This window comes from Eublepharis macularius, chromosome 18 (genome assembly GCF_028583425.1).
Source record: "Eublepharis macularius isolate TG4126 chromosome 18, MPM_Emac_v1.0, whole genome shotgun sequence".
NCBI lineage: Eukaryota > Metazoa > Chordata > Lepidosauria > Squamata > Eublepharidae > Eublepharis > Eublepharis macularius.
In genome coordinates this window covers 24,522,924-24,667,102 of record NC_072807.1, presented here as the reverse complement: position 1 = coordinate 24,667,102, position 144,179 = coordinate 24,522,924, and the positions used below count along the sequence as shown (strand labels likewise).

Below are 144,179 nucleotides of genomic sequence, written 5' to 3'. Positions count from 1 at the left end.
ATGGCATTTCAAAACTGTGATTGAAGAATGTCTGCTTAGAAGTCTCTTTCCTGCATGAAGGTTCTACAAGTTCCTCCTCCGTTTTGCTTGTGGGCGATATCAAGTTTGGGGAAATAGTGAGGAGATTGTGGAAGTCTTCCTTGAATATGTTTCTTTTCTGCACGCACGACTGCATCACAAAGGGTTCATCATTTGAAACAAATGGTTCTTTGATGCTTGAGCTGATGGGCAACGAGTCCTGGTCTGAGATGGACTCTGTCTCAATGTTCATGGGGAAATATGTGCTCTGCATTTCACAAGGTGAAGAATTGGGAATAGTATACGATGCTAGGGCTTGCAAACGATCAAGTGACGCTGCTCGGCCTTTAATTTCTTTATCGACCCCAAGCAAAAAATTAGGTTCCGACGCAGGTACGAATTGTGGACAGTCTTTGCACTCCCCTTTCCTACCTTTGGAAGACCTCCTGCCTGAATACCCTCTGCTAAATTCTCTCTCTCTCAATTCACAATTAGGCACACAGTCCGCCATATTACAGACCTCTGTGTCAGACCGGCAAGACTCTATTGATTCTTTCTTCCTCACCTTCTCTCGGGCCACAGGGAGTTTTTCCTTGGCTATGCCTCCATTCATCTGGATAAGGTTGAATATCGTCACGATGTCTGCTGCGACCATGATCTTTTTTGATTGCTGGTTGTTGACGGTGCATCTCATTTTGTCTTTGAACAAAGTGGCGGGGAAATTAGGATCCAGGCAGGCAGTGTAGAACAGCACACTCCTCAGTTTGGCCAGCTGGGATAAATCAAATCTTGCGCACAACGATTTGCAGAGATCCTGATAGGAAACGGTGTTTTGCTTGGTATCGAGTTCCTCCAAAATATTCACTAGGAACAGTGAGGAGTCCTGATTGGTCTCCATGGCTGATGAATGTCAGTTTTTCCAAAATCTTTAGTTCCAGATCTAATTCAGCATAGAACAGAAAACAGAGAAGTTTATTCATCCTGAAATATGTGAACTGGAACACTGATTGTTATTTTTTTTTTAACATGCATCAACTAAAATCTGTGGGGCCGGGCAAGGTAGAGGCCATTCTTTGCACTCCAAAGTTCCCAGGTTCAGTTCCTGGCATCTCCAGTTAAGGAAGATCTAGTGTTGAGAAAGAATCAAGATCCTGGGGAGCCACTGACAGAGGACACAATTATTGCGTTGCATAAACTTATGGTATAATTTGGCATAAGGCGCCAAGTTGTATGCCAACATTTTATCTCATTGTCACACTAGAATGTGATAAAAAAACACAAGATTAGACTATTAGCATCAGGAAACAAGAGAGGTGCCTCGACTCCACCAGCCCCGTGAATCCAACCACTGGGTTAACTGGAAAACATCAGGTTCTGGTCAGCCCAGAAATCAGTGTGATAGGAAAATTAGCTGGAGCAGGGGGAGGGATTTTGCAGAGGGAGTAAGTCAAAGAAACTGATCAAACAACCCCAACTGCAGATAATTCCCTTATATTTTCATTTGCAACTTCCTAGATATTAACTATTGCCATAACGTTTTCCTTGTCCTAAGGGCATGAGAATCCTTATTTCATTCACCTGCCTTCCACAACGAGCTGGTGGGATAAGCTACAGTGAAATGGTGCAGAAGTTAAGAGGCAGGATGCTTCAAGGTGACATTATCCCAAACTCCTGCATAAATCCTATTGAACTTCATCAAAAGGTCAGAATGGACATTAAACTAAACTGATAACAGTGAGAGTGGTAATAGTACAGTACTGAAAGATTAAAGTGCAGCAGCCTATACTGTATTGGGATATTCTCATTAAGACTGTGCCAAATTATCACCTACAAAAATGTTTAGGACAAATGGTGGAGTTTTCAGGGAGCAGATATAATGCTTCATGAAACCTCCCTTGCTTTTCCACCAACTGTTCACCACTGCTTCTTTCCCCAATCTGCAGCTTTGCCATTCTTTTTTTTTTAAAGGACTTCTTATCCCAGCCAATCAGGAATTATATACAGTGATAAAAATATGACATCAGATCTGGTTACTTGATGATGTTATCAAGCCAATTCAGATCAAAGTTCAGGAAACAGCACCCTCACTCTGAATAGGGCTCCTGACGATATCTCAGAGTTGTAAGAAATGACATCGCAAAGCCAATCTGTAGTCAGGGAAAGGTTTCCGACCCTTGGTCTGAATTGGTGAACTTTGTCACCCCATTTAACTGGGGGCTCCTGAGCAATTTCTTAAATGCAATGTATATTTTGTGGAACAAAAGTTTTCTGTGTGTATGGGGAGAGAGAGAGAGAGAGACCCTTTGGGTCAGTCTTAATTTTCACGAGTGGTTGTGTAAGTATGTTGTTGAGAATTAAAAGAATACTGAAACCCATGAAAAACAGAAGCACGTAACAGTATTACTATTTATCTCACATATCCGGCCCTTCCTCTCAAGCAATGGACATATCTTGAGTACAATTCCCAGAGCATCTCTACTGTCTTGGTGGCTTACAAGGCAAGGCTTTGTCATCAACCTTTAAACCATGTCATTTGCTGAGATCCCTTACAGGTTGGCTGCCGGTGAGGACTAAGGAGTTGTTTAACGATGTCTGCAACAGTGAAATTTGGAAATGGCAACCCTTTGCTGAGAAAGGGCTCCTGTTCCATCGGCCCTTCACAAACCAAACTTCTTAACACAAACTACAACATTCACAGAAAAGGGTGAGCATCTGAGACTCTGTTGTCTGTAATCAAACCACTGGTCCATTTAGCCTAATGCCGTTTATTCTGGTTGGCATCTGCTTTGCAGGCAGGGTTCTCCCACGGCCGTGCTACCTCAAATCATTGACTGAGGAAGCAAGTGATCGATCCTGGGATCTTCTACATGCAAACCCTGCGATCCTCCACCCCTTAGCCCCATCATCCAACTTCTTTCAAGTTAGAGGTCTGTACTGCCTCTCTTTCCCTGACCAGAATGACCCCGGCTAGCCCGATCTTGGCAAAGCTCGGAAGCTAAGCCAAGTCAGCCCTGCTTAGTACTTGGATGGGAGACCACCCAGGAAGTTCAAGGCCAAGATGCAGAGGCACGCAACGGCAAAGCACCTCTGTTCATGTCTTCCCTTGAAAAGCTATGGGGTCACCTTAAGTTGGCTGCCACCTGATGGCACATTACATATACAAACAGCCTCCTTTGGCACATGTGTTTTGAATGTGCAGTTTATAGGAAAGCAGCACCATTAAATCCCTGTGCCACACCAGCATCAGCGGCGGATCAGGTAGTGAGTGACGTGAAAGACCTTGACCTGGGATGCTGGTGAGCCACTGCCAGTCACTGTAGACCGTGCCAGTCCAAGGGTTTGACGCGGCATAAGGCAGCTTCATACATCCACGTCTGCACGGAAGATTAAAGGGGCTCCCAAATGAGGCTGCTTGTGCTGAGCTGATCCCCAGCCCCCCAAATAATATATATGCAAACACTGTTGCCTCCTCATTATTTGCACAAGGAATGCTTTTTTTAAAAAAAAATAATACAGTGGAGAATTAAAAGCGTTCCTCTCCTACCTATTCAAGAGCTCCTTGTGAACTCAAAAGCTTGCCGAGCCTTACATCAAAGAAACCCATCAGGTGAAGGAAGCCCTCTTATCTATTTCATACCATCTTTAAAATGAAACATTTTATGGCAGTTTAACACTTGAGTTTAAAGCTGGGTAGGGGTCTTCTGGATGAGCTATAGGCTTACCACAGATCAATCGCTTTTGTGACCTCTGCCAACTGGATGTTGAAAATCCCCTATTGCCTGTGTCAATGTAGGGGGAAAAAAATCTTAGCCCTGCACTGTAGGAAGACGAGGGACATTCATCATGGTAGCTTCCCTTCCTTGCCCTACGGTTCTGCTGGCAGGGGGATTATTTTGCTGTTCCAGCCCCCCTCATAAACAATACCCCTCCCCAAAATCTCTAAAATTGTTCCCTCCAAAATTGTGCCACTACAAAAATTATGCAAAAGGGCTGGCTTGCGGGTGAAATATAACAGCTCATAATTGTGGCCCAAGAAAAGAACTCCACAGTGCAGGTAGCAGCTTATCGTGTTTCTCTATAATGTCGGCAAGCACAGGAATTAGGAGCGTTGCCTGCTCCTTGATTTATTAAAAATATTTATATCTTTTAGTGCATTGCTTCTGATAACGAAGGCAGGGACAAATCAAAAAGCAGAGCAAAGCATCTCCCACTTGTCACCTTTTATACTTGTAGGTGCCTCCAAACATACTTTAAAGGGATTATTTGGTGTTACTTTGCTTTATTTCCTGTTTTAATTTCATTTTTTTTTTAAAAAAATGTTACTGTAGGCTGACCCTGGTGTTGAAAAAAAAGAATGGCGAATCGTTTGTGTTTATAGAAAACTTTACCAAGCCTTGTTAAAAGTTACAGTGCTTTTGATAAATTGGTTTCATTGTGCCCCAGAAATGGGCAAATTAATTTGATAAGTGTCTAATCTGTTCATATTAAAGTTTTTTTTTCTGTTCTAAGGTTAATTAATTAAAGTTAAAACTTAAACAATAACAACAAACCTTGATTGATATTTGACCAGCAGACAGACCAACTCTGCTATAGGATGCATCCAGCTAAAAGAAAAAATATCCAAGGGGCATAATATATTCCATTTGAAGAACTTGCCTGGGCCAAGTGCTTGGAGGTTTTAGGGATTTATTCTGAAATTTCAGAGCTGCAGTATAATCACATGCAAACAGAACACGCACTTGAATACCGGAGAAAAATAATAGAAAAGCATTCCGTGAGCAAACTTATTCACACATGCTAGGATAGTCAAATAAAAGCTCTGGCACTGATGTAGACAGGATTAAAAGTTCCACTGATGTGAATATATACAGATGGCAGAGCTTGTCTCTCTCTCTCTCTCTCTCAGGCAAATAACACACAGAGAGGTTACACATCAGTTCTGTTGGACATCCGCTTGTTCACTGCTGCACCAACTTGTTTACCGTGTTTGGGAACACTACAGAGGATTTCTATAGCATTCTACCCTTCACCTCTTCAAGATCCGGTATTTTAGACCTGCAGTCCACAAAACAATACACACGTACCACATGGGTGCAGAGGGCTGGGGGAACCCAGCAGCTAGGCCAAAAGTCCTTCTGCTGGAATATTTGATCTCTCTGTGTGTATTTTTCTCTGGGAAAATACTGAGTTAGATCCACTGGCCTATCATGGCCAGTACTGTGTACTTTCCAGGCCACAGGCAGATCTTTGACATCGCCTGGTCCTTTTAACCGGAGATGACCCTGGTAGCCTTCTGCACTATCACTAAACCTTTGGGTTCAGTGAGAATATCCAACCAGAGGTATGTCCCATTCAAACCGGTGTTATTAGAGTAAGCATGCATAGGACTGACCACAAGACTGGATCACTGGGACTTCGCATGTTGACAGAGAGGGGATCTTGCCTTGGCTGCATGTCCCTTTGTTGTGCCTGTTTGAGCCCAGCAGAAGAGTCCGCAACATTGCTGTGGTGGTTCCTGTCTATGTTATCCCAGGTACTTCCCTCTCCTTCCTATGGGCTTTCAAAGGATGGAGTTTTGCTTCCAAGCAGCCTGGCTCACAATGGTACACATGCCGAACCATTGGCTGGTGCTTTCAGCAACTCAGTAAATCCCCACCCCCTGGGGCCAGGTATGAGACTACTGCCAAGGTGCCTTGGTAACGTGATTTTTATTCACTCCTCTCAAGCTGGTGGGAGATGGAGAAAGGTAGAAGTCAATGGCACACAGCTTGGGAGCGAAACCAACATATCTGGCACGGGGCTCGATTCGTCAGTGTCTGCAAGCCACCGAATTCAAAGGCAGGGGGAAAAGCAAGCTTTGAACTGAAAGCCTTCTATGCATTGATATACGTCTCTCCTCTGGTGTGGAGGTGAGGAAGAAACTCTATAGAAACCAGGCTTCCTGCAGAGAAAGGGTTGCACTAAATTACCCATGACCTGCAACACATCACCTGCCCCCCCCTTAGACAATTTAACACCCACCATCCAAGGAGAATGCATCAAGTTTGCATTTCAGAGAGCACGGCAGCACTGTTTATTCCCCTGCTCAGCTGTGCTTCTGTGCAAGTTTTGAATAGCTTGTTCCCCCATCCCCTTTGCAGAACAACACCGAGATTAATAAACTACTATTATTCAGTTATGTAACGGAAACCCCGCATTAGGGTTTCTCAGCATGGGTGTGTGTGTTTGAGGGGTGCTGAAAATCATCACAACCCCACAAACACAAAACAATTATTGATTGCCTTGTGCCTGCATCACACCCTTCATTCTAGGACCATCCAAAAGAGTTTCCCATCTGATATACTCCATTTCTGCAGCCGGGTTGGTTCTCCCCCCCCCCCCCCGTTCCACCCTTCCCAAACAAATACCCACCCCAAGCCTGCCTTGCTGGCACTGCCAATGGGAGAAGGGGGGGGAGCTGATTTTTTTACTCCATCCATCTGCCGCCCAATTGTCTCTTCAAGAGATGTTTTGGAAGTCAAGAAGCCAGTGAAATATCACTACTAGAGAAGTTATTGCTACAATTCCACTCTTCCTCTTAGGGTTTAGGGAGGAGGAGATCTATCCTTTAACGCTTTGGGGAAGATCCAGAGACCAGGATTCTTTTTTTTTTTTTTTGTAATGGTCGGGACAAACGACACCCCTCATTACAATATATTCAACGCTAACGGGAAGTCTTTCTGTAGGAACCTAATTTGGCTGCTTTTGCATGAAGGAACAAAGCCCCAAGATCAGCCCCGAGGGGCAGTTAGCAAAAAAGGGCTGGGTGCTTGGGGGGGGGGGGAGAAGCAGGTGCACCCTCTCCTGCTCCCTGCAAGGCAGACAAAGCCCATCCAAGCCCCCCCCCACACACACACACACTGTTAAAGAGACAGGAGCACACTAGCATCTGGAAGGGGGAGCAGCCGACCTTTCGCCCCTCCCTTCCCACCTGCCGTTGCCCACTATAATGCAAATGTTGCCCCCTTACTTGGGCAAAAGGTGGAAGGTGGGTGCCTCCCCCTCCCCCCATTCTGGATGCAGGCAAGCCCAGTCTCGTTTTGCTCCAACCGCTGGAAGAGAGAAGAGCGTCTTACCTGGAAGTTATCTTTTGGGGAGGGGGGTCCCTGGCTTTGTGTTCGTGCCTGGCTCTGCCTCTCTCTCACGTTAGGATGTGCTGGTGCTGCTGCAGCCGGGACTGGGCGAGGAGGAGGAGGAGGAAGAGCGGGGGCAGCGGGCAGCCCCCCCGGGCGAGGTTGGCCATGGTGCCCAGCGCCGCGGTGCCAAACGGCCAGCCGTGGCTTGGCATGGGGGGCGCGAGGGGTCCGGCGGCCGAGCCCTGGCCGGCCAGGCGAGCTCACTGCGGGCTGCTGCCGCTACTGCTGCCGCCGCCGCCGCGCCTGTGTCTGCCGAGCCCTTTGGAGCTCTGCAACGCCTGCAAGACGTCAGCGGCTCGGGACCTTCCGGAGCCTCCGGCGGGGCTGCTGGGGAGTAGCCCGAGGTTGCCTCCAGCCGCACCTCGCCAGAGCTGCCAATCAACCGCCGGGCAAACCAACAGGCAGGGGGACCTGGCAGGGGGTGGGGGGCAGTAGAGAACAAAGCCCAGGTACGTACGAGGCACCTGCAACGCCCCGTCCCCGAGCTCCACCAACGCCTCCCGCGACAGCTATTGGGAGCCGCCGCCGCCACTGCTCCCTAGAGCCTCCCGAGCCAAAGGCAGGCTATCTGAAAAACTGGAAGGGGTAAAAGCCCGAACAGGCTGGAAAGGCATGAAGAAGTAGCGGTGCCACAAAAAACAGTGAGATGTGTTAAAGGCGCTGGAGAACAATATTTTAGAAATAAAAACGTGGAAAGAGCATGCTTTTATTAACCCTTCCCCTCTCAAAATGCTCCTGGAACACCACGGAACAGGCCGGAATGCTAGCACCGCAAAAAACAGTGGGAAGCATTAAAGATGCTGTAAAACAATATTTTAGGAATGAAAACGTGGAAAAATCAAGCATAGATTAATCCTTTCCTTGCCAAAATGCTCCTGGAGCACAACGGAACAGGCCAGAACGGGCACTAAAGAAATGGCAAGACCACCAAAAAACAGTGGAAAGCATTAAAGACATTGCAGGAAAAGATTCGAGAAGTGAAAACACTGAACTGGCACACTTTCATTAACCCCTTCTCTGCCCAAATGCTTCTGGAACAGCACAAAACAGGCTGAAATGGGCACTAAAGAAATGCTAGTACCACAAAAAACTATGGGAAGCATTAAAGAGAAAGGTTACCAACAGTTCTGGAGAAAAACATCTTGTCCCTTTAATAGAGGAAATGGGCAGTTGAAGCTTTTCATGGTATGGACTGGCCAGGAGACACTTAAAGACAGGACATATGTTTATACAAATATCAAGTGTACCCTTCTTCGCAGAAAAATCCTAAACTAAACCATGGAGGTTACAATCCATCCAAACTAGCCATCAACTCTTCTACTTGCTCAGACATTGCACAAAAACTGTTTGAAATATGGGGTTGCCAGGTTCCATAAAAAGATAGGGATGAGCTATGGGTGAGTTCTGGAAAGGATCGTTTGCCAGACTTTCAGGAGGGGAGAGCTATTGAGGGTTGGATCGGAACAGCAGGCAGCAGGGTTTTCTGCAGTGGCTCAGAGCTGAAAGTGTGCCCAGACCATGTTTTCAGCTCCCCCCCCCTCCAGTTGCCTGGAGGTAGCCTGGGGCTTAAAACATGGCTTTGAGCCAATACGGGTCGCCTGGCTGGAGGCTGTAACTAGCTATCAAAAAGAGCTGTCCCATTCATATATTTAATCAACCAAACAAAGGAAACTGCTTTAAGCATTGCCCCCCCCCATAGACCAGTCAGTGGGTCAAAAGGAAGGTGAATGCAACGATGATGGGAAAGGTGCATGTATGTGAACATTGAACAGATGATGAATGTGCAAAAATTGACAACACTTTGGTTGGAAAGCTGCACAAAGTATTGGTATTTGAAGAGGGATTTGACTAAACTGTCAGTAGGTGCTTGGAGAGACAATTCGAGCATACAGGGGAGAACTGCAGAGCTGATCTGAAGAGGAGGAGACTGGGTAAGGTTGACAATCTCCAGGTGAGGCCTGGAGTTCTTCAACTACAGCTGATTTCAAGATCTGGGGGGGAATGGCTTCTTTGGCTGGGTGGAGAGGGGCTCTATGACATCATACCCTGCTGAGATTCCTTCCCTTCCTAAACCAGGCCCTCCTCCGATTCCATCCCCAAATCTCCAGGTACAAGCAAGGGTCAGCAACCGTAAAACTGGGGAGGCTGAGGATGGTGGAGCAGCAAACGTCATCGGCTAGAATATAACAGATAAGGGGCTTCTAAGCAGGAGTAGGTTCGCCATTATGGCCTCCAGGAGAAAAATCCCCATAGGATGGTGGCCTGGGGTACAACATCTGCACACACACACACACGCATCAGTGCCCAGGCAGCCAGGAGTGCCGATAAGGCTGCATAGGTGAGAATCAGCCAGTGGTCTAGTGGTGCAGAAAAGCCTGGTGCTGCAGCTGTTTCCTGTCTTCCTCACTTGGCTTGTCTTAGCCTTATTGCCCCGTCAGTGATCACCCAGAGGCACCAGCCGCAGATGACCAAGGATGAGGCAAGGATGAGCCGAGGGAGGCAGGCAGCAATAGCCCTTGGCTTCCCTGTGGTGCTGGCTGCTGTTGCTGGCTTGTACTTGCATATTAGCCCATTAGCTGGTGAACCTCCACCAGATGTGGCCGTGGTGCTGGAAGAGGGATGGGACCAACGGAGGTGAAGAGCCATTTTCCATGGCTATTTTGAAAATCAATGGAAAGGTATGGTCTGCCAAATTATACAATGCCTTAAATATCAAACTGCAGTCATACAAAATCTTTACAAGATGGTATTTCACGCCACAAAAACTTTTTTACTAACTCAAAAACAAATCCCAGTTGCTGGAAAGCCTGTGGTAACATTTGATCATTTACTCATTGCTGGTGGTTCTGTCCACACGTACAAAAGATACTGGAATAAAATTCAAGAAGTTATAGAAAAGATCACAAGATACAAAATAAAAAATGTTCAGAAACTATTTTGCTCAACTTATAGAATGATAATGGTCTTTCAAAAAGATCTTGTTTCTTTACTGTTGTCAGCTGCTAGGACTGCATTAGCTCAAAATAGGAAGACAGACAAGATCTGCACTGTCAAACAGTAGTTGCTGAAGGTTTGGGACCTGTTGATAATAGAGAAAATAACTGATCAGATGAATAATCCCAATTATCAGTCTTCATATATAGAAATAATGTCCCTATTTCTTGAATACGTAACCAACTATGCAACAACTGACAATTCTGTACCAAAAAAAATAAACTGCAGCCCAATGGAAGCAATACCCATACTATGTTCCCCCACCATAATATTGCCAGTGGCCAGACAGTCCTGGAGAACATGCCTTCTAAATATGCCTTCTACCTCCAAGGGCCAATTTTGGCTGCTCCCTCCACAGCCCTCACAGCTGGAATAACTGATGTGTTTGGATTCAGAGGAGGAGAAAGAAATTACTTGCTAGTCTGAGTTCAGATCTGAGGCCACCTCAGATCTATCAGCTGATGAGAATGTCAGAGTATCCTGATCCCTTTCCCCAAATGAAGATCTTTGCCCATTCCCTGAGCAAATGACCAGGATGCCCCAGGTACTTGACCGGGGCACTCCCCTCTGTCTGGAGATCAGGGGGTGGGGCCACCAGCCGTGTGACCATTTTCGCTGAGGGCAATTTAAAAAGCTCCCCCCCCCCTTGTTCCAGCTGACCCAAAGTGACATCATTGCGCGGTCTTGAGTTCTACCACCTCTTTTCCCAGAAGAAAAGCCCTGATGTGATTGTGCACATGAGGTGTTTTGAACATGAAAATGCTGTATGAAAGCTAAGCAACGCCATCCTCTATAGCATTTATATCTTGTCTGTTTTCTGAGGCTGTTGGGGCAGCACACCTGTTTTAAGGGGCAGAAATCTTTCTCTCCACTGTCCAGCTCTTACTGATAGAGATCCCACAGAGAGGTGCCATGCATCTTTGTGATCTATGCACACAGATGCACTGCAATCACACCTGCCAACCATTGCATCCTCCCCCTGTACAAGCCAAGATCCACACTCCATGCAACTTGTCCTTGAAATAAAGACTTATGAATTTATGGCTTGGTTTATTGTTTTTACGTTAAATGTTGTAGCTTAAGACTTCTGTTGTGAAACACATTCACATCTCATTTTTGGTATATGAAACTTAAAATAAATACAACTGTAAAACAAAAGCAATTGACATTCATATGTATTTCACACATTCTCTCTCTAAAAGAAAATGCTATGTACTGCATAGCAAGAAAATGTGTTAAGAGTATGACTTTATTGTGCTTTAGTTTGTTGGCATTTTGTTAGTCACCCAGAGTCTTTGGAGAAGGCAGGATATACAGATATCAATAAATAAATGTTAAATAATTATAATGTTAAGATGCTACCTTGAAAGTACTTAGCATTATTAAGCAGTTTATAATTTTGTGCGGACAGTTACTGTTGTTAACAGTAATATTTCCCCATTGATTACAAGGCTTTTGTTTTTATCACTGGCCCTTTCGGTGTTGATGTCACCCTACTCAGTTCGTGAACATTAGCATAGCTCCTTCCTATTTATAGCGTGGGCCAGCGGTCAACAGCACAGACACACAATGTCACCATGAGCTTGTAAGGAGCCTGATTTGTCGGGGGGGGGGACGGGGAATCATCCAAACTAGATAAAAGTGGCTGATCGTTGACTCCTTGGCCTTTCACCAATAGAAATCTGTCATTGTTTATAGACTTCCTCTGTCTTCATGATCAATGATTTTGAGGGTTTTATATGCATTGCATCATTATATTGTTGCAATCCTTGCAAGAACCCTGTGAAGTAGAGGGATATTATTACGGGCCTATTGGAGATGGGAGTAGGGTTGCCAGCTCCAAGTTGGGAAATTCCTGGAGATCTGGAGGGTGAAACCTGGAGAAACCTGGAGAAAGTGGGGTTTGGGGAGGGAAAGGACCTCGGCATGGCATAATTCAATAGAGTCTACCCCCCAAAGTAGCCATTTTCTCCAGGTGATCTCTGTGGCCTGGAGACCAGTTGTAATTCCGGGAGATCTCCAGCCACTGCCTTGAGGTTGGCAATCCTAGATGGGAGGCTAGCAGTTTCAATCAGAGGTTGGCCCAGAGACACACAGTGTGTTTCCAACTGGGGAATTTCTGGTTCATCTCCATTAAGTCCACTGGTGCAGTTATACAATTTCAGCCTCTGGACTTAGTAGTCTTAGCCACTGTTCCCTGGTCATCATTGATGCAAGGTGTTCCGAGAACTACAATTCCCAGACTGCACTGGGGCAGCAAGGAAAGGGATACAGATGGGAGTGAACCGGATGGAGCTCATCCATTTCTAGACAGCCTGATGTTTTGGGTGGGGCTGCTGAATGGGTGGGTGGGCAAGGGACTTTTATGCCCCTAACCTGGCCAGAGAGTACCACTAGCTCAGGTACATTGCTAAGCCACCTCTTCCTGACCAGCAAATGCCATTGCCTGTAGCCCCTGCATTCCAGTTCCTCCTTTCTCTCCAGTACTCCATAATAATTTGCATCTCCTTTGGCTTGACCATCATTCAGGACAGAAATATTCAAATGTGTTATAAACAAATTCCATGCAGAGATGCTGCCCTAGATGGCAGATCTGCATTCTTTGTACCCATGTAATTCAGTTGTAGACAACCTTTCTGGCCGGCCTGCCCCATACTCCCAACATCTACCTGGAAATGTGGGCGTGCCAATAAACAAAGGAGAGGGCAAATGAGAATTAACCTTGGCCAGACATACCGGGAACATTGCGCCTCGCAGCCATGCCTCGGCTCACCTGAGTCCCTCAAGTGGAGAACTGGCCCTGTGTGCCAAGCGTAACAGTCTGATGTCCCTGTTTGACACAGGTGCCACAGGTTGCCTACCCCTGGTCTAGTCCTACCTGCAAACTCTTTTTTTGCAGGAGTATATAAACAAACCTCACTTAGTAATCCACCCTGCATTCTGCAGATTTTTTTTTTAAATCACTCATTCCCCCATTTGCCTTTCTTCCCCAATCTATCTCCGCTAGGGTATCAGTATAGTCAACGATGCTTTTCGCAGCCAGGGTGCGCAGGAGCTGTGCCTAGAAAGACGCATCTTTCAGCTGGCAGTGGCAATCAGCAAATGATTGATTATGGGCACAAATCCGTGTTCAGCTAAAGGCTTTTTTGGCATAGGGTTGCTTGGGAGAAATCAATCCATCCCTACCAGATGTACTGATGAAAAATACGCCAAATTAATGAAAGTTATAGGACTCGGTGCCAACGCTAGGCAGAAATGAATGAGTTTTTTAGCTTGATTTATGAATAATGCAGGAGTCAGAACTCAAGTTGGGAAGGGGGGAAATTTTCTTCTGTGGATGTTGATTTTGCTTTTTGAGCATTCATTTCCTAGGGGCTGCTCTTGTGGCTGGTCGCAACATCATGACGCATAAGGCGCTCATGTGCTTTCTGAGATCCGTGCATGGCTTCTGAGTTAGAATAGCCCTCTGCTCCCCAGGGACCTTTGCAGAGATGTGGGAACCTCTGAGGCACCCCTTCCTTGCATACCAGGAAGGCTGATGTGCACCTGGCCAGCAGCCTCAGGAATGATGCTTCATGCATGCCCGTGGGTCAGCTGCAGTATGCAAATGTCTCATCTGAGGCAGGTGTAGGTGGGCCATATGCAATTCTCTAGAGCTACTGTGGTGTAATGCTTAGAGTGTGTGACTACAATCTGGCAGAGCCAGGGTTTATTCATTTGTGTCATTTATAATCTGCCTTTCTCACTGAGACTCAAGGTGGATTACACTGTGTGAGATTAATACAGTCAATATCAGGAACATTTCTATGAACAATGCCATAGGGTAAATACATACAAGTTCACAAAGACATTTGCAGGGATCCAGTAGAACATAGTGGTGAAGTCTGTGGTTCCTAACTCGTTAGCGGATCATTTGAGATCCCCTCCCTACAATACAGCCCTCCTATCTGAGTAAAAAGTCTTTTTGAATCATTCGGTTTTGCATTGTTTGCAGAAAACCAGGAGAGTGGGGTTTCTCCTGACCTCCTCGGGGAGGCCATTCCAAAGGGCAGGGGCCACCGCAGAGAAAGCCCTGTGCGGGATGCTATTGATTTTGCCGATGGGCAGGGTGGCTCCTGCATAAGACCCTGTTTGGAAGAGTGAAGCTGCCGTGGAGGAGCATAGGGAAGGAGGAGGTCCCATCGGTATGCTGGACCAAGGCCATGAAGAGCTTTGTTAAGTGATAACCAATATCTTGAACTGAGCATGGTAATTAATGAGTAACCAATGGAGTGACTGCAGGATAACAACAACAACAACAACATTCGATTTATATTCCGCCCTTCAGGACAACTTAATGCCCACTCAGAGCGGTTTACAAAGTTTGTCATTATTATCCCTACAACAAAACACCCAGTGAAGTGGGTGGGGCTGAGAGAGCTCCAGAGAGCTGTGACTAGCCCAAGGTCACCCAGCTGGCTTCAAGTGGAGGAATGGGGAATCAAACCCGGCTCTCCAGACTAGAGTCCTGCTGCGCTCTTAATCTTAACCAATACACCAAACTGGCTCTGGATGGGAGTGAACCTCATTCTGTTGTGGAAGCTCACAGGGAGGCTGGGTCTCTCTCTCTCAGCCTAACCTACCTTACAGGGCTGTTGTGAGAATAAAATGAAGGAGGGCAGACCACTGTTGTAAGCTACTTTGGGCCCCCACCTGCTTCTCGCCCTGATCAAATGCATTCTCCCATTGCAGTAGCATAGAACAAATACATTCATTTTCTGCATTTGTATGCCACCCTTCCTCCAAGGAGCTGAAAGAAGCATAATTTTTTGACCTAATCCATCCTGGGCTTGCTTGTGCGGGGAGGGCAGAATAAAAATCTATAACAACAACAACAACAAAAATAGACCTCTCCTTCTATGTTATCCTCACGACAACCCTGCAAGACAGGTTAGGCCAAGAAAGAATGACTGGCCCACGGTCACTGAGCAAGCTTCCATGGCAGACTGGGGATTCGAACCTGGGACTTGGTCACAGTCCAACACACTAACCACTTCACTATACTGGCTGTCTTCCTATTGTTGCATATTCCTACTTGATATTGATTGTACTAATCTCACACTGTGTAATCCGCCTTGAGTCTCAGTGAGAAAAGCAGACTATAAATGGCATTAATAAATTTATTTATACAAATGGCCAGTTTTGACTACTCTTCTGCCTAGTCTTAACTAGCGCCTCATAACCTATTTCATGTCACTCAGAACAATCCCTTTTCCCTCTTAAACATGTGGGGATCCAGGGGACAGCACTGCAGTGGCTGGCCTCCTTTCTCCATGATCGGGGACAGAGGGTGGTGCTTGGGGAGAGAGTGTCATCTTGTAGGCCACTGGTATGTGGTGTGCCACAGGGAGCAATACTCTCTCCATTATTATTTAATATCTATATGCGCCCCCTCGCCCGGCTGGTGCAGAGTTTCGGGCTTGGGTGTCACCAATACGCGGATGACACCCAGCTTTATCTGTTGTTGGACGGGCAGCCTGGATCGACCCCTGATGCCCTGAATGCTTTTAAATGTTTTTAAATGTACCATTTAGTGCTTTTAAATGTTTTTAATGGTATGTGATATTTGTATTTTGTTATCCGCCCCCAGCCTGCGAAAGCGGGGAGGGCGGAATATAAATATAATAAATTAAATTAAATTAAAGAGGCAAGGCAACATTCGCATATATTCGTTGCAATGGGTAGGATATTACCATCACATGCAAGCATTAGAGGAAAAACATGTGTAATCAAGAGGCTAGAACTTTGTTTCTATATAGGGCTAATGCTGATCCTCTGAATCGACAACAATAATAATAAGTCGAAGATTTATAATGCCACCGTTTATTATTAAAGAGCATTACTTTAGTCTTGAGAGGGACCCTGGAGAGCCACTGATGGTCTGAGTAGACATTAGTGACCTTGATGGACCAAGGGGCTGACTCAGCTTCATGTGTTCTTGTGTTTCACCAACCTGAATGGTGCAGTGGCTGCACAGCTGGGCTTGAAATGGGCAACCCAGGTTCATATCATTGCACAGTGACAAAGGCTCCTGGACAGATTTGTACAAACTGTTTTTCTCCCCCTGATCTGGCTCATAATGGTGAAGAGAATCTAAAAAGCTATCCTAATCCCCCTGACAAAAGAGCAGGATTCAAACGTAAGATTCTATTGAAACTATCCATTACAATGGGGTAAAACAAAAGAACCATTCTATGGGAATATTCATTGTCTTTTGCTTGGCTGCCTTGGCCTTGCTCAGGATTCCAGCCACAGATGCCGAAGAGGGCAAAAAACCCCTATAGAGATGGATATCAACCAATAAGGAGAGACCCAGAGGATCTAGTTGGGTGTGTGTATTGGGGAGGTGAGGTGAAACAGCATCTCCAGGGCCAAACCTGCCCTTCTTCAGCTGTCTCCCAGAGCCCTTGGATATCTTCCCCCTTACAGCCAAGTTAATCAGCCCTGCTCACAAGAGCTCACCCGACAAGAGCTCACCAAAAGATCTCTGTTGAAGTGCTACTCTCTAAGCACAAGGGCAGGTCCTTTTGAAGAGGCGTTTCTTATACTGGGGAGGAGGGGGCTCCTGAGCTTACTTCGCTATAGAGGTGTTCTCTCTGGGCCAAGCTAGAAATGACGAATTACACTTGAATGGCAAGTGAACAGACTCACATGTATTCCTCCCTGTTCACTGGAGCACAAGTGGAGCACAAGTGAACAGGGAAGAATACATGTGAGTCTGTTCTCTTGCCATTCAAGTTTAATTCGTCAGTTCTAGCTTGGCCCAGTCTGAATCCCTCTTTCTCCCAGCTTCAGGTAGCCGGGGAGCTGTCCAGGGTCCTGCAGCTGCTACCAGGCCCAGATGACTTCCTATTGCTGGCTTTGTGTTAATCGCTCTCACTGGTTCCTGCAAACTGACCCTGGCATCTTTGGCAATCTCGTATTGCCAGGCCATTTTTATAAAAACTTTGGTCTGCCAAGACTGGACATGTGCACCAATTGTTTCCCCTAGTGACAACTGCTATTGGCGTCATTTCCTCCTTCGTTTCTGCTTTCTTGGGAATTATCTCACAGGTGGCCCTAGCCAATCAGGGATCAAGTCCCGGTGCTATATAGCCAATTTAATTTGAATATGATAATGAGGTCACCAAAGACAAAAGTAAGCCAAAGCTGACTAGGGCAATGTAAATGAGAGGTGAACATTTGCACAAGAGAAAACACCAACACAAATATACTTGTTGGAGACAGCTGCCTTTTACTTAAATTAAAAAGAGCTACAGATAAAATGTCAATTTTTCATAAGGAATGAATACACAAATTAGATCAATGAATTTGGAAAGCTGCATTCACTGTAGTTCGAAGAGGCCTTAAAATTACCTTTCAATTCCCTGTTGTTCATCTGCCTACAAAAATAGACTTCCTTCCATAGCTGTATGGAAAGTAATTAAACTTGCAAGATTTTCTCCCCAGGTGATTTTATTCAACTTGTTACAAGTTCTCTTTTAATATCTTGGAAATCACATGTTCTTTGAACACAAAAGACACTGAAGTGCACATAATTATCAACAGGAGTCTTGGGGCAGATGATAGTTTACCAAATGTACGGGAAACACCTAGAGCAACAGGACACATTTTTGAAAAGGAATGCCAGCAGTATCGTGACATTCAAAAGAAGTATGTTTGTATCAAAGAACTAAACATGGTGAATATCAGGCCTTAGGTCAAAAAGATACAGGTTGTGGGGCTGAAATTGATGAAGGGGAAAATACCTTGGAAATCTCCCCCCCTCCCCCATCTCCTTTCTAGGATTCTCTAATTTGAGGTGGTTGGTTTCTTCTCCTCCCCTTTTTGCCTTTGATTCTCAACATTCCATGTTCATGACCCTCAACATTCCATGTTCATGACTCTTAACATTCCATCTTCATTAATCCTCATCTGTCCATTTTGTTTCCTTTGCATCAACTTACATCAGATTTTACTGTGTGATGCTTTCGCAGAGACCCTTATGACACCTACATGGGTGGTCTGGTTCTGGTGCTTAAGGGCCAGCCACTTTAGTATCTGATAAGTCAACCCCTCTCCCAGAGCCATATCTCGTGCCAGGATGTACTAAAAAAATGGTGGACAACATCAGCAGGATGAGTTAGAAAGGACCCACTGCAGCCCTCACTTTCCGTATCACCTGCAAGGCCTGTAATTAAAGCGGAGGGTCCTCTCTGCATGCGCCCAGCCTTTGCAATTTGTCAAAAAGGCTGTGAGCCAACCAAGGCTTTGCAGAACCAGTATGATAGATGAGTACATTGTAATTGAATTAGTTGAGAGACATTGACCTTTCTGATGTATCAGGCCCGGGAAAGCGAACAAACAACCTAAAGTAATGCTTTTATGAATGTGTCGGGTGAGGCAGTCATCAATTGGCTTGTGATAAATAAGGTGGTATGCATTTTGCAAGAAAAAGAGCGCATCATGCAGGGCTGTACGTTTCATTCAATGTTCTCTGTGTTCCTTTGAACTCTACCACAGTTGTTCAGCAAATGGTGGTTTCAAGAGCTCTGAACCAATTAAAGAATTTGTAGCCAATAAAATGCTTTTACTTCTAATCAGTTCATGAATTATCGTTCAGTTGATCATTTTGTCAAGTTCTTCCTCCAAGGAGCTCAGGGCAGCATACATGATCCGACCCACCGCCATGTTTATTTTCACTTGATCTACCTCCCAGGGTGGTTGTAGTGAGACAGTGGCTGGCCCAGGATCACCTCAAGGTAAACCAGCAAGTTTTACAACAGACTAGGGATTGATTGCATTTTCAGTCTTACTTCTCACCCACCCCCCCAAACTAACACAAATATTAACTGAAATAGCATTGCAACGAAACCTTTGTCATAGCATAATGCCTAGCTGCTGTTTTTTTAAAATCATTCACAGCCATTGAAAGCTAAGAGGAAGGGATTCTCAGCCGCAGTTTGACCAAGGTACGATAGATGGATGCCTGGCTGCCACCTCTTCTTTTGCCTTGTTGGGGTGCTGCCAGATAGAGACAGATTGAGGTGCAAAGAAAGGCTGCCTAGCTGCTACCACCTCTGCCTTTCTGATGGCATTCACTGCCTCTTCTTTTGCCTTGTTTACCTAACCCTTAGCATTTGTATAGTGTAGCATTTGTATAGTGTTTTCAAAGTTCAACACCTCACATACCTTACTCAGTGTGTGTATATGTAATGCGCCTTCAAGTCGCTTCCGACTTATGGCCATGCTATTAATGAACGGCCTCCAAAATGTCCTGTCATTGACAGCCTTGCTCAGGTCTTGCAAACTGAAGGCTGTGCCTTCCTTTATTTAGTCAATCCATCTCATGTTGGGCCTTCCTCCTTTCCTCTCACCTTCAGCTTTCCCTAGCATGATTGTCTTTGAGTCTTGTCTTCTCATGATGTGACTAAAGTACAAATGCCTCAGTTTCATCATTTTAGCTTCAAGGGGAAAATCAGGATTGATTTAATCTAGAACCCACTTATCCGCCATTGGATCAAAGAAGCTTGAAAGGAAACGGAAAGGAACAAACTTATTTGTCTTTTTTGGTAGCTCATGGTATCCATAAAACCCTTTCCCAACATAAATCTCAAATGAATCAGTATTTTTCTTGCCATCTTTCTTTGTCATCCAACTTTCACATCCGTATATAGGAATGGGGAATACAATAGTATGCATCATCTTGATCTTGGTCTCCAGTGACATATCATTATCCTTAAGAATCTTTACTAATTTCTTACTTGGTGGTGGAGAGTGCCCTGAAGTCATAGCTGACTTATGGCAGCGACCCCTGGTGGGGTTTTCATGGCAAGAGACTAACGGAGGTGGTTTGCCATTGCCTGCCTCTGCAACCCTGGTCTTCTTTGGAGGTCTCCCATCCAATTACTAACCAAGGTCAACCCTGTTTAGCATCTGAGATCTAACAAGATCCGGCTCACCTGTGCTATCCAGGTAAGGGCTCCTTATTTGGTAGGGATGTATTATTGTCTCCAGGTTATGGACATGGGGCTAAGGCTGAGAGCAAGGGGCTTGCCTAAAGCTTCTTAAGTGAATTCAAAGCAACAATGAGATTTAAACTAGAGACTTCCTGACTTGTAATTCAGTCTCTTCACCCCAACTCACACTTACTCTTTACCTGAGTGGAAAAGAACAAGAGTCCAGTAGCACCTATAAGACTAACAAAATTAGTGGTAGGGTATGAGCTTTCATGAGCCACAGCTCACTTCTTCAGAGCTGTGACTCGCAAAAGCTCACTCCCTACCACTAATTTTGTTACTTATAGGTGGTACTGGACTCTTGCTATTTTCCACTGCTACAGACAGACTAACACGACTACCCAGGGCTTTTTTTCTGGGAAAAGAGGTGGTGGAATTCAGTGGGTTGCCCTTGGAGAAAATGGTCACATGGCTGGTGACCCCGCCCCCTGATCTCCAGACAGAGGGGAGTTGAGATTGCCCTCCGCGCCACTAAGGCAATCTAAACTCCCTTCTGTCTGGAGATCAGGGGGCGGGGCCATCAGCCATGTGACCATTTTCAAGAGGTGCCGGAACTCCATTCCACTGAGTTCCTGCTGAAAAAAAGCCCTCCGACTACCCATCTTGATCTTTACATGAGGAAGGGCCCAGGTTAGACTCCAGTGTTGTTGGGAGCAGGACAAGAAGAGTCCTCTTGCTGGAGACCAAGGAGACCTGTTGCTAGGAGAGATGCTCAAGACATCCGCTGATTTGACTCACAGTTACAAACAGGGAGATGATTTGTCAGTGGGCTGCTTCTTGACTTCTTAATGGCCGTTCAGCAGGTTACTTCTCCCTGATCCTTCCTAACGGAGCAGTACATTGCAACCAGTTTTTCACACATGCACATTCTCATAGAGCTGTGCTCCTGCTGTCTCTGCTGTACTGCTGCTGCCATCGGCAGGCAATTGTTTGGACTATTAGATCAGTCATATATCATATCAATCAATCAATCAATCAAAAAGTCAAACCATTCAACATTCATCTAAGTAGACCTTAGCAACGTTAACAGTTGCCAATGTGTTCAGGCAAGCATGGGGGTGGGTGGGTTATTGGTGCGAGGGGAACCCTATGCAAACCTGTTTGGCATGTATTTGAACTATCTGGTGTTGTACCAAACAGATCCAGTAACTGCATCGTGTCTGCTTTTCACAACCGAATGGTTAAGTTCAACGGCTGGACACCTTTGGTGATAGATTCCTACCATTTCTAGAACAGCAGAGGTTCTACTGCAGACCAACCCACCTAACTAATGCTCTGGCATCAGATTATACTGACCTCGCTGGACCAGATGATCTGCCACTCAGTATGAGGCAACTTCATACATTCACAAAGTTGTCTTGAAACTCTGATCTTTGCACCGTCCCTTTTCCACGCCAGGAAAAGCACAGGAACTGGGACAGTTAAAATCTTGGCATCACAAAATCCCCTGGGTTATACACACAAAGAGTAATGCCAAAGATATTTGGGCATCACTCCATCCCCAACAAGGAGGTCACATTTCCCAGATCATAAGGTAATTCCCCATCATTCAACGTTAACGTTTTCTCCTAACTGTGCTGCCATACTGGCTGGCAAAGATTTGATGTGCCTTCTGCTCCCCCGGTAGCTTTGTGCCGTACTGCCGTGTCACAAGCGGCTGGCAGTCAATAGGTCTTATCTTCCCAAACAACCAAATGGGAGTAAAATTAGATGGAAGATGTAATTAAAAGGAGATGATGGTCCATGTGCCGCTGTTGTTGCTTTATCAATCTCTCTCTTTTTGTCTGTTTGGATGACAGCCATGGAGGAGACCCTCATAGCGACGAGGAGCTACAGAAAAGTGTAAAATTGGACATCCATACAGCTTACCTTTGTCTGTTCCCTTAGGCTAGCTGCTGCTCTTGCTCTGTGGGATCTATTAATTTCTTATCCCTAGACCTGCTGCATTTGGTAGGTACATTGACCAAAAAAAAAAAAGGCTCTCAATAATTTAGCCCCACTAATTTCAGCCCAGCAATGCAAAATATCTCAGAGAAAATGTAGACTGTGCACTTTTTAAAAACCAATAGTTCTACGCCATGAACAGCTGCATTGTGGGAAGTGGAAAAACAAGTTCAGTGTTAGAGGAATCACTATGGTTAGGAAGTGGGGGTTGACTTTCCTCCTTGGGAAATCTCTTAGACCAGGGCTTTTTTTCTGGGAAAAGAGGTGGTAGAACTCAGTGGGTTGCCAGCACAGGAGGCAACTCTTGGCGGGAGGTAGTGCCCATAGTACCACACGCGCGTGCGCAAAGTGTGTGCACGCTCTCAGGACCACACAATGACATCACTTTGGGTCAGCTGGAACAAGGGGGGAGTTTTTTAAAGTTTGCATCACCCTCGGTGAAAATGGTCATATGGCTAGTGGCCCTGCCCCCTGATCTCTGCACATAGGGGAGTTTAGATTGTCCTTCGCGCCTCTCTAATCTAAACTCCCCTCTGTCCGGAGATCAGGGGGCGGGGCCACCAGCCATGTGTTCATTTTCAACAGATTCTGGAACTCTGTTCCACCACATTCCAGCTGAAAAAAAGCCCTGCCTTAGACTAAAGTTTCCCTGGAAAGTACTCTGGTAATCAGTTTCTACCACTAAGGTACCTCCTGAGAACATCTAGACTGACTAACTGAAAAAGTGTCCTTCCAGTTCAGTCCAAGCAAAATAACAAACTTACAGGGCAGAAATCCTGGAAAATGGCCCATTATGCTGTTGTATAAATTAAAACTATAGTGAACTTCGTAGTGGGAATAATGCAGGTGTAAAAGGTGGGGGGGGGAGGGTTTGGGAGGCAGGCAATGTTTTCGTCAAGAACTCCAGAAGCATACTTTTTATGCCAGTTCATTCTCATTCCCTGTACCTCCTGGTATCTGCTTGGGAGTTTTAAAAAAAATAATTGTCACTCTGGTTGTATGATCTGTAGTCCATCCAATTAGGGATCACATCGTTGGTGTAATGATATCACAGCATCATGTAGCCAGTCAGATCTGACTGTTTGCTGACATTGTACATCCAAATCAGACTGAGGGTAATGCTTCCTGCTCTCATTTTAAATTTGCAATTTCGCAAGCTCTGCACCCAACAATTGCTAAGCAGTCAAATTCTGTTGGGAAATCCACGTCCCTCCTCTGTGTCCTAATAGAACATACAATGCCATTACATTTACAATATTGTACGCTGTCTTGGTCACCTCATCTCAAAAAGCATTGAGAAGCAATGGAACATGGTCTTCAAGTGATCAAGGACTTTCAGGAAAGGCTAAAACAGTGGTTTTAAAAACTCTGTCTCTGCAAGGAACACTCCCCTCCCCTACCTGTCTAACAGGCTCTGGACATCTGCCACAGGATCCCAAGGACTCTGGGACATATTCTGCGTTGCCAGTGGGGATGCCAGGCCCCCACCCCCCACACACACACCCTGCCCCTGCTTACCTGGCCAGCGGGGGGGGGGCAGAGAGCGCACCTTCTGAGCGCTCCCATGTGCTGCTGCTGCCCAGATCAGGCCCATTTTGGCCTGGATCGGGGCCACTGCAGAGTGCAGGAGCGCTCCTGCCCTCCACAGGGGCCCCAAATGCACCCGTTTTGGCCCAGATGAGGCTCATTTCGGACCCATTTTGGTGTGGATCAGGACCATTTTGAGCCGCTGCAGAGCGCGGGAGTGCTCCTGCACTCCATAGCCAAGGTCCTTTTCCTCCCCAAATCCCACTTCCTCCAGGTTTCTCTAGGTTTCACCCCCCAGGTTTCCAGGAATTTCCCAACTTGGAGCTGGCAACCCTAGGTAAGTGCCAGGCCCCAATCCCCCACCGGGAGGTTGAGGGGGCCTGGCAACCCTAGTTGCCAGATATAAAGGTCATAGAACCAGTGTGGTGTAGTGGTTAGGGTGTTGGACTAGAATCTGGGAGATGTCCATTAGCTTAGATATCTAGTTGAAAGGATTGGTCAAATTCATGGGAGGTGGATTTCTCAACAGTTATTAGCAATGATGCAGCCCCCATATTCAGGTGCCGTGTATCTTAAAGTTCAAGATTCCAGAGAAGGAGAGTGACCATTACCTTCATGTTCAGCTTGCATGTTTGCAAAGATATCTGAATGGAAACTTTGGGGGAACATGCTGGAGTTGATAGACCCTGGAGTTGAATCCAGAAAAGCAGCTCTATCTCCTATTTTTAAATCCAGCCATTTCTGCTCCTCCTTGCCTGCACTGCATCTCTGCAGCGAAAAGGCAGCGCCTATCCCGTTGATTTGTGGCTGATCATGCTGCTGTTGACTCTGAATGGTGTGCACTTTGCTACCGAGAAACCTCCATGCCTGTGGCTGAGAAATGTGCTCTCGTTCTGAAGGGTTTTCAGCTATCACTCCAAAATATATGGATTGGGTTTAGGTTTCAGAAAGTCAGTAGCATTATCTGCGGGTAATAGCTTTTAGGCTGGAATTATTTTTTTTTTAAAAAAAAACATTTATGGGATTATGACCTAAATGGCTTTTTGAAGAGCATCCAACAGTGCAGAGGAATGATACAAACTCTGTTTCCTGCCTGAGTTCTCATGGCTCTGGCCATTAGACTGTGCTCCCTCTCTGTGGTTGACCACCGCAGTCTTAAAATCTATCGGCTGAGTGATTTTCTTTTTTAGAATAAAGCGTTTGAACGCATAAAGCTGCCTTATGCTCAATCAGATCATTGACCTACCAAGGTCAGTTATTGTCTGCATAGACTGGCAGTGGACTATTCAGGACAGTGGACTATAATGAACCTTTTCTGCAATAAAACTTCCTTTGCTAGACATTGGACTTATTCTTGCTTCTAAAGGGAATCTTGCAGAGAGTACCTTATCTAGCCACAGTCTGACATTTTGTTACCCTGTCGCGCATGCCCCAACATAAGAGCAAACGGGCGGAGACTGTCGACACGGTCTTCTCACCTAAGCAACTTGGGGGCGTGGTGACTACTCGCAGCCGTGCTAAGCAGCCCCTCCCGGCCGACCAAGAATGGAAATCGAAACTTAAAACTGAAGTGGAGAAGGAGGGGGATAAAGCTCCGCGAAACAAACTAACCCAATCCCCACAGGGGGATTGGCTAGCTGGGAGCAAGTTTTATGTCCCGGACAGCCTTAAGCTGGAAGTCTTGCGACGCTGTCATGATGCTCCCACTGCTGGACATTATGGGTATCTGAAAACTTTACACCTAGTTCAAAGACAATTCTGGTGGCCGGGCATGCGCAAAGACATTTCCCAATACGTTAGTTCCTGCCCTGTTTGCCTCAGCGCAAAGACCAGGAAAGGGAAACCTCCGGGTCTCCTGCAACCATTAGAAACGCCGAACAGGCCCTGGGAAGTAATCTCCATGGACTTTATCACTGATCTACCTCTTTCAAAAGGACATAATTGTATTTTAGTTGTGGTAGATCTGTTCTCCAAGCAAGCCCATTTTATCCCCTGTACTGCTATACCCTCCGCTCGAAAACTAGCGGATCTGTTTCTAAAACACATCGTAAAATTACATTCTTTTCCGTCCAAGGTGATTTCGGATCGCGGCGGACAGTTCGTTGCCAACTTCTGGCGGGAGCTTTTGAAAATGTTGAATATTGAACAAGGTATCAGTTCAAGCCACCACCCACAAACCGACGGACAATCCGAAAAAACAAACCAAATATTAGAACAGTTCCTTCGTTGCTACATCAATTTCCAACAAGATAACTGGGTGGACCTTCTCCCTCTAGCCGAATTCTCCTATAACAACAGTGTACACGCTTCAACGGGAGAAGCCCCCTTCAAAATTGTATATGGGACTCACTTCAATCCCTTCCCATTGGACGCACCCCCTCTCCATTCCTCTAAATTGCCAGATGTATCCTCATGGTGGGGGGAGGCGGTGCAGCAATGGACTATCATTAAGAGACACCTCGAAAAAGCCAAACTGGATTACAAAAAGTACGCAGATCGCCATCGTGTGGCCGAATGGGAATTACAACCAGGAGACCATGTGTATATTTCCACAAAGAACCTAAAACTAGCTCAGACAAGCCGCAAACTCGCTCTGAAATTCTTAGGCCCTTTTCCTGTGCGCAAAGTAATAAATAAAGTGACTGTTGCTGTAACATTGCCCAAGAACCTTCGCCATGTGCATGATACGTTCCATGTCAGCCTTTTGAAGAAAGCTCCCACCGACAACAAATGGCATATCAAAGCTCCACCCATTCCAACTTTAATTGACGACCAAATACACTATGAGGTACAACAAATTTTGGACTCTAAAATCAAGAGAAATCAGCTTTTTTACCTCATTAGATGGAAGGACTTTGATTCTGGTTACGATGAATGGGTGAACTCTGCACATGTTCATGCTCCTAGATTAACCAAAGCTTTTCATACTCGCTACCCATATAAACCAGGGGGGGATCTATTTTAAGGGGGGCAGAAATGTCAGGTCCAATATATATCTTAACTATACTGACTCCATTTTCTAATGCTTTTAGTGTTTAAGTGTTTTCTCCTCAGGTGCACCAGTTCCCAAGCAGCATTCCCACCAGAGGAGACTGTTTTGTCTAACACCGTTCCACCAGGCATTGGCCTTGAAGGAGAGCAGCTTCCCAGGACTGAAAGATGTTGTTTTGAGAACTGTGGGGGGAGGTTGTTCCAGATGGGTATTGTTACTCTGTATCCTATGCTTGCTCTTCATTGGTAACAATGATCATGTACCATCCTGAGTCTCCTATTCAGGACAGTGGACTATAATGGACCTTTTCTGCAATAAAACTTCCTTTGCTAGACATTGGACTTATTCTTGCTTCTAAAGGGAATCTTGCAGAGAGTACCTTATCTAGCCACAGTCTGACAGCTCTCCAGGGGCTCAGGCAGAAGTCTTTCACATCACCTACCTGATTTCCTTAACTGAAGAGGTCGGGGATTGAACCTGGGACCTTCTGCATGCCAAGCAGATGATCCCTCACTGAGCCACAGCCCATCCCGGAAGCCAGGCTAAAGATCTCACCAAGGCGCCTTATCTAATGACCCCAAACTGTTCAACCCCCCCCCCCTCCCAGTCATCATTACTCTGTTCTCTTAGATCAGGCCCATCCTTTATGCATAGCTATTTGGCCGCTTACGGACATTACATTGTGCATAATTTTGTCAACATGGGTATGAATTGGGGGAAGTAGGGCTGAACTCCCCTGACATGGATGGCCAGGCTACCCCAATTTCAGAAGCGAAGGAAGGTCAGCCCTGTTAGTAATTGGATGGGAGATCACCAAGGAGGATGGCCCAGGCTAACCTGGCCTCATTAGATCTCGGAAGCTAAGCAGGGTCTGCTCTGGTTAGTACTTGGATGGGAAACCACCAAGCAAGTCCAGGGTCACTATGACAATGGCAAATAGCCTTTGTCTGTCTCTTGCTTTGAAAATCCTACTGGGTCTCCATAAGTCAGCTGCGACTTGACAACACTTTCCACCACCAGGGCTGTGTTGAAAAATATATCACATTAATATCCCACACTTCCTCCAAGGAGGAAACCTGAGTGGAGGAAACCTGAATGCAGCTTATCTGACTGCATTCAAAATCATACCGTTCGACTATTTTTAAAGGCACAACTTCAAATGGGATGGCAGCCAATGAGCATAATCCAATGCTTACTTATTTTGGAGTAGTGCCACTTCAACCAATGTAACTTTGCTTAAAAGTTAATGGAGCAGGGTCTGAGCAGCCTGTCTTGTTTTGTTCAGAGACCAGAAAAAGAGAGAGATGGCTAACCTGGTCCCAATGCTTTTGTTCCCAGTGGGCTTGTTAGATGACCAGTCCTCCTCATCCGCTAGTGGAAAATCCTTTCATTTGAAAGTGGTGATGCCCTCGAGCGCCCTCGAGTCAGAGTTGACTTATGGTGACCCCTGGTGAAGTTTTCATGGCAAGATACTAACAGAGGTGGTTTACCATTGCCTGACTCTGTAACTCTGGTCTTCGTAAGAGGTCTCCCATCCAATTTCTAACCAAGGCTGACCCTGCTTAGTTTCTGAGATCTGACAAGAACAGGCTCACCTGGGCTAGCTAGGACAGGGCTCATTTAAATGAGGAAACCCAAAAATAAGCCATGACTTACAATGGCCCCACCTACTTTCTGAAAAGCTTGGTCAGCTGCTGAGAAAAATAATGGCAGGCACCATGGTGCCCACGGGCACCATGTTGGGGAACCCTGCTGTAGATATTCAGTTTCAAATTGTTCATCATTTTAGCTGAATATTGAAAGCTGCAAGTCGTGGCTTTAGTCCTGGCTTGTGTTCCTTTGAATGAAGTCCTCAGTTAAAGCCTTGGTGTGTTTCAAAAAGATGTGGGCGGGAATGAGCCCACACAATTCTGTTATCTGTTTAAAGATACATGGGATCAAGGGAGCATCAAAACTATTATAGTCAGTCCACATCACCCTGAAACTTGAACTTCAGTACACACAAAATCAAGGAAACCTCTTAAAACTAGTTTTCAGGCGAGATTCTGTGTTTTGTCACATGTATATAGAATCTTCCCCCTACAACCTGTGCCCACAGTTCTGTGCTTGTCACACAAATGTGTCCATCCTATTCTCATTTTTATTGTCTTTTATTCTATTTTTCTTTTACTCTCCAGAGCTGATTCTGTATCGAAATAAATTGATTGATTGTACTTAGAATCTGTAAAGTTCTCTATTTTCTTTTAAATCGAAATGCTGAATTTTAACTATATGGGATTATTTTTTTTATTTGTTATTACTTGTTATTCTGTAGATCCTGTATTTTTATGTATTGCTGTTTGGTGATTGTATATTTGTATTTGATTTTAATTATGCTTAAGACCTATGACCATATAAGCAGAACAGACTGATGATGAATTTAATTTAATTTATTAGATTTATATTCCGCCCTCCCCACACCAGCAGGCTCAGGGCAGAAACCTTCACTCCAAGAAAAGCCCATCTGGACACCACCCTTTCTTTTTTCTACAAATTGTTAAGTACTTCCACAATGGCTAGAAAACTAAAGATGTAGTACGGGCATTTCCAAGTCACTCTTTCAAGGGAAGAATGAGATGTCTTTGCATGTAATAGGGCATGAAGTCTATCTCAATACAAAGCAGAATCAGAGCTGGTTTTATGCATAAACCAAGTGAGCTACAGTTCAGTGCCTCAAATGATGACAGGTCTCTAAATAATAATAAAATAAACCCTGAATTTCAAAGTTAGAATAATGCACTTTTTGATAATATTACGGAACCATAGTTTAGAATCTGCAGCGAGCGCTGAATCCAGCCCCAGCCAGAATGCAGAATTTCCTTTTTGATTGAAGGAAGAGTGAATTTGTCGTAGCAGTCGGGAAGGTGTGTCTACCTTTGTCAGAATAAATTTAACCTATCATATCCAATACGACGTAATTATAAAGATCTCCCAGTAGAGAAAGCAGCCATTTGAGATTGTAATTATAGCATCAGATCTTAGACTCAAATCAGAATGTCCCCAGATTGTCAGAGATGTCAAACCATCCCTGAGATGTTGGCTTGCAAATGGTACCAAACACTTAGCATTAAAGGCAGCAAGATCGAGAATTTGCAGTGAGGAGGTATTGGAAACTCCCCAGGCTTTATTCAAGTCTGTTTGCCACCTACCAACAATGATACACCCACCCTCCAAAGAGATGTTTTCAGATTAATCTACCATTCAAACTGTCACTTTCACTTGTGTTTGCAAGCTGTCTATATAATTGGTGATGAGTTTTCAGTTACTTTAAAGGGATACTGTTTTATTTCTTTGACAGTAAATTATCTCTTCTACAGATCCACCCCCCCCCCCAGTCCAAACCAAATGACATGTTATTTAAAGGAGAGTTTTCAGCCATCTGGTGCATTTCACATATTTCCAACCTATTGCAAACAAACTGAAATTGCATAATGCAACTCCCACAATATTACATTCAATGGCACCTATATGGCAAGGCAAGGCACTTTGACCCAGAGCCCAGAAACACAATGGACCCCAAATGATACAGGATTGGCTATCTGCTGCCATTCGACTGGATTTGTTGTTGTTAAATCTTGTTCCCCTCCCCAGTTAGAATGTCAGCACCTTGGTGAGGCCCCTCCTTGCCCTGCAATACCTCTTCCCCACCATAAGGGGAGCTGTGGGCCCATCCCTGCCAGCCTCAGAGCATTAGCAGATAAACCCGGCTGGCCAGTTCAGACAGCACCTGGTTTTGCAGATGTATGGTCCATCTAAAATCCTTTTTCTGGTCGTGCCATCATGCGCTTGCCTGGGTTGCAGAAAGGACAGAGCTGCCTTCCCAAAGGGTGGAATCATTTGTCCCATCCTTTGTATGGTATTGCAATCTTTCATGGAAATAGTAGTATATTTTGTAAACAGTCATTTTAGAATCATAGAATCATAGAGCTGGAAGGGACCTCCAGGGTCATCTAGTCCAGCCCCCAGCACAATGCAGGAAATTCACAACTACCTCCCCCTACACACCGCCAGTGACCCCTGTTCCATGCCCAAAATGATGGCAAAGCCCCTCCAAGATCCCTGGCCAAACTGGCCTGGAGAAAATTGCTTCCTGACCCCAAAGTGGGCGATCGAAATTACCCTGGTTGTGTAAGCAAGGGCCGCGAGAACTAAGCACTGATGTAGCCCTTCCTGCCTTCCCTCTCATGAACTGCCTAGGTTCACAGAACCAGCATTGCTGTCAGATGGCCATCTAACCCCTGCTTAAAAACCTCCAAAGAAGGAAAGCCCACCACCTCCTTTGATGCATTCATCAGCTGTATGTACATCAGCTGTGATGATGCAACCATGATTCCCCTCACCTTTGCGAGGGCCCCAATCAGTCATTTAAAGGGAACCTACATGAATATGGATTCTGCACTGATGTGAAGCTGAATATACATTAGCAGGGGTAAGGCTAGCAGGAGTTATCCTACTCCCCATTCTGTGAATATAGCCTGTACACTCATGAAGTACAAAGAGCAAGAAACCGTGTAGGAAAGGTGGATTTGCAACAAGCTAGCAGTTTTTAATCCATTTTTGTAGTTTATCCAATACCCAAGACTATGAATAAGAAGAAAAAGAATAGCAACTCAAACCACAGGGCAAGCCAAGAAAGAAAGAAGTGGAGATGGTTTGGCATTGCCTTCCTCCATATAGTCACCCATCAAGTAGTAACTTAGGTCAACTCTGCTTAACTCCCAAGCTTTGACGAGCTTGGATTAAGCTGGTTATCCAGGCTGCTACACAACTACACAGGAGGAAAAAAACAAGGAAAGATGAAACAGCTATTACCACAAAACTAAATATGGGGCATATAGGGGATCGCAAAAATCTAGCCATGCCGTAATTCCCGTTGGAAAATGTCGGAGATACTCTTTCATTAATAATCATAGGTTGTTTAACCTGACACTTAGGCTGATTCCGCACAGGTTGGATAATGCACTTCCAATCCTCTTTATAGATCATTTGGAACAGATTTTTTCGTGCGCGGAACAAAAAATCCACCTCAAACGATTGATAAAGTGCATTGAAAGTGCGTTATCCAACCTGTGCGGAATCAGCCTTAGCCTAGAAAGGGATGCCTGTGAATCCATCCCTGTCGAGCCGTCTTGTGGCTCTCTCTGAGTGCTTTCCTTGAAACCTCTTCTTTATTTCACCTTTGTAAGAAACGACTTTTTAAAAATCTGTATACAGACAGCATGTGCAGGTGGTTGAATCCCCTCCAGGGAAGAAGGCTCCTCCTGACTCAAACCTCCCAGGGCTCAGAATTCATGGAACGAAGCAAACACAGAAGTGCAAAACCCAGAGGCACAAAAAATTCAGCCTTTCAAAAAAAAAAAAGTGTTCAGAAGCTAAATAATTGCAATGACAAAACAGCCTCATTACCTGCTTGCAACAGAAGAGACTAGGAATGTGGCAGCACTAATAGCAGGCAACATGCAGTGTAAAAAATAAAAACACTGAAAATACAACCTCCCCTCCTAAAATAAATAACATAAATAATACCAGGGAGGGAGGGAGGGAGGAGGGTTGCCAGTCTCTTGCTCGGGGTGGGGGATCCCTTGCTCCCACCTTCTACCCCCGCCCCTGCTTATCTGGCTGGTGGGGGGGGATGTGCTTCCCAAGGTGTGCTACCACGCAGCGCGACACTCCTGCGCACTGCAGTGGCAGAATCGGCCTGAATCCAGCTGGATTCAGTCCAAATTAGGCCTGATTCAGCCCCAATTAGGCCACTGTGGAACACTGGAGTGCTCCACTGTGGCAAGATTCGGGCTCAAAACGGTCAGAATTGGCCAATTCAGGCCCGAATTCTCCCAAATCTGCCTGCTGTGGAGGCCCAATTCAGGCCAATTTGGGCCTGAATCCAGCCAAATCTGGCTGGATTTGGGCCAAATTGAGCCCAGATTGACTGAAATTGGACCACTGTGGAGCGCAGTAGCACTTCCACGCTCCACAGCAGCCAGATTTGGGCAAATTCGGGCCCAAATCATCCCCAAATCATCCCCCTGTGGAACACCAGAGTGCTCTCAGGGCAGCACTTGGCCAGCACGATGATGTCACTTCCCAGAAGTGACATCATTGCGCAGGCCAGGAGCGCAAGAGGGAGATCAACAAGATAGGTGCCCGGCCTCCAACCTCCTGCCGGGAGGTAGGGGGAAACCAGAAAACCTAGAAGGAAGGAAGGAAGGAAGGAAGGAAGGAAGGAAGGAAGGAAGGAAGGAAGGAAGGAAGGAAGGAAGGAAGGAAGGAAGGAAGGAAGGAAGAGGCATGAAGTCCAGCAATTCAGCAATGGCGGGCCTTTGGCTCCGAGAGCTCAAAAATGTCTATTAGGGCTGCTTCTTTGGTGGATTTTTCAGACTCCATCTCAAGGGAGTGCTGATTCCTTCTGTATTAGAGCAGGGAAGGAGCAGAGGGACTGGAGACCCTAGAAGCAGGTCTCTTCAGAAGTTAAGTCCCATTTCATGCAATGAGGTTTGCTCCTAGGAAAGTAATCCTAAGATTGCAGCCTCCCTGGACTCTTCCAAGCCAACCTCTAAAAGGGTGACAGTGCAGCTAGAAACATCAGCGATACCATCTGAGAGGGCTGCAATATTGCTTAGAGATCCATCGATACGGATGAGATTTGTTCTGAAACGATTCCTGTTAACAGCCCAGTCCATTAATCCATTTTGCGGCTGGAGCTGTCCTTATTCAGGGGGAAATGTATCAAGCACCTGTTAAATCTAACAGAGGTTTCAGGCAGGAGGCGAGGCGAATTGTTCCTACCAGAGAGAACAAGGGGTTTATTGTGAGCGCTGACGTTCTCAGAAGGGAGAACCAAAGAATATAAATTATAGCTGGAAACTGACCATAGTTATATCCTGGCAGAGAGCCTTTTGCTCAGCTCTGCTCTGCTCTCTATGTAATGCATAGAGCAGCTCTGCTCTATGCATTACATGTCAGCAAGAGAAATGGACTCCCAAGCGTCTCCTTCTGTTCAAACAGATGTGAACGTCCTCCAAAAAGAGCCGGGTGTGACGGAGAACTACCCATCCACAAAAGGCCATGTTACCCAGTCTTGCTTCAGATCTCTTTCTCCCCAAATGGGACTCAAAGTGGCTTACACCATTGCTCTCCCCTCCCACTTGTATCTTCACAACATCAATTCTGTGAGGTAGGTTATGTTGAGAGCGTATGCATGCTTCAAGGTCATCCAGTGAACAGCAACAACAACATTTAATTTATATACTGCCCTTCAGGACACTTTAATACCCACTCAGAGCGGTTTACAAAGCATTATTATACCCACAACAATCACCCTGTGAGGTGGGTGGGGCTGAGAGAGCTTTGAGAAGCTGTGACTGATGCAAGGGCACCCAACTGGCTTCAAACGGAGGAGTAAACCTGCCTCTCCAGATTAGAGTCCTGCTGCTCTTAATCACTACACCAAACTGATTTCAACCTGGGTCCCCAAGATCCTTATCTGGCACTGTAACATAGGGATATGGTAAATATTGAGAATAAGGAGGCATGAACCGTATTCATTAAGTATAATTTGCTAAAGACAAATTAGGACTGTTTCAATATGCATTTTAATTATGACAGGTCATATTCTACATCAAGAGAGGGGACCAAATTTCACTGCCAAACAGTGTGAAGTAATGCTTTGAGTATCACACTAAGAGCCAAGCTACAAGTCACGAATGACACTTGCCTGGCAAGTGAACAGACTCACGTGTATTCCTCCCTGTTCACTTGCCATTCACTTGTGCTCCAGTGGAGAGCAAGTGAATGGCAAGTGAACAGGGAGGAATACACGTGAGTCTGTTCACTTGCCAGGCAAGTGTCATTCGTGACTTGTAGCTTGGCTCTCAGACCTCAGGGATGCAGGATCAAATCCCCATTGGGCCATGGAGTTCACTAGATGATCTTTTTTTTTTTAGAAGTGCTGCCACATTGTTTTAAATATTTATAGTACTTTTGTGTTTTTATTTCCGTTTTAAAGTGTATATATATATTTTCATGTTTTATATTGTATGTAATCCACCCTGAGCCTGCTATTGTGGGGAGGGAAGAATATAAATCAAATAAAATAAATAAAATAAATAATCTTGTGCCAGTCACTCGCTCTCACCCTCCCCCACCTCACAAGGTTGTTGTGAGGATCAAATGGAGAAGAGAGAACCATGGCTGAATCCACATTACCTCGGTGCGTCCCGGTGTTGCACTAAATGTTCACTAAACACCCGGAAGTATAGCGTCTTTCTAGCGCGATTCAGAAATTGCGCTTGAAAGACGCTATACTTCCGGGTGTTTAGTGAATATTTAGTGCAACACTGGGACGCGCCAAGGTAATGTGGATTCCCATTCTGAGATCCTTGGAAGAAAGGTGGGACCAAAACAATATGCTAGATAGAGCAGTTCCTTTAGGTTTGGGGTAAGGTGTTAAGACATTTCATACCTGTTAGCAAATTACTTTGCAAAGGCAATTGTGTTTCAGTGGGTTTCTGTCTTGGGCTGCTGATAGCCACCACCGATCTCCATAAAAAAAAGGTTGCTTCCACCCACTCCCCTGACAAAACTGAGACACAACTTAAGACTTCATATCACATGTTTTGTTTGTCTCCATGGGTCCCTGGGTCTTGTCATTTTGACTCCTAGTCCTGCTCCCCGACAAACACACACACACACTGGATGGCATTCACATCCTCCTAACACACTCGGCACTTCTTTAACAGCCAATTTTGCTGACTCATTCTTTGAGGGTCTGCCAGAGGTGCCAATCAGTTTATGCCTTCTTGGCATTTAATTAGTATGGCTCAATGATGTCAGTCCAGACCCACACCAACTATTTCTACTAATTTGACTTGAATTTCACTTTAGGCACAATTCAGTTGAATTCAGGGCTGGGTAGGATTCCCCTGGGGTGGGAGGGGTGGGGGGAGTCACTAACCTGAATTATTTTCCCTTCCTTTGAAATTCTTCACATGTTCTACCTCCAGACTTCTTTCAATTTTGCTTCGGGTGAAATGGGATGGCACCTCTAGGGAAAGCAAACCTTTTAACTGTATTGCAATCTGCTTTTAGAAACCGTCCCGTTTCTTACAATGCAGAAGGGATGCTGCTGGCCCAAGTCATGCTGATACTTGTGTATAGCTGAATGTTCGTGCTGCCATGCTGGGGCATTAATATTGGTATCATAATGAACATAAACATTTGCAGTTCTTTTTTTTAAAGTTGGCTGCAATTTGTGTGAGTTACTCTTTCCTCCCAGAAAATTATGAGTCATTAAACCATTAACCACAGATTAAATACATAGTTTTCAATATGCATTTTAATTAGAGATGAGTCCTTTAAAAATGTTGTATCTACCATGTTTTTATCTTGCAGTTCCTTCAAAGAGCACAGTGGAGCACGGGAGGGACGGTGGCTCAGTGGAAGGGTCTCTGTGTTGCATCCAGGTTCAGTTCCCAGTGCTTCCAAATAAAAGGATCAGGCAGCAGGTGATGTGAAAGACCTCTGCTTGAGGCCCTGGAGAACCACTGCCAGTCTGAGTAACAATCAGTACAAACAGTACAATTGAAATCAGTGGGCTTAGACAGGAGTGACTCTGCTTAGAATTGCACTGCTAACTGTCCTTGATGGACTGGAGATCTGATTCAGTGCAAGGCAGCTTCATGTTTTTCATGCCATAAGAGGGAATCTCATCTCAAAATGAGAGCCAGTTTGGTGTAGTGGTTAAGAGCAGCAGGTGTCTAATCTGGAGAACCGGGTTGGATTCCCCACTCCTCCACTTGAAGCCAGCTGGGTGACCTTGAGTCAGTCACAGCTCTCTCAAAGCTCTCTCAGCCCCACCGAACCTCACAGGGTGATTGTTGTCAGGATTGTCTCGTGTTGGTCATTGGACTGTGGCATCATCTGTATATGGAGAATATTACAGGCATGTAGCCTGTAATTTAGGCTCTATGTTTTTAAGTTGGTTTTAACTGCAACATTGTGTGCACTTGTTATAAATACTTATTTGGAATATTTTTACTTTAGTTTGGAAGGGTTTTAGGCCATGGAACACAACTTCCTCAAAAGTATAAGACTAGAACATTTTTTATTTAAGAGATTTATATTTCACCAGGGCTTTTTGTCTGTGAAAAGAGGTGGAGGAACTCAGTGGGTTGCCCTCAGCGGAAATGGTCACATGGCTGGTGGCCCTGCCCCCTGATCTCCAGCGGTGCGGAGGGCAATCTAAACTCCCCTCTGTCTGGAGATCAGGGGGCGGGGCCACCGGCCATGTGACCATTTTCAAGAGGTTCCAGAACTCCGTTCCACCGCGTTCCTGCTGAAAAAGAGCCCTGTACCTCACTGTTCTCTCCAATGGGAATGAAAGTGGCTTACACAATTATTCTCTTCTGTTCCTTTTCTTTTTCACAACAATCACCCAGTGAGACAGCTTAGTTTCGGACGCAGTATTTCATTGTCTCCCAGTGATCTTCATGGCAGAGTGGGGATTTGAACCTGGATCTCCCAGCTCCCAGTATGACACTCTAACCACTACACCACTACACACTATACCACTACACCTCTGGATCGATCATCCCTTTATGCCCTCAAATCTCAGCTTGGGGCAGGGATCACACGATGATGACAGCTCTTGAGAGAAGCAACTCAGGTATCGTACTGACACAGAAAAACAGATATCCCAAAGACAATAACACGTTGTGATGACATAACCTAAAAAAAAAAATCTTTCTGATAAGAAGTGATTGATTTTTTTTTGCTGCCAGTGAAGCAAGCAAAAGAAAAGACATCTCAAGCATGGCTCTCAGAAAGAGTTTTAGAAAGAACAATATAGTGTAAATCACCTTTTGAAGCACTACAGATGGTGCTGACGAGTTTAAAATTTTTGTTTCGGCTTTTGTTTTGAACAGATCGATCATAATTTTGTGAAGTCCATGTTCTAGAGGCCCTGGAGGGGATCTTTTTTAATGGACTTATATCATACCTCACATTCGTCCTTCTGTGGAAATGATTGCTCATTCACCCAGGCCAAAATACCTGTCTCAGGAACCCAGCCTGTTTTGTTTGATTTTATATCCTTAATTTCTAACACCCTCAAAGGTTCAAGGCACCCTACAGAATTTTCACACACACACACACACACACACAATCAACTTTGCTTAAGATTGCACCACCAAGTCACTGCCCACTTTCCTGTCTTTGATACCAGTGAGGTCAGAGCGGTGGGTCCCACTTACTCTGTCATGTGACTGATGTTTCAAGCTTGCAAGTCTAGTGGGTGGTCCCATAATGCCATCTAAGGAGGACCCTGGGTCTGGAAAACTTGAAGAGAACTGCTCTAGATAGCCTATTCCCAGCCTGTTTAGGACTTTAAATGTATCAGCCAGCATTTTGAATCATGCCATTTTGAATCATGAGATCTATTCCTGGCACTTTTTGTGGTCAGTAATCTCTAGGTTTGCTAGATCCAGGTTGGGAAATTCCTGGAGATTTGGGGGATGGAGCCTGGAGAGGGAAGAATTTGAGTAGGGGAGGCACCTCAGTGGGGTATAATGCCATAGCGTTCACCTTTCGGAGCAGCCATTTTCTCCAGGGGCAACTGGTCTCTGTTGCCTTGAGATCAGATGTAATTCCGGGAGATCTCCAGCTACCACTTGGAAGTGGCTACCCTAGTAATCTCTTTCCACCCTGATCTGGAAGGCCCAGGCTAGCCTGATCTCAGAAGCTAAGCAGGGCCAGTCCTGGTTCATACTTGGATGAGAGATCACCTCGGAAGTCCAGACTGGCTAAGCAGAGGCAAAACACCTCTGTTCACCTTTTTCCTTGAGAACCCCATCAGGGGTTGCTAAAAGCCGCTGGCAACTTGATGGTACTTTACACATACTCTCTTTCCTGTACCATGAACTTGCTGAAATTTCAAAATCACATTCAATGGGACCAAGCAGCACTCTGTACAGAGAATTACGCTAATCTATCCTAAATGTCATCTCTGCGTACTGGTTGACTTCACGGCCTGGGCAGTTTCATTTGGGAGAAAGGGTGTCCTTTGGACTTCAGAGCTTCAAACCCAGTTTGTTTATGTTATTTACAATCCACCTATCTCAGTGAGATTCAAGGCAGATTACACAAAGTAAGTCAATCCAATCCACAGGATGGGACATCCAATAAGCATTGCAGTAGGATTTGGACTTCAGAAGTCCGGAACTAACTCAAAATCAGAAAGCAAGCTGTGTCTGAAAATAAACTGGGAGCCACTGCTGCTTGTCAGAAAGCCAATGGGCCTATGTTTTGTGTACAATTCCAGAACCTTTTAAACTCTGGGTTGGTAATTTTTTTACCGTTGCTTTACAATGTTATTGCACTATTTTTCTAGCGAACTCAGAGCTCTGGAGAAGCAGCATATACATTTTTTAAACAAACATCAATAGCAAATATTTATAACTATACCAAGATATAATATAGTTTAAGTATAGCAAATAAATAAATAAATCTTTGGAGTCTGGAAGGGAAGGGGAACCCTGGGGAGGGGACAGAAGACAGGAGGTCACTGTACTGTGGAGCCATCTTTTATTTTTGGGTTGGCCAATCCAGGGCCTCAGAGTGCTGGCCAATCACAGGAAGTTCCCAGGCCATAGAGTCTTAGGGTTCTGGACTCAAATAAGGAGATTTCTGAAATGTCTTGACACTATGCAAGTGGAAAGAAGTCAGTCACTGAAAACAAACTTAAACCTGGGGCACCCACACTGCTCAGTGCAATCTGGCTTCCCCATTCAGTCCAACGGAGTGCTGTGAACACATTCCTTGGCCTTGGAGTGCAGGGGATCAACCTTGATATAAATCTACGAGAAGCAGCAGCTATTATAAGGGACCGTCTGCTGTGTACAAGATGAGCGATGGACAGAAAAACCCCTTCCGCAGCTGATTTATACCCAGTCCACATAAAGCATGTTAATTACCTCGCTATTTCAAATTAGGGCCCCTTTTAAAATGGATTAGCTAAGTCTTCACAATGCCTTGTGGACATCTTCTGACTCATTTCAGAGATTGATCAAGATGGGTAGCCATGTTAGTCTGTAGCAGTAGAAAGGAGCAAGAGTCCAGTAGCACCTATAAAATTAACACAATTTGTGGTAGGGTATGAGCTTTTGTGAGTCACAGCTAACATCCTCAGGTTTTCTACTCTATGAGAGATTGGCGCTTTCCCATGGACGGGGAAAGCAAAAATCCTACAAGAAAGGAATGTCTCCTCCCCTCCTATTTAATGACTGATCCAGATACATTCCAGGCCTGCCCTATGTCTAATTAAGACCACAAGGTTGCCTTGCAATGGATTTTTCTGTCTTCAAAGTTTTCTGACGTCTCTAAGCACAGATCTACGTGTGCGATGTTATTGTTGTTGCGGCTGTTTGTAATGGATGAGTTCTCCCCTTTCCGGTGTTTGATGGCTGGGGATTTTTTTAAAAAATTGCTCTCCTCCAAAGAAAAAGTGGAATGTTCAATCTAAAATTCATTGGGTTTTCTAAAAGCACAGGCGAGCGTTTGCATAGAAATGCACTCGGAAAGATCCCATTCTGCATAAAACCCTGATATGATTGGAAATGTCAGAAACAAGATTCATTGACAGGCAGAACAAACAAAGGAATGTATTCCTTTCTTCTTGTAATGAGATTAACAAAGATCAGTCCTGGAAACAGGATGGTGCCAGCCGGTGGAAACGCAAGCAATATCCTTAACGGAAGAAATAGAAGCATTGGGCCAAACCATAGCCTAAACACAAGGAAACCGATATCTAAATTAGTATTTGATGTCTAGATGAGAAGACTTCATTTCCTGTATACATTTGAAAGCATCCAATGTCATTTGGAGAGGAGAGGGAAAAAATCTCATGAGGCACTCAAAGAAAAGTTCACCAAAATGGTTTTGCTATTGCTTTCTGAACTCAATCAATCTTCCTAAATTGTTAGGAGTAGTGCTTTCCCAGACTAGCTGTCAGGTTGCCAGCCTTTTTTCTCTTACTGGACCCAGTCTTGTATCTTTAGTGGCTGTGCACAAACCTCATAGGTGAAGCTTTTCCCATCCCTCAGTCTACAAGCCAGGAAAAGCTTCCCATCTTAAATTAAAAGTAGAGGAGCAGGACTGCTAGAACAAGCTGGCAACCATGGATGAAGGTCTGCTCTTGCTTCAATCACATATAAATGTTCTAAAATTATATATTTAGTTTTGTTAATTTATACCCCATCTTTTACTAGGGGATCCAAAGCAGCTTACATTGTTCTATCCTCCATTTATCCTTACAACAACCCTGTGAGGTAGGTTAGGCTGATAGGGTGTGACTGCCCAGCAAGCTTCTGTGGCAGAGTGGGGATTTGAACCTGGGTCTCCCAGATCCTAGTCATACACTTTAAGCACTACATATGCTGGCGCCTGGAACTATACAAGTAAGACAATGCATTAAGCATATGAGCAGCCAAAACAGTCTATAAATGAATTTTAAAGAACCGTCAACAAAGATGATCAAGAAAGGGCTTAGAAAACAATATTCAAAAAGAAGAAATTTTAAAAGAATACTCTTATACTTATCTAGATATTTGCTATTTTGGCAGTAGTTGTCTTTTTTCTTCATTCTTTTATTATCTTTATAATATTGCGGTGTGCATTTTATCAGATTGTGAACCATCAGGAAGATGCTTTTCTCAAAAGGTGCAATATAATTTTGTAGAAATGAGTGAATGAATGATAAGTAAACAATGATATCAAATCTTGAGAGAAATCTCGCGAGAAGACGCTGTTATCACATCTTCTCGCGCGATAACAGCGTCTTCTCGTGCGATTTCATGCAAGATTTGGCTGTTTTCCAGAACAAGGTAAGCCATGTGGAAATGGCCCTTATTATCACCTGTGAAGTGACTGTTGTGTGTGATTTCTCCCCGCCCAAAGCCATAAAAGACATTGATTTGGCACTTATACTGTTGTTATTTTATAGAGGGGTTTGTGGAGGCGGGGTTGACTAACATAGTCTTGGCACCAAATCATTTTGGTACATCAGGAAGATGCTTCCTGGTGCTTCCAACTGCTTTCATGATCTGAGCTACTCCACCAAAGAGGAAGGAGATTTTGTAGATTTAAAAAAAACTTTGTCCAAGTGCTAAGGTGAAGAGCACTGAGGACGAGATTCCTTTAGCCCAGGGGCCCCCAATATGGTGTCCGGTGACACTTTTCTTGGTTCCCAGAAAGTGTCTTTAGTGAGCCACTCACCCAGCGGGGCTTCTGGTTGGCTAAAGGAGATCTGATTGACCATACAAATTCAAATAATGTTTTAGTGGCAGCTGCCACCACAATGTTGGTTTTATTTATTCTCTCATTCCCCACCCCACCCCCTTTTTAATTACCTCTCTTCTCTCCTGCACTTGGGCTGTGCCTCCTGTGGCAGCCATTTTGGACTTGCACCCACTGCCCTGTGTCTGAATTCCAAAGGTGCCTATAGACTCAAAATGTTTGGAGATCCCTGCTCCAACCACACAGAAAATAGACAGTAGAACCATTTTCTTTCACCCTAGCATATGCCTCCATTACATTCCCCTGTAATTCTCAAACTAAACATACCACTGTAACGATATTTATGCAAAATCTGGCAACATTTTGGAAGTTAGGGTCTTTAGATGGTGGGTGTTGATCAGAGACAGGGCTTTTTCGCTGGTGGTGCCTTCTCTCGGCACCTACCCTACTATTTTTTAGGTGACAGGCAAAAACATTTATTTTGCCCAGACTTTTAATTAAGAGGTTGATTTTTTAAAAACTCATTAGTCTGCATTACCTGAGAAGTGTTTTATGGAGCTCGTTTTAAGGGCTTATGTTTTATGCTGTTAATGGTTTTTCAGTCGTATTGTCGAAGGCTTTCACGGCCGGAGAACGATGGTTGTTGTGGGTCACTGTGACACTGAGAGATCTCTGTCTTTTGGTGCTACACCTCTGAAGATGCCAGCCACAGCTGCTGGCGAAATGTCAGGAACTACAATGCCAAGACCACGGCAATACAGCCCGGAAAACCCACAACAACCATGGTTTTTCAGTCGTTTTTCAGCCTCAAGCAGATCCTCTGGAAGGGCAGCATAGAAATTGCTCAAATGACTGGTTAACGAAATAAAAGTTACCATTCAAATCTTTCTATATAAAAGGTTAACCGTGTTCCTGACAATGCACTTTTATCCTGGTGCAAGAGCACCAGGATAAAAAGTGTGTCCTGGCCAAAGTGGCCTCCAGAGGGAGCCACTGCCACAGGAGGCCAGGCGAGCCTGCCCGCACCTCTGGAGGGAGCCACTGCTGCGGGAAGCCCAGCATTCCCGGATTTTCTAGGGCCCGTTTTTTAAAAAACAAGCTCTATTCATAGTTTCTAATAATGTTCAAATTTCACTTGAAGATGGAAATCCTTTAGCCTTCTCTTGATTATTTGGCAATATGAAATCTTATAAGCTGTCGATACTACATAAAGAGATGAGTCATCAAGCAGTAAATATAATTGCTTCTTAATAAAGAGAAGCCAAATACCAGATACCAGGGCATATCAGCTATCAATTTGAGCCAACTGCCAAATACGGGCCATCGAAAATGAGCAAGTGATGCCATACAGCAGTAGCAAATGCTGGGTGAATATCCAGTGGATATTTAAATTCACAGCATGTGTCTGGTTCCTAATGGCCCTCAACATTTGTAGAGAAGGACCCTAAAAAGAAATTGGGGGACAAATGTGTTTCAGTTCTTATTCAAGATTTCATAAGATGGCGACTAGAGCCCACAAGATGTGAGTCATAAACATTGGGTATGAATAGTTAAATAAATAAAAGTATCTGGTTCTGCTTTCCTCCATTTTATCTTCACAAAAAGCCTGTGAGGTAGGTTACGCCAAGTGTGTGTGACTGGCCTGAGATTTCAAACAGATGTTAAGATTCATGAGGGACAAGTCAGAAATTGGAACTGGAAAAAATAAAATAAAAATAAAAGGGTAGATTCATCTGGGCTTTATTTGCAGTGCCTGCTCGTAGGTAAAATATTTTTCTTAGCTAATTTCTGTTCCAGACTCTGGGCCTGATATTCAGTTCAGAATAATTAAAGTGAAACACAATAGTGGAATAGATGAATTACTGGAATTTTTTTTAAAATGAAAAATGAGAAAATACCATCCAGGTCAGTGCTTAATTATTTACAGTACAATAGCAAGTACAGTTACATGCTTCTAAGTCTACTATGTTTATTACGATGCCAACTTCCAGGTGGAGCCTGGAGATCTCCCAGAATTACAACTGATCTCTAGATGAAAAGGATCAGTTCCCCTGGAGAAAACTGCTGCTTTGGAGGAGTGGGCTGTTTAACGTTATATCCTGCTGAGGTCCCTCCCATCCCCAAACTCTGACCTTCCCAGGCTCAACTCCCAAAATCTCCAGGAATTTCCCATCCCGGAGCTGGTAACTCTATGAATTGCAGCGTTGATATGCTATTGTCACCATATAATAAGATATAATGTGGTAACATTTTAATTTGCCTGTGGAAGCCCCCCCCCCCCCGCGGCATTTTGTTCTCACTTATCACCGGTGTTTTTTTTCTGGGAAAAGAGGTGGTGGAACTCAGTGGGTTGCCCTCAGAGAAAATGGTCACATGGCTGGTGCCCCCCCCCCCCGATTTCCAGACAGAGGGGAGTTTAGACTGCCAGGCGTGGAGAGCAATCTCAACTCCCCTCTGTCTGGAGATCAGGGGGCGGGGCCACCAGGCATGTGACCATTTGCAAGAGGTTCCGGAACTCCGTTCCCCCGCGTTCCCCTGAAAAAAAGCCCTGCTTATCACTAGAGTTCTTACAACTCCAAACCAGTTTTGAAAAGCTCAGGCTCTTGAATTGTCAAGAGCTTTTCTCAATAGCAGAATTAAAGGAACAGTCATGGAACGGCTGGTTTGAGAATCAATGTGAACATGCTTTTTAAAAAACTCATGAATAATAATGTGATAAAAATGAGTCAGTAAATGGGTAAGCTGAGGTGAGCACAGAGTCAGATGTTGGCTAGTAGAGAGTGCCGTGATTGAAATCAATGGGATCTGAGGCGGCCGCCCTTTGCTCCTGCGCTGGGAAGCAAGGCCCACTGCACTCAGTAGGACTTACTGTAGAGTAATTGGGCTCATTATGAATTGTTTTTTTTTCTCCCGCTGTAAATCTCTTCTTTTTTAGCTGAAACAGATTAAAAATCTATCCGCATCAACGATCAAAGCGGCTGCAAAAGAAAGGCCAGAAGGAAATGTAGCAAGGACTCCGGCTTGCTCAATAATTCACGCTTTCAAATGGTTCCTTTAAAAAAAAAAAAAAACAGGTTTTCCTGATTTCATGCCATTATTGACGCCAGGACTTGGGTGGGAGGGCGGAATCAGTTGGAAATACTGCCGAAAGGATATTGTTTGTACTGGCTGCCGTTTGAAGGAAGAAAACGACTTGATTAAAACAACCGCCTCTGCGGAGAGATCTTTCAATCCCCTCACAAGTTAATCATGTGTTCTTCGTTCTGCTGCAGTTCGCAAACTGTTTTCACCTTCATACATCATGGTTACTGTCAAAATATAACTTTTCAGCTTCAGAACGGGCTCCAGGGGCCTAGCAAAATCTCCATTGCTATGATTTGTGGCCCCTTTTGGAAGTTCCCCATTAAGCCTTCTGGTCATTCCCTCCAATGACTGGCACAACTTCGTAAGCCGCTTTGGGTCCCCATTGGGGAAAAAAGCAGGGGATATATATAGACACAAGAACATGGGCCATTGAAAGAGCTGACAACTTGTATGTGTGTTTGTATAGATCCAGAAGAGTTAGCCGTATTAGTCTGTAGTAACAAAAATAGAAGAGTCCAGAAGATGCATCTGAAGAAGAGAACTGTGATTCTCGAAAGCTTACGCTACAGTAAAGTTGGTTAGTCTTAAAGGTGCTACTGGACTCTTTTCTGTATGTGTGTTTGTGTGTGTGTACACGTACACATACACATACACATACACATATTACACACTCCTTGATAGGCCAACAGTTCTTGTGGATAAGACCTGCTTGGAGAAACTCTTAATAGATGAACTCAACTATCTCTGAGCTAATAGACAAGTTTTATGTCCGGATAAAATTCCACAGCAAACAACAAGGTCATACGTAGAGATCTACTTTTTCCTTCCTTTTGGCATGATCTCAACGATTATAACAATCTTAACATGTATTTTAAATCGTATTATGTATTTATTATACTTCACATTTTACATGCTGGAATTTTATGTGGTCCCTGTTTCTGTATCTGGGGTCCTACTATGGAGAAAGAGAAGTAAAGGTTTTTGAGTACCAACTGGCTTTGCAGACTGCTGCTGTTTGGGGATGCTCTTGAAAAAGCTGTTCGAAACAGGAGACAAGCTGGCAACCTGTTGAGCATTTCTCCACGGCTTGGGAACCTTTCCAAGGCGAGGGGAGGGGTCTGCTAGGGTCTGCTTCCTGCTGGAAGTTGGGCACCACGTGGACACTCCTCGTCTGCCTGGATTCTGCTTCAGACTAAGACAAAGGCTGCTTCCACACACGTTGGATAATGCACTTTCAATGCTCTTTAGTGATCATTTGGAACTGGGTTTTCGTGTGTGAAACACAAAATCCACGTCTAAAGGATAACTAAAGTACATCGAAAGTGCATTATTCAACGTGTGTGGAAACGGCCAAAGAAAGAATTGCTACTGAATACTACAAAGAGACTACTTTAGATTCTTTGGACTCTTAGTCTTTGGCCAGTTGCCTTAAAACGATATTCATATTGATTAATTGTTGATATAATATTGTTACATGGTGGATGTGAACGTATTGTAATATTTATTATTGCGTATTGTTATTTATTATATAGCAGATTGCACTTTTTGATGATGGTCATTATAACATAAACATTAATTTGGATGTAATTAGCGAATGATGTATGTAGTACTTTGAAGTTTCAGACTAGCATTCATTCGCGGCAGGTCATTATCTCCTTATCTGGTATACTCCATGGAACCCTTTTGTTTGTTGGGACATTTGTGCATCAGTCTGCTGATGAAGGCATGGAGCAGGATCTCTCTCATCCATTGGCAACTTTAGGCGTGGAGGAGAAGCATTCTTCTGGTTAACAAGATGGGGAATTTTTTAATAAAAATCTGGTTACCAAAACACATTGCAAGTTCTCTCTCTCTCTCTCTCTCTCTCTCTCTCTCTCTCTCACACACACACACACACACACACACACACACACACACACACACACACACACACACACACACACACTAATGAAAGGGAGTTGATGGTGACTCCTTACCAGACAATTAACTGTTTTGGAGAGGGATCCAGGCAGTCAGTGAAAACCCCCCCTGTCCCAATGTACATTTCTAAATAAGCAAATATTGGTCGCCCAAGAGCCTTAATTTCAATGTGCTCCAAACTCGGGTAGCAGTTGTACTGGAGCTTGACTGTCGAAAGCTGGAAATCTTGTGGGTCTTGAAGGCGCTACACGACTCAAATCTTACCCTTCCTGTGCAGACTGACACTGCTACCCAACTGAAGCTGTGCTCCAGAGCTTCCCTGGAACAGCCAGGATGAAGAAGGAAAAAAGAGGGGATGTTACTGGGCGGGGAGAAGAGGATCCAACAGGCAAGGGCCATTAGGATTTGGCTGGTTCTGCCTGCCAGTCTGTTTCCACCTCCTGCTCAATCTATTCTCCCTCAGCGACATATTCCAAAGACAATTGCCTTCTGTTATTTCACAAGGCAGGCTCAGCCTCTTCCCTTACCTGTTTGTGCCAGAGGTACTCAAACTGTATCGGACTGGTGGCATTCAGTTGCTCAATGCTGATTGGAGCAGCTCAGTGTAGAACCTGGGCCTTACCTTTGTGGATGGCTCCTCAACTGGTGCAAGCCTGCGGGGCCACACAGAGCATCTTTAATCCTGGGTTATCTTAGCTGCATTGCCAGTTTATACTGCACGTCCCAATTCTGGGAGTACGGGGAAAGTACAAAAAGTGGTGTGCAGCTTTCTGAGATTTTTTCCCCATCAACTCTCCCTCTGGAGGAATCTAGAATCTGAATTTAACTCGTCAGCTTCCAGGGACCAACAGAACTTGCCACATACCATATCCGTAAATCCCTAATATCTTTTCTGTTTTGATTTTAAATTTTCTAAACTGCTTCAGAGATAGCTGAAACCAATCTCTCTCTCTCTCTCTCTCTCTCTCTCTCTCTCTCCTTCTCTCTCTCTCTCTCTCTGCCACACACATCTATTACATTTCCCCTGTGTACCTATGGAACATACTTTGCGTTCATGTACTTATAAAAAAGAGATAGTGGGCACAGCGTCCTTGAGCTTTACAGTACATGGGATTTCCAATCCACTCTGCTGTATGCTGAAATGCTAAAGAATTTAACAACAGTCATTGTTAGCGTCTTTAAATGATTGACTAATTTGAGGTTGTGTTGTTCGCTGCCGTTTAAATGATGTAATATGGTTCCAAGGTGCAGTGTAATACTGACTTGTGAATTTGGTGCATTTTAACTTTTGTAATATTTCAGCATCTATTCATTGAACATCTGTTTAAACATCAGTGTTTAATTATTGCATATGAATTTTCACAAGCATGATTTTTTACAGTATTTATTCTAAAATATTTATTGTTATAATCATTTACAGTGGTGAATCTTAGCGCCCGCCCACGAGGAGGTCTTCTAGATGAAACATCAGGTTTTTTGCCGGCCCTGTATGTCGGGCAGGTGGGCAATGTCTTCTGGATGTCCCGACATCTATGACACCACCTGTGAAAAGAATCATAACTGAAATACCTACTTGGAGAAACTTGAATATTGGACTTTGGAATACTTACCTTTGAACTTACCTTTGGAAGTTTAAATGTTCGGCTTATCTGCACCTGTTGGATTAATGTACCTATAAGGATTTTTGGAAATTGATTAGATACTGATTAGTTATTCATGAGATTATCGGCAGCTCGAATTAGAGCCAGTTTGGTGTAGTAGTTAAGAGCGTGGGACTCTAATCTGGAGAGCCAGGTTTGATTTCCCACTCCTCCACTTGAAGCCAGCTGGGAGACCTGACTCACGGCTCTCTAGAGCTCTCTCAGCCCCACCCACCTCACAGGGTGCTTGCTGTGGGGATAATAATAACATACTTTGTAAACCGCTCTGAGTGGGCATTAAGTTGTCCTGAAGGGCGGTATATAAATTGAATGTTGTTGTTATTATATATTGTTCATTGTTTTGGGTATATGTATTTTGCACAGAGCACGTTGCCACTAAATATTCTACATATTTGAATACTTAATTGTATTGATAATTGTTCTTTTTTGGTCCTCCATGTGTGAAGTCACACTGGTTTTTTTGAATTGTTAAAGAAGGCAAGAACAAGAGGATGAAAGCAAAGAGACTAAACTCCTTTCCCAGGAGGGGCTTTCTTATCAAGGGGCTACTGCTAATCTGCTCTGTAGTACAGCATGTTCCTAATTTGACAACCAGGAAAATACGAGATGATTTAATTGTTCCCTCTCAAGATGAATTGCTCCCTATCATCAACTTGAAGGGAGATGATGTTACATGCTAGATGAGGAGAGACACAGGATTTTAAGGAAAGTCACTGCAAGTTCTTTTCCCACAGTGGCAGCCCATTATTCACAACTTGAATGATAGACATAAGTCAAATGCTGGCTGTGATTTCTCTCTAGCCACTTCCCAAATGTATCAGATTAACTGTAGTGCATATATGTAAGTTTTCATATACTCTTCAATGTAACCTCATCTCTCCTCCTACAATTAACCAATGTGTCTTTTTTAAAAAAGCTGTAAAATTATTCCACAGTTTGAAGAGAAATGAAGTTCACAAGGGCACAGGTGCTAGACAATATGCAATATGGAAAACTACAGAACAAGTTTCTGGTAGAAAAAGTTAATAGTGAAATCCTATGGCATTACTTTGCATAATATTGCACTGTAATTATTACATCTGTCTTCACCCAGTTCAGAAAACTATTACATCTGTCTTCTACCAAAAGGGAAAACTATTACATCTATCTTCATGCAGTTTTTAGGAGATGATTAATTTTTCTGCATGGAGGCCAAGTGCACCAACCTGAACTTCCCTGGTAAATTTACTGCCCCCCAATACCTCTCGATGCTGGACTCCTCCTTTAAATTTGGCTGCATTCTAGACAAGAAAAAAAATTCCTTAAGAGGATCATGGAATTTCATAAAGGTCCTCTTGAGAGGCATCATATAAGGTTTCGAAACTAACCAATATCATTCCACCCAGCCAGTGGAGAAAGCCAGTGTTGTGTGCATTGCCCGCCTTGCTTAATTCAACTCCTTTTTCTTTTGTAAGCACTCACCAGCCACAGCTCTATTGGCAATTCACAAGATGCCAAGAGCCCGCCTAGTGGCCTTTTTCTGTAACCTCTCCCCTCCAAACCCGCTTGGAAAATAAATACATCTCGCTAATAGATGAACCCGCATGCACTTGATGAAGTAAGCTCCTCCGACTCATAAAAGTTTGCACTGGAACAAATGTTGTTAATCTTGTTTTATTTTCCAGGAAAACTGGTAGCCACCTTTGCTGCTTCAGGCGAACAGATTAATGTAAATCTGCCAGGATAAAAGATCACTGCGTGCCCCAGTATCCTCGACTCAGAAGTCATCTCTGGAATGTTGCAGGAAACCATTCATTAATGGGGCTTCTAAATCAATACACACTTCATCTTTACCATGAGGCAAAGGAGGGCAAAGGAGATTTCTTTTTTTTTAAGAACCCTTTAGAAATCATGTGTGCATGGAATTACAAAGGCAATAAACATTGTGAGTCACCCTTCCAATTCTGGCAAGGATAACTCTGATCAAGCACAACTGATATAGTGAATTAGCCAGGTTTTTTAAAAGAGGTTTATGAATATGCATCGACTGACTCACCGTTTTCTTTTAAGGTGAAACAAAAGTTTTCATGGCAGCAGACGAAGAGGCAGCATCTCAGAAGCGAAGTGACGCTGCTAATGAAGTTGCGGATGCGGTTGAAAGGACCCCGGTGCAGATCACTGTCTAAATTGGATCCTGAGAGACCAGGCTGCCTTGAAAGGACCTTACTAGATTTTGAACTTCTGCATGAGAAATAGAAAAAAAAAACCCTCATCATTTATAGATGGAAAATATTCCAAATGAGAAGGACGGCAATGAGGCATCTATCTCACAGTGAGGCTGTTCTGCCTGACCATATTCAAGCATCCAAAAAAAGAAAAGAAAAGAAAAAGAGGAGAAATCTGCGACTGTTTCTAATATGTATGGCTATACAGTTAAATATACAGTTCATAGCCTGAGGACAGGCTTTAGGGATGTTGAGAGACAGCATTGCATAGCAGTTAGAATGCCAGACTCGGACCTAGAAGAACTAGGTTCAATCTCTGTTCTGCCATGGAAACTCATTGGGGGACTTCCACTTGGGGCCCCAGAGTTCTCCTGGAATTACAACTAATCTCCAGACTACAGATATCAGGACCCCTGCAGGAAATGGCAACTTCAGAGGGCAAACTGTATGGGATACCATAAATTCTAGGTGAAAGCCCTCCTCAAATTCTCCCCTGCAGAGGCACTACCCCCCAAAGACCAGGAATTTCTCAGGCTGGAGTTGGCAACCCTAGATTTAGAAAAGATATGGAGGCAATGGAGCGGGGGTGGGGGGAATCAGGGTTAACTCACCCCTATGCATCATTTCCCTGTACTTCTTTTTTCCTCTTTGGCTGCTTTAAGGGGAAGAAGAAGTACACATATTGTGTCAGTCTTTATTTCCCTACTAGGCTTAAAGCAGTCAGGGACAGAGATGTCAGCTGGGTGAAAGTGCAGTAAGAAGAGTTCAGTCCCCCGTTCCCCACTGCTGCCACCTTGATCCAGATCAGAAGCAGTACTCCAATGACTAAATCAATTGTAGAATTCCCTGCCAGTGGATGTAGCGAAGGCCACTCGTATCCGAAGGCTTTAAAACAGGGCTAGACAGATTCATGAAGGATTGGTCCGTTAATGTTCACTAGCTATGATGACTAAAGAGAACCTCCATATCCAGACGCAGTAAGCCTCTTAATTCCCATCCTAGGAGGCAGGAGTAGAATGGGAAGTTATGATGGCCCAAGAGGGAAGCAGGCCAAGGGATTCTGCAGAGCTACCAGTCAGCACTGCAGGGGCCATTCAGCTAAGGCCTGGCTAGCAGCAACAGCAGTGGGCATCAGCTTACTCATCATCTCTTTCCACAGGTGTGTATAGGAGGAGACACATGGGCACATGAAGCTCTCTTATCCTGAGTTGGCACCTCAAGTGGAGGTCTTTCCCCTTCTACCAGATTCTTTTAGCGGAGATGCCAAGGACAGAACCTGGGACCTTCTGCGTGCAAAGCCCAAAGCCACATCCCTTCCCCAAATGGGTGAAATGACGCTAAGCATCACTGCCGCTGTCAGCAGCCAGCTGAAGTACCCAAGCCAAGAGGCTCCTAAGAACCTAGCAAGGCTTGGCGTTGCTTTCTCCTGGCTGCCACCATGAACGTTCCTCATAAATTAGATAGCCAATGCACCTCAGCTGGTTGAATCTCTGCCTGCCCGGCTGCTATTCAAAACAGAAATGCCGGGCCAGTGGGGAAAGCAGGCAACCTTGGATGATCATTAAGGGTTGTCGGTCGATCTCCCTTCCGTTTGTTTCTCCTGTCCTCTTAGGTAAGCCAACAAATTAGTTTCACATTCCTCCCCCCCCCCCAAAGGCTTTAATGTTAACACCCAACTGAATTGTTTAAGCTCCTGTTACTGGAACAAAAAAGCAAATACTACTCTCTCTCCCTCTCTCTCTCCCTCTCTCTCTTGCACACAAACACACACCAACTATGCTGGCTGGCTAAGCTTCACTCCGTTTAATACCTGTTAACTGGCTATTATTTTTAGACCAGTTGCTGGGGTAGAACTAAAATTCAATAAGGTACATAAAAGCATGTCCAATTTAACAATCGTTACACTCCTATTACTTCTCTGGTTATTACCTGGGATGGAGGGTCATCCAGCCGAATCAGAAGCCAAGTCTCACCATCGAGTCAGTTAATCTGTTTTTTTTAAAGCATGGGGCAGGGGAGAGAAACCTAATCAGCACTTTAAAAAAATGTAATGGTGTTTTATACATTTCAATTTCTGCTAAAACTACGTCCTGCAGCGAACAAATGGCTTAAAATGGCACACCCTGAGCCTTCTTTTATAGAAAGCACTTGCTATTTTCTGCTTGGGAATTAAGCACAGTGTGAATTTTAGTTTTCAGGGGAACTCCGATGTTTTTTTTTAAAGTGTTGTTAAGCTCAGTTGGTATAAGAAGCTGCTTTATACCCAGTCGGACCACCGGTCCATTGAGCTGGTCAGCACAGGAAATGTTAGCAACAAATTCAACTTCCTAGAGTTGCCAGAAAGGCACTTTCCAGCAATTGTGCAGAGGTGCTAGAGTCCTGCTGGCAGTGAAACCACTCCCACACTCTCTGATGTGGCAGCCACATGTCCTCAACCTCAAATCCACGAGGTGTTGCTAGACATGCTTCAGTGCACAAACTTGCACTGAGATATTGACAAGCTTGGCATCTGGCCCAGCCAGTGTCCCAAGGGAGAATACCAATGACAAGGCGATAGGGATGCCAGCCTCCAGGTGGTAGCTGGAGATCTCCCAGAATTACCCTTGATCTCCAGGCAACAGAGACCAGTTCCCCTGGAGAAAATGGCTGCTCTGAAGGTTGAACTCTATGGCATTATACCCTACTGAGGCCTCTCCCCTCCACAAACCCTGCCCTCTCCAGGCTCCACCCCCCAAATCTCCAGGAATTTGCCAGCCTGGACCTGGCAACCCTACAAGGAGACAACAAAAGGGGTATAACTTTGGCCTATGTGGCTCTGCTTTATGTATTTACTTACTCCATATATAGTCCGCCTTTCTCACTGAAGCGAATTACAGAAATCAAAAACAATGCAGTATAATGCATGCATCCAATAAAAAATACAAAGGAGGAAAAAATTCTAATTTTAATGTCTAATTTTAGTGTCAATTATTTTCAGAGGTTAAAATTGCAATCCTGTTCCTTATATAAAAAGAGCCCCCTTGAACCGTTCCATTTTACAGCCACCTTGGATCTTGGAAGGGCGTCTCGTTGACCACTATGGAAAACAGAATGCTGGAAGAGATTGAGTGATATTCTCATTCAGCAGGGCCAGGGCTTTTTTTCAGCTGGAACGCAGGGGAATGGAGTTCCAGAACCTCTTGAAAATGGTCACATGGCTGGTGGCCCCGCCCCCTGATCTCCAGACAGAGGGGAGTTTAGATTGCCCTCCGCACTGTCATGCCAGCCATTGATTAAGGATGCTAGTGGGCTCAGAGTTTGATATCTGCTGGTGTTAAATTATGTCTCTTGCATTCCAGGAAGAAGAAGCAAATAATCGAGGGTCATCTCATTCAGGAAAAAAACCAACAGATGCAATGGAAAAGTGCTGAATTAGAACTCATCAAGAAACGAAACACTTTCTATTGTCCTGGCTTAAATTGAGACTTGGGGTTCCTCACTCATAATTTCTAATAACTTCGAATAACTTTGAGAGACTGTTCTTAGCATAGTGTATCATACGATAACCCTTTACTGGGTTTGGTGTAGTGGATAAGAGTATGAGACTCTAATCTGGCGTACCGGGTTTGATTCCCCACTCCTCTACTTGAAGCCAATTGGGTGACCTTGGATCAGTCACAGCTTCTAGGAACTCTCTCACCCCCATCCACCACACAGGGTGATTGTTGTTGTGGGGATAATAATAACATACTTTGTGAACCGCTCGGAGTAGGCGTTAAGTTGTCCTGAAAAACGGTATATAAATTGAATGTTGTTATGTTGGTCGATTTGCTCATGCTTCAAACTGCCTCCTCCTTAATTAGCTTGTTATTTACCCTACTTTATTGTACTCCTGCCTGTGAAAGAGCTTACAGCCTCTGACTGCCCTCATGCATTAAACTGTACAGGTACTTCAAGTCCCCGTCATAATCACACCTGATTTACGATGCCAGCCCTCTCTTTGCTCTATTCCCTCTTCCCCTTCCCATCTGTAATTTTCTGTGCAATAATGAGGGAAATTATTTTTATTTCTTTGCATCTGAGGAAGTGAGCTCCGTCCTGTGAAAGCTCATACTGGAATAAATAGCCTAAAAGTGTCACTGACTGGACTTCTGTTTTGTTTTGTTGTGATAGACTAACATGCCTACCCCACTGGAATGATCACGGAAGGCCCAGCCTCTGAAACATCATACAAGGTTCTGTCCAATTGCCACTATCTTGTCACAACAAGAGAATCAGCTGTACGAGGTCCATAACACATACAAGGGAACCTTGGCAACAGTGGTAACAAATGCTTGCCAAAGCAATGTTATTGTTCCCAAAAAGCAAAAGAAGTCATAAACACTTCAAACTCATTGCTTTGCTTCATTAACTCAGTGCCTACAGAAAGGAGTACAAGGGAGAGGAGAGGGACTAAGGGAAGGGGGCAGAGAAGAGGGCAAGAAACAGAACAGATAAGAAAAAACATCAGGCCCGAGGAAGAAAAAAATAATGAGGACACTGTATGTACTGAAAAGGGAGGGGAGAGAATATGGCAGGAGTCTCCTTCCTTGCATGGTTCAGAAGACGCCAGCTGCTTGGGGCCTGTTGCTGATCCTCATATTTCTTTGCCAAATGCAGGTTTGGCCTCCCCTGGTTAACAATTTTTTTCCCAATCCATGAAGTGTTTCATTTCCCCTGCAAGATACTCAGCCAAGGATTCCAGTCTAACCCTGAGAGTACTCAAGAAATCAAATGTGACATTCCACCCTCCAAACTCCCTGACTCAGATGGCTCAGGCTGCTCCCATCTCATCAAGCTAAACGGAGGCAGCCCTGGTTAGAACTTGGATGGGAGATAGGGTTGTCTGGAGATCTCCTGGCTGGAATTACAATTCATCTCCAGATGACAGAATTCCCCTGAAGAAAATGGCTTCTTTGGAGGATGAACTCTGTGGCATGATAACTAGGCTGCCAGTCTCCTGGTGGGGAGGGGGCATCCTCTGCTCTCAGTCTCTGCCCCCACCACTGCCACTCACCTGGCTGCTGGTGGTGGGAACTAGTGGAATGGGCCAAGGAGGCAAAAAACGTCCTGGGCCAGAGTGCAGCGGGTGCACTCCCACCAGGTGCGATGATGTCACTTCCTCAAGTGACATCATCACGCCTGGTGCTTTGCATGTGTGTGAAGACATCATCCCCCAGTAACCCTAATTATTATAACCCACTGAGGCTCCTCCTCTCTCCACACCCCACTTCCTCCCAGCTCTGCCCCCAAACCTCCAGGAATTTCTCTACCCAGAGTGGGCAACTCTAATGAGAGACTACTCCGGAAGCTTGGAGTCACACAATGCAGAGGCAGGCAATGGCAAACAACTTCTTTTCACACCTTGTCTTGAAAACCTCAGCAGGGTCACCATAAGAGGGCCACAACTTCATGGCACTTCACACACACACACGCATGCACGCACACCTTACATTTCTTCCTTCATGAGCTTCTCAGGTTGACAAGTACTCTCATGGGATTGAACAGGCTAATTTCCCCTTGCCTCTTTCTCACCCTGCCTTGACACCTTGTTCTCAACAGCACACTCTCAGTCTTTTGTTAGTCTCAGCCTGTTTTGTTATCTGTTTTCTTTTGGTTAATTTACAAAGTCACATTTTCCTGTATACATGTGGAGCCTGTGCAGCAGTAAGACACCACACATTCTTGATACAATGGTAAGTGCGATCACACCAGAATTGCTTCTTTGTGTTGGTTTATCCATGTGCGTTGGTAACATCAAAGAGGAAAATAATACAAATGAACTAAAGGAACTGAGATGCAGCAAACTGCACCAGCCCAGCGTACCATGAAATTCAGATTTTTAAAAAAATGAGACTAATGTAGGATTTCTGATGCAATGGTTCACTTTGGGAACGTGTAGTTCAGAATTCCAATTTTAGGGTGGACATTTGGATGAGAGCAATTTCAGAGGCATTGTGCCACGCCCCCCCCCCCCCTTGCCAGCACTGCTTGAAGAAATGTCAGTTTGACCCTTCTTGAAGGACTTGATTCATTTATGTTTTCCTTCTCGAGCTCATTCTCAATTGAATTTAGTTGTCTTTCATGACATCAAATCTGATTGGCTGAGTGGGTTTGTGAGATCAACCCATTCAGTATATGGGTTCATTACCATCTCTTCCCCACACTGGCTCACTATGATGTCATCACATAACCAAATCTCATTGGCTGCTGAGGGTTGCAATTCATCCCGCCCATTTCTTGAATTATAATTGACTGTCATTCATGAGCAATCTGAGAGGAAGGAGAAAGATTCCATTACTATGGGCAAAAGGTGTGTGGGGGGGGGGGGAGATCTGGGAAACGCCAAACAGTTTTTAAAAAGAATGTTCATACAATCAAAGGATTTCTGGGAAATTTTTCTACTCCACCAAAATCATTGTTGTAGACCTGAAAATCCAAATATTAACTTCACCGATAGAATCTGTTTAGTATTTTAATATCCAGCCTTGCTAATCTCTTGTGTGTAAATGAGTTTACCCAGGCACAGCTTTTCCAGTCCCCTGAGAAGCAAGGAGATTAGAGTATCTCCAGTTTTAATGATGAACACAGCCTGCATATTCTTATTTTTATAGACACTCTGAAGGAGAAAGGTGAGAGCAAATAGGGAAGAATACTGATGAGTTGAACTGGAGTGTTCGCAGTAGAAATTAGGACCTTTAATTAAAGTATTCTACTGAGGAAGGACAATGTTACTCCAGGAACTAAATACATTTCCTGTATAAGTGAGTAAGATGGTCAGAAGAATAAAAACCCCTTTGGCTAATTTGTTAATCAGCTGGCAGAGAGTGTAATGGTTTGGCAGCAATAATTTGCGAGAAATATAAAAAAATTCTTCATCTGGCTATTCATACACAACCAATTTGAATGAAAGTCCATTTTTTAAAAATTGTCTTGTTTAAATATTGTTGCGATTGTTTATAAAAATTGAATTGAATTTTTAGATCGGCTATAAGAATCTATTTTAAAAAAACACCTGAGCCGTTTCCACATGCTCTTAAAGAGACAGCCTACTCACTGAACTCTGGCATTCCCCCCCCCCCACACACACAGACTCACTCTATACGCCTCCGATTTTAAAGCAGAAACAGGCAGTTTGGCTTCCGTTTCTTCAGCATCTTTTCTGAGAATGGAATCTCTCACTTTCCTGTGCGAGCTAAAAGTTCAGTGAATGGGCCGTCTCTTTAACAGTGTGTGGAAATGACCCTTGTTTGCAAATGAATACCTGTTAGTATATACCGGGGTGTCCAATATTGTTGAATCTGAGACCATTTTTGGAATTATGAGAATGGAGAATTTGAGAACTGGGATTTTGAGAATGGCTGCCACCGATAGGGGAATCATAAAATGGTTGCCTTTGGGTGCTGGGGCCAGCCTCATAATACTGGAAAGTTGCAAGCCAAGCATCTTCCTATAGGGTTGCCAGCCAGTGTCTGGCACCTGGTGAGAGACTGGGAGGTGAGCAAATAGGGGGCCACATACCAATTTTGTTTAAATTGTGCCAGCAGCAGGCATTCAAAACTGATGACGTATAACATTGGAAACTTGATCTCAGTCGGCTTTTCTTGAGATTGAAAGAAGGATTTAAAGGCTGAATTTTTTATTTCAATCACTGTTTTTGGTCATCTGGATTTAAAAATCAATCTATCCCATAAAATCATAATTACTAAGCAAAAAACCTACATTCAGTATCAAGAGAACGCAGCCTATTAAAACGTCTGAAATGCCAGAAGGGCCAGTTGTGTGTGTCTAGATCCTTTGCTCTGCACACATCTTTCCATCTTTCATTCCCACCTTGCCACTGTTTCTATTGAACTCTTTTGTATCTTCTCCTTTTCTGGATGTCACTTGAAGTCTGTCCACAATGAAAATCATTTGGGAAAAGCCAAGCTAAGCCATAACCTTGCAGGTCTGAAAAAAAAGGTAGCAATGGTTTCTTACAATAAATATTTCTGCTTTGATGATTTTTCAGGCAGGCGGGGTGGGGGTGGGGGTGGGGGGAAGTCTCCCAGCTTTTTGCAACAGTCTGTTGCCAAGCAGTTATTAGGCTTGAAAACATTTGTCATGTTTGTTTGCAAACTGGTGATTTGCTTGGCACGCGAGACAAAAAGACCCTCTTCCTCTTGTTATGCGGTTGCAGCATATATATTGAAGCCATGCACCCTGGAATCCATGACAAAATTCAACACGTTGAGGATTCCAGTTTTTAATTTTTTAAAAAAATGATTTTTAATGAGCACTTTTAACATTAAGGACAATGTCAGATAAATGGTTTGCTGAGATATGATCAAACCAGTCCCCAAATCCTATTTCAGCTAAAGTAAGAGCATTCAGCAGTTTCTATAGCCAGATCCATCTGCATGTCATGCCCAGTAGCTGGTACTGGCGGGGGTGGGGTGGGGGACCAAACAAACAAACAAGAAGCAACAAGTATAATACATTCATTCTGGCTTCTAATCATTGGCTGTGCTCAATGTTCTGGTCTGCCTGACCTCCTATTTTGAATTTGGGGATTTTTGAAATTAACTTTGGAACAGGCACATGTGCAATTTCATTCCTCTTTTTTGTTGTCTTTACCACATGTGCAAATTGTCATGGCTCTTAGTTCCGGGTCTCTGCTTTCCTCCCAGGTTAGCAATGCACATGGACCCATGCACATTGATTAAACCACTGTGCAAAACAGTAATTCATTCTGTATGCTAAAATAACATCAAACCGCATGGGGCTGGAACCCAGAACACTGGATCAGAAGTGCCAGACCCTTGCTCTGGATGTTACCCAAGCTGCAGAGAGAACAGCTAGTCTGTTTCCTTTTACCCCACAGCGCCACCATCAAGATGGCCACCATCAAGATGGGAAGGGCTAATGGGAGGAGACAATGAAAGTTACCTGAAAGGTCCAATGAGAACCTTTTAGCCTGGACAATATGTTAGACAAGTGGCACTTTTGCTGGAGCTTGCAAACCAACTGCTGTCACTTTATGAGTTTGTCTTTGTCTTGGGCTGACCCACAAATTCCTTCCCTGTGGCTCAATGGAAGAGCCTCTTCTTTGCATGCAGAAGGTACCAGGTTCAATCCCTGGCATCTCCAATTAAAAAGACCAGGCAGTAGGTGATGGGAAAGACCTCTGCCTGAGACCCCGGAGAACGGCAATGCAATCCTAAACAGAGTTACCCCTTTCCAAGTGCACTGATTTTAATGGACTTTGGAAAAGTGTAATTCTGCGCAGGACTGCACTGGAAATCAAACACAGACCATTGCTGGGTCTCTAGCACTTTAGCATCTATCTGCTAAGGTTAAGAGAAATTCTCTTAATTCTTCTGCACCCAGTTTCTCCCTAAAATCCAACAACCCTTTTCCTCTTTTTAGGAATTTGGAGTCAATTTCTAATTGATTCCTTTTTTGATAAATGGGAAATTTGAAGAGAGGAGGGGGCAGGCAGAGATATTCTGCAAACTTTCAGAATTTCACTCTGTAGATGCTCAGAAGCAGGCAATGTCTTCCCAAGCCTTCCCATCTTCCTGCTAGAGCACCACCCTGGGGTGTATAACATAAAAGGGCTGAAGTTACAAAAGGGTGCCTTGATTTCTCTTTGAAGAGAAATGAAAGCGAAATCCTGCTCTTAAAAGATTTTTTAAAAAAGGAAACAATGGCTTTATCTAAAAAAGTGAATTTCAGAAAAAGAAATTCCCCACCCCATAACAACTCTCCTCTGCAATGCTGTTAACGTGGAACTCTAATGTTCTGCAGCAAAATTTGGACAGAGAAAAATTGATAAGCATCTCTACAAATAACCATCATTTTTACCCAGTCTACGCCATCCTTTTCAGAACAGTTTTTGAAAACCTGATGGGTCTGCTAATTATTCATCCCTAAAAATACATCTTCTGCCCTAGAGACCAGTAAGGGTTCGGTTATCAGGATCTTAAAAAGAAAAGAAAAACAGAATGGAAGATATTTTTATATGAGGAAAATTCAGAAAAATATATGGAAATTAAGAAGCTCTTGGGAAAGAAATGGCTCTCTAATTTGAAATGAAGATGCTCGTTCTACATTGCCAGCTGCTTATAAAGCCTTGATTGAGGTCCTAATTGACAAGAGATAATTGCTTATTCTCCTTAATATACAGTGAGACACATTCTTTTTCTGACTTTGCACGTTTCACTGATGAAAAGCTTGGAGATGGAGGCAAAAATCTGATTGGTTTCAAGAGAGCGCACAGATGAAGATACTTTGGAGCCCTGGATCAGTTGTCTACTATAATTTAAGAGTATCACTCAAGTAAATTTCATGAAGAATCATACTGAATTACGGAGCAGATGATGATGGAGCTGGGCTGGCAGGCTGTCCCGGAGTGTTCGATGAGATTTAGATGACAGAGGGTGAAGCTCAATGATATGCTAAAAGTGCAATTCCTGCTGGAAATGGCAGCTGTGCGTTTAGTTCCCGGGTCAGCAACTATGTCCTATCATCCCCAAATACTTTCTCCACCTCTTTTCCTCATCTATGGCTGCCATGGGTGGAGTGGGCAGCAGGACAACACAGAATGCTGGGACATCAGAAGAACACAGGCAAGTGATATTAGCTATTATGCAGGATGCTGGAAAGCAAGACACAAGGTTTCTGGTTTTGGCAGCAGTCATACATCTGGGCATAACACCTTGTTGGCCTTTGCACTACTGTGGTTGGCTGCATCAGGAAAACAGTAGCAGACCAAGAGCTAGCTGGGGTAAAGAAAACCTGGCTTTCTGAAAATGAAAATAGACTTTGTCATAGACGAAGGAGTGGTACAGGAGTGGTTTTTGGGGTGGGGTGGGGGGGTTAGAATGAAATGTTGACACTAGAACATAAGAGCCTTGTGGGATGGAATCCAAGGTCCATCAAACTCAGCATCCTGATTTCCATCGGATGCCCTCTGGGAGGTTCACAAAACGCCATGAAAGCAACAACCTTCTCCTGATATCACCTCCCCAACCACTGCTACTCAGTGGTATCCTGCCTTTGAACATGGAGGTTCCATTTAGCTATCCTGGCTGTCGATAACTTCTACGCAGTCCCCCTGTAAAGGTACTAAATCATATCTCAAGGTAATACATTCCATTAATTATGAGAGTCATTTCCTTTTTATCTTCCCTAAAGGCTTCAGAAAGGAAGATTTTCTCATTATACAAAATCTCAACAGAAGAAAAACAAAAGATGAAAAAAGAAAACAAAGGAGAGAAGAAAGCAAGTGGCCATAGCCAAGGTCTCAAAAACTGGACTTTAAAAAATGTCTTCGTATCACACGATCCACAAAGATATGGGATGGGCTGGTGCCCAGCGTGTAACAAAGGAGGCCAGGAGAATCTATCCTCAAGCTGAATGAGGGTAATCTCATTTATGCTTCAGATAGACCAGCTACAGAAAAAAATAAAATAAAATGCCCCAGTGTGGCTCAGTGTTGATTGATAAACCAGCAGCTTCAGTGAAGGTGAGACCTCTGGCTGCAGCAGCGATTTGATTGCCTCTGTTTTTCAGACACTGTCCTCTCTCTTTCTTCTGTTACAGCTTTGCAGCCCACAGGAAAACATGGTTAGCAAGACACTAAAAAAGAGCCCTCGCAGGTTAAATGCTGAGACAAAGTGAGCTTTTCCAAGAAATGGTGGTGTATGACATGGAAAAGAATGAAGCGCAAGTCTACGGTTCAAATTTCACCTCTGCCACAAACTCAGCTGATGGAGGTTAAGCCATGCCATTCTCTTTCAGTCTCAATCCTATGGGAATCATAACACTGGCCTACCTTACGAGGCTGTTTTAAAGATAACAGATAATGTATGTGAAGTCTCGGTTATTGTTTTTGGATTTTTTTAAAAAATCTCCAATTTCATATCTTTGCAGAACATCTCAGAAACCTCTATCTCGTCTTGCTTCACCCTCTACTCCTTCTCCTGATCTTCAATCCATAGTTCAGCTTTGAATCTCTGCTCTGCAGCCCTTGCAATTAGAAGGGGGCACGGACCGAAAAATGGACCAAAATTTGACACAGGCCCAGTTAGGCATTTGTGAACTGGTTGGTTGTGAGATGTGCGTTTTTTATGGACACAATGACTTTTGGGCCGGTCCGTTGGTCCATTGGTCCATGAAACCTGACATCCCAGTGCCAAGCAATCAATTCCCTAGGCAATGTAGTGGAGTCACCTGCAGACCTTGTACTGCCCTTAGAACACACTAATCTTAGCCCTGAAAACCTTGATAGGCAGCTCTGGCTGCCAACCAGAGAGCTCCCATTATTCTCTATGAGAGCAAGCAGTATATATAACACCCAGTGCTGAGCTGCAGTTTCACTTTCCAGCTGGTTACCAAGGGAGGAACTGCTTGTTGCAGGAGTTTTTTTGGATTGCGCCAGAGGGAGGCTTGGGGCTGTGCTGCAGCAAGGCTCTGGGTGGGAGCAAGCTTATTGATTTCCTCGACTGAGGGCTCACTCTTCAGTTTCATTTTTCCCCTTTCAATTCTTATTTGGTTGTGGGGTGTTGGGCTAGCCTAGGGCTCTGCCAATTGCTGCAAGCCAGTGCAAGTCAATTGATGCTTGCAGCTCCTACTCTATCTACTGGAAGTCTCCTAGGGTTCACCTCTTTGGGGGTCTGTAACTCAAACCACCGAAATGCAATTTTGGCCAAACTGGAGGGTGGCTGGAGGAGAGCCCGCCAAAGATTTGCTGCGAGTTTGGCATCTCTGAGTACCAAAGGGGCAGTCCCAAGGCCCCAGAAGTGATGGACCATGGACCGAAGAATTGGTCCATGAACCAGGGCAGGTTCATGAAAAGTTCATGGCCCATGGTCTGTGAAATGCCATGGACCACATGCTGATGGTCCATGGTTTTTCCCCAGTCCATGCCTGCCTCTACTTGCAATAAAACCAACAACCATTTGTTGTTTTACCAGCTTGTCCAATGAAGTAGGAGAACTGTTTTGAAGCGACTGGTGCCATTGACAACTTGATGTGCTATTGATTTAAAAATGCAATAAATTACATTATACATTGGGTTATGGATTTGGTATTATACCACCCACAAAAGCAATGGCATTTCTATTGGGTTTCTGCCAAGGATAGATTAAGTATTGGTTGGGGGTGTGTGTCTTCTTTATAACAATTAGTAGAGCAGTAGATGGTTATTATATAAAACAGATAGAATTCTTTAGTACAAATCAGAACTTGGCATACTAGAATTTGGGGGGTATTATTAGGAGAAAGAAACACATTGACTGGTTTTATATTTGTGAAATTCAGATTCCTCCACTTTTTTATTTCAGAGAAGAAACGAGATTTTTAAAAAAAGAGAAGAGAAATCAAGTCCCTAGCTTGATCAGATCATAATCAGTATTCACACAGCATGTTCCTCATCGGCAGTGCTTAGTGTATTTCACATATATTATCTAGATAATCCCCTGTACAGTATGCCAATATTTAGATACGATGTAATAGATTAACACGTTGTTTGTCTCTTTAATACAGATGAACCTAAGGGACAGACTTATTTCAGGTCAGACCACCCATCCATCTTGCCATTCTGTTTCCATCTTAGCCCTGGCCTGTCTTACAAGACCGTTTTAAGGATAACTAAGATAATATATGTGAAGTTATGGTTACTGTTTTAACCCTCTTGCTTCATACCATTTACACTGACTGGCAACAACTCTCCAGGGACTTATGCAGGGCACAGCCAGGGTAGGGTAGTAGAGGTACGCCCCACCTGGAGTACTGATTCACCCCACCTAAAAATATTTGGAGTTTGGGTTTGTTTGTTTTAGAAAAGCTGTTAGTTTACAGCAAGGTCATCCAACATGGTGCCTGTCAACACCTTTCCTAGTGCTCATCAAATGTTTGGAAAGAGTGGGTGAGGGCAGGTAGGTCCGATTGGCCACTGTGGAGATTCGATTGTCTGTACAGTTTTTTAAAAACATTCCTTTGGTGGCAGCTGCCATCACAACACAAGGATCCTCACTAGATGACTGAAGAGAAGCTGAAGCCGTCATTTTGTGTCTGGCTCTGCCTCCTGTGGCATCCATTTTATAGCAGCCAGCAGGGATAGAACTTTTCTCCCTGAAGTGTTAATTTTCTAATAGCAGGGTGGAGGAGAGTGACGAGCAATCAACAGTGGTATCCCACCATCCGAAGTGGTACAGTTGTCTCTCCTATTTCAGGACTCTATGACCTCATTTGGCTGCCTGAGTAGATCCAGTCTCCCACCATGGCAACATCCATCGGTGTGCTCTGCACTGGGAAATAAGCAACTTAGGAAGGGAGAATTCCTGTTTCCTTTTCAGTCAGGGTGAATCTGAAACATGAAAGCTCATTCCAGGCCACTTCTTGGTTTTAAAAGAACTGCCGACTAAAACAGTATGCAAATACAAGTGCTGTTCAAATGAGACCGAAATAAATGGGAGAATCACGGCTAATCACACGTATTGTTCCACTCTTGATAAGAAAGGAAGTACAGTAGGCACTGAATAAACCACAAATACAAACGGATCTTATGCTTACACTGAATTTTATAAGATCAACTGTTGCCAGATAACCAATCAATAAATTAAGTCAATGAAATTCGCCTGCGCTTGCCTACAATTAAAATTTTGATATGGGTGCCTTTTTAAAGATATTCCCCCACGGAATTCCCGTATTGCAATTGCAGGATACTACATGCATTCCCTGCTAGGAGTCCTTTTGAGCCTGTAAGTCTGGCTTTAGAAGGAAATGTGGCTCAGTAGAGAATGCAATATAACTCTTTGAAAAAGAAAAACAAAACTTTACATTAAGTGCTGGGCAGGTGGAGTGATAGAATAACCTGCACATGAAGCAAATGGCAGGTAAAGATTTTGACAGGAATCAAAGGCTTCTTAGAGATGCCTTACAGACAGGGAAATGACCAAGGCCAACTGTTGCCGTGTGCGAACCATGAACAGATTTATGATAGGGAATTTCCCTATTCTAAAAGACCTATGTATGAACATTTATTGGAGCTGACTTTTCGCATATAAGGGAAAAGTTTTTTCTTGTAAGCAGATTCCTTCTGACACTGTGGTTAAGTAAGGTTAGAAAGCCCTTTTGCAAGGACAGTCTATCTCGTTTTGACTTTGTACTCAAAAATTTACCTTGGATAAGCACCCTCTCAGGAAGACACCCAAAATTCCTGTGTGGCACCAGACATGGAGCATGTTTATATTACAGAGAGAGTTTACTGTCTTGTCAATCAGGCCTGTTTTGTGCCGTGTCTCCTGAAGAATTTGATTCTGAAGAATTGTTTGTATCTAGTTTTGTATAACAATTTTATCTCTTTTCTGTAAGCAATTAACTTAGGAAAGTATATAGTATTCTCTGCTATGGCTGATCTTTATGCATAGGTCATAATGAGGGCATCTGCACCTGAGCTTTATTATTAAATAAATGTAATAAAACTCATATTTCTTCACTGATCACAGTTTGGTGTCCTGAATAATGGAGAGTAACGGCTGTTATGGAAAAGAAAATTAAAGCAGGGCCGTTTCCAGATGGCTTACCTGAAGCCGCTCCATGCCGCAATGTTGTGGATCATGCCGGGAGTTTTCCCCGGCATGATCCACAACATTGCAGCATGGAGCGGCTTCAGGTAAGCCATCTAGAAACGGCCCAGATTACTTTTCAAAGAAATTTCCCTAACAATTTATACCCATGCACTGAAAGAATTATGGAAGGTGCTCCTGTGTATATTTGTGGCTTATTGTGGGGAATTGTGGGTACCCCTTCACAACAAGAAGTGTAGGGGCTGCAGAAACTTTATGGATTATCAATCAACATGTCGAACATCAGTAATGTTGTTGTATATTTTCAGTTACACAAATGAACTTTCTTAGGGCTCATTTCAAGGGGGAACGCACAGGAATGCAGTTCCGGCAGTTCCCCAAAGAGGTCACATGTCAGGTGGCCCTGCCCACCTGACTCTCGGCCATTTTGGGCCCATTTCGGCCTGGATTTTGGCCGAAACGGCCCGGATCGGGCATCTGACAGGTGATGGATCACTCTCCCGCTCATCAGTGGTCCGATCCTGACCATTTTGGGCCCCTTTTCAGCCATTTTCAGCCCTTTTCAGCCATTTTGGGCCCCTTTTCAGCCCCTTTTTGCCATTTTGGGCCCAGTTTCAGCCCTGAATGGCCAGGATTGGCAAGAGGCATGGCATATGCTAATGAGTTATGCTAATGAGTTATGCTAATGAGTTCCTCCAGCTCTTTTTCTACAAAATGACCCCTGAACTTTCTTATCCTGGCCACTGAAATTACACCACATCAAATTTTTATTTTCTCCATATTGTTAGAAAAAATGTAGGGAGCTTGGCATTTACTTTCACTGCTGGTGGCTTTGTCCACACATAAATAATTTTTTTGCGGGGGGAATCTTAATTCCTATAGAACAAATCACTGGATACCCTCTTCAGGCAAATCCAGAACAGATTCTACTAAATCTATGGACAGATACTGAAGCCTCAAAGAGATTACAAAGTTTGGCTCTTTCATTATAAAAGGTTGCCAACCCCTGCCGTAGGTGTATATATTCCATCCGGCAGTTACATTATCGATTGGATGACCATGCTATACCATACAATGCCTCGAAGTTCATTGCTGGCTCAGAGCCCAGCAACTTGTAAGCTGAAATTCTCCAGTCAGCTCCATACCTAGGTTCAGGAAGGTTCACAGGACAGGATGTCAGCCCGTCTCTGGCTTCAGTGACATGATTAACTGTGATGGACAGCTTCGATTTCCTCCAGCACCTCACTTGCTGGCTAGACTGATTTTCATTACTACTCCTAACTGTTAGGAGGAGGAAGGGGGAGGCATTCTTTCCATTTGCTTTCACAAACCAGTGGAAATCTTTCCAAAGTAACTAACAGGAATGTCAAAGGAATGGAACCGAATTGAGACACGCCTGTCAGCATCCCTTATCTTTTCCAGCAATGTGTACAAGGACTTAGTTAAGTGAGATTGCTTTCAGAACTAAGTGGTTGAACTATCAAGACATTTGCACCAAGCAGATAGGGTTTTTTTCCCCGAGCTGGCAAAACCCACAGGGGCTCTCCCCCTGAACCACAAACTTGATTAGGAATAAGTATAATAGTTAATGACAGGACATTTTGGAGGTCTTTCATTCATAGGGTCACCATAGGTCAGAGGTGACTTGATGGCACATAAAACACACAATAATAATTTATATCGACAGTCCAAAGCACCTCACAGTTGTTACAGGGCTCAGTTGTTACAGAAAGCTGCAAGATTGGTGAGTGAGACCCCGCCCCCCATTTGTCTTCATTGTCCAAGAGGTCTACTACTCTCTCCCAAAACACCCAGCATGGCCCCCACCTCTCTTTTCCTTCATCTAAAGCTCAAAGCCCACCTCCTTCATGGAGCTTCTGGCCTAACACTACATTCCTCCTCTTCACCTGTCTCAAAGCCTAACTCCACATACCTCCTTTTCTCCATCCCACCTCTGATAAAGTCTTCTGTGAATCTGCCTCCCCTGCTCTTCACATATGTATTTTATGTGCCAGTTTGGTACAATGGTTAAGAGCGGCAGGACTCTAATGTGGAGAGCCAGGTTTGATTCCCCACTCCTCCTCTTGAAGCCAGCTGGGTGACCCTGGGTCAGTCACAGCTCTCTTAGAGCTCTCTCAGCCCCACCCTCCTCACAGGGGGATTGTCATGAAGATAATAATAACACAATTTGTAAACCTCTCTGTGGCATTAAGTTGTCCTGAAGAGCAGTATATAAATCAAATGATGATGATGATGATGATACACAGAGTATATTAATATAGTTTGGGCATCACTCTTTCAGAAAAGCAAATGTAAACAGATTCAAATGAGCACCCCACAAGTGGTCAGAGGTCTGGAAAACAAATCCTGCAAGGAAAGGTTATAGGTATGTTTAACTTGGAGAAGAGTCATTATTATGCAGTTTGAGTATCAGAAGGGCTGACCCATGGACTTGTTCTCTGCTGCTGCTCCTAAGGGCAAGACTAGATCTAATGGGCTTAAAATCACTGGAGGGTGAATATCAGCTGAATCTTAGAAGAAACTTTCTAATGGGAATCTAATGAAGCTAACTAGGAAGGTGGTGTGAGTTTTCCCTGCTGTAGCTCTTCAAGCAGGAATTGGGCAGCTATCTGTTGGGAATGCTGTAGCTCTGGATTTCCCATACTAAGCAGAAGATACGACAAGACACTGATTCTATATCCTGCTCCCAGCAATTCCCCCCCCCATCAAAAGAATGGCTCAAATCCATTAACATCTGTTGCCCCCAGCCCATTCACTGGGCCCATTGCCCTCTCTGAATCATGGCCAATTCGTCAACGTGGTCAAATGCCAAGCTACATGCAATCATACGGCTTCCTTAGCCTCGATGGCCAACAGCCAGTTCCTTTCTCACTGCATATTGTTAACATTATTGACTGACTTGATTGACAGCGAGGCTGAGGGGAAAGGGGTAAACCCATTTCCACAGAACTGGGCTTCAATTAAGAATCTGCATAGCCAACTGGAAAATTAAAGAGCTGTCTTTGTCTTGGATGTATTTAAAGTGAAATGGTCTTTTTGTAAGATACCTACTAGCAGGAAGAAGAGTTGAAGATGAACGATGGTGTACATTGAAGTTCGTTTCTCTTTTACACAGGATAAGACCCGCTGATTAATGACATGACACATTGCATGCGATGTTGCTGTGTGCGAGGAACAACTGACAGCGAATGGCTGTCATAACACTCAAATTAGTCTGCTGAGTTTTTAATTAACATGAGCTGATTGCTCCAAACTATGTCTTGCTCCCACTCTAGTTCATTATATTATTATAATTATTATTGTTATATTTATGTGGAAAATAGACTCTTGTTACATACCGAAGCTCCCCATAATGTGACGATAGACACATCCCTATTCCATAGGCCATCGCTTAGAGATATATGATCAAATAATGCACACAGCAGGACAAGCTTAGCAGAGACTCTCCCACATGGTGGAACTACTACTCAAGCCTCTCCTCCTTGCTTCCCATGTTTAGATGGGAACAGCACATGAAGATTTTTATTTTTGAAAAGTATTGCCAGATTGACATGGTTGGCATCCTCTCTTAATCACTGATTATCAAAATGTCAACAGTTCTATGAGAGTCAGTAAAGGGTAGATCAAGATGGGTAGCCATGTTAGTCTGTCTGTAGCAGTAGAAAAGAGCAAGAGTCCAGTAGCATCCATAAGACTAACAAAATTTGTGGTAGGGTAGGAGCTTTCGTGAGCCACCACTCACTTCTTCAGATACAGCTAGAACGTGAGCCCATCTGTCCTTATATCTCTCTTTCTAATCTCCCTTTGGGGTAGTATTGGGTAGTGGTTAGAGTGCCTGACTAGGATCTGGGAGTCCCAGCTTCCAAACCCCCCCCCCCGCCATGGAGGCTTGCTAGGTGACCTTGGGCCAATCACTCGCTTTCTCTGGACTTGACCTACCAGACCCATGTAGTGATCAAGTGGAGTGCAAGTGGAGCACAAGTGAACAGGGAGGAATACACATGAATCTGTTCACTTGCCATTCAAATGTAATTCATCACTTGTAGCTTGGCCCTCTCTCCCTCTCTCCACTAGACATGAAGCCAAGTTTCTGGGCTTAAGAACCACACTGGAGCAAGGAAACTACTTCCCAAACAAACTGCACCTACTCTTTGTCTGGGTCTGCTTTCCCAGTCCTGCAAGCTCTTACAAGCAAACCTTTGCTACAGCATTAAGTTAGCTACACCTCTAGCACCCTTAACTGGAAGATCCTGTGATCTCATTTTCTTCTGGGGCAGGAATACCTTCCTCCTTACCCCTAGAAGATCTGGGCTCCTTATCCTCACATTACACAGTCCACCTGGTCCCTCCAATGACTTTGGGTCAGTTCTACACCTAGAGTTCCATGCAAGGAATTCAGTTCCCGGGCACAGGCAAGCCCAATTCAAATTCGGACCATGACATACAAGGAAAAAGTCTTCCACCTTTGCCTGCTGTACCAGTTTCCCAACCTGAAACAACCCTATCTTAGGGCCAAGCTACAAGTGATGAATGACACAGGGAGGAATACACCTGAGTCTGTTCACTTGCCAGGCAAGTGTCATTCATCACTTGTAGCTTGGCCCTTATAGGTAGATATCAGTACTAGGGTGGCCAGCAATCCTCCTTGCCCTTCCTCATTCTCCTCTCCTCCATTTTATCCACACAACAACCCTCTGAGGTGGGTTAGGCTGAGCGTGTGTGACTGGCCCAATCAATAACGTAAGATGCTTTAGGATCCCATTGCAGAGAAAGGTGGGGTACAAATGAAGTAAATAAGCAAGCATATTTAAGCAGATGTGCATAGGCCATCATCATTTTAATTATTACTGTTATTGCTTTGGCAGTGCTTTTTTATTATTGATGTTTCTGTTGTTTAAATCGCTGGTTATACACAGAAACGTTTTGCAAGTTGCCCCAACTGGTTAATGAAAAGAATCAAGACCGTAAATAAAAATGAAACAGTCCCCAAGATGATGGAAATGAACAGCTAGAGAACGGAGCTGTCCAATGTCAAAAATGTCCATCATTTGAGTATCTGCTGTCTTGCACTTCGTTTACAACGACTGCGCCACTTGTGAAATGTAATAGGCAGCAATGCATCATTCCAACAGGAACCTCAAGCTCGAGCTTTATTGCTTACCTGAACTTGTAGAAGCTTCATCGATCCGTGTAGTTACTGTATAATTTAAAGTTTCGTTTACCCACGGAGGTGCAGCAGATCTACATATGGAGTGAGTGTGTGAGATTCCAAGCTCCCCGTGCTGGATAAACTATCTCCGGGACAGGTGGCAGAGTAGATAATTCATAGCCTTCATTTCTGATTCTAGGGCATTTCAGGGCATTTTTAACACAATCCCAAGTGACATAAGTTCAGGGCTTTTCTTCTGGGAAAAGAGGTGGTGGAACTCAGTGGGTTGCCCTTGGAGAAAATGGTCACATGGCCGGTGGCCCCGTCCCCTGATCTCCAGACAGAAGGGAGTTTAGATTGCCCTCCGTGGAGAGCAATCTAAACTCTCCTCTATCTGGAGATCAGGGGGCGGGGCCACCAGCCATGTGACCATTTTCAGGAGGTTCCGGAACTCCGTTCCACCGCGTTCCAGCTGATAAAAAGCCCTGCCTAAGTTTAATTCATCACCGAGGGACGCCTGTCAGTGACACAGCAGCTGAGGAACAAAGAGACATGGTCAATTTGTTGCCAGGGTGTGGATCGAACTCTTTGTTTGGTTTTTGAGATAAAAACATTTTTCTCTCTCTCTCAGTTTTGTGTCCCGTGTTCCTGGCCAAAGCCCTTGAAACCCTTTATTTTTTGAGGAGATTTGTATCCTGTTTTTCTATGTATAAAATATACCAAGCAGCTTACATGAGAAGCAGATCCATCAGTAAGAAACACTGTAAATAGTACTGATTTGGGCTCCATCATATTCCTGACAGTCGACAAGATTAAAACTGCCTGTTCCTATTCGTCTGAAATAACAGAAAACGCACTTCCACTTTTGATCTAATTTGGGCAACTCATGTTATTCTAATGCATTTATCCTTCTTGAATTCTTATGGCAATCAGTGGTGACAAATGCTTATTCGCTTGCCAATGGAGAGTCACGTTCCATAAAAGGGATTATCGCACATCATTGGGGGAGGGGAGGGGGGGAAAAACCCCTTTCAAACACTGGTTTGTCTCATCCACTTTCACAACTGCAGGGGGTGGGACACAGAATTTACAAAAATGGAATGCTTTTTAAAATGATACACTGTAGAATTACATTTGATGGTAGCCATTTAGGCAGTAGTCATTTAGATAGAAAGCCTACCGCACAGTGGAACAGAGAGGAAATAAGCAGCAGTAGGAACGGCACATTTATAATATGTGGGCAGGGTACCTTGAGGGAGATGGAAAAAATTCCCTAGGGCCTTCAAAAGAGATTACCCCACCCTTCTCTTCAAGTCCTAACCAATCTTGCAAGGACATGGGGAAGGCAGACTGCAAGTCCTATAAAGCTGTAAGAAAATGGAACACACGCATACACACACACACAGCTGCTTTATACTGAATCAGTCCATTGATCCATCAAGGTCAGTATTGCCTACTCTGACTGGTAGCTGCTCTCTAGGGTCTCAGGCAGAGGGCTTTCATATCACCTTAACACATGAAGCTGCCTCATACTGAATCAGACCATCCGTCCATCCGGTCAGTATTGTCTGCTCTGATTGGCAGCTGCTCTCCAGAGTCTCAGGCAGAGGTCCTTCATATCACCTTAACACATGAAGCTGCCTCATACTGAATCAGACCATCCGTCCATCCGGTCAGTATTGTCTACTCTGACTGGCAGCTGCTCTCCAGGGTTTCAGGCAGAGGTCTTTCAGGCAGAGGTCTTTCAAATCACCTTAACACATGAAGCTGCCTTATACTCAATCAGACCATCCATCCATCCGGTCAGTATTGTCTACTCTGACTGGCAGCTGCTCTCCAGAGTCTCAGGCAGAGGTCTTTCAGGCAGAGGTCTTTCATATCACCTTAACACATGAAGCTGCCTCATACTGAATCAGACCATCCATCCATCCGGTCAGTATTGTCTACTCTGACTGGCAGCTGCTCTGCCCATCAAGGTTCGAATTGTCTGCTCTGACTGGTAGCTGCTCTCCAGGGTCCCAGGCAGAGGTCTTTCACATCAACTACCACCTGATCCTTTTAGCTGGAGATGCGGAGACTGAAGTTGGAAACTTCTGCATGTGAAACAGACGCTCTGTATGAAATATCAGATGGACATGTATGAAAGAACCTAAGCAACAACATAGACTTATACAAATACTAAACAGTAACACTTACTTAAAAATACAGTGCTTTTCAGTTGTCAAGACTTGTTCATTTCCTCACTGGTTATTATATATGATTTGCTCCTGAGTAGTGGCAACTCCAACACATCTGTGTGGGAGACATCCTAAACAGGATTGTACCCCTTTAACCCACTTTCAACTGACTTATAAGAGTGTAACTCCGCTTAGGATGACAGTGTAGGACTCCTGTTGGGTTGTGCAACCCTGCACATGCATGAAATACTCCCAGCTGCACTGGAAGTGAAAAGTAACCAGCCAACTGGCTTTTGTTGCTCACAAACAGCACAACTGCTTGGCCAAAAAAAAAAAAAAAAAGCTCACCGCTTACAACCAACACACAGAATGGCAGCCTGACCACTAGGAATCTGAATGTCTCAAAAGACAGCTTGAAAGGTAGCATGGTATAGCCTGATCTTGTTAGATTGCGGAAACTAAGCAAGTTAGGACTTGGATGGGGGACCACAAGGGACAGCTGTAGTTGCTATGCAGAGGAAGGCAATGGCAAGCCATTTTAGCTCTTTACTTGTCTTGAAAACCCCTTTGAGGTCACTATAAGTCACCTGCTACTTGATGGCTCTCTCTCTCTCTCATGCGCATATTTATGCATGCATACATGTGCGCACATGCGTGCGTGTGCACACACACAAACATGAAGTTTACTCTTCTAAAAGAGGTTAGGCTCCAATCAGGAGCTATCTTCTTGCAAATTATTTATGCTTTTGATTTGCAAAGATCTATGAACTTATCCCCAAGGACTTTTGAGTAGCATTGTGTTCCAATGGTAACTGCCCTTCTTTGACTGCCTAGGGACTGCAGAAATAAAGGACTCTGGCCTCTGCTACCACTAGAAGGTTGAACCTGTTCCCCACCCCACCCCCCAGGAAAAATGGCAGTCAATGAAGATTTGCTTGGCCTGAACTGGATATAAGTTTTAACATTGTTAGACTAATCTCCCCCAGCTCACTTTTCTCTCCGTGCTTCAGCAGGGAAAAGGTGGCTCTGAAGATTGTATTTCTTTAGTATATTTTTATATCTCACCCTTCCTCTAAGGTGCTCAGAGCAGCAGACCTGGTTTCCCCTCCTCCATTTTCTCCCCACAACAACCTTGTGAGGTAGGTTGGTGTAGTGGTTTGGTGTAGTGGCTAAGAGTGTGGGACTCTAATCTGGAGAACCAGGTTTGATGCTCCTCTGCTTGAAGCCAGCTGGGTGACCTTGGATCAGTCACAGCTCTTTCAGAGCTCTTTCAGTCCAGCCCACTTCACAGGGTGTTTGTTGCGGGGATAATAGTAACATACTTTGTAAACCACTCTGAGTGGGCATTAAGTTGTCCTGAAGGGCGGTATATAAATCTAATGTTGTTGTTGTTGTTGTTGTTCTTCTTCTTCTTCTTCTTCTTCTGAGGAGGAGGAGGAGGAGGAGGAGGAGGAGGAGGAGGATGGGCTGAGAAAACGACTGGCTCAAGACAACCCAGTAAGTTGTCTTCATGGCAAGTGGTGAATTGAACCCAGGTCTTCCCAGCCCTAATCCAACACTTCACCCACCCTTTTAATAAATATGGTCTTTAAGTTTAAGACAGGTCCTCTGTTTTTTGACCAATGTGAGTTACTTTGGAAAAAGATTGTCTGAAAAGTGGGATAACAATAGCATCTAAATTATAGCTCTTGCTTCCTATTCATATATATGTTTGTTTCCAAGGAGGCAAACGCTGAAGATCTCAAAAATACTTCTTGATATAATGCCATTCTCCTACAGGTTTAATACAATTTAAATTACCAAAGGCTGACAAGCTATGTAATTGCCTCTTGTGCAAACTGACACATATACCTTGATTTGAGGAATTCTTTAATTTGGCTTTCTTTTGCAGCGTAAGCTTTGCCCTTGGAGTAGTCATATACAAAAACAGCCAGCAAGGTTGAAAGCAATCAAAACACAAGGGCACAGCTAGAACCCGGGACACAGCTCTGTAGGTAAGCAGGCCAAGTATTATCTCCTCCATTTTAAGATTTGATTTTTTTTAAAAAATCAAACTTTATTAAATCAAAGCATATTAAGCAGGCAATTCAAGCCAGCAACTAATTTCATTTTCTGAAATAAGCGGATTACGCAGACGCTCTGTTTGCCATCATGTATAAGGCAGGCATTCTAAGGACCCAAAAAGTTGGCACAAAACTTTGGCAAGGCAATTCAGTTCCTTTGGAGATGGCTCTTTGTCAGATCTCAAGGTGCCTGTCCAGAGCACAAAAGGACTTCCCTGAGAGCTCAGAGCAGAGGAACAAAAAATGCAACCTGATAGAATGTATTCACTAAGGACCACAGTAGATGTGATGCTTGACTCCTGGCTACCACTGAAAACAGCAGCCCTGTGGCTCCTTCCTCCTCTCTTCCCCAGTAACAACTACAATAAAAACTCGTGATATGTTATTGGTGCACTATGAGTTTCTCTGCTTCAGTTGCTGACACTTGTCATATGATGATGTCACTGTACACATTCTGTATAGATAGATTTGCTAGGAAAGAGAGAAGACACAGGACTGCTGTTTTCCACAGCAGTCCTCCTAAGTCTCCTAATTCATCTAGGTGTGGCTCCAGTGGAGGACATGGTCCTTCTAGCAGTCTCACCTAAATGAAGATATGATTCATAAACATTGGTCTCCTAGCCTTCAGGACTGACGTGTCCAGTTTCTCAGTCACACTAAAGGGAAGATGCCCACTGATGTCCATCTGTTAAGTAGCTAGAACTGACTCAGTTCTTTAATTTGACTTGCAATAGCAAGTCATCTCACATGGAGGTGATACATATCTAAGGTCAAACAGTGGTTATTTGCAAGACTTCTGTGTATCTGTGTGGGTGTATGTTGAGTTTGCTTTTTTCTTTCTTTTATCTTGGGACAGTAGAGCAATAATGCCTGCTCTCGTTCAGCTTGTGTGTTGGAGATGCTCAAGATTCATAAACAATAACAGTGCAATCCTTTCCCCCCCACTTTTTAAAAAAAATATTTTTATTCAATTTTAGAACTGTAACAATAATCAAACAACAAACCAATATAATACATTGCATTTACAAATATTAACACAGTGCTTCAACTTTAATACATTAACAATGAGTGGTGTGAAGAGGGAGGTTGCAGATCTCTTGCTTCTATGAATTCGTAAAATGGGATCCATTTTTCCCAGAAGTTTGATCCCGAAGATTGATATTCTGTCTGATGTAGATTGTCAGTTATTTTTTCCATTATCAAATGGTTCCAGATTTTTGTAAACCAAAGTTCTGTAGTAGGTGGGGATTGGTCTTTCCATTTGGTTGCTATTGCACTCCTAGCTGCCACCAGGAGAGAGTTGATAATAATAGTGCAATCCTAAACAGATTTACACCCCTTCTGAGTGGGTCGAAATCAACTCTTTTTAGGATTGCACTATAACATATGCTGAGAGATTGATGAGAGAGTTACAGGTGTCTCTGTTAGTCCAAGAGTCCGCAGCCTTTTACAATTAATGAGCCAAACTACATCAAAATGTGGAACAAGAGATCAACAAAGATCAAGTAGAAGAAAAATATAACTGAACATATACAAACTTAATATTATTGATGATGATCGACATGTTGATTAATAATCCGCAAAGTCTCCGCAGCCTGGACACAAATTGTTGCAAGTACTTTGTTAGGAAATGGCACACTCAAGGCCTGCATAATAACAGGGAAAAAACACACAGGAGCACCCTGCACAACTCTTTCAGTGTACTGGTGTGCATTTGTGCATGGCTCACACATGGATTGCCAGCAACTGTTTAACTCTCTCGCTTCCCTTTCTGTAAAGCATCCCTACAAAACCTTCTAGTCCCAGAAAAATATTTGCCTGCCACTCCCTTCATAGACTGGCTACTCTAGTATTCTACCGTCCTTTCCAATACACCTTCACTTTAAAGGTTTGATTTTATTTTTTTGAAGAGATACACTTGGATCTGTGCTGAGCCACTTTTTGTTCTAGAGCTGTAGTCGCTATTAAATATGGAGGTGAGATTTTTCCTTTTTCTTTTAGCTTTTGACCACAGGAGGAGTTTTACCTGTAGAAAATTGGCTTGCTCTTCTGGCAATGTCATATTGGCACAGAGGAAAAAGTTGCCTCAGTCTATTCACTCACCTGTAGACCCCTGGTGCATTTTCCAGAAAAAAGGAACAGGTGCATGATACGGCATGTGTGCAAAGGTACATTTGTACCCATGCCACTTCATGTTCTAAAATGAGCGATTCCCCAGCTAAAGCAACAACACACTCGGGATAAATCTCCCTTAAACATTTCCCCATCCTCCCTTTGAATTATGAGCCTCTTATATTCAAATTGCAGAAGAGTTTATAAATCATTTTAGACCTGCTGTAATTTTTGATAAGAAAGTCGAGAAAACTTAAGTTGAAAATTAATAAACCACTTTGTCATCTGGCCAACACATCCGTAGGAACAGAAGGTGGGTCGTTCGTTTATGTCAGAGATTATATTTATTTTGATGTAGCATGTCATCCAACGAGTTTCTGTGCCGCTCGGGCTTAATGGAATGAAACAATTTGAGGATCTTGCCGTTCGTCACACTCAGCATAAACATGCACCGGGGCCAGAATTGAGTGCCTGGCGACATGCGGCATATATTTTGTAATTCATTGAGGTAGTTGTCAATAAACATTTGCTTCGGAAGAGCGATAGGCTCCAGAAGGCCACAAGAGAGGGGAGTATGACATGCATGACCATTGGACTGCAGTCAGTATAAATTACAACAGGTGTAAAGGATAAATCCCGACCAGCAAATAAACAGCAATATCTGCTTGGCGACATATAAAGCAGCAAGTTGCAACATGGTTCTTAGGAAATTACAGATTAAATTATTTACAGTTCTCTTGGGAAGAGTTTCACCTAACACTGGTACAGCTATAATGGATAGAGTGTCAGAAAAAACACTCTCTTGCTAGAAAGGTTCTGGTCTGCCTGACATTTGCATGAAATGGAATGAATGATACCGCCAATGTCAGAACTGGATCTTGTCTTCGCTAATTAAGCTAGCGGGAACAGCACGAATCTCAGATATCCACCTCCCTGCCATTGAAGGCATTGTCATCTCAATTCCTCACTGCAACAGGCGTGAAATGATTTGATTGCTTCAGAATACCGGCCAGTTAGAATTTCATAGCTTGAGGATGGAAAGGCAAACTCATCCCTTACCCTCCTCCAAAATGAGGCCACCATGGGCCAAAAGCAAATGTGGCGATTCCTAAGTAAACATACACAGAATCCAGCCACCCCTCACAGCACTCCTTTCTTAATTTATCTCACTGTATCCCAACCTTTCTCCAAGGACTTCAGAGCATAGGATGTTTTCCTTTATTTTATTCATCACCTTTATAGCTAAAATGTTATGTTATGTATATATGTATAACATATGTTGTTATGTTATGTTATGTTATGTTATGTTATGTTATGTTATGTTATGTTATGTTATGTTATGTTATGTTATGTTATGTTATGTTATGTTATGTTATGTTATGTTATGTTATGTTATGTTATGAGCCTCGTGGCGCAGAGTGGTAAGCTGCAGTACTGCAGCCCAAGCTCTGCTCATCATGACCTGAGTTTGATGCTGGTGGAAGCCGGGTTCAGGTAGCCAGCTCAAGATTGACTCAGCCTTCCATCCTTCCAAGGTAGGTAAAATGAGTACCCAGGTTCCTGGGGGTAAAGTGTAGATGACTGGGAAAGGCAATGGCAAACCACCCTGTAAAAAAAAAGTCTACCAAGAAAACATCATGATGTGATGTCTCCCATGGGTCATGATTCGGTGCTTGCACAGGGGACTACCTTTACCTTACCTTATAGCTTGTAGGATTTGAGTCCAGTGGCAACAAGATTTTCAGCGTATATGCTTTTGAGAGTCAAAGCTTCCTTCTTCAGACACCCTTCTTCAGATATTCTTCAGGTATCTGACCAAGGCAGCTGGGACTCTCAAACGCTTATATCCTGGAAATCTTGTTGGTCTCTAAGGTGCCACTGGACTCAAATCCTGCTGCTGTACTGCAGACCAACACAGCTACCTAGCTGAAATTTTATAACCTATGTGCACAAAGACATTTGCAAGAGGTTGTGTGTTTGTGAATGTGTAGATAGATTGACAGAGAAATAGGCTTGTCAGAGGGCCAAAATACAAGTGACGAATGACACAGGTTAGACACTTGTCAGCTTCCCTCAAGTTTTGATGGGAAATGTGGGCAGCTTGGCGGAATGTTGGACAAGTGACGGTTGAAAAGTCCATTGGACAGCAGTCAGAGAACCCAGCTGCAAGACCAGGACGCCTACATTTCCCATCAAAACTTGAGGGAAGCTGACAAGTGTCCAACCTGTGTCATTCGTCACTTGTAGCTTGGCTCTCAGTCTCTATTCCTCCATTTTATCCTCTCAACAACCCAGTGAGAGAGGTTAGGCTGAGAGAGATAGACTGGCCTAAGAGTGCCCAGCAAGCTTCCATGACAGAATGGGAATTCAAACATGGGTCGCCCAGATCCCAGTCTAACCACTATACCATGCTGGCTCATTTCTCAAACTAACCCACCTCAAAGGTTGTGATGATAAAATGGTAGGGGAGAGGAAAAGACGAAGTATGACCTTTTGGTGAGAAACGGTGGTGTGTGGAAGTGATAATCCGAAACCATAGCAAGAGCCTTCCACATGCCAGCAAATCTGCTTTCTTTAAATATAAACTCATTGCTAAATGATGCCATTTCTCTACATGGTTTATCAGGATTTATATCACATTTTACGAGCCTGTATACCATCTCGAATGGACTCGTTTTCTGTATTCTATAATCATCTCTCCAGGGAATGGTGATTTCTTTTTTACTGTGTCCCTGCTGCTCCTCTGGAAACGCTGCTATAATAAAAAATAAAGCTCCCCCTTCTCTACTGTACTGGCAAGAGACAAAAAAAATACTCTATAAAATCTCTCCCTCCCCCTGCCCCTTGTGTCTTTGCTTCTTAGCATTACATATTTTGAAAGGGGACTTATTTAACAGATATCCTCTGTCTCAGAGCGCTCCAGGTGGTTCAGAAATTTATAACAAAACCACACAATGATTCAAAAACAGTATCCAAACACCTTTAGGATCAAATGCAAGGTAACAGAGGGACATCGTCAGCTCAAAAATCTATGCCTGCCAATAAGGAGGCTTGATGTTGCTTCCCAAAATTGTAGGTGGAAAGTGAACCCTCAGTATGGTTTGGAATCCTGCAAAAAGCACTGTTTAGTTTCCCGAAGAAAGAGTGGCTCCCCCCCTCCCCGACAGATTGCCTCCACTTAGTAATTACAAAATAGAAATATCGCCACTGTCGAAAGAGATAATACACCTCATGCATCAGGACACATGCTGCTTAAAATCAAAAGGGGAAGGGGGAAGTGGCTGCAGAGCGAAGATGCATTGATTAAATTTGCAGGCGTTAATCACTTTGAATCAAAGCTGAATTCCATCAAACGCTTTTCCTTTGCCGCAAATGGAAGTGATACGGGATTGAACAGGGTGTCCAGCAAGCTGCCATTTTACTGGTATTGCAGTCTCCCAGTACCCTTTCCCTAATTTGCCGGACTCTCCACGGGGCCACATCCTGACTTGTTACTATAGCTCTGTTGGGAGCTTCATGCAGGTAGATGGAATGTGGCTTGTACGTTTTCCCTCAGAACGTATATAGTGGTCCAGGAGGGTCATCTGAGATCAAGAAAAAGATACAGGAATAAAAGAAGAGTTTTACCCCTCTCCCTCCAAGGAACTGAATCAGAACAACTATTTTATTTATTTGTAGATTTATTTCCTGCTTCTCTCCCCAGAGTTATTTACAACATCCTCCTCCTCTCCTCTATTTTATCTTTACAACAACCCTGTTAGGTAGGTTAGGCTGAGAGAGCAATTGACTGGCCCAAGGTTACCCAGCAAGTTTCCATGGCAAAGGGGGGATTCGAACCTGGATTTTACAAGGAAAACATGCTGGAGACCTTATTGCAGATCTTCCCCTATCCCATCTGGTTTGACCAAAAGAGTATGAAGAAAGCTGATGGGGTTGGGAGAGTGCGTTATCCGTCTTACTGCCACATCTCTAGAAGTGATCAGAGCCAGATATAGGGTTGCCAGGTCCAGGTTGGGAAATTCCTGAATATTTTGGGGGTGGAGCCTGGAGTTTGGGGAGGGGAGGAGCCTCAGAATGGTATAATACCGTAGAGTCCACCCTCCAAAGCAGCCATTTTCTCCAGGGGAACTGATCTCTGTCACCTGGAGATCAGTTGTAATTCTGGGAGATCTCCGGCCACCACCTGGAGGCTGGCAACCCTAGCCAGATAAAGTACTAACAGATTAACCAGAAAGCAGGCCATTCATATGCCTGGATTTTGCAGAAGAGACAAGGCCTGCTAAGCTACTTGCACGAATGGATGCATCCATACGGAAACCTTGTACTAGAGGCTGTTAATCGTCCCAGTCCTAGTCCGATACCCTGTTCAATATGCTGACCTTGAGTCAGGTTAGTCTGCGGTTAGGCACACTGTCTTGAGTGATCTGCACAGCACGCCAGTCAATTCATGCTTTCTGAATGTGGCACAGTTGTACTCCAAATCATGTTGTGATCTGGGGGTAGCAATAGTGTTGGGCAGCACACCTGGGCATTATTGTTTGAGGGCAGAGTATTAATGAAAGACACAATTGACCAGCTGTTGGACTGGGTCCAAAACCCCATCTGCTTTTGGGCTGGGTGGGCTGAAAGCAGCCTCTAGACCGTTCCCGGGCACCAGTCTTTTTTTATTTCAAGAGCCTAGAGCGGATGTACCATTTAAAAAGTAGCAGAGACAAATTTCACTGCTTTGCAAACATATGAGCTTTCAAATCTGATAAAGGCTCTTCTCAAAGCTGGCTCAGCAAGTTTGAAAGATGGGAGACCTGTGGAAGTCCCTGATTGGCTGCTGCGGTCATGTGATATGCCACTTTTCTCCCCATGCCACCCATCCCTGGAGTGGCTTTGAAACATTTGCACATTTGTTTTATTAAACATGGTGAAAGATGGATAGATAAATGTACGTGCTGCGCTTTCACAATTAATTTTAAATAATCAAACATCCAACGTCAAGCACTGGAGGAGGGACAGGATGTCTGGATGAAAAAATGTTCCGAAAGATGTTACAAGGGTCAAGCTATATCAAACAAAATATAATCAAAATAATTATTTATTATGCAGTGTACCCACTAATAAAATTAAAAAAAACACGGGGCCTGAATGTCAGACTGCATTAACAGTCAGAGCAAGCTTTACATAAGCTGAGAGCCAATTTGGTGTAGTGGTTAAGAGTGGCAGGATTCTAATCTGGAGAGCCAGGTTTGATTCCCTGCTTCTCCGCTTGAAGCCAGCTGGGTGACCTTGGGTCAGTCACAGCTCTCTCAGAGCTCTCTCAACCCCACCCACCTCACGGGGTGATTGTTGTGAGGATGGTAACAACACAGTTTGTGAACTGCTCTGAGTGTGACATTAAGTTGTCCTAAAGGGAGGTATATAAATGGAATGTTATGTTGTTGTTGTTGTTATATGTTCTCAACACAGTTGATTAACGTGTCAAATAACCAACGCAATATCCTATGCATTTCTGCCCCAGGGCAGGGGTCAATAAGTGTATTATTTATACAGTGATATTATTTACAAAGTGGTCAGTGATCAATAATACACACTTTTACAAAGAATCTTAAAGACAAACCCACACATCCAGAGACTGGTATCTATCAATTCTGGCCAAATACGCTTACCTTGTGTTCCACTGGAAACACAAGTAGAACAAAAAAATGTGTTATTGTTATTATAAGAATTATATTATTATGCTGTACTCAAAAATATTTTAAACGTTTTTGCAAAACATGCAAAATGTTCTGTTCATGGGGAAGTCCATCAGTTATAAAAACCATGCAAAAGTTTGAATCACCCTTTGGATGAAGAACTTGCTACAACTTCTGGGGTGTAGGAATCCGATTAGCTGCCCTCTTCTCAACCCAGGAGGAAACTCTGCTTCTATCATTCAATTACTTTGCATGTGGGTGGAACTGCTGCTGTAGACAAAAGCTAGAATCTGGCATCATGATTTATTGCATTCATCCTACCTGTGAATGCGTGCCACGTGCTGCGTGCGCTCGCGCGCGCACACACATGAGAGAGAGAGAGAGAGAGAGACTCTCCCTTTGGCAGCCGGTCCATTTTTAAAACTAAAAACATAGCTAAATACAACAACAGATGAAATAATTTGCAATGTTTTATTTAAAAAATCATCTCATCTATCTCCATCTCTGCATTTTCATATTCTGTCCTTTTGGCACATGTGTATGTTTTTAAATTGCAGTGAAAATCATTTTAAAGATTATTTGTCAAAATACAGAAGATTGTGTGCCGACGAAGGGGGGCAGATAGCAATATTTATGTAGTATCACCAGTGTTGTGTGGAACTTTGCAGAATAAATAACTGAAAAGGGAAAGAAGGGAAGAAAGCCTGGGGTGTGCAAGCTAAAATGTTAACTCTAGTGGATACCTCAGCGGGATGGGAGGAGAGAGGAGATGCCGCAGGAAGGGAATGTGAACAAATATCATTGTGTTTTCTTAAATTTATTTCATGATTTTCACAACCTTCATTCCCAAGGTTCAGCCTAGTAGAAATAGTCCTTTCTTCTCTAAAATATTGGGATGGGGGGTGTCTATGGGGGGTGTCTTACTTCTCTTAACAGGAAAAATCTTTGCACCTAAAAACCTATCAGGGACCTTTTGAAGCCTGTGGGCACCTTTGGAATTCTGACATAGGGAGGTGGAGCCAACCACAAAATGGCTGCCACAGAAGGTGCCGCCAACCACAAAATGGTCACCATGGGAGGAAGAGCCAACCACAAAAGGTCTGCCCCAGAAGGTGAAGCCAACCACAAAATGGCCATTGTGGGAGGTGGAGGACACCCTCACACACACCTAGAAAGCCCAAGTGCAGGGGACACGATGAGCAGTAAAAAATTCAACAGGAAAGAGGAGTGTGAGAGAATACAGAATCAATAGTGTGGTTGGCACCAAAACAATGTTATTTTAGTCAGTACAGCCACTCAGATCTCCAATGGCCCTACTTGTCCCCACCCACTTACTAAAAACACTTGGCAAGCACCAGGAAAGGTGTTACCACACATGGTGCCCACGAGTACCATGTTAGGAATTCCTGATCTAGCATGCCAGGAAGCAGGCTAGGAGACAGCCCTTATCCCTGACTAGAGTTGCCACAGCCTCCAGGTAGTGGCTGGAGATCTCCCGGAATTACAGCTGGTCTCCAGGCCACAGAGATCAGGGTCGAATCCACATTCATACTTTACCCGCATGTTTATCGGATATCTTCCGTTTGCCTACAATCCGCGATTTTTTCCTCTTCGTTCACATTCCTGCTTCCAATCCGTCTTTCTCGCGCGTACTTCCGGTCACATGGCCGCTTGAAAACCGCTTTTTTGGGCGGGACCTTCCCCCCCCCCCCACCCTTTTTAAAAAAATTTTTGAGTGCACTTTTCCGTTATTTCGATCTTGCCTTATAAAGAAACATCATTGAAGATAATGATGCCTCTCTTTCCCCACTGACAGCACTGATGGCTCTCTCCCATTTCTTTTTTGGAAATTTAAAGGTATGTGGGAAGCTTTCGTGGGCATTTCCTATGCAGGACAGTTCAGTACCTGAATTTTACTGAAGTTTCACTTCCTTGGAGTGTCATTATTTCGATATTTCGTAATTTCGATATTACAGTAATATAAAATTAAAAAAATAAAAAACAGTTAAAAAGGAAGTTTCGTGAGTCCGTTCTGAGAATGGATTCACCCCAAAATGATTTTTCAAACTACCAGATTTGATTCAGAAACAGCATAATCAATAAATCCAATGCTATGAAGTCAAAAACAGTCTTTTGCAGACTACGGAGCACTTGCAAGTTGAATCAGCCAATAGGAACTCTCGGAACGGCCGGGGAGAGACAGGAAGGGGGGTGGTTTTTAAAAAAACTACGTAAATTGCGCATTGACCCGTTCACGGCCACCGTGAAACTCCCGTTGAAAACCTGTGACCACATATTCGGAAGAAATGCGAATGAAATGCGTCTGTTTAATGAGGTAATGTGACCGGCGCTCGGGATTGCGTGGGGAATGCGGGGAACATGCGATTTAGAATGAGTAATGTGGATTTGACCCAGTTCACCTGGAGAAAATGGCTACTTGGGGTGGCTGATTCTATGGAATTATGCCATGCCAAGGTCCTTTGCCTCCCTAAATCCCACTTTCTCCAGATTTCACACCCCAGACCTCCAGGAATTTCCATACTTGGAGCTGGCAACCCTATCCCTGACATGCTATTTTTCTCAGGGAGGAGATTATTGTGTATATTTCATCATGTGGAACCCTCTCCCCCTACACACACACACCAACTTTGTGAAGTGGTAAATTATAGACCTGGGCCTTGGGCAGCAAGCTACAGCTACTCCCCCCAAAGTGCTGAACCCAGCGTTGTGCCACATTTCATGGAGGGGAGCTTTTGCCCCCTTTTAATACACATGACTTCTGTGCCTCAGACATGTGCATAACCAACAGAAGCTGCTTTTCTCAGCACAGAAACGCAGAGGTGGAAAAAGCATCTTGTCCTGATTGCTTCCCGTTATGATAAAAGTACAAAGATGCATCCATTTTTTAAAAAAGGGTGACATGCTGAGCGTGGAGAGCCAGCTTATTTGGGACACTGGCGGTGAGTCACCTGAGGTGAGGGATCTCAGTGTAAAAGATTGCCAACAAACTGGCAAAAAATAAAGAAACCAGCCTTTTAAAAGATCCTTTGGGCTGCAGGAGGGAGGTGGCTGGCTTTTCCCGGTGGCTTTTCAGTTGCAAGCACCCATGAATCCACATGACAGCCGACCAGGGAAAAGCGCACAACAAGGAAGGACGGGCGTCTCTTCTGAACAGCGGGAGAGACTGATGAGATATGCAAAAAAAAGCATAGCCCGGTTACTGCCGGTGAACTGGAGAGATCTCAGCCTGCCCTTTCTTACTGTCTCAACAGTGCAGTGCAAAGAAGAGATTACTTTGCCCCCTCCCCCCATCAGCACATGCCAGGTAGGGGATTAGTGGCAGTCAGCCTGGTAAGCTCAGCCAACATTTGTGGAGCCCTGGGAATGTGCATGGAAATACAGTTTGAAGACAGGCTGTAGCTGACTGCAGCCCTGGCTTCCTTTTTCAATACGTGTTGCCTTACCTTCCACAAGAAGCTGCCTTATGCTGAATCAGATGATTGTCTTCTCAGACTGGCAGTGGGTCTCCAGGGTCTCAGGTAGAGGTCTTTTGCATCACCCGATCCTTTTAACTGGAGATGCTGGGGACTGAACCTGGGACCTTCCTGACAAGCAGATGCTCTGCCACCAAGCCATGGCCCTTCCCTTTCTTTCCATGCCGCTGCCTCATCCTCCTCCACTCTGTTCCACAGGATCCTCTCATCTCTGAGCGTCCATATTAATTCATCAGCCAGTTTGGTGTAGTAGTTAAGAGCAGCAGGATTCTAATCTGGAGAGCCAGGTTTCATTCCTCACTCCTCCACTTGAAGCCAGCTGGGTGATCTTGGGTCCGTCACAGCTCTCTCAGAGCTCTTTCAGCCCCACCCAACCTCACAGTGTGATTGTTGTGGGGATAATAACAACACACTTTGTAAACCACTCTGAGTGCGTGTTAAGGTGTACTGAAAGGCAGTATATAAATCAAATGTTATTGTTATGATGATGATTTTTAAAAATGCAAATAAAATAATATTGGGAAGGGTTGGGAAAGTCCCCACTGCCTGTGTGTTAGTGAAGGAACTAACTAGTTACAGTTATTGCTAGGGTCTGGGAGGTCACTTTCTCTGGTGAGGGCAACTTAAAGAAGTCTTACCATTTCCTTGGACATTCATGAACACATGGCAAAGCAACAGGCATTACTGAAATTTGAATACAAGCCACTGTGTTCCACAAATCCCAGTGTTCATGCATGTACCAGACCTGTACAAGACTGGCTGCACCATTAGTGTGTGTGCATACACACATGATCTTTATTGCTCTAATTTAAGACATTTTAGGGACAGCATTGGCAGGTACGTGCACCTCATTAGTAACCGAAATGCCAGCTGTAGGTAAAGTTCGTCTCCTTTTGCACTATTCTGCTTTGCAGAATGTAAGAATCCTGATGCTGTCACACGGAATGCATTTCTGTTTCTCTTAATGATCAACATTTCTGAATGCCCTCTTAATGAATAGAGCTGGTACTAAGACACTCAAACAGAGGGGAGGAAACTCAACCAGAGAAATGAACTTGGCAGAAATGGAATAATGCCACCATACACAAATTACAACATGGCTAGAAATTATAGACCGCAGCTGGTTTCAATTTGTTGTTTTGACCTTTAACTGGGGGAAAAAAGAAGTTTAATAGGCAATTGGCTTACACAATATGCTTGATTTCAAAGGACTATTAGAACACAATGGCTAAGTGGTTAATATAATTGAAGTGAAGCCCTGTATAATCTTGGAGGTTCCATTTATGGTGTATACAACTGTTTCCTAAACTTCTGATAACAGAGACTCACTCTTTTACAAAATCAGAATTGGAGGTACAGTTTATTTACTGGTGCAAAGGTTTGCTTTTAGAGCACTGAAAAGAATCTTTAGAGAAGCCCTCTTTCCGTGTATCTGAAATATCTTTCTGAACAGTACTCTTGATCAATGATAAGCAGAGATGCAACAGACAACCTCCTTTAAGGATAATTCTGATAGCCTTGATTTTGCAAGTGACTGAATTACTCAGCAGAATGATTCTATCCCCAGCAGAGGTGGGTTGCGAGGAGGCAAAGCCAGAATGGTATGCAGAGATGCGACAGGTAACCTCCTTTAATGTGTGTCTGCATTGGGAGTGATTGAGTGAGCCAGCCGAATTACTTGTCCCAGACAGAGGTGGATTGGCAGTAGCTGCATCAGTGATTCATGCAGAGACCAGCAGGTAAACTGCCTCTGTGGATGAATGCCTTGGGCTCACATGGCATTTAATCGTGCAATTAATTTTTCACAGGACAGTTGTGGAATTACTGGTATATATAAAAGGATGGTTGTAAACGAAGCATCAATATTTCCCCCCACACATACTTCACAAGGCCTTTTGCGATTATTTCCATCCACCAGGAAGGGAGTTGCATTTCTTGGTGGCTAAAATAAGCCTCCAGTGACAACAGTCAGGCCATTTGGCATAGGAAAAAAAACCCTGGGGAGAGCAAGACTTGTCATATTTAAAAGGCAGAGCTGCCGGAAAGGTCACTTGCCAGAAAATGCCTATTGAACCATGTGACATGCCTCAAGAAAATGCTTTAATAAGCCATTTTGGGCTTATTAAAGCATTAAAACATTCCCCAGTTTGGGACTGCCCCAAAGCACCACAGCCTGTAGCAAAAAATTAAGACACAGGATGGGTGGCTTTCAGAACAGCTTTGAGACAGACAGGCATTGGGCCATGGTGGTGGGGTTAACAGCAAACTCCCCCACACACAAACACAGAGTGTGCATATTTGGCAGCACACTATATCGGTGTTAACGAGTAACATTCGACACGTAATTGCTTTTACTGAATAATTCTGACAATCATGAATGTTCTTTCTCTTATGGACCTAGGATGCACTCCAAACTTACAGGGGGCTGTTTGTTTCGCTGGGAGAGGGTAAGCTGAATCCTGTGATAAAAGGGGAAGATGCACTGGCTTGCACAATACTTTAATCACATGAAAAGCAGCTATGTTTAAACCAGGTTCTGGATCTGGAAGCCTCCTCCACTTGGGGGGAGGGATTGTTTTGGCTTTGTATCTACCTTTGGCCCCTGATAAAAAGCTTAGCTTTAAACTTCAGCCATGGAGGTGGGTTGGGGATTGTGTGTGCAATGAAGCTACAGTTTTGGGAAAGGGTGTGTGTGTTATGGGGTTGCCAGCCTCCAGGTAGTGGCTGGAGATCTCCCGGAATTACAACTGGTCTCCAGGCCACAGAGATCAGTTCACCTGGAGAAAATGGCTACTTTGGGTGGTTGATTCTACGGAATTATGCCATGCCAAGGTCCTTTGCCTCCCCAAACCCAACTTTCTCCAGGTTTCTCCAGCTTTCACACCCCAGATCTCCAGGAATTTCTCAACTTGGAGCTGGCAACCCTAGTGTGTTAACTCTTTCTACCTATTCTCTACACATTCAAACCCCTCAAGAGGGTGTTAGCTGAGGTCTCAGAAATCTTACAGAATCCCAGAGGGGGACTGTGTGTGTAAATTTCCAAATTATTTATTCTCTTCCTCCTACCACCACCGCCCACGCTTTTCACCCAGATTGTTCCCTAAAATATCAAGTTTCTGTCATATTTTTAATCCTCCCAGGAACTCAGGACCGCGTGCTCTGTTCTCCCTTCCTCATTTTATCCTCCCAGCTACTTTCTGAGGTAAAGTTATGCTATGAGACGTTTTCAGATGGCCAAAGCCTCCAGAAGACTGTACGAAACTCACGGAACGAAGCATCTTCCTAGCGTGATTTCCTGGCACGATCCCATTTAATGGCATGATTTCTGATGTCATTGCACCATTAAAAGGGATCATGCCTCGAAATCATGCTAGGAAGACACTCCGTTCCATGAGTTTTGCGCAATCTTACGGGTGCGTGTGAAAACAGCCAGAGAGACAGAGTGTGATTGACCTGCCTACAGTCAAACAGTGAACTTCATGGCAGAGAATCTGAACCAACTCCAAGATCGTTGTTCAAAACCACATCTCATTTGCTCTCCTGACTTCAGAGCCTAGGATATATCTATGCAGTTACTGACAGACAAGGTAGGAGCTTCACACATACTCTGAAGAAAAAAAACTTGACCGTGTACATTTTTGTAAAAGACCCTAAGACTGAGAATGCTCTGTGAGGGACAAAATACTGAGGGTCATTGAGCGACAATTCTGGAGGAGGCAAGTAAAACCGAAGAGGATGGAGAAACCAGACAGCGCAAGTCCCTAGGGGCATATAATGCCCCTAAGGGTAGAGAAAATTGGTTTCCCTTTGATTTATTTCCCAGAAGTCTAGAATTATTGACCCTAAAGTGAAGACTTGGCAGGGAAGAAATCGTTCTAGGTACTTCCCCCAAGCCAGGAGCTAAGTTTTTGAATGGTACTTTCTCCAAATGGATGCTAAACAAGGAGTGATTTTCTCTGAATGGAGATAGGGGTGTATCTTTAGGTCACATTTTTATCCCACCCTTCCTCTAGAATGCTCAGAGCAGCACACATAGCTGTCACTTCCTCATTTTATCCTCACAACAACAACCCTGTAAGGTTGGTTACGCTGAGAATGACCAGCTCAAGGTCCCCAGCAAGGTTCCAGAGCAGTGGGAATTTGAATCCAGATCTCCCACAAAATGTAATCAATGTATTAGTTTAATAAGGTAGAAATGAAAACGTGTACCTTTTCTCACACATTCCAAGCTTGACCCAAAATCATTGAAATGCCCACAGCAAGGATTCACGTGGAGACACAGCGGGAGACCTCACACCAGGGCAGACATTCATTCACTCCTGGCTCCTACACTCAGCAGAATTACCAAAGAGGAGGCTGACTCAGAGCTTCACAAGAAACTTTCCTTATTTAAAACTGTTCTCTCAAATTATAATAGTGTGCTCTAACTTGCAGACTTTGGCTGGTCCACCTCCAGCAGCGTCCAAGCTGAATCCTGCTTTGCCTATTGTTCCCCTCCAGTGCACTTGAGGTAAACAGAGAGATAGCATCACACATGCCCTGAAAACTTTCCTTCTCAGTAGAAGCAAATTATTCTAACCCACAGGGAGACAGTCGGACAATGTTACATATACGCTGTTTAGGATGCCAAATGTAGAACTATTATCAAACAAAGACTGATTACACCCGCTACCGAGCCTGACTGGAGCAAGTGTTGCCAGCCTTTTCTTTAATGAGAGCTTCTTCTGAGCAACAAAAATTTTCCTGAGCAACATCCCCCCTCTGCAGCACGTGTCCAAGTTTTCTTCTGCCCTGGAAGCAAAAGGACCAGAAAGAGCACCAGAAATTAAGCTATCTGCTAAACAACCCTGAGAAAAAGTCTTATGAATTTTTTAAAAAAAATTGTATCTAATTCTCAGCATGACCGAATCTGTGAATACTTAAACACAGAGATTGGAGCTACGAACAGACAAGACAGATCTTTCCATAGACCTGAAAAACACTTCAGGTTTGCAGAAAAATCAGAAATCTAATTTAAAAAAAAACAGGTAGCCAGGGTAAAACTCTCAAAATAATAAAGCAGTGCCTGTAGCTTTAAGAAATAAATGCCCAGAGTGTCCATTGCTGGGCAACCACAAAAGTATTGCCTGCCTTAAAGCCTTTGTTTCTGTCGTTAAAAGGTAAAGAGCTGTTTGGGTCTTTGAGGGAAGACGCATCTGAGCCAGGCCCAGCAGCAACGACTGGGTGACTTGCTTCACTTGGCTTGCATGACTCGCTCAGGACTAGCTGTTTGCTACTGGACCTATCAAGGTAGCTGGCACTGAACAACTGGGCCATAGTGTAGAGGCTGCCAGTTGGAGGGAAAGTTGAAGTCAAGGAGGCAGATGAGTGGGAGGGAGAGAAGGAAGCAGGGAAAAGGGAGAGGCTTTGGGGGCTTTCAGGGAAAGGAGAAAGGAAATAGTGGGGAGAGAAAAATTAGATGCCCTACCCCACAAGTCCTTGCAGGAAAGGCCACAGTAGACCTTTTAACTATCAAATCCTGGGTCTTATGGAGGATTCTGCAGCAGCTGACATGCTACTGGTAGCTCACAAGCTACTTGTCTGGAATGAAGTCTCCATGGTCCTGCTCCACCTGTGGTGAACAGCTCCTCCAGGGCTCAATGTGAAGTAGGGCAGTGCCCAGATATCATGTTTCTTCCCCCCCCCCTTCTGTGCAATGATGAGGATTAAAGCTAGTCTTTATGATGCCCAGGTTCTCTGTGCTGCAGCGGATTAACATGCCCAGGCGCCTCTCTGGAATAGGGTTATAAACGTATCTTTCAATGGAACAAAAGCGAGAGTAGACAGTGAATCAGCCAACGGTCCCACGACATGTCTTCCTCCCACCCCTGGTCCCCAAAAGGTAACTGCTCTGGTTCCTTTGATTATAAAGCATCTTGTACAGCTACTTTTGCCTTCCCTGCTGCTGCCACAGCCGCTCTGCTTGCTGATTCAGCTTGTTCCCCACCACTCATTCAAAGGCATCCCGGCAATCCTTGATGAGCAAAACGGGAAGAAAAACACAGGGGCAGCCACGCCAAACACTGTATTAAGGACAAGGTGAAACAAATGCCATTAGCCCTCTTTTCACCCTACAGAGCATAATGCCTCCCCTCCCAGGGGGTGCAATTTGAAGCCTATTTTGGTGTCTGTGCCACAGCCGGCCCTTTCCCGTTCCTTCTGCATGTGACTTTCCCCCCCTTTTCCGCTTTTCAAAAGCTCCAGTACAGAGAACTCTATGTAAACTAATGGGAAATATATTACATTCCCCCCATTGTCGGGGAAGAGTGACAAAGCGATCCCATTATTTTTCTTGAAAACTCATGTCTCGCACTCCCCACGCACACTTTTGCTGCATTCCTGAGCAAAATGGAATGATTTTATTACCCATGTTCCGCATGAGTTCCAGGATCTCATCAGCTTCCGAAATGCTACCACACGGCCCTTCTCAGGAACATAGATTAACCTGTCTTGTGCTTCAAGGGGAACAACGAATACATTTCTTCTGGCAAACGTAGAGTTTTAAGGCCATTGGAGGGGGGTAGATGTACATAAATGCAGAGTCTGCCTTTATTGATGCAAAACCTTGCTGACCCAGGGTCTGAAGGCCATTCCGCACATTACATTGTCGCAAACTCATGTTTACACTTTTTAACAGACAGCCACAACCAGCTTTGGCTTTCCGATGAAGTCTATCCACATGACAGCATACCTTCACCTTGTTCATACGTGACATTTTCAAGTTTGCTTTTAAAACAAAAGCCTTAGGCATATGTCTAAACAAACACCATGACACTGTGGCATCTTTCGGACACACTTCAGAAAACAGCCCAGAAGATAAACGGCATTACAACTAGGCTGGCTTCCTTTTGTCCCCATTCAGAGAACAGCACATGGTCATTCCTTTCCTGTATTGTTTGTGTCATTTCAAAATCATTAATCCCCTCCCCGTGCCAAGCGGCTGGTCCGTCTCTCCTTGTCCCCTTAATAAGCCATAATGAAAGCCAAGCCCCACCTCTGTGTTTGCTGCTACAGCCCAGAATGGCAAAAAAAAAAAAGGGCATCCCACACTGAGGAAACATTGGCAATTTTAATTAAACCTTAGCATTGTGGTTCAGAGCGAGCCATTACGGAACAAGATAATATTGTAATAACCCTTCCTTGTGTTAAATATAGCCTCAATATTGTTCAATAGCGAGCAGGGCGTTCACACAAGTAATCATCCAGCGTGGACGGGATGGAGGAGAGCTGTTATAGTCAGGAAGAGGATTTAAATCATATTCATCTTCCCACTATAGAAAATTAAGAGGAGAGCAAGCCTTGAGCAAAAGAGAATGTGCTAACAGGGGGCAAACTTAGAGCATCCCCAAATTAACTTCTCCATCTACTCTGGAGAACCCCAAAACTGCTCATGCTGCTCAAGGCAGTATGCTTCTTCAGTCTTCTACGCGGTTGCTTACTTCATTTTCTAACATGTCCAGGGCTGGATCCAGAGGGTAGTGAGGTTGAGAAGGTTCTGAGGTTTCCAGAACAGCAAAGCGCGAGACACTCCAGGTTCGGATCCCCATTCTGCCATGGAAGTCTGCTGAGTGACTTTGGGCCGATCACGCACACTCAGCCTAACCTACCTCACAGGTTTGTTGTGAGGATAAAATGGAGGAGGGGAAAACGATGTAAGCCACTTTGGGTCCCCATAGAAGAGTAAAGTCGGATATAAATAAAATTAATAAACAAATAAATAGAGTACTACTGTTTTTCTCTGCCTGTTTCTTCGCTATTTACTAGAAAAATTAGAGGTGCCCTGCTGGGTCAGACAATCGGTCCATCTAATCCTGCATCCTGCCTCACACAGTGGCCAACTAGCTGCCCTGCAGGGCCGATAAACAAGGCACAGAGGCCAAGTTATTCAGAGGTATATTGCCTCTGGGAGGTTCCCTTCCATAACCACGGCTAGTAGCCACTGACGGGCCTCTTTTCACCCTTTCGAGCCATTTCGGCTGGTGGCCATCGCCACCTCCATGGGCGGTGAATCCCACCGTTTGATTTCACATTGAGTGAAGCAGCACTGCTGGTTTTAAACACAGAGCGCTGCTACTTTTATTTCACTGCTGCTTTTAGTGATCGCACTGCCATCCTGGTAAATTTTTATCCGTACAGCTAGCTTTTTCATCTACATGTATAATTTTGATTTCTTTATTTATTTATGTAATGTTGTAAATGACCTCAGAATATTTTTTTTTTAAAAGGGCAGGTTGAATGTGTATTTTAATTAAATAAATGAATATCGTAACATACGGGGGTCTCATTAAAACACAAAAGAAAGCAGCGTCCTACGGCTTAGGAAGCCTTTGGGTACTTTATCAGGAGCACATCCAGTTCGACACAAAAGAGAAAACTGCTGGTGGTTTATTGTGCTTCTGACTCCAGATGTTTTGGAGAAAGGACTGCAGGCTTTGGAGGGCGCTGCTGGCTTTGTCTACAGCTCTCGGCTGCTCTCTGGTGGACTGCAAGGGATTTTAGCATTTCATCTGCAAAACGGCAACCTCTTCAAGGTTGCTGGTCCTCACAAACAATTCACTGAGGACACCCGCTTCCGCTGTAGAAGGGAGATCTCCTGAGAAAAAAAAACACTGTAAAAGAGGCTTAAGAATCCAAAACCATGACTGGGGCCGGAGAGTGGTCCACAATGATTTGGGAAATAATAAAAGTCACCACCAGTGGATGAGTAGTTATGCCGACGTCTCCATCATTCAAAAGTCCTGAAACAGGAAGCCATATGAACCATATTCTTTCATTCTCATCTGTAAGTTGTTAGTGTGTAAGAAACTCATTTTTTAATAAAGCTATTGTGGGGACCTCTATTATTTTAAAAGGTTTTTAAAAATTGTGCCAGGTGTCAAAAATCATAGCCCCCATCAGCAAGCTCACAATCTGAAGAGGGACGGAGCACAGGAGGAAACAGAAAGAAAAAAGAGAGGAAAGCCTTGACGCAAAAATGTCATCTATTTTCTGTAGCATCTCCTCTGCACTTCCTCAGCAGGTTGGCTCATGTCTCCAGGATTTCCAGTCAGCTTCTCTGTTGTCCTTCTTTGACATTGACTACATTTTAACAGGTCTTTGCCCTTTGAGACCTCAAAGGCCTGGGGAAGTGACCGTCTCTTTCTGATTTGGATGTGCTCATCTCTCGGGTTTGGCTGTTTACCACGTACAAGCAAGGAGATGCTATTTTTAAAAGGATGCAAAGGTAAACAGGGCAGAGCAGCCAAGTTAATGCTCAGGGACGGGACTTATGAAGCACCAGCTTGGATGCCTCGGATGGGGCCCGTGCTGAATATCCATCTGATGCACAGAGCAGACCTCACGGGTGTGTCCTTTGACCCTGCTGTTCCAGTTAGTGTTAAATATCTTCAGCACCGCCTAGGCAAGAAATTAGGAAAGAAAAGCTGAACAAGCCGACTGGAGAGGAAGATGTAATGTCAGCTAAACAGTCAAACTTTTGAGCAACCAAGAAAGAGGACTCATGTTCAGTCTGGGGGACGGGATGGGGGGCAGATTTGGGAAAGCAAGCCTCCCCACCCCCACACTCCACATTCCTGGCTCAATACATATCAACTGTCTTTTTGCACGCGAAAATTCATGGGTCTTTTGCTAATAAAAACCACCACCATCATCATCATCATCATCATCGCTTACGATGCAATCTTATGCATGCTTAATCTCAGAGCAAGCCCCACTGAATTCCGCGGGACTTATTTGTGGAACACATGAACAGGATTGTACTGGCAGTGTGTGCATGTGTACCTATGAGACAGAATGCGCATTTCAAGTGTTCAGAACATCTGACATAAAGGGGTGAGGGCTTGGAGGGCAATGAGACAAGGGCATTGTTGTAATGCCAACTGGTCCAGGAGCTCAGTAGGGAATAAGGGACCTCATCCTTCCTAGGTTTTCTTTTTTCTTTTGTGTGGGGAGAAAGAAGGAAGAGGGTAGGCAACTGCCTCCCACCCACTCACAGCCAGCAGGACTGGGAAGGAACCGACAGCTGCAAACTTGACCTCTCCCTCTGGGAATGAAAATCCCACCTTGGCTTCTGCTGCCGCTCTCTCAGTTCTCCTGGCTTTCCCCTTCCAAGGTGGCTGCGTACTTCTGCAGCTGGCTCCAACACTCGGGGATCTGCTGGCTGATCACCGACAGCCGCTGCAAACTGGCAAAGAGACAAAGATGGAGATTCCAGCTTCCTGGACTTCCAGATGGAGCCCACTCGACCATGGCTCATTTGCTCCTCGCCAGATGGTTAAGCGAGGAGGAGTGACTCAAGACAGGGCTCTCTGGCCCGGTGCTTAATACTGCTCTGCATTTATAGAGCACTTCCAAGTTCTTCAACCTCTCCGTAATCCCCACAAGAACTCTGCAAGGTAGATTTCAGGGCAAAATAGTGAGATCAAGACAGACCTTTCTTAGCGGCTACCCTTGGGAGCAGAGTGGCAATATGCCAAGAGGGTCTTGCGTAAACGGCTCTTTGTCTTTCAACTGTGTCAACCTCCGGCCTAGTTCTTGCTGGCTGAAGCCTGCCTGATGGAAAATGGACTTCATGCCATTTATACCCCACTTGTCTGCTTCAAGGCACCTTCTGAGCATTCAGTTCAGAAGGACATCAATAAAAGTGGTGACAAATAAAAATCAACCAATGATAAAAACTCAGCAGCAACAGCACAAAACCATAGACCACACGGTGTGTTTTTATACTACTCTGGTTTTAGTTGTTAGCCACCGTGGAGGCCTTGATTGGGCTGAAAGTTGGGATATAAATCTTCTAAATAAATAATATAGTCAATCACTACTAAAAATATGGGAAGACAGGGCAGGTGCAGCCTGGCACCTAAAAGATTTTATGACGACGGCTGGTGAATATGAATATATAAGGAGGGAATCCCACAGCTGAGGCACCGCTATAGGAGAGACCTTCCCCCAAATGAAGATCTCCATTCGTATAAAGATTCAAGCAAGAGGAGACAATCCTTCAAGTAGCCTGTTCCCAGACTATATAGTGCCTTTGGCATGGAAAAGGTTCCAGGTTCGAACTCTGCACTCTGCCAGGAATGTGATTAGCCACTGCCAGCCATGTAGACAATACTGGATGAGACAGATAATTTTTCTGAAGTGGAGCTGAAACAACTGTTACGTACAAATGCATATTATCTTTTCCCAATTGTAATGTTGCTTAAATAGACATTACAGCACACCAACGGTCCTTTCCTACCTGAAACGCAGGAGATCATAGGAAGCAGAAAAGGAGACAGGAGAGTATTTTATATTAGAGGTTCCCAGCTGGATCAGAATGGAGGTCTATGTAGCCTGACATCACTTGCCTTGCCTGCTGCTTTTCTGTTCCAAAAATCACCCCCAAGCCACTCCCCTTCTCCTAGGGGACTCCTAATGCATGTTTACATGGATACTACACACACATGAAAACCCTTTTGGAAAAAAACTTCTGCAAAGCATGCATACCAAAAAAAAAAAAAAGTTTGCAAGGAAAAGGTTGACTGCCAAGCCACTGCCTGTTGTTTCTCTGCTTCCAATCTTCCCAGGATCAGAGGGGAAAGGGTGAATTACGTGCATTTCCTCTTTTTAATTTATTGGGTGTGTGTTATGGTACAACATTTTGAATACATACACAGAATAGTATTTTGTAAAACAACAGTAAGTTGATAAAGTATACAAGAGATGGCAAATGTTGTTTAAAGCTCATGTCACAGTGCCATCCAGTGACCATGTGTTAGAATTGCACCTACCAGGAACAAGAACTAGCTGGATAAATGCAGTATTAAAAGTATGCCCTGGCCTGGATGGCCCAGGCAAGTCCAATCTCATTAGCTCTCGAAAGCTAAGCAGGGTTGGCCCAGCTTAGTACTTGGATGGGAAACCACCAAGGAAGTCCAGGGTTGCTGCACAGAGGCAGGCACCTCTGGTCATCTCTTGCCTCAAAAACCCAACGGGAGTTTTCAAGGCTGCAATTTGACGGCACTTCCCACCATCCAAAATATGATGGTAAAGTGAAAGCAGATCATCTGGAGAGGATACCACTGTCTCCCTGATGAAGTCTGAAACAGCACCCCCATTTAATGGTACCATGTGGCTATACAACCTAGAACAGCACTGGAACAGCATTGAGGACAAAAGGAAAGCATGAGAACTAATTCACAGGAATCCGAATGTAAAATGTGCCCTGCTGGGTCAGACTAGCAGTTCCTCTATTCTAGCATCTTGTCTCACAGTGGTGAATCAATTACCATACAGGGCCAACGCAAAGGGCACAGAGGCTGAGGCCGTCCTCTGATGTTACCTTCTAGCATTGGGATTCCAAGGTCTACTCCTTCTGAAAACAGAAGTTCCCTTTAGTCACCATAGCTAGTAGCCACTGATGGACCAATCCTCCATGAATCTGTCTAATCCCTTTCTAAAGCCATCTGTGCTCATGGCTATCACTGTGTCCACTGGAAGTGAATTCCACAATCTCAGTACTTTTGGTTTCCGTTGCTAATGTGACAGAACACATCTCAGGTCCCTGGACTTGCAAAATTATGCAACGAATGGCTACACTTTTTGTGGAACTATGTTTTCCTGCTGTCCTTCAGGCTACGCCAATGAAAGGGTTTATTTTAATGCTGTAAGGTAGAGACGCTGCTCCAGATCAGGGAAAGAACGGTGAATGTAAGCAGCTCTGATGGATCGGACTGCAGGTCCATCTAGTCCTCATTTCACACAGCAACCAACCTGATGCCCTGAGGAAGGCTTACATGCATGACAGAGTCCAAAGCTTCCCACGATGATTGTTCCCCCAAGACATTTCCAGAGGATATTCCACACCACCAATCAGAATAGCCCCTGGATCTTTTCTCATGCAAGAAGCTTACCTGTTTTTTAGGAAAAGGTCGCATCGCTTGTCCCAAGGCAGGTGCTCTAAAGAGTCAGGTGAACACTCATCTTCCTGCAAGGAAGTCTTCACGAATGAGCAGGACATGAGGTCGAACAGAAAGATGGTGCTTCGGTGGCTTCCGGTCTCTATTTTAATGTTTCCAGATTGCTCATCCCCTGAAAGCAGGGAAAAAACATACAAAGGTGCCTTCCCCGGGATCACACCATTGATCTGTCAAGGTAAGTCTTATCTACTCTGACTGGCTGTCTAGGATCTCACCTTTTGCATCACCTGTACTTCATCCTTTTAACTGGAGATGCTGGCAAACCTGGGACCTTCTGCATCCGAGCCAATGTTCTACCACTGAGCCATTGCTCCTCCTCAAACTTTATTTAAAATCAGCCACTGGATTACCGAGGAGATGTTCAAACCCGCCCACCCACTCTGCACTGTTTTCCCAAGATAAATTGTCCCCTGCAAATCTCCTATTATCCCTGCTGGGGGTAAGAGAGACAAACCACATCTATACCCCACTTAGGAATGACTGAGATTTGGGTCAATTACACACAGGCTGTTCGCCCAGCCCTGGATACTACTGAGAAGCAGTTTTCCCCCCACATCCCCATAACATTATGGGGCTTCCACGTCCCTCCCAGATTTCCCCCATTTTTTCCTGAGATTTCTGCCAGATCTGCTTTGCTGGAATGTCTGGGGAAAGGTCAAGCAAAGCCATGTGAAAAGGAAAGTCTGGATCTTCTCAGACATCAGCACAATTTTCCTTTCCCTGCTCTCCAAGGCAGCCATTCCCCCACCTCAACTGGGGCAACCAATGGGACACGAGACCTACATTTTTAAATGAAAGCTGGGAATTCAGAGAATCCAACCGAATGTTAGAACATGATCGTTTTACAATGTTAGAACCATCTGTCAGATTCTCTCTGATTTATCAACTGCTGGTTTAAAAAGAAATAAAAAGCCCCCTAGAGATGTGGGGGCGGGGGACGGCCACCATGGGGGAGGGAATGGGGCAGGGAAAATGCAGAGAAATCTGCCATGTGAAAGCCCCTTTGCTATTGTGCTGAAGTGGCAGCCGCAGCAGTAATGGGGAAACCACCCAAGACTGTCCCCGTGTGGAAAACACCTTGGATGGCACTTGGCGGAGTGTCTGTCCTGAAAAAATTGTCCTTGAAACAGGGAAGTCTCCTCCCTGCTGTAAGTAAACACAACCACTTTGAGAAGTCCCTAGGGAGATTCCACACCAATCCGTGAGTTTAGTGTATTGTTCCTGGAAAGTCTCCGCTAGCTTTATCTCTACGTTTTCCTTCTTGGAGGTGCCCTATGTTAAAGGGAACTGGGCAAAAATAGAAAAGGGCACTGTTGGGAGGTGGTGAGGGAAGGGTTTTTCCAGAGTGTTGCTCATGTTGCTTTCAGTTCTTATGAACCAAAAGTAAGGAGGAGTTCATGGGAGAGCTGACAGGAGTCCAGACCAAAAACGAGCAACACATGGCCCTGATTTCAGCAGGAGTGGGGCAGAACAGAAAGGGCAGAGGTAGCCAGATCTAGCCATCTCTTTGAATGTGGAATGAGTAAGGAAGAGCCGAAAATGACCCTCAGAAAGAGAGATGGGAGAGTGGGGGAGATGCTTGAGACATTTCCTTCCCACTCTCCCTGTTCCCTTCCGCTGTGAATAGGCCCTACCTTGGAGGATCAAGTATCGGCCATCAGTATCCACAGCAAAAATGGGCTGCCAGGGAGTTGCTACTTTCCAGGGAGATGGAGTGATGAAGTGGCATACGGTCGCTTCTGTTTCGGTGTCTGTCAGGCTGACTGTGCCGTCCCAGGAGCAAGTCAGCACCTAGAACAGCAAAAAGGGACTTGTGGATCAATTGCTGTGACAGCCAATCATCGCTCCTATAGCCACTTCCTGCAGGAAATAGATCTTATGAGCTCTCTAGGGAGATCAGGGTTGTGTCTGCAGGCACAGCGGTCCAGAGAGCAGCTCAGACTGGAGCAGCATGGAGTTTAAGAGAGGAGGAGCAGCTCTGCTGGATCAGACTAAATGTCCATCTAGTCCAACTGGATGCCCTGGAAAAGTCCATAGGTAGGGTGTGAAGGAAAGAGCTTCCCCCAGCAGTCCCCTCCCCCCAAAGTTGCTAGCATTCACAGCGGTACCGACTTTGAACATGAAGGTTCTATCTCGCTAGAGCCGCTTCAGCTCCGCCTTTGACCAAAACACCATGATCTACAACCTAGTCCTTGCATGCTTTTAGAGTCTAACAATATCTTCCACTTCCTGTTCTCAGTTTTAATGTGCCTCTGATTTTCCCGCATGCTTCTAAAGGCCAGACCTCTCAGCAGCATCCATGCTATACCCACAAGTATCTTCTGTTCTGGATGGGACTGCACCCCCCCCCCCCCTAAGTAGCAGGTTTGAGCTTGGCTGCTCCTTTTGGATTAACAGATGGAGTGGAGGCCAGGGGTGCCTTTTACCAGCTTCAGCTGGTGAGCTGCTGCAGCCCTTTCTGGGTGGAAAGATCTTGCCACTGTGGTGTGTGCACTGGTAATATTTAGATTACTGCAATGCTCTTTATATGGGGCTGCCCTTGAAGACTGTCCAGAAGCTTCAGCTGGTACAGAATGTTGAGGCTAAGATGTTGACTGGAATAGGTCGTACAGACTACATCATTCCAGTCTTGTTCTTTGTATACCGGCTACCAATTTGTTTCTGCATCCAATTCAACGTGCTGGTATTGATCTTTAAAGCCCTAAATGGATTGGATCCAGCACACGTGAAGGAATGCCTATTCCCGTATGAACCTACCTGTCCACTCTGGTCATCTTTGGAGGCCCTGTTTCAGGGGCCCCAGCCATCTGAGGCTAGCCAGGAGGCAACCCAAGAAACAGCCTTCTCAGTCCTGGCGGCAAAACTTTGGAACTCCTTCCCCAGGGAGATTCGCCTGTCTCCCTCTCTCGCTGTCTTCTACCAATGGGTGAAGACTGTTTTGTTTGGCCTTACCCCCAGTAACTGTTACTAGCCTTCCTCCCTTGTTTTTGGTATTTTTATTAAATTATTGTATATACACTTTATTTAAAATGTTCTTTAAGGTTGAAAGGATTTGATGTTTGCTCCCTTGGGGGCCTAACTGGAGTGGAAAGGAGACAAAGAAATGTTTTAAATAAATAATAATTTAACAGTGTGGGGTTCACCAGTTTGGTGTAGTGGTTAAGAGTGCAGGACTCTAATCTGGAGAACCGGGTTTGATTCCTCACTCCTCCGCTTGAAGCCAGCTGGGTGACCTGGGGTCAGTCACAGCTTCTAGGAGCTCTCTCAGCCCCACCCACCTCACAGGGTGTTTTGTTCTGGGGATAATAATGACATACTTTGTAAACTGCTCTGAGTGGGCGTTAAGTCATCCTGAAGGGCGGTATATAAATCAAATGTTGTTGCTGTTGTTATCATCCTGCCCACATGACTTGACTTGCTCTCTTTTCACCTAAGCCAAAAATTAATCTCTCACAGGCCAATATCCACTTTTCACCGTTCCAGGGCTCAGGAGATCTCAAAGGAAGCAACGTGAAACACTCACCGCATTGGTTAAGGATGGAACAGTTGCTACGGCGCTGGTGGTCTGATTTGGATCCTCCGGCCTGTAAAAGAAACCCAAATTTGGAGTCTTGCTTGTTGCATCTAGACAGGTGGGTCTAGCCTCAGATGCCTGGGGTACCTGAACACCGTGGGTGTTCTAACAATAGTCAGATCAGTGGGGAGCAAAAGGAAAGACTGATATTTGCGAGGAGGAGGGCGACAGGTGTGCTCATCTGCTTTTGATGCAGAATGACGAACAGGAATTAGGGAACGGTAGTGAAGAAGGGTGAGAGGAAGAAGCAGGACTCGTGTGAACAGCACAGATTTTTCATGGCTTTCTGCTGAGAAGTGAATCACCTTGCTGGGATCTCTTTTGGAGGTCTCTTGTGGGGCAGTAGATCTGCTGCCCTGTAAGGGTATACCTTTGCATCCACCTGTGCTCTACTTGTAATTTTGAAAAGAAAGAATATGGTATGCTCCCCTCCACCCAAAAGCACCAGAAATCTCTGGTGCTCCCTCATCCAAAGCAAACCAAGCCCAAGAAGTGCTGCTCTGGGATGTTCTCACTGTTCGGGGAAAACGGGGGGGGATGTGTATCAATATTGTGATGTTTTGCATTTTCATCGTACTTGTGCACTGCCTTACAGGGCCGAGGAGCGAAGGAACAAATACATACATACACACACACACACGCATGCATACATACATACATGTAGTTCCCCATTCAGCCGGGAGACCAGGTATGTGGTGCTATTTTCCTTGGAGGGCCTGAATTCCAGCGTTCCCTTGCATGAGAACACCGCCCCCCCCCCCTTAAAAACGTCCTTCAGGCACATGCCTTACTTGTATACCAGTAGCTTGGTGCTGAACTCCTTGCCCTCGGAGGTAATCAGGTGGACAGACCCATCCGTACACAACACCAGAAGCTGCACTTGGGCACGAGGAGAGACCTTGCGGGGAGAAAGCGTCTTATGGCCAGGCAGTGGCATGAACCGGATGCTGCGGATAACGTACCCGTTTGGAAGCATGGTCACCAACAAGGGGAACCCTAGGGAATGGTGCCAGAAGGGCATGGTGAGGACAGAAACGACAGTGTGGCACTCCTAAAGAAGATGCTGAGGCTGGTTCCTGCTAGTTTGATGGGCAGGAAAGGAGTTGACAGCTTTGTTACACCTTGAATGTGTCACAAGTCTACTGTTAGTCAAATAAATATTGCCGTGGCAGGGATTTATGAGGCATGGTTGTTAAGTGGTTGGGTTGCGAGTCAGCACTCTGCCAGTTCGAAGCCCTCAACTGAACTGAGCTCAGCAGGTGAGCTTGGGTGAGTCACTCCTCTCAGCCCCAGCTATGTTGTGGGGATAATAATACACTGACTTTGTTCATTGTTCTGAATGGGGCACTAATCTGTCTAGAAGAGGAGTATATAAGTGTACTATTGTTGTTGTTGTTGTTATTATTATTATTATCATTGTCTGCCTTCAGGGACCCTTCTACCCACGCACCCACACACTCCCACCAACAGCTCCGTGTGGTTTTTTATTGCAGGGAGAAAAGAACAAGCCATGGTCTGCCAATACTGATCTTCTCATTAAGTAATCCCTGATAAGTCTCTGGGGAAGGCCCAGGTTCTTTGGAGTTCAGTTTGAAGAACTGCTGATTTAAGTGAAACCTATCCTAGGGCTGCAAACTTAAAAACTCTTTCCTGGGTGTAAGCACCACTGGATAAAATGGCACTTGCTTCTAAGCAGAGCTGCTTAGCTCTCATAACTGCATGTAACAGAGCTCATTTAGGACATGCCTTCTGGGCCACCCAGGGCTAGTTATGTCCCCACCTTTGTCAAAACGGCTGACTCTCTTAGCATCCCCAATTTACAGTTTGGATTGAGAGACAGTCAACCAGCGTCAATGTCTGCTACAGGCAAAAGCAATGAACAGGTACAATCATATAAAGCGAACCGCCTCTGCAATTCTTGCCAGATGTTCATCTGCTACCCGGTAGCATATACGTTACGGCACAGAGCAGGAAGATCAATTATTAAAAGGAGTCTAGCAGCACCATAATTCTAACATAAGCATGTGTGGACCTCAATTTCTGTCACAGAACACACTTCTACAGATGCTAAGTTCAGACAGCAACTGCAGAAGTGGATTCCAGTTCATGCTGGAATAAGATCTTGTTAGTCTTGAAGATGCCGCTGGATTCCTGCTTAATTGTTGCTATTCAGTCATGACTGACGGGACATCATTTTGTAAGTGTCTCCACGTAAAAAGTTGCCTGCAAGTTTTTAAAAAGAAAGCAACTCCTAGTGCATCGGGGAGAAAGATTCCAGCCTTGCCTGTTTTTTCACATAGGGAAGCCTTCAAAAGTGTGATTCCCCACCTGTAGTCTGAAGAACTGCCCTGCCCTGGATAGCCCAAGCAAACCTGATCATAGCAGATCTCAGAAGCTAAGCAGGGTCGGCCTTAGTAATTAGATAGGAGACCTCCAAAGAAGACCAGGGTTTGCAGAGGCAGGAAATGGCAAACCACCTCTGTTAGTCCCCCCAGCTGGGGGCTGCCATGTCAGCAATGACTTGAGGGCATTTCCCACGATCAGTTCGAAGCAGTACCATCCAATGTACCCCCTCATTCTGTAGTGCAGATGCGGCTTCATAGAAGAATGCATCATTGGTCTGACACGGCTGGGTTATTCCCATGTTCCTATGAGGGAATGCCCCCTTGCGAACCTCATGAAAGCTGGTAATAAAACATAAGCTCACCTATAGTCTTGTCCCAAACAGTAATGACCCCATCTTCACAAGCAAATGCCAGATAAGAAGAGCAAGGGGTGACAGCCGACAACACAATTGGAGCAGCACACGGCCAAACGACGTCAGGTTTCAGATCGGAGTCTAGAGAGCAGAAGATGGTTAAAGGGTTGGAGCACCTAGAGTATGGGACTTTTTGGCTTAGAAAAAAAAGATGGCTAAGGGGCCACACAATCAAGGGTTATAATGGGGTGGAGAAATTGACCAATGGGAGCGTTTTCTCTTTCTCCCATAATACAAGAAATAAGGGGAGCCCAGTAAAGTTGATGGGCAACAGGTACCAGATAGACAAAAGGAAAAACTTCTTTACTCAACAATTAAACCGGGGAATTTTCTGCCAGTGGGTGTAGTGATGGCCATAAGCACAGAAAAGAGGGCTAGGCAGATGCATGGAATATCGGTCCATCAGCTATTACTAGCCTTGGTGACCAAATGGAACCTCCATATTTAGAAGCAGCAAACCTCTGAATTCAAGTGCTGGGAGGCAACCTCAGGGAAAGGCCATGGCAACTGGATGGCTGCTGAGTGGAAGAGGATGCTGAGCTCTGGTTGTGGATTTTCTGGGCTGTATAGCCATGGTCTTGGCATTGTAGTTCCTGACGTTTCGCCAGCAGCTGTGACTGGCATCTTCAGAGGTGTAGCACCAAAAGCACCAAAACTCTTACAGGATGACTCAGCCCAACCCCACCTACCTGAGTAGATATAAATTACCTGCCAACATCTTTTCCACACCATGACACTGAGAGATCTCTGTCTTTTGGTGCTACACCTCTGAAGATGCCAGCCACAGCTGCTGGCGAAACGTCAGGAACTGCAATGCCAAGTCCACGGCTATACAGCCCGGAAAATCCACAACAACCATCGTTCTCTGGCCGTGAAAGCTTTCGACGATACATCGATGCTGGACTAGATGGACCACTGGTCTCATCCAGCAAGACTTGTGTTCTTAAGAGCCTGCTGCGTTTCCTCACATCTTTCGTGCTGGGAATTCAGAGAATCTTAGATAGATAGATAGATAGATAGATAGACAGACAGACAGACAGACAGACAGACAGACAGACAGACAGACAGACAGACAGACAGACAGACGTTATAACGTTATATCCATAAAACATTGTAGTGCCAGTTAAAAAAATTAAGGCCTTCAAACCACCTCTCTTAGTCTCTTGCCATGAAAACACCACCAGGGGTCACCATAAGCCAACTATGACTTGAGGGAAGGGTTTTGTTTTTTCATGACTTCGGAGAAAATGGCCGCTGTGGGAACGATCTCAGGGGAAAGGGGCGGGGGGAGACTCAGAGAATGTGCCTCCTCTCCATGGAGGATATGGTTGGCTTTCACCAATTTTCTTTCCCCCTGAAGCAATTTTATGTTGTTGCAAGAGAAGGTATGAGTTGAAAAGTTTTAAAGTGTTTTTCCATTGAGCATTGTTTGAGACTGATGTCTCACTTCATTCAATGGGGCTTATTTCTAGATAATATCTATCTCATCTATATTTAGTTTATACTGTACTTCAGTTCCCTAGGTCTCTTGGCTGGGGAGCCTTTCTGATTCTGCTTGTTTGTTTTTCATATGTGATTGCAATCTGTACACCATAAATCACAAGTTAAGTAAAATCTATTCTTTAAAAATCCACTCCCTTTTCCTTTACTGTATCTTATCAAATGAGCAGCATCAGGAGGCCAAGTGATTTGTTTTGTGATGGTATTTGGTTTGAATCAGGGTCGTACTGGGGGGCGGGGGTGCAGATGGATTCTTCATCCAGGAACCCATGGTGACTCTTGGCAGCTCTGCACCTGGTTCCTAACTTTTAAGAACCAGCTGAAGACTTTTTAATTGCCCTTCTCTGCTGATGCCTTGGTCCGATACTGCTTTCGTGTTCTTGGTTGCTCTAAATGCTGGTTGTTTTGTGTTGTTTCAGTGTTCTATTGTTACTTTTCTTGCAAACTAAATTGGCAACTTCCATCAATTCCCCCTTCCTGTTGCAGGACACACACACACCCATTCATCTTGGTCCTCCATGTCCCCCTTCCTCTCTTAGAGCAGCATTTCATGGAGATCCCTGGGCTGTGGTGAGAGGCAAAAACGTTCCATTCTTCCACTGGACAGTTAAGCCTGGATCCAACCCATAGATAGTAAATAGCTTTGAAAGCACGTAAGTTGACACGTGGTATCTAGAATACATGTAGTTATAGATAATACTACCCAGACTCCAATATGCAAAAATGTATTTCTGTTCCTAAAAAAGCACAGCTCCTTGCTGTAGTACCCTGGCCTATATCCTGCCACTTTGCTCAACAAAGCAGGAAGTTTTCCTCTTGCCTATGGAGCCTTCCTTCAACTTTTCTGCCAGAGGAACAGCCGCTTAAATCGGAGGTTGGAGGAAGGTATCTAACTTTGCTGAGCAAAGCACTGGGGCACATGCCCATCCGGTTCAGAGAGCAGATAACAAACAGAGTGGAAACTCAGCTGAAACTGCTGAATGGCTCCCTGCCTTAATCCTGATCCCCGAACAATCTCTTCTCTATTTGCACAGTGTGCTGCAAACCCAAATGAGTGATGGCCGCTGGGTATCCAGGAGTGTGAACCAGTGGAATTCTGTTGAACAAACACGCTCCAAGAGTCCTTCTGGAATGAGACTGTGGACACCTCAAACAATAAATGCTTGCCTTACCCACTTTCTCCTTTGGAGGACGACTGAGGAGGTAGAAGCAGAGATTGTGGCTTGTGTTCCAGTGAACGCTGAGTGCAACAGGAGTGTCTGGGAAGGGGGAGAAGAAAAAGGAACTAAAGGCAGGCTAGTAGGAAAGACATACAGTCCCACCATCCGCCTCCCTATCACAAAAGCAAGCAAAGCAAAACCAGAGAAGAGGAAAAAATAATCAAGACGGTGTCAGTCTCTCAGTCACAATGGTCATATCCCAGGCACAGACTTAGCCATGGATACTATGTAGTACAAACACCACCTGGATTGCACATACGGTAACTGTCTTCCCTTCTCTTCCCTGCCGCAGATATCTATGCCTCCTGTGAACATCCCCTTGAGAGTCAGTGGAGTCAAATGGGGGTGCAGTGAGACAGGAATCAGCAAAAAATATCCCTCCCTTCTTCTGAAAGGCAGCTTACAATCCAGGTCTTAACACCCACCCTGCCTTTATTCTGCTTTGCAGTTTTTCGCAGTCCAAATCAGAAGCCTGCAGAAGTTAGATCCCCAGCAGGTGTCCCCACCCCAGAGTCTGAAATTACCTGGCTCTGTTTTGCTCTCCATTCCAACGGGCAAGGTACGGCCAGAACCGTGAAAATGAAACATGGCCTGGCTAAAACAGGGAGAGAAATCATCATTGAGTAAAACAGAAATGAGCCTGCCCATAAGAGGTTCTGCTCATTAACATGCTCCAGTTTTCAGAGGTGAGGGGAGTGGATGAGCAGGGACAGAGCCTTCTCGGTGATGGCACCCTCAGTATAGAATCTGCTCCCTGTTAATGGCTCACCTGGCATTTATAATTTAAACTACTGCTATTTTATGATTGTTTTATTATTTTTATTTATTTCATTTCATTTGTATTCCGCTCTCCTCACAAGCGGGCTCAGAGTGGATCACAGCCTTTTAAAATGTACAATAAGACAGAATAAAATTTAGCAGCAATATAAACATCAATAATAACATACATTTCTAAAAACAGTGACACACATATTTATTCCTTGGCCTGTCTGTTTTACTCCCCTGTTCTGCTTCTATGGACTAAAGTGCTGTTTTATTTATTTAGAACTTTATTTAATTCCCATCCTTCGTCCAAGGAATTCAGGGTGATGTATATCATTTTCCCGACTTTTTATCTTCACAACAACCCTGCAAGGTAGGAGAGGTTGAGAATATGTGACTGGTCCTAAGTCACCCAGCTATTCCATGGCAGAGTGGGAATTCAAGCCTGGCTCTCAGTTCCCAGCCTGACACTCTAACCACTACACCACACTGGCTCTCCTACAGTTGAAGCATTACCTGAAGAAGGTATATTCAGCCACCATACTACCTATTGCTGTTCACTGATCATTTATGCTGGTTTACACCTTTTTTATAGGCATGCATTTTTAAAGCTGGTCTATTTTTTTTAGAGATTGTTGTGAACCCAACCGCTCTCCACTAGGCACGTTTTTTAAAGGGAGAAAGCCACTCAAAAATATTTTAAATTAATTAAATGCACAGGAGGTTTGCAGAAGCAAGACAAATCCATTGGTACAGGAATTGCTCAAAGAACAACTGTGCGATGGCATGACCTTGCGGGCATGGGGGCGGAGGGGGAGAGACCTTGTCAATTTTAATTCAGAAGCAGAGAACAACTCAGGAAAAGGGCCTTGCCACTTTGCTCTCTTGAGTACTAAATGGATTAAAGCTGGAAGAAAACGCCTGAAAAAAGAACACACACACACACCCTCCTCACCTGAGTTTCTCCTCCTTGCTCTCAAGCTCATTCTCTAACACTAGATACTGTCGGAACACGCTGTTAAAAACTGCTTCCTGCCGTTCCCAGTGGCAATCTCTTATCATGTGGTTCTGTCCCAAGCCAACCACGGTGCCGTCATCGCTCTTCATTAAAGCTTCGTACGGATTCTTAAACGCACTGCCTGAGTTTGAACACATGCAAGGCTGTGTTAAAATAACAGTCATTTTTTAAAAGTCCAGTGGCACCTTAAACACCGACGTTTATTTCAGCGTGAGCTTTTGTGAGTCAGACGTCATTCTTCAGATGCATGCTCTGACTCACCAAAAGTTCATGCTGAAATAAATGTTGCGGGTCTTCAAGGTGCCACTGGACTTCTCTGTTATTTTGCTATAAGAGGCGAACACGGCTACTGCACTGCAATTATCATGGAAGGCGCTGGGTTTTTAAAAAGCCCATTTAAGCTGTGTAGAATCTGAACTCTTTTCAAATGTACTTCTATTTTCTTTCCTGCTGAGAGTACCTACGCTGCTTGCAGTTTGGGGAGGTGGAGTGAAAATTGGTGGAAGGGGCATTAACAATTTGAGATATTCAGATGACACCACGGTACTGGCAGAAAATAGTGAAGACTTGAAACGACGACTGAGGAAGGTTAAAGGAGAAAGCGCCAAAGCAAGATTACAGCGGAATATCAAGAAGACAAAAGTAATGACCACTGAGGAATGACACAATTTTAAAGTTCACAATGAGGAAAATTGTTAACGATTTTCTATTCTTTGGCTCAATCATCAACCAAAAGGGAGACTGCAATGAAGAGATCAGAAGAAGACTGAGACTCAGAAGAGCAGCTGTGAGGGAGCTAGAACAGATCCATCAAGATAAAGATGTCTCTCTGGGAACCAAGATCAATCCAAACGATGGTATTCCCCATTACTATGTATGGATGTGAAAGTTGGATGGTGAACAAAGCTGGCAGGAAGAAAATTGATTCATTTGAAACGTGGTGCTGGAGGAGAGTTTTGCGGATACCATGGGTGGCCAAAAAGACAAATAAGTAGGTTCTAGATCATATCAAGCCTGAATTCTCTCTAGAGGCTAAAATGACAAAACTGAGGCTATTGTACTTTGGTCACATCATGAGAAGACAAGATTCTCTGGAAAAGTCAATAATGCTAGGAAAAGTGGAAGGCAGTAGGAAAAAAGGAAGGCCTAAAACGAGATGGCTGGACTCAATAAAAGAAGCCACGTCCTCCTGTCTGCAGGATCTGAGCAAGTCCTTTAATGTTCTGAAGGTCTCCCATTCATAGGATCGCCATCGGTCGGAGGCTTGACAGCACATAACACAGGAAAAAAGCAAATCTAGGACTTATTTTGGAGAGATGCATCGGAGCAGGGCTGGCTCCAGAGGGCAGGAAGGGGGTACATTTGCTGAGACTTCAAGGCTGGCAAAGAACCCACCGCTGGGCTGCTGTTCTCGGTGCGCAGAGGGAAACTGAGAAGACTGGGGCAGCCCAAGAGGATTCTTTCTACTTGTTCACTTCCACCAACATGCAGGGCCTTCAGAATCCTGGAGTTGGTACGGAATCACAGAGGCAAAACAGGGCTTGGTTATAAAACTCTACCTTGGTAACACTGAAAGGCTTCCTTGCACTGTTCAAACAATTCTGATACACTCGGCTTTCAGAGCACATGAGAGATCTGTGGTGGTGCCTACTACCCTTTCTCAAAATCCCAGAAGTGCTTGCAAGCTCAGCAAGGTTGGGGACCCCTGCACTAGAAATACAATGCATTTTTCCCTAGTAAGATTTCCAGGGTATAAACTTTTGAAAGTCTAAGCTCCATCAGGGAACCAGCTTATTCTCTGGAAACCCTGTTGATCTTTAAGGTGTTACTGGACTCAGATCTTGCTCTTCTATCACAGACTGGCACAGCCACCCATCAGAAACTATTTTTTCCCAATGTTTCTCAAGTGTCCTGGTATTTCCTTCTAACCACTCAGAATTAGCCACAATACCCACTGGCTGACTATGTGATGGGGAAAAAACCCTCTATGGACAAAAAGGAAAACAGCACCTTAAAGACTAATGGATTTTCCATTGCAAAAGCTTTCATGAACCCACTCTATCGGATGCATGAATGACATGCTCATTCAGCAGATTCACATATACATGGGGTGTGTGTGGAATCTTACATAATCAACTGCAAAGGAACAAGATGCTTAGGGAGGTTGGTACAATCATCTACAGTGGTTAGATTCACATACTGAAACAAATTAACACCAAAAATGATAACCATGTGGACAAATTCCACCTGACCCAACCATCGTTACTGAAATGGAAATATTGGGGAACAGAAGAGGGTAAAACGAGTACTAACCTGCAAGTGGCTTGGGAGATCTGACCTTCATCAACAGAGCAGGGGGACTCATCTTACAATCTCGGGTTAGAAGCTGCAACACAGCAGAAAATCTCTGTGCAATTACCATTTCCAGGGTCCTTTTGTTTGATCACTGCTACTCTGTACAACCCACCAGGATTTCCAAAGCCAAGAAAGCTGTATGTAACATAGTGATTCCGCACACGTTGGATAATGCAGTTTCAATCCTCTTTATAGATCATTTGGAATGGATTTTTTCGTGTGCGGAACAAAAAATCTACCTCAAACTATTGATGAAGTGCATTTAAAGTGCATTATCCAACGTGTGCGGAATCAGCCATAGATGAAGCTGCCTTATACTGAGTTAGATCATTACTCCATCTAATGTCAAGAGGGTGGGGTTTTTGGGGGGACAGGCAGTAGCAGTCAAAAAGTCTCAGGAAGAGAAGGGTCCTTTTCAAACAGCAGCTAACATTAAACCCTTCATAGGAGGGGCCAGGGATTGAATATGGGACCTTCGCTTTGCAAAGCAGATGATCTACCCCTGCTTGCCTAGATTATTTCCTGTCTTGTTTAAGACTGGCCAACTCTATCAGATGATTCTAAGACCAAAGGACTTCCTCAGTGCTGCAGCTCACTGAATGTACAGCCAAAACTATGCAGGTGCCTGACATCCTCAGAAATTCATCTCCAGTTCCAAATCACAGGACACAACAGCTAATAAAGGTTTAGGGGCCTGACTCTGAACCAGGAACTGGATACTCGATGTGGGCCAATAAAGGATGATGAGTGATACCTCCATCCTAAAGTTGCTAAGCAAACATCAAAAAGAAAACTAAATTGTAGAAAGGCGCTTGGGGAAACGTGAATTGGGCCTTGACTTATTCTGCCTCGGTTCCTTCTCAAATTGCCCTCTGGGAAAACTAACTGCTGATTGAGGCTCTGAAGTTTGCTGAGGCTAGAAGCCGTTAAAATTTGGATGCAATTACCTGTTCTTCTGCACTTTCTCCCAAGGTATCCATGCTCCGGAAATCCACATTCTTTTGCTAAGAAAATCAGGAAAGGCAAATAAATTCATATTTATTTATTTATTGTAGTGTCCGCAAACTATTGTACTGTATTGTAGTATCCACAAATTACAATCTCAGCTACATACAAAGTGGACCCAGAGTACCCAGTGACCATCTAAGACTCTAAATCTTTCCAAACAGTTTAATTCCTGTTTTCAACAGGATAGGAGGAAAGCACATAGAGACCAGATACAGATTCCTTATTCAAGAGGAATACACAGCTCTATTCTGGAACCATTTTTGTTAACATCTTCAGAGTGCGACTCAGCTACTCATACTTGGGAGGTGCCTGACTTTCACAGAAAGGAGGATTACGAGCAAGAAGAACTCGGGGATAATTGTCTCAGTGACTTCACTGAACTTCCTTGCAAGGGAAAAAAAAGGAATATGCACACCTGTGCATGTAAAGAGAGCTCTCTTGAAAAACCCATACAGGAGCGATTTGCCCTTTTGTTCCTACACCAACACTGACACACAAGCGTTGCAGAGCTCTTCAATTTAGCGCAGTGGCTTTCCGCCCCCTCCTGAGAAACCCAGGTGTCTAAACAGGGAGAACCACCTTCCCTGAAAAAGCTCTTGCTCATCACCACTGAAGAGAGTGTTTACTTTTGCATTCGCAGCACGTGAAGGATAACGGAATGGCCCAGCTGGCCTGGGAGTGTACGATAGATTAGCATTTCCCGACCTGCAGGATCCAACCCAAAAGTGGGTCATGAAGCCCGTGAAAGAGCTTTTGCATTTTTGTTGATTTGTGCATGCTTTTTTTTTTCAGTGAGTCACCACACCAAGTAAATTTGGACTTCTGGGTCACCGCACCAAAAAGGTTGAGGACCACTGCCCTAGAGCATCACTCTGAACTCCTTCGAGGCAGAGCAGTAAAAAAATGTAAAACCGACAGACAGACCAATGCACTTGAAAGACTAATCTTGTCCACTAAAACATTTGTATTATATTTATCCCCTGCTTTTCTCCCCACTGAGGGTGTCAAAGTGACTTACAACAACATTCTTCCCTCTTCCGTTTTATCCTCCCAGCAACAACTTTGTGAGGTAGGTTAGGCTGACTGGCCCAAGGCCACCCAACAAGTTTCCCTGGCAGAATGGAGATTTGAACAGGGGTCTCCCAGATCCCAGGCTGACACTCTAAGCACTACACCATGCTGGCTCCCCAAAAGGCATTGCCGCCTCTACTGAGAATGTCTTAAGTCACGCAGTGTAGCTGGTGATCCGCTCGCTGTTTGTGGTGTGCCTCCAAGGGCTCCAGGAACATTCCATTTTTCCTTCTTGCCCGGAACAGCAAAAACATGGAGTTTGTCCAGCTCCTGGAAGTCACAATTGGAGGGCTAGGCTTGGCGGGTCCGTTGCATTGGCCTCTCTCAAGCCTCTGTAACAGGAACCACTCTATCATGCTTGGAAGAACAGCAGCATCACAGCTGCAGCGAGGCTGTATTCTGCCACACATGGGAGTCGGACGTGGCAGCAGGTCACAAACTGCCGGTCATGACTCAAAACTGGGCTGTGACTTCCTTGCAGGCACGTCATGACCTGGGAGAAGAGGTGTTTGGCTGCCCTTGTTCCAGGGGCAGGCGAAGGAGAAGGAGGGGTGAGGCTACTGCATCCCCTCCTCCACCTTTCCCTTACTTGTTCCCAGGGGGCTTAGTTTGTTCCTGCACACTGTGGGAGATGACAGCCAAGGCCTTACCACGCAGAGCCACACCACCGTCCAGGCCAAGCCACAACTTGCAATGCTGCCAGCACTGCAGGGGCTCAGCTCATTACTGGCTGGCAGAGTGCAGGAGGCAACCAGGTCAACACCCACTGCCTCCTGGACCTGTGCTGTCTCCAGCTGGGCCTGTCCCAAGTCCTGGCTTGCAATGCTTGTGACAGCAGGGTCCCCAACATGATGCCCGTGGGCACCATGGCACCTGCCAACATCTTTCCTGGAGCCCATCAAGTATTTTTAGGAAGCGGGCAGCGAGAGGTGGGGCTTTGGGCTCGAAGGGCTTCTGATGAGCCATTGGAGGCATGTTCCGCTATGCAGATTTTAAAAAATGCTTCAGCAGCAGCTGCTACCATAGCACAAGGATCTTCACTGCGTGACTGCAGGTATTCTGTGCGCCAGCAAGAAAAGACTTTTAAATCATATGTTCTTTTTAAAAGGAATCCTGTTAAGCAGAGCTTCTTTCTGAAATGCTGAAGAGCATTAGAGTTATGCGTAACCTCACCCCCCAACATTTTGTGGTGGCCTCTTGTGGCGACCATTTTATGGTTGTGCCCCCCGCCCTATGTCAGAATTCCAAAGCTGCCTGCAGGATCAAAAAGGTTGGGGGCCCCTGAGATAGAGTAAGTGTAGATATGGGTCCCACTTCAAAAGTCTGAAGATTGTGTTAGGAAACAGTCTCAAATTTTCCACTTTATTCAGGCCTAACTTCCTTCTGCCGGCCAGCAATCAAGTCTCACGACCACCTTTTAAAAAGGAGAGCGGTAGAGCAATGATGTGCAAGAAGCGTAACGATGAACCACCAAGAAAGGAAGCTGGAGCTACGCATCGCAGATCGGGTGGCTGGGTTTGCAGGAAAGAACACCAGGAATGCAAAACTTTGGGAGCAGGCTTGAGAATCTAACCTGCTCTGAGAAAAAAAACAATAGCTTTCTGGGAGCCTTCGTAGTATCCCAAGGTGATTTAAGGCAGCCTTTGAGAACATAATGTCTCCTGACTGCCCTGTGCAACAACAATGTATGTGCAAGAGGAAATCAGACAGAGGAGAGACTGGAGGAGAATGCCTATCAATAGGACACAAGAACAAAAAAAAAACTGTACTATGTTTGCTGGGCTGAGTCTCCTGTCCTTGAAAAATGCTGGAGTCGAATTCAGAACTGTTTGGACATGTTCTGTCTCCTTCTGCCAGGAGTCCTTGGGCAACCGGTAGATCTCCAGCCAAGTCTCTGAGCTGCCTGTGTTGAGAAACCAGAAGAAAGGGTGTTATGCAACTGGGAAGAAGGTCTCTTGGAGAGGGATTCTCTTGCTACGTGTCCCACAATGCAAGCGCCAGCTTGCTATTATCTGTTTCACATGCCAGCAGAAAAAAGCAGAATCAAAGAGAATGCCATATTCAGGTCCCCCACTTGGTGGCCATTGGCCAAAAGAACATGGCTGGGTACTTACAGGATATCAGGGAATTTGTTTCCATAAATAAGCACCCCTCAAGCTTCGGAGCATGAGAAACCAGAGGTTCAGCTACCAGGAAAAAGGCTTACCAATGTGCAACTGGAATCCCACATTCATTCCAAGATTTTTCCAAATCCTGAAATTTCTCCCACCAGCTTGACTTGTCACAAGGCAGTCAGGAAATCTGCCACGGCACTATAAGCATCACGGCACGATTGATTCTTCACCACTCACGTTTTAATTTTTAACATTTCAGTTTGCATGTGTGATGGTGCAATCCTAGGCAGAGTTACATCCATCTAAACCCATTGGCTTCAAACGGATTTACAAGGGTGTAACTGCTGAGGATTTCACTGGCAGTTTGGCAGGAATGTCAGGCTTCCGCCAGTTCTAGGGTCAGCTGAGTGGTTAAGAAACAACTTTGATAATAAAAGGCATTTTGTGCAGCTCTTCAACTTGTGTTTTATGAGTGTCAGAAATCGAATATTCTGAGCATAAACAAAGAGGAAAAGGGACTAGCCTCTAGATGAAGAAACCTTATTTGAAGCTTGGATGACGTGCCCCGTGAGTGGAAAAGGCTCTTTGCACATAGCTGCAATCCAGTCTTCTTATATTTATACCCTGCATTCTTCCCAATGGGAACCCAAAGCAACTTCCAACATTGTTCTCCCCTCTTTTATTTTTATCCTCACAGCAATAACCCTGTAAGGTAGTTTCCGGTGGGTAGCCATGCTGGTCTACCGTAGAAGAGGAAGATTCAAGTCCAAAATCAACTTAAAGACCAACAAGAGTTCCAGTATACAAGCTTTTGAGATACTTGACAAAAGGAACTTTGAATCTGATACCCTGAAACTCTTGTTGATTTTTAAGGTGCTATTGGATTTGAATCTTGCTCCCCTATGAGGAAGATTAGGTTGAAAGACTGGCCCTGGGTTACCCAGGGAGCTTATATGGCACGGTGGGGATTCAAACTCAGAAAAAAAGGGGGGACACCCAACAGGGTAACAAATACAATGATGTTATAAAAACTCCATTACAATAAATAGTTAATTTCAATAAATGTATGAAAAAATTATGTATATTTTTTAAAATATTTTTTTCATTATGTAAATACAGTGAAGTGCAAAGTGCTCTAGGTGACAAGAAAACGTATCAATACAAATTGGTAATGTTCAAACTACCAACAAGAATTCTACAACGCAATTCATCGTACATATAAAAAATTCACTACGGTGACAATATCACCACCTTTCTGGCCAAATAATTTAAAGGTACCGTTCCACTTAATCAAATAGCAATACAGTAGTCCTTATTCCGTTGTAGATACAGTTAATCCAATGAGGTAAGGTAAATATTCAAAAGACTGTGAATGTATCCACGGTAGGTATGACACAACGGTCTAATAATAATATTCCACTTGTATTCATAGGCTCAACGGAGAGATGCCAAGCTACAGAGGGGATTCAGACACGGGCCCCACGCTCTAACCACCGCACCAGGCTGGCTCTCTTTTGTTTGGAAGATTAGCATGAGCTGGCAGGACAAGTGCCGTGTCAGCAAAACAGACGGGCTGAGGTGTCTTGCTGTAAGAAGGGAGGTTTCTAAGTCAGACCTCAAGGGGGTTTGGGTTCTTGTGTTTTTTTTTTTTAGGAAAGCTGCCCTAATAATCTGGACAGGTCTGAACAAGCCAAGCCAATGCCTGGCAGGAACCAGCAGTTTCTTCTGTGCCTTGCCTTGCAGTAGGAAACCCGCATAATCACCCCCGTGAGACAGCTCCAGGTCAACGCATGCGTTTCGCTTGCTGAGATCTTCCTGCCAAAAATAAAATAAAATAAATGCATGTCACTATGAGAGCAGGCTGAGCTTGCCGAACAAGGGCCGATTCCAGACGGCCCCCTGCCTCGCGAAACGTCGCGCGTCGTCGCGCGTCGTTGCGCAGAAAACGCGAAATATCGCGTTTTCTCGCGCGAGTTTTGCGCGACGTCGCGCAAAACTCGCGCGAGAAAACGCGATATTTCGCGTTTTCTGCGCGACGACGCGCGACGACGCGCGACGTTTCGCAAGGCAGGGGGCCGTCTGGAATCGGCCAAGGATGGCGAGTCGGGGGACCTCCGGATGCCGCCAGGCAATCCTTCAGTGTCTGAGCACTCCTCATTTGAGAGGGATCCAAATGGCAAGGAAAGATTTTGGCAAGGAGGTCTTGGGAGGAATGCTTTGAGAGGGGAAACAGAATACCCTATTAAGAAAAGCCCCGCTGAATCAAACCAAAGACCCACCTAGTCCAGTATTGTAATAGGGGACACCTGGAAGTCCCAGAGAAGCCCCCCACCACAAGCAGGCAACAGTCTCCCCCCACCTTTCTCCCCAATGGAATCAAGGGCAGACTGGGAGTTTTTAAATTTATTTTTTTTAAATGATTTAAAATTTTAATTATTTATTAAATTTATTAAATTTAAAAAAATATTTTTAAAAAATTGATTTTTTAAAAAACGAATCAAATGTTTATACAAATATTTAGCAATACAGTAAAAGCAAACACATTCCCATTTAGCCCTTGTAGCTTTGGATAGGGGGTTTGCCATTGCTTGACTTTGCGTGGCGACCCTGGACCGCCTGGGTGGTCTCCTGGTCTCCTATCCAAGCAGGGCCCAGGCTGCTTAGCTTGCCCGGATCAAGCTAGCCTCGGCCATCCAGGTCAGGACAACCTAAAAGACAGCCTAAATAAATACTGCTCAATTTAAATCATCATTTGGGACAGTTCTATAAGGACATTACCGAAAACATGTGACAACTGCAAGGAAGGTAAAAGCAAGTCTGGGAAGTAATAAACAGCCAGTTACCAGAAGGAACATCAGCCAGACTTTTACAGTGTGGTTCTGCAAGGCTATTAAAAACTTGCCTGGAAAAATGGAAGGGCATTTAAGTTGCAGTGATCTCCATGGGAGAGTTAAACACATGCTTAGCTGCAACAGGTCTAATCTCTCCTACTGCAGCTATAAAGAACTTAGGTTGGACAGTAGAAAAGTGCAAGAGTCCAGTAGCACCTATAAGACTAACAAAATTTGTGGCAGTGAGTCACAGCTCACTTTTGTGAGTCACTTCAAGTTGGACAGGATTTGTACTCTGTGTTTATTGCTTACACTTCGCCTCAGGTGTAGTAGCTTTGATCCGAAGTGTGTTTGCTCAGAAGTAAGTTCCACTGAAATCAGTGGGATTTCTTTTTCAAGAAAGCCTGGTTAGGATTCTTGACACTTTACACTTGTAGAGCCCTTCCAAGCATTCACAGTGCTTCATCGACATTATCCTCTAGTGATCTTTACAACTGCCATTTACAATAGGTGAGTTTTATGACACATTATCCTGACACACTGTGTGCGAGGCAAGCTAAAGCAGACCAATTTCACAGCAGGCTGGGAAATCAAAATGGTGCAGGAGGCAAGCCGAACCACTCCAGCAGTGTTATAAATCTATGCTGCAGAGACGATGATGGATACTGGCTCGTTCATTGCTTCTTGTAGGGAGAAATCAAAAGGAAGTCCCATTTTATTCAGCGGGGCTTACTCTCAGGAAAGTGTTCTTAGGATTGCACCCATGGTGATGCAGGAAGAGGTGGTGGTGACTGGTGAGCTGACACCAAGCCTTGTCACCAGTGAAGGATGTGATCCATCACCCAAGCAATTCCTGCAATTCTGATGGAGTTGTTGGAGCTTAGCTCAGCTTGTTCCTAGCCGTTAGAGGGCAGCGGCTCTCCGGGGACATTCCCAGTAAGTTAAATGACCGATGGACCATTGAGGGTCCTGCCTCAATCTCTTAGCTCTTAAACTATACTAGCTTTCCAGCTTTATGTCAAAGCTGTTCATCCAGGGGATGAACAAAAATGGAGTAATCACATGTCTGGATAAATGAAAGTGTTTTTTTAACCTAAGATTACAAGAAGACGGGTTAAAACAAAATGAATGTTGGTGACCAGGAGAAAAATCAAGGTTTGGATATCAGGCAGTTGTAACAGAGGTCTGTTTGTCCAAAACAAGCACTCACTCACCACTTCATTTATGGCTTTTACATGCAGGAGGTTGTCCTTGGAAAAATAAAAGAGCCGAGCAAAACCTGGAACAGAAGAGCAGAGGAGTGACTGTCTCTCCCATCATGTCTGTTGGCACAATATGCTCTTTTTTCAAGATGACTATTCACAAGAGGTGAGAACGCAATCTTCCAGGACATGCTAAGCTAATCTAAAACCCAAGAAGCAGTCAGAGTGACACCTACCCATCTCATCCACTGTGCCAAGGACATGGGAGTTATTACCCAGATCTGAGGCACGGAGGGTGCAAATCTCAAGTTTGGCTGTCTCCCAAGCACAGAGCTTCTCACCAGTGGCTAGGCCGAAGACAGAAAGTCCTGTAGAGAGCCCAATGAAGATGTATTCTCGGGTGGCTGCCAGGCAGTTTGCTCTTCCCACCACCTGGAAAGATCAAAAATTAAGAGAAAGCAATGTCCATCTCAGCAATTTCGACAAACAGACATGACCCGACCCCCCCCCCCCGCCTCAGGCTCCTTGCTGAAGTTTTCCAGCTGTGCACAATGATCAGCAATAGATCACCGAGCAGAATAAATTTTTGTACAGTCTGTCATCTCCTGATCTGCCTTTCTGTGCTCACCTTTATGACAGGCAACTTGCCCTCCCCTCGGATACAAAGACATGTCAGCATGAGAAAGTTATCCTAACCATTTACTGGAGAACCAACATACATTCTCAATCCAATATGCACAAGCGGGCCACTATTTTTGCACCCCAAAAACTTGAATGAAATGACTACTTTGAAGGTTGGTTCTATTCATATTTACTTGGAAGTAAGCTTGGAACTGAATAATACTGAAAACAGCTGTCCGTGACAACTCTTCTCCCATCCCTAGTAAAATGAAACATACAATGTCATCATGCCCCAAGTCCCATGGCAAGAGTATCCAAGGGCGGAAAAAAGCGCAGAGAAATTCAGAGAGAGGAGACTTGGTGCATTTTATTTTACTAGATATTATCAACAGAGAAGCAAGTAACAGCTGTCTTATTTCCTAACTGAATTCAATGGAAGTTACCCTGAATAATAATAAAAAGGACCCCTGTAGCATCTTAAAGCCTAGCAGATTTATTGTGGTATAAGTTTTACAAACAGAAGTCTACTTCACCAGATGGATGAAGTGCATTCCCTGGGTTGGTATGTATCTGTACGTATGTGTATCCAATCAGAAGCCTGCCTTTCATGGCGCAAGGTAAGTTCATTTGCCGATCATGTTTGGGTAAGTCTGCAGCATGCCTCCAGCACAATCCTAACTAGAGCAACACCCTTCTAAATCCATTGAAGTCAATAGGTTTCCAAGAACACTGTATAAGAGAGCTCTGCTAATTATTGTAAATTAATGCTATTGTACATGGGCTTGCCCAGAATATGTTCCAGAGATGTCACAGACTGTACCCTCTTGTATTTTATTATCTTTTCAATCCCATTTATTCCTTCCAAGCTCACGTCTGCAAATATCTGCCAACCACACTTCATGCATCAGATGAAGCAGCCTCTAGTCCAGGAAAGCTTATCTTACAGTCCATCTGCCAGTCTTGAAAGCATCACAATGCTTCTCTTTGGGTGTAGCTGTAATAGACTGGCACAGCGACCCCACTTGCATTTGCCACTCCCAAGTGACATCTCCCATCCCTGGTGAAAGCACAAGGGCTGGTGATCGTTGGTCTACGAAGGGTCCGACTACCTGGAACTCAGCCGAAGGCTGGAACCGTACAGGTGGAGGATGCTGCTTCTTCGTCACTTGCCGCTGCTCCCTCTCCTCGATAATTTCCCAGGCCTGCTCGAACAAGACGGTCACCAGTTTGCTAATCATCCGGAAAGGCTGAGGCAAATAATCGATTATTTGGTCTGGATCTTTCAGATAGAGAGGTTCTTCTTCGTCTTTTTTAATCCACTCCTTTTCCGTGGGCGGAGGGATCTCCAGGGGCTGCTTCCGGAGGTAGAAAGGCATCTTTGGTGTTATTCTGCAAACACAGGCACGGCAATGTGAATGAAAAAGAAGTCCTGGAACAAAAATGGCAATCGGGTTACTGATCCCATTTTTAAAAAGGGGTTCTTGATCATGTTTAAAGAGGTCATTATCTGCCTTACAACTATTCTGCTAACTCCATTTCTGTGTTCCCTCATCTTCTCTAACTGCTTACAGTGCAGATGTGCTAGACGTAATTGGGAGTGCAGCTGCAGGGTAAAGTAGATAGGCTTTAACGGCATATTTTCAAAACAGGTTGTATTTGTTTTTCTTCTCTGCTCCAGCAAAGAACCAAAAGAACAAGGAAATGGAAGCCCATGACAAAGCCCATTTTCAATCTGGAAGGAGAATTGCTGAAAGCTGTAATTTATTTTATTTCACTTCATTTATATCCTGCCTTTTCCTCCAGCGGGGACTCAAAATAGCTTACATCATTCTCCTCTCTTCCATTGCAGACTCACAACAACCCTGCGACATAGGTGAGGCTGAGAGTATGTGACCAGCCCAAAGGCACCCAGCAAGCTTTCATGGCAGAATGGAGATACAAATATGGGGCATGCAGAACTGTAACCACTATACCCCTCCTTCCTGCCCTATGTTCGAATAGATGTTTCTACGTTTTTATATGTGTATTTTAGCTTTGATCTTAATTGCTTTAATTATGTGTTTTGCTGTTTTTAATGGTTTTCAAGATGCAGTTTTGTTATGTTTTTGCTGCTTTTAATGGTTTTCAAGATGCAGTTTTATTATGTGTGTTCTTATCTGTTAGCGACCTTGGTGGCCCTGATGAGGGCAGAAACGCAGGGTATAATTTCTGTAAATATTATAATAAATAAATATTATAATAGCTCTCATTGCAAACCCTCTCCTAATAGGATCAGAGGGAGCGTGGTCCACGTGGGGCTAAAACGACACATAACAACAACAACAACAACATTCGATTTATATACCGCCCTTCAGGACAACTTAATGCCCACTCAGAGCAGTTTACGAAGTATGTTATTATTATCCCCACAACAAACACCTTGTGAGGTGGGTGGGGCTGAGAGAGCTCCAGAGAGCTGTGACTAGCCCAAGGTCACCCAGCTGGCTTCAAGTGGAGGTGTGGGGAATCAAACCCGGCTCTCCAGATTAGAGTCCTGCACTCTTAATCACTACACCAAACTGGCTTACACAGGAAATCCAGTTCCTACTAATTACTAATGATAACATCATCTTTTTTAAATCCAGTCCTTTCTGGTAAAGCTGTGAGTATGGGGTGCCCCCCCCCCGGATAATATAGATTCCAGACCAGCCAATTATTTTTCAACCTGGTCTACCTCACAAGGCTGTAATTTATTTATTGCATTTATAATCCATCTTTCTCACTGAGACTCATAGTGGATTACACAGTGTAAATCCATGCTATCAAAAGGATATGACATCAAATAAGCAACAGCAGGGTACTAGGATTACAGAAATTTCAAACAAAGCCAAAAGTATTATTGATGGTTGTTGTATTATTCTTTTTAAATTATTATTCTTTTTAAACAATGTTAAACAATGCAGAAAATGGAATTATGTAAGTAGAAGACAATGTGGTGGGAGGTGGATAATACATACAGCCAACATTTTATTCATACTATATACAGTGTCCTAATCCACAGACTCATTCTTTGTAAAAGCACTTTCTTCAACTGTTGTTATAATAGAGTCCTATTAAAGGTGAAGGTAGTCCCCTGTGCAAACACCGAGTCATTACTGACCCGTGGGGGGACGTCACATCACGACGTTTTCTTGGCAGACTTATTGTTATGGGGTGGTTTGTCATTGCCTTCCCCAGTCATCTACACTTTACCCCCAGGAAACTGGGTACTCATTTTACTGACCTCAGAAGGATGGAAGGCTGAGTCAACCTTGAGCTGGCTACCTGAACCCAGCTTCCGCCAGGATTGAACTCGTACTGCAGCTTACCACTGTGCACCTCAGGGCTCCTCCTATTACCTTTATAAAAATACCCTCCTGCACATTTCTGCTTTACATAGTTTGCAGAATGAAAGAAGATAAAAATGAGTATGTTTTATTGGCAGGGGTGGGAGTGGTATATAATATACACCAACCCTGCTAATAATAATCTCATCCCAATCACTCAGCCTGGCCAACCTCATGGGGCTGCTGTGAGAATAAAATGGGCCTATTTTATATGGAAGGAGTAATAAAAATGGACCTTTTTGACAATAACCTCAAGCCAGTCACTAATCTCCCAGCCTGGGCTACCTCACAGAGTTGCTGTGAGAATAAAATCAGGCCGGTTTTATAGGTAAGGAACAATACGACCTTAGTAACAATAACTTCACCGGCTAGGGTTGCCAGCCTCCAGATAGCAGCTGGAGATCTCCTGGAATTACAACTGGTCTTCAGGCCACAGAGATCAGTTCACCTGGAGAAAATGGCTACTTTGGGGAGTGGACTCTATGGAATTATGCCATGCCAAGGTCCTTTCCCTCCCCAAACCCCACTTTCTCCAGGTTTCTCCAGCTTTCACACCCCAGATCTCCAGGAATTTCCCAACTCGGAGCTGGCAACCCTATCACCGGCCCTAATCTCTCAGTGGACTGTTGTAAAGATAAAAACAGGGAAGGTGGCTAGCATTCATGGCCTTGGCCCCTGTATCTGCGGGAGCACCTCTCCCCCGATGCTCAGCCATGACAGCTACACTCACCTGAGCAGGGCTTCTGCAGTTGCCACTCTGCAAATGGGTAAGGTCAACAGTTGCCCATACACACATTCTCTGTGGTGGTTGTTAACTTGTGGAACAGCCTGCCTGAAGAGGCCAGGAAAGCACCCACTCCCTCAGCTTTCCTCAAACTGTGCAAAATCAAATTATTCAGGAGGGGTTTCTTACACAAGTAATATGGCTATGCTGTGAGGAAAAGGTTCAAAGAGATGCTTTAATAAACAGATAGGGCCTGTAGACTATACTACACAGCACTGTCTGCTACTCGTTTATTATGTCTGGTCACATTGCTTATATTCTGTTTCAGCTTTGTTTGCAGCTCTATCAGTGAAATTCTAAGCAGAGTTACTCCAGTCTAAACCCGCTGATTTCGATGGGCTTAGACTGGAGTAACTCTGATTAGGATTTCACTGTAAATCAATTTCAGCTTGTTTTTAAATTTCTGAAATCTATACTTGGTTGCATTGTTTACAGAAAGTCCCAGTAGCTGATCATATTAAATGACGCTGTGCAATCCGCCTTGAGTCAGTAAGAAAGATGAGCTATAAATAACATTAACAAAATAAATAAAACAAAAATCACACGTCTTTGCCACTGGTAAAGGGATGGGGACGATAGACTATTTGGCTATGTACTGTTGATTGCTGTATGATCCTACTGGGTAGTTTCTGGATTATTTAATACGCCAAGATTAGAATTGCTTATGCCGTTTCAGCTTTGTATCAGATTTCTGCTTGTTTTCAAAACTTACACATTTGCATTTATACACCCTATCACAATGTTTGCTGAATGCCACTGCGTTGATTGTATTATCTCCCTTGAGTCTCAAAAGGGAGGTAGGCTTGGAATGGGAAATTCCTAGACATTTGGGGGAGAAGGTGTGTTTGGGAGGAGAAGGACCTCAGTGGGGAATAATGCCACAGAGCCCACTTCCAAAGCAGCCGCTTCCTCCAGGGAAACTTATCCCTGTATGCTGGAGATCCCCAGATACTGCTTGGAAGTTGGCAATGGTTGCCAGCTCCAAGTTAGGAAATTCCTGGAGATGGGGGTGGAGCCTGAGTTTGAGGAGGGGCTGGAGCTCAGCATTGTATAATTGCATAGATCCCCGCCCTCCAAAGCCGCCCCTTTCTCCAGGGGAACTGATCTCTGTGGCCTGGAGATCAGGTGTCTCTCCGGGAGATCTCCAGCTACCACCTGGAGGTTGGCATCACTAAATTAAATTACACACCAGCCCTACTACTAACCTAGTTATTAGTTATTACGTTACATTACATTGTTAGTTGTTATAACTACCCCCCTCCCCGCCCTCCAGCAGGCTACCTTAATTAATCCGCGAGTCCTTTTGCAAGGCGAGGCGCGCCCCGTTCCCCCGAGCGGGCCCGTTGCTCGGGCAACGCCGGCCGGAAGCGAGCCCATTCCGGGAGGGGCGTGGCCTGAGGGAGGGGGCGTGGCCCTGGGCCCCGCCCCCTCACCCGAGCTGCCGGCGCCTCTCGCGCCCTGGGAATCGGGGAGCCGGTGCGCGCGCGGGGTGCCGACCTTGCAGGTGGGGCTGGAGGCGCCATGGACGCCTTTGTGCGCTTCTCCAACCAGACGCAGGGTCGGGAGCGGCTCTTTCGGTGAGGGGCGACAGGTGGCGCGGGGGCCCTCTGCCCCAAGGGGGGGGAGCTTGGCTTGGCTTTGGATTAGGGTTGCCAACCTGCCGGTGGAACCTGGAGATCTCCCAGAAGCACCACTGATCTCCAGACTACAGGGATCAGTTCCAGACTACAGGGATCAGTTCCCCTGGAGAAAATGGCTTTTTTGAAGAGTAGACTCTGTGGCATTATACCCCCCAGCCCGAGGTCCCTCCCCTCCCTAAACCCTGCCTCTCCGAGGTTCCATCACCAAATCTCCAGGAATTTCCCCAGTCAGAGTTGGCAGCCTTACATTGGATGAGGAAAGGGGGGGGGAAGGTTCAGGGCTACCAGCCAGCAACAGGTGCACTGGGCTGGAGCTTTGCTTTGCTTGGCTCATCCTGCCCGCCGTTTCCAAACTCCGCGCTGGGGCACATTCGTGTTTTAAAAAATGAAATCACGGAGGAGGAGACGTGATGCGATTTTCCCAAAGTCGCTGCTTTGGCGTTGCCCTTTAAAGCAGCAGAGCAAACTCTGCAGGCAGAGAAATAAAGCTGATGAAAGCATTTAGGAGGGGAACTGATGCAAAGCTGTGTGAGTCGCTGCTCTGGGCTGGCTGCTTCTTACAGTACAATCCTATCAGAGTTACTCCAGTCTAAATCCATTGATTTAAAAGGGCTTAGACTGGAGTAACTCTGTTTAGGATTGCACTCTTAGTCTCTGCTGGGCCTCCCTCCCACCTCTATATTGGATCTGATTGGAGCATTCTTGACACTTGTAAACCACTTGTGGAGGATGCTACTTAATGCATCTCTGAAGGAGTCACTGCTCTGGAGTGGCCCAGCATCATGCCCAGTATGTCAGTGGCATACATAACTACTAATAGTAGGTTATTTTTCTTCAATGACTTGCTTTCACACTTTAAATCTGTAAATAAAGTGTGCTTTCAATTTTAATTTGGGGGGGGGGAGTGTACCCCAGCAATCAGGAGTTTGGGTGCATGGCTCAGTGGCTGAGGTGCTCTTCCCTCACCTAAATGTATTAGGAGGTGGGCTGGCGGTGGACTGCTTCACAGATGTATGTGCAGCAGCGCTTGAGTTCTTTCATGTGAATGGGATCCATTGAAACACTTCGCATTCATGTGACATGAGTGTTCCACCTGTGGTGTAAGATCAGGGCGTAAGTGCACTGCTGTGGAAAAAGATTGACTGGTGATTTGCATGTACATCTCACAGCCTCCTCTACTGGGTACGCAAGAGCCGTTAATCTCAGTTATGCATGAATTTGAAATGATCTTTTGATCAACCTGGGCATGTGAATCAGCCCTGAGTTTGCTTAGCAGAGTGGGCTGAAGCTCTTTGCACGTGCACAGAGAGTCCCTGAAAAGAGAGGCCTGTAGGACTTGCCGTTCACTGAATGACCTGTGTGCACAAGCAGAGTTGCCGTGTCAAACGATAAATGTGAATTCTGGCACTTTAAGAACGAAACAAAAACAAAATTAAGCAGAAACACTGAAAGAGAGGATGCGGACAAAGTGATCAGTAGAACTTTTAATTTTCTCCTTGGCTAGAACGTAGGCGTTCTGCCATAGTTGCACACATGTGCCTGTGCATGCAATACATGCTCAATAAAGCTAAGATGGTGGTTTTCAAACTGCATTGTGGGGCACTCTGCAGCTTCCCAGAGGTTCCTCAGTGAGAAAGTCACTGATGCTTTGTGCTTGGTTTCAGATTTCTATTATCTTATCACATTGCTTATTCAATACCCTGTCGATTGCATTGACTTACCCTGGGTAATCCTCCTTGAGTCTCAGTGAGAAAAGCAGACGATAAAGTAAATTAAATAATGAAAAATAAATAGGTGTTGCCTGAAATTTGACCCCCAAATGCTGCACTTTCCTGCAGTTATAAATATTGGTCCGCTCTTATTTTGCAGAGAATTATAAAATGAGCCCCGTGGCACAGAGTGGTAAGCTGGAGTACTGCAGCCCAAGCTCTGCTCACGAGTCTGAGAGCCAAGCTACAAGTGACGCCTGACACAGGTTGGACACTTGTCAGCTTCCCTCAAGTTTTGATGGGAAATGTAGGCATCCTGGTCTTGCAGCTGTAATGGAGAGCCAAACTGTAAAACCAGGACACCTACATTTCCCATCGAAACTTGAGGTAAGCTGACAAGTGTCCAAGCTGTGTAAGGCGTCACTTGCCCGGCGGAAGCCGGGTAGGGTAGACAGCTCAATGTTGACTCAGCTCAAGGTCGACTTCCATCCTTCTGAGGTCAGTAAAATGAGTAGCCCGTTTCCTGGGGGTAAAGTGTAGATGACTGGGGAAGGCAATGGCAAACCACCCCATAAAAAGTCTGCCACGAAAACATCGTGATGTGACGTCCCCCCATGGGTCAGTAATGACTCGGTGCTTGCACAGGGGACTACCTTTACCTAATTGTAAACAATAAGGGAAAAAACACCATGTCTAATCACTGTACAATTGAAACAAACCTCTATTGAATCTTCAGTGTACATTTTGTAAAACTACTATATTATTTTTATAACATTGCCCAAAACACCACTTTACACAAAACTACAGTTTACTATATTGCCCCACAGCGTAAACAAAATGCTGTAGCACCATCAGTCATATACAATTCCTTGATGATAAAGCATGAAACTTTTTTGTCATATAACCAGCAACTAAATTCGAATAAATAAACTGTAGAGTCGAAAGACCTTATCTGAATTGCATGTAGATAGCTTGATTCCAGTACACAACTTTTAATTAAGCTTGACTCTATGAGCATCCGGTTGAAATTTGTTTCATGTGTGTCTTCCTCAGAAGTCACACGCTCCTCTGCTGTATACTAATGCAATCTGGAACCTATTATTGTAAACCCAAAGCCAATTTCTCTTTCTATTGGAACAAACGTCCTTCAGCATTTAAACTGTTGGGAGAAAGGTTCTCCATGGCTTCCTTTCCTTGAGGGGTAATTGTAAGGCATTACAGAGCCAAACAGGACTGTGTGTCCCTGTCTTCAGCCCTTAAAATAGGTTCTGCCAGGGCATCATATCATGTGCAAGACCGAGAGAATGAGAAAAGATCCTGTTTTGCCCCGGTAGGCCTCACTGAACAAGTACGGCTCAGTAGTTAAACTGAAACAAATTCTGCAGTTCATGGAGGCATGAATCCCCAAAAGAGGAATTTCAGAGGCAATCAACACTCAAAGCAATTTTTATTTATTCAGTTCACTTCGATGCTGGCTGTTTGCCCCAACTTGGATGCTCATAGAAAGCAGGCTTGTTTTCCTGATTTCACCTGGTGTCTTTTGCACCTTCTGGCTTTCCCCCAGTTTTTCTGCAATCTTTCTAAAGCCTCCTTTATCACTTTGGAAAGATCACAGCAAAACTGTAGTGGCTGCCATGTGGATGGAAAAGCGCAGATCTTTCCTAGTCCCGCCCACATTGTCACCCTTTTTTCTTTCCCAGTTCCACTCAGTGACCATTTTCTATCCCCACGGACGCCAAAGGGTTTTCGTTTTTTAAACTGCCAGTTGATAAAATCACTATAGCAATTTGTTCGTTACCATGCTGTGGGGAAAATGTGGACGCCCCATTGCCGCTGAACTTAGAGTCTCTCTACACGAGACATCTGACAAGTGAAGAACGCATGTGGGGAGATGCAATGTTAGCTGGGAAGGGTAGTTTAAAAAGACAAAGCCGGTGGCAGGGCAAAGGCTTTGCTATACACTGGAGATGTGTGAAGTGACTGTGAAATGCCAGAAAGGAAACTTCAGCCCGTTATAACCTCTCCAAGTCCAAGCCTGATTCTGGAAGGCAGCTCCAGCCCATTTCTGTTCCTCACTGCCCTCTGGTTGCAATCCCACACAGTGTTCCACTGGAGAGGTGAAACTGACAGAGCCTTCAGGAAGGTGAAGATGAAATTAAACCCTCTGAAGAGGGATCTCTGCAGGCTCTATCTTTTAAAACTACGCTTCCCAGCTCACATTGCATCTCCCTACACTTGACGAACACATGCCGAGGTGTCTCATGTAGAGGGACTCTTAATAATCAGCCACATGGGCAATAAGAAAATCCCAGGGACCCTTCACCGAGTGGCAGTCGCCTTCTCTAAATGTTTACATCCCACTTTCTCCCATACTGGGGACCCAAAGCAGCTTGCCAAAAAATGGTTTAGACAAGCCAACAGCCATCCAATTGCCCTTGAACCCCTGAGCCAATAGCTATTTTCCAAGCCTGGATCTCACAGTTTGGCTGCTGTTTAGTTGATCCTGTACACGATGGGATATCCTGCTAGTGCTTGGAATAGGGTAACACAAGAATCTTTGGGGTTTGGTGAGCTGGTAAGGCTGGATTAACACTGTGGGGCACTTCGTGACCGGATCGGTATTAAACGGCTTGAGCTGTAGGTCTAGATCCATCCAAGTTGCTCACACCCAGAGCCAGCTCAGGGTGGAAGGGAAGGAGGGTAGCTCACTTTGGGGCAAAATCTGGCAGCAGACTCAGCTTTTCCGGTTCTCAGGACAGAGCAATTGAATACATTGTCAAACTTCTCCCATGTTTGCTTCATCAGATAAGTTGAGGGGTGAGTTCATACTTCCCCTGTCTGTGGGTCATTTCCACCCACCCCTTTTGATCTCACAACCCAGCAGGAGAAAAATGGATTACAGATGAGCACAAGGGAACCTTTTTATGGGAGAACTGGTGACCTGGGTAGAGATTAACATCCCCCCCCCTTTCCAATTATCCCCTGCGACTACCTGCCCCTGCGTTGGTGTGATGACATAAACGTAAGGTTAGGTGTCCTTCGTAATATGTGCTTCTCCTTTTGAACCAGTCGCAAGAAGACGGAAAGGAAAGCCAGGTGCTGGGTTCTGGCCCCAAAGAACTCTCCCAAATCTTACTTGATGCAGGCATTCGTGGGCCATTGGGCATTCGTGGGCCTCCTTGAACTTGTTGAATATATTCACACTTTAGATCCAAAGGCAGGTTCCCTATTGGACTCGGTGCTTCTGGGTCAGTGATATTGTACAGATAGTCTTGAACCTCCGTGCCAATCGCTATGTGGCAAGCCTGGGCTCTGCAGTTAGGTTGCTCCACTCCCGCCCCCCGCCCCTCAGCGTTTTTCAAATTTACAAAAATTGGAATTGTAGCAAGTGGACCGTCCTGTTTCACACAGGAAAATCCAGTTACAAAAGATCATGAAAGTGCATTATTCAGTGTGTGTGAAAGCAGCCCAAACGGCTGCTGTTGCTTTGTGGCTATTGGCATAAAGTCTTGTGGCCAAGATTCATGGGGAAACCATCTTTGGTAAATAGCAAAGCTGTGAGCCTCAAGGTGCTAAGAAAGTGCTTATTAGAAAGGAGTCTACAAGTTATAAATGAGGCATTCCAGGACCAGTGACGTCTTCTTTCTCTCATTGGGGCAATTCCTTGTAATGCATTTTAAAATTAACTCGGGCTGTCTTTTAAAGCGATGCAACAGCACCTTGCATGCATGTTCTGCATTTATGAGCTTCTGCAACCTGAGGGAGCGCATGTTTCTACCTTGATGATCTTGCTTTCATGCCTTTCTGTCTCCCTCGCCTTCCTTTTGCAAAAGAGCACTCGTTTTCCTCTGCCCGTTGCCTGCCTCACCTGTGATGTGAATATTTTCTTCCCAGTGCAACTCAGTATTCGTGCATGCTGCTTAGCTATGTGTTAGAGAATAAGCGTGGCAGAGAGGCGCTGGTAATGAAGCTCAAAGACCTGGAGTCTAGCATGAGCTCTGGCCGCAAGTGTAAGTATGTTACCTTCTAAGAAGTATTCTTCCTCTCTATATTTCTCCTTCTATCTAAATTCTCTTGTTAAGGCAATGGAAATGGCTTTACAGTTTCCCCCCCTCCTAGTTTCTAGACCTTATGGCTCCAAAGATATGCTTGAAAATGTGTACCTGCTAAAAGGGGGTGGCTATATAAGATTTCAACATGTGGGCTTCAGTGTTTTCCTACATAGCAAACCCACGACTTTTTACTTCTTTACGTAAGTTTATCAGATTTTTTTTTTCAAAATGAGAGGTATGGGTTTTTTCCAATTTGCATAATCAATGCAGATTGTAGCTTTGCCAGGTACCGAATTCGGATTGCTTGGGCGTAGAATGTAGGTGTGTTTTTTTTAAAAAGCATGGATTATATACAGCTGCGACAATGGACCCTGCTTACTTTTGCAACCACCGTGCATCCCCTTTTCTTAACTTGTTTGAATAATTGCACAACGCAGAATCTCTGGTGCCAGCGGTGAAAGCATCAAGGGGAAATATCAGTTGTTGAAACAGATAGTTAATTGAGAGCGCGTGATTTGTTCTGAAAGGCAGCTGTTGACTTCCTGTCAGAAATGTGTGGAAAGAGGGATGTTGTGCCGGCAAGGGAATGAATGCACTTTATTCCAGAGGCCAGGGTCAGCTTCTTTCCAAACCATCTTACCCCATGAGATCGGGAAAACGCTGTCTCATGCTTTGTAGTTGAGATCACTTGACAGGTCTAACGATGCATGAAGTGAGAATAAATGAACTGCCTCAAGTTATCCCAACTTTTGGGAAGAGTTGCCGGAGTGGAGTGAATGGCTGGGGAATAGAATCCTGCAAACCTACAAGGTGCAGGTAGAAGCTAGTTTTAAATTAGCATGGTGGTTAAGTGGTTGGGTTGTGAATCTGCACTCTGCTGGTTTGACTCCCACGACTGCCATGAACTCTGCAGGTGGCCTTGGGTAAGCCACTCCTCTCAGCCCAGCTCTCCAGCTGTATTGTGAGGATAATAATAACACTTAGTTCAGCATTCCGAATGGGGGCACTAATCTGTCTAAAAGAGTGGTATATAAGCACACTGTTGTTGTTGTTGTAAGGCACAGCTATTTTTTCTAAGGCTGAAGTCCTTTGCACATTTAAGCCTAGGACTAAGCACAAGTGAATTCATGGTGATTTTTCTTCTGAGTAAACCTGCATAGGATTTGAAGCAGCATTCTTTTAAATTCTATTAAATTCCTTTGGCGTCATACTGCTTTGACTTGTGTAAGGACCCTCAAAGCGGTAAGTGAAACTAAACTCCATACCTTATCAAAGAGAATCAAAGCAACCAGTCGTTGTCCAACAAGAATGGATAGCCTCCCGTAAAGAATTGATAACATAGTAGATGTAAGACACCTGCACCTTCTTGAAGCTGGTAACAATCTCCTCCCTCTTTTCTGGGAGGAAAAAGATAAAGATCACACTGCAGTGAGCGAAAGGATTTTCTCAGCGGGGCAAATGTGGCAGAGAGAGAGAATTCTCCGTCCCTCCCACTACACTAGAACTCAGGGGCAGCCAGTAGATTCAGAACGGACACCAGATCGTACGTCACTCAGTGAGTAATTGAATTGTGGGATTCCCTGTTGATGGATTTGAGCACAGGCAACTTTAGAAGGGGGTTCAACAGATTCATGGAGGAGAGGTCCGTCAGTGGCTACTAGCCGTAGTGAATAAAGGGAACCTAGGAAACTGCTGCCAATCAGAGCAGGCAATACTGACCCCGACAGATCGGTGGCCTGATTCCGTATAAGGTAGCTTCATGTATTCACGAGCCAGCCCCCCTCCTAACCTTTCACCCTATCTCACTTCACCTCTCTTTAGACCTGGTCCTACATAAGAAAGACTTCGTTTAAACTGTCCTTGATCTTTGCGGATCAAGTCAGTTTATAATCAATTTAAAAACATTTACAGTTAAAATCAAAATAAAACAACAATCCCCATCTTCACCTCTTTTGGAAGACCAAATATATTTGGAGGGAAGAGAGCAGGAACTCAGAGAAAGATCTTCACTGAAGGGTAGCTGAGTTTGCAGGACACGTACCCTGGTTCCAAGCTGTACAGGGCTTTAAAGGGAATAATCACCTGTCTGGAACTGGACTCAGAAGTAGGCAGCCAATGCAGTTGTCCTAAGACTGGCATAATGTGATTTCTATAATTAATGTCAGTCAGCAATCTGGTTGCTGCATTTTGCAGGCGATTTTCAAAGGCACACCCTCATGTAAACACACATTATTACATTACTACATGTTATTTTGCATGCAACACAGTCCCCTCTTATAATTGACATCGCTGCCTGCCTGTCATAGATGTCTGAAATGTGTGTGGTTTCTGGCTCTTCTGATCCTAAAAAGGGCAGGCAGAAAATTGTAAGAAAAAGGTTTTTTTGGAAAGGCCTGGGAGAGGCATCAGAGGGGATATTGGGGGAAAGAGAGGAATTCCGAAGTTCCTTTTTAACTTTATTTAGCAAGGGTTGCGCCTGGAACCTTCTGTGTGCAGGAGTGCATGCTCTGTCCCACCTGTCCACCCAGTTCCTAAGTGATCTTCCCCTCCAGCAAAAGCTCTGGGCAGACTTTCTCAGGTTCAGTATCAGAGCCACATCCTGTGTGCCATAGAGCCAGAGCAGATGCGATGCAACCTGTGCTGTTTTAAGTGCTCAGAACACTTTGAAGTTTGTGAAAGATGGGAGTGGCTCAATCTTTCATTATTATTATTTATTAAATTTATAGTCCGCCCTCCCTGCAAACGGGCTCAGGGTGGATTAGATAAAAGGTAAAGGTGCAAGCACCGAGTCATTACTGACCCGTAAATAAAAACATCAAGTATCTCTAACCTAAGTGGAGAATATGAATACACTCCCCTGTGCAGGCCAGATTAGAAGGTTCCAGTTGTAAAGTTTTTAGGCAAAAGGTAAAGGTGTGCAAGCATCGAGTCATTACTGACCCATGGGGTGGACGTCGCATCACAACATTTTCTTGGCAGACTTTTTACGGGATAGTTTACCATTGCCTTTGCCAGTCATCTACACTTTACCCCCAGGAAACTGGGTACTCATTTTACCAACCTTGGAAGGATGGAAGGCTGAGTCAACCTTGAGCCAGCTGCCTGAATCCGTCTTCCGCCAGGATTGAACTCAATTCGTGATTCGTGAGCAGAGCTTGGGCTGCAGTACTGCAGCTTACCACTCTGCGCCACGGGGCTCTTATCAGGGTGGATTACAGCATACAAATAAATACAAGAAATAAAACAGTAAAATCAGAGAATCACAAGATCCAAGTTCAGCGGCTCCACAACATAAGTTCCCAGTGTTCTGGGACGAGATTCCCTTCACCCTTCTCTGCAACCCATACAAGGGGAAGAGAGCGGGTAGAGGTGACTCGGTCACTACGCTTATGTGGGGGGCAGATGGTCATATTTAGTGGTTCTAAATGCTGGCCTCAACCAAATGCCTGGTGGATCATCTCTGTCTTACAGGCCCACCGAAAGGACACAAGGTCTTCTGAGTGTCATTCCCCATTTAAAACACCCCGCCAAAGCCACAGCTAGCAGCGTGAGAGGGAAAAGATAGATGCAACAAAAGATAGATGCAGTGGCAGCTTTGGAGAGAGGTCCTTTGCCCTGGAAGACAGGCGGAAATGCCCTCTCGTCTTCAGACTCTTCAGAGCAGCCAGGCTGCTAATAAGTTTTCACAAACCACAGAAGATTATAATCTGGATCCTTCACATCAGGTTTTTAATCTGCCCGTCCTGCATTTTGCTGTGACATGGTGTGCTCAGAGAAGTTCAACAGGGCGGGCTTCTTGGGTAAGCGTGCTGGAGATTGCACGCCTCTTTGAGGGGACTCAAACAAAAGTCATCCGTCCCCTCCCTGATGCTATCTTGCAGCTGCACAAAAACAAAATGCTGGGTTAGTGTTCACTCTTGCTTCATATTTTGTGTTGAACTGTTGCATCCTGGATATTCATAAGACTGGGAAATGAATGGGTCTCCGCGGGGAGAGGACAGTCATCCATTCAGGACACTCCCTGCTGTGTGCAACAGCATATCCCCAATAAAACAATGTGAAAGCAAGCCAAACCAATATAAAAAACAAAGAGGAAATGCAGGCATAACATTTTTGTCTGGTATTTATATGACAGAAAGCCACCAAATACAAGTTGCTGTCAATAGGATGCTGGGGAAAGTACTATAGAATCCTTGTTTCCATCTGAGCCTACATATCCCTTATGTTAGGCACTGTAGTCCTTTGTCAGTATGCTCCTGTCTTCAGAAATAAGGCGAAACAGCAAATGCTAAAAAGAGTTTTTCCCACAGTGGCACATCAACTACGGAGTGCTCTTGCTGAAGCTGTTAGGCCAGCCCCTAGTTTAGTAAGATCTCAGCTCCAAGTGAATATGATTTTATTTGTATTTGGTTCATTTATAGCAGAGGTCTCCCGTAAGGGGCCCACAGGTGCCATAGCCCCGGCTGGCACTTCCCTGGTGCCTGCCAAGTGTAGCAATTGGTAGGGCACAGGGTGGATAAAAATCAATTTAAAAAAAAAATGGATTTTTTTTTTATTTAAATGGGATTTTTTCAATTTTAATAGGATTTTTTAAATAAAGTGTTTTTTGAGGAAAAATCTTATCTAAAGACAGTTGTCTATTCAAGGTACATTATAGTCCAAAGGTTATCATCATGAAATAAGGATTAGTTTTTAATTATGTAGCATGCGGCTGTATATTCATGCAATGTTTAAATTTTTTGGTAAACAAATTCCATTCATCCATTCACAGTGTCATGCTCTTCCAGAGGTTTCTGTAAGATTATTGGGCAGTTTTCCTATCTAGAAGATATTATCACAGATGCTTGATTTTACAGTTCTCAAAACTGTGAATTTATGTCTGCAGAGATCACATGTCTCTTCTTCACAGCAAAAAAGCTATAAAATAATCATACACAGTTGAGAAAAAGACCTTAATCCCATTGTTCCTTTGCAGATCTTTGTACTCAAACCCAACCCCTTACCTCTTAAGTGCTAAGTTTCAAAAAATTCCATGAATAGAAATCTAGTCTTACTGACTAGTGATTTAAATTGATGCAATTTAAATCAAATCCACCCTGGTGGGGCATTTGTCTAGCAGGGCTTCTGATTAAACATTGGAGATCTGATTGGCTGGGCAGATTTTTAAAAACGTTGCTTTGGCGGCAGCTGCCGCCTCAGTGCAAGGCTCTTCACTTCAGGACTGAAGGTAACCTGTGTGTGCGCAAGAAAATATTTTAAACAGTGTGTCCCTTTTTAAAAGGCATCGTCTGTCTGAAATGTTCAGGAGTTACTATCAGTGTTAGGCATCACCTCGCTCCCTGATCATTTGTAGTTGGCTCTGCCTTCTGTGGCAGCCATTTTGTGGTTGGCTCTGTGGCTTCTGTGGCAGCCATTTTGTGGTTGGCTCTGCCTTCTGTGGCAGCCATTTTGTGGTTGTGTCCACCACCCTGTGTCAGAATTCCAGAGATGCTCACAAGTTTTAAAAGGTTGGGGACCCCTGAAGTATTGGCTTCTGCCTTTGCTGTTCTTATTTTTCTTGCTTTTAAATGCTGTTTTCCTTCTGCTTCTGTCTTCATTTACAAAGTTTTATCCTTGTATCTCCTGTGCTGCGAGCCACCATGTTCATTTTTAGGGACGAGGAAGCCAATAAATATTTTGAATAATGACGACAAACAGCTGTTGGTTGACCTGGAATTTGCCAAATCCCAACAGAAGGCCTGAATCACACGAACGGGCTGAAGCACTAGAAGGTGGTGATGTGATTTCTAGCCATCCATTCCGATAAGAGTTTATTTAAAAACTGCCTTTATTTAAGAGTGTATTTAAAACCCACACATGCTCCCAACAGCAGAAAAGGCTGAAAAATGCCCTGTGTTAAATTGGTCAAAGCTGGACGCCATTGAAATGTCAAGTGGCAGCAGATTTTGTCATGTGCAGAGGGGCTTGTGCATTTATCAGCTGTGGAATGACCCCCCCCCCTGCAATGCGATCCAAAGTTCATTTGCCCCCCTGATTTTTTTACCAAGGGGTGTAAAATGTACCTCTTCTGGAAGGCCCGAGTTCACCAGCTTTTTGTTGATGCTGTTGATGTTTAATATACTTTCAGGAGCTGTTTCCAATAGTTTTAGGAGTGTTAATAATTGTTTGGGCCCTTACATCAAACTTCCTGGAGGTCCCCCTAGCTTGGTAGGTATCCTGTGTAATGAAGGTGTGGAATAACTCTGGAGTTGTCTGTGGCTGACTCATATCTGGCTTTGGAATGCTCTGGTGGCATACCGAGAGCAGCCTTCTCCCAAAGAAGAGCATTTGGCCCTAACGTTTGTGAATTTTCTTGCAGTGTTCAGGCTTGGCAATATGGTGCACGCCATCGTGGCCGCCAGACAGTCCAACGAGTTGCCGGAGCTGGTCCCCCGCTTCTGCTTGACGGTCTCCAACCTGAACCGGGCCCTGTACTTTGTGTGCGACATGCTCCTTTGGGTAAGGAGTGTCGGGCTCTTCTCAAACATCAACAAGAAGAAATGGCGCAACCGGGCCACCAAATGCTATTACTACTCCCTGGTGATGAACCTGGCCGAGGATTTGTACGAGCTCTGCCGATGCATGGAGCAGACAGCACAGGCGGAGAACGCACGGAAAGACTTGCCTCCTTGCAGCCAGCGAGTCCGAAGATTCCTTTACCATCTCACGGGTGGGCTGCAGCCTTTTTTCCTCCTCCTCTACCTCACTTTGAGGAACCATCCTCCTCTGTTGCTCGACACACTGAAGAACCTTTGCGATCTCTCGAGCCCATTGGACCGGCTGGGAATCTACAAGACCAACCCAGGAGTCATCGCGCTCTGTGGTATTATCTCCTCCCTGGTCGGGATCCTGACAGTTGCGAGTCCAAGCCTGAAGCTGAAACATTGACTCTGGAGTTCCCTTGAGAGCTTCTCTTCTCTCTCTCTTTTCCCCCCTCTCGTTCGACCCTTTGCAAATAAAACACGGTGGAGCTTGTTCTCTGAAGCTAGCTGGCTACATTTTGCTGTTTGTTTGTGAATGTGGATTTTGTTCCCAAGGAACAGCCCTGTACAGAGAGGAGGAGGAAGTCATTGATGGCTTGTAAAAGGTTGAGCAAAACCTTCTTTGAGCTACGCAGCAGAGCAAAACGGTACTGAACTGTTGCTAGTCGAGATTGTGTATAACACAATAGGAGACTGGTGTCGGAAAGACAGTGAGGTTGGTGGTGATTGGAAAGATGCACTGCTGCTCAGGGCCTGTATGCTCCTCCCCACTTTTGCCACAGGTGCTGTAGAGTTTTTGGGTACCAGTTCAAAACCAAAAAAGTTTGTTCAACCAGAGGTAATAGCGGGACAAAAGAACCGGCTACGCACTAAGGAACGTGGAGCGGCCGGTTCCAGTTCTTTTATAAGCAGTTGTCCATCTCCTGCCAACTTTTGCCACATCGTTGCCTCTGATCAAATAGGTTTTGTTACATGTGTGTGTGTGTGGGGGGGGGGGGGGAGTTGGGAAGTGGTACACAACCCGTTCAGCCGCTCAGAATCTTGATGGGCTGTGGTGTTTAAAACATGGGCACTGGGATAGGCAGTGGACAAAACTCTCCCTTTCTAATGCACTTGTGCCTTATATTCATGCCCAAACTACTTACAATGCCTGATGTATAAACTCTCTTCCCTGTTAGTATCAGACTGTGCTACTCTTGCCGTTCCTGCTGATTATGTTGTCTGTTCATCCACATCTGATGTGGGATGACCAGCCCAACTCAGGTTCAGTTCTACCCATAGTAAGTTAAAGCTGAGATATGGGGGAAATTATTAAAAGCCATCAATAGTGGACAGTTATTAAGTTTATTGTTGTGGCGGGGGGGGGGGGAGTTAGTTATTATGGCTTTTCTACCTCAAGCATCAAAATATCTTGGACTCTCTCGGGCCTTTCTGTATAAGTGATATACTTCCATGCAGATCTCAGGAGTTTTAAGTCTCTCTTCCTGAGTCCTTGTTCTCTCATTTCTAAGCAGGATGCCAACCTATCAGTTTTACAGCAGGTGTATTTGTTTATACTTTCATTGTTTAAAAGGAGTACTTAAAGAAAAGGAATGTATCCTTCACACAAAGTTGCCATACATTGGTTGATCTGACTGTTAGTGGGTGTCCAGGGACTCAAACAGAGAAGCACCCTTCCCAATATCTCCTACCTGAGGTCCTTAACTAAAGATGGGACTTTCTGCATGCAGAATATGTGGTTAGTTGCTGAGCTATGGGCCTTATGTTATGAGGCTATGGGCCTGATAATCTATTACTCAGTACATTAAAAGCCATCTTGTTTTCAGAGACCCTTGTGTGCTTGACCTGGAGTGAAGAGCTCCTCTAGCAAGTATTGAGCCGGTGACTTCAGTGTTGTGTTATGAGGGGATTATTCCAGATCATTGCTTAAGTAAATGGGTGCCTTGTCACTCAAAGTTTTCTGCCTCTTGGGAATGCAGTTTTTATCAGATTATCAGGACTGGCCTTAAATTCTCCATTGGGGCATTGGATGCACGTTCAAAGGAGGTTGGAAGTAAATTTTCTGGATGCGAAGTTCAATTGGGATATGGAGTTTAGCACCAACTTGGATGTTGGGCCATGTTTAAAGCAAGTTGCTGTTCTTCAGTCTCTTCAATAAAATGAGAACAACACAATTGTTGTGTTTGTGTGTTAGCTGTCTTTTTGCAGTCTTTATTTGTTAATTAATTCAGGGTTCATGCTGTTTGGGGCACATGGACATAAACGAAAATGTGACTTCTTTTACAGGGGTGAAAATCAGATGTGGATTTGCAGAAAACACTTGGATAACATATGGCCTGTGTAATGTGTAATCAGGAGTTATGGCCCTAAATCCTAGACATGTTTACCGGGAAATCACAGTATAATAATAATATTCGATTTATATACCACCCTTCAGGACAACTTAACACCCACTCAGAGTGGTTTACATGGTGAGTTGTTGTTATTCCCACAACAATCACCCTGTGAGGTGGGTGGGACTGAGAGAGCTCTGAAAGAGTTGTGACTGACCCAAGATCACCCAGCTGGCTTCAAGCAGAGGAGTGGAGAATCAAACCTGGTTCTCCAGATTAGAGTCCTGCCACTCTTAACCACTACACCAAACTGGCTCAGTGGGGCCAATGCCAGGTAATTGTACAAAGGATTGCACTTTATGTAGGTAAGAAAGAAGTGCCTACGTGATCAGAGGCTCTGTGCTCACTTGATGTCATAGTGGAGTAACTACAGGTATAAATGAGCTAAGAATACATTGCTCTCTAGAGGGGCAGGAGACAATGCATTACCTGGCAACGGTTCTCAACAGTTCTGTTTTTGGCCACTTTTCGTGATAGACTCCAATGACTTCTCTTTCGGTGCTAAACTATCTTCCCACCCCACATATTGACATTGATTGGAGTGTGGACCAAATCTCATTTGACAGTGGGGCTCGTGTCTGTCTGCTGAATGAGCTACATAAAGCATCTCTTTGCAATGGGGCAGGGTGAAAGATGGTAAGGGGAAATTAGCCCTTTTCGGGTACTTGGATCATGCCTGAAAGCGACTGCAGGGGGAATTTCTGATTAGAAGCACTGTGGAAGTGGGGAGAGTTCACCCACTGCTGCCAAAGCCCTGAGCATATATTGGCTGCTTTTTACAGCTCCTGTGCACACACATGGAGCTGCCTCATGTTGAATCAGACAACCAGTCCATCATGATCAGTATTGTCAACTCAGACGGGCAGCAGCTTTCCAGGGTCTCAGGTCTTCTACATCACCCACTACCTGAATTTTTTTAAGTGAAGATGGCAGGGATTGAACCTGCGGCTTTCTGCATGCCAGGATCTGAATGAGGATCTGAACACATCCTGCCAGCATCTCTGTAGGGTTTGGCCCAGAGTCGACACGGTGGTGCAGGAGGGAGAGGTAACTAGACTCAGAAACAAACAGGGATGAAACCCAGTTCAGACAATGAAATGGCAAAAGGTATCTGGGGCTCCGAGTCTGGCTACATGGGGCAACCGGCCGAGTTGTTATGACATTTCTTTCCCTGCCTGCCTGTTGCTGCTCTGCAGCTGGTAGGGCTATTTATCCCCTCTTCCTCCTTGGACAAGGAGCATTTGTGCCAAGGCTGAAGGCTTTTAAAAAAAACATTAAGCACTGCCCGTGCCAAGCGCAAGCTTGTTGCCAGGGGTCCAAGCAGCTGATCTTGAGCACTGCCTGCCCTTTGGACTTCTATCTGGAAAAAGGCATAACTCATTCCAAGGCTTAGCAAAGAGACTTTCCCCAGGCTTACAGCTGTGTTGCTTTTTCGCCTACATTTGTGCAAGTGTAATCGGGGTGAGATGTACAGCAATTTATAAACAAAAGGAAAAAGCCAGGACCT

The 144,179-nt window shown here is 44.6% G+C and overlaps 3 protein-coding genes across 3 annotated transcripts in view; 1 reads left to right on the top strand and 2 right to left on the bottom strand.

The window, feature by feature from the left end:
* The window catches only part of MINAR1 (membrane integral NOTCH2 associated receptor 1), an 11,401-nt gene extending 10,485 nt beyond the window's left edge, over positions 1 to 916 (bottom strand). Inside the window, exon 1 of the mRNA XM_055002167.1 lies at positions 1 to 916. This exon is cut by the window's left edge and continues 1,373 nt beyond it. Coding sequence (XP_054858142.1) covers positions 1 to 916 — 916 coding nt within the window.
* Positions 917 to 94,066: 93,150 nt separating this feature from the next.
* On the bottom strand, positions 94,067 to 127,703 carry WDR93 (WD repeat domain 93). The gene is made up of 18 exons (XM_055002664.1): positions 127,639 to 127,703; positions 123,318 to 123,637; positions 121,824 to 122,019; positions 121,600 to 121,664; positions 119,291 to 119,369; positions 117,210 to 117,343; positions 114,309 to 114,365; positions 113,320 to 113,392; positions 110,944 to 111,127; positions 109,751 to 109,821; positions 109,179 to 109,265; positions 106,456 to 106,587; positions 104,540 to 104,744; positions 103,698 to 103,758; positions 101,809 to 101,965; positions 100,109 to 100,286; positions 97,277 to 97,398; positions 94,067 to 96,611 (listed from the first exon to the last, which is right to left on the bottom strand). Exons 2-17 carry the CDS (start codon positions 123,582 to 123,584, stop codon positions 97,299 to 97,301), a joined length of 2,046 nt encoding a protein of 681 aa, XP_054858639.1. The 5' UTR covers positions 123,585 to 123,637; positions 127,639 to 127,703; the 3' UTR covers positions 94,067 to 96,611; positions 97,277 to 97,298.
* Positions 127,704 to 127,831: 128 nt separating this feature from the next.
* Positions 127,832 to 142,434, top strand: PEX11A (peroxisomal biogenesis factor 11 alpha). The gene is made up of 3 exons (XM_055002788.1): positions 127,832 to 127,934; positions 133,601 to 133,716; positions 140,117 to 142,434. Exons 1-3 carry the CDS (start codon positions 127,879 to 127,881, stop codon positions 140,683 to 140,685), a joined length of 741 nt encoding a protein of 246 aa, XP_054858763.1. The 5' UTR covers positions 127,832 to 127,878; the 3' UTR covers positions 140,686 to 142,434.
* The last annotated feature ends 1,745 nt before the right edge of the window (positions 142,435 to 144,179 follow it).

Bases quoted from the DNA above. Each gene is read 5' to 3' on its own strand.
- WDR93 (XM_055002664.1), bottom strand. From the start codon at position 123,584: ATGCCTTTCTACCTCCGGAAGCAGCCCCTGGAGATCCCTCCGCCCACG. The intron at 104,745-106,455 runs GTGAGCTTATGT...ACCATTCCCTAG, and splicing joins TGTTTGGGACAAGACTATAG to GGTTCCCCTTGTTGGTGACC. The intron at 101,966-103,697 runs GTGAGTGTTTCA...TTGCTGTTCTAG, and splicing joins TTCCATCCTTAACCAATGCG to GTGCTGACTTGCTCCTGGGA.
- PEX11A (XM_055002788.1), top strand. From the start codon at position 127,879: ATGGACGCCTTTGTGCGCTTCTCCAACCAGACGCAGGGTCGGGAGCGG. The intron at 127,935-133,600 runs GTGAGGGGCGAC...TTTTCTTCCCAG, and splicing joins GGTCGGGAGCGGCTCTTTCG to TGCAACTCAGTATTCGTGCA. The intron at 133,717-140,116 runs GTAAGTATGTTA...ATTTTCTTGCAG, and splicing joins CATGAGCTCTGGCCGCAAGT to TGTTCAGGCTTGGCAATATG.